This window comes from Pseudophryne corroboree, chromosome 3, assembly GCF_028390025.1.
Source record: "Pseudophryne corroboree isolate aPseCor3 chromosome 3, aPseCor3.hap2, whole genome shotgun sequence".
Taxonomy (NCBI): Eukaryota; Metazoa; Chordata; class Amphibia; order Anura; family Myobatrachidae; genus Pseudophryne; species Pseudophryne corroboree.
In genome coordinates, this window is record NC_086446.1 from 410,243,857 (window position 1) to 410,388,035 (window position 144,179).

A 144,179-nucleotide genomic window follows, 5' to 3' on the forward strand; every position below is an offset into this window, starting at 1 on the left:
AGATCAGATCTGAATTGCCCCCTATGTTTGGTCGCGATGTAAAATTGTACACATCTGCAATATTTACAGAGGCCAAATATTGCTCATTTTACTGCATAAACTCATGGAATATAATTTTGAATCAGTGTTGTATATTGGAGTAATGCATTCCTAAGTGCATTCTCCGCAATAAAAAAGAAGCATAACAAAATTGCTGAATGTATTAAACTTAAAAGCAGTGTTAATGGCCCCTGACTCTCACGCTCATTATTAATTTAAGCTATAGATGAAGCAACTTCTGAAGTATTTTAGGAGAAAAATGAAAAAGTTTATTTTCATGAATGCTGTGGATGTGGGATTATTATGGTATGTGATCTTTACACCTTTGCATAGTGCCAGGGGTGGAACTCCTGAGGCAAAGGAGCTCTGGGTTCCAGCCCTAAAGGGGGCACATGGCTCTTTCATGTACCCATGCACCAAATGTAAAGAGCCGCGGACAGTGGTGCAAGTACCGCCCGCCACACACTGCACCCTGTGATCCGCCGCTTCCCTGAATCCCACCAAGCCAGGGTTGTCAGTATGCGGGAGCTTGGCACTGCCATTACATCCTGGCCACACACGCTCCCTGCCTTTCTGATCATGGAGTGAAGAAGTGGTGCCTGCCCTCAATGTCTGTCCCCCATCTAACTGCCAGGTAAGGATGGCTACCAAGGAATTGGGTGGGGAAGGCAAGGGGGAGAGAGGTGAGATGCAGGCTGAAAGACTGGGGGAGAGGCTGGGGGGGCAGGAGGAGGTGGCAGGATAAGAGATACTGTGAAGGTGAAAGCTGAGAGGCACAGAGTGAAGGGGGGTCTAGCTGAGGGACACAGACAGAGTGAACAAGTGCAGGCTGAGAGGCATAGAGTGAACGGGTGCAGGCTGTCAGGTACAGATTGAAAGGGTGCAGGCTGAGAGGCATAGATTGAAGGGGTGCAGGCTGAAAGGCACAGAGTGAAAGGGTGGATCTAAGAGGCACATAGTGAAGGGGAAGCAGGCTAAGAGACACAGAGTAAAGGGTGGTAAACTGAGAGGCACAGAGTGAAGGTGGGCAGGCTGAAAGACACAGGGGGAAGTGGAGCTTCTGAGAGGCACATAGTGAAGGTGGGAGACTAAGAAGTACAGAGTGAAGGTTGAGGGGCACAGAGTGAAGGGTGAGGCTAAGAAGCACAGAGTGAAGGGGGGCGTCTGAGAGGCACAGGGTGAAGGGGAGCAGGCTAAGAGACACAGAGTGAAGGGTGGTAAACTGAGAGGCACAGAGTGAAGAGGTGCAGGCAGAGAGGCACAGAGTGAATGGGGACAGGCTGAGAGGCACAGAGAGAAGGGGGGATGCTGAGAGACACAGAGTGAAGAGAGGCAGGCTGAGAAACATAGAGTGAACGGTGGAAGGCTGAGACAGAGTGAAGGGTGGGAGGCTGAGAGGCACAGAGTGAAGGGGAAAAGTTGAGAGACACAAAGTGAGGGGGATGGTGGGAGATGATGGCGTGGCAGAGGGACATAGACAGGAGATGATTGTGTGCTGAGAGGCAACTCAGGGAGGAGAAGATGGTGTTGCTGAGAGACGCGGGGGAGATGATGGTGTGGCTGAGAGATGCAGGCAGGAGATGATAGTGTGGCTGAGAGATGCAGGGTGGAGATGATGGTGTGCTTGAGAGACATGGGGAGATTATGCTGTACCTGTGAGAGACAAGGGCAGGAGATGATGGTGTAACTGAGAGATGTAGGGAGCAGATGGTGTGGCTGAGAGACGCAAGCGGAAGATGATGCTGTGGCTGAGAGACGTGGGAAGGAGATGATGGTGTGGCTGAGAGATGAGAGTGGGAGATGATGGTGTAACTGAGAGATGCAGGGACGAGATGGTTTGGCTGAGAGATGCAGGCAGGAGATGATAGTGTGGCTGAGAGACATAGCTCACACAGGGGAAAGGGGGTATATCACTCCTATAGGTTAAGGGGAGGGCATGGCTCAGATAGGGGGAAAGGGTGATATGACTCACACAGGGGAATGGGGCATGGCTCACACAGGGGCCAAGAGACTAGGGGGACACAGGGGTTCCTAGTTATAATAATAAGGAGAGACACGCCAAGCAGCTACCTAGAGGGTGCCACAGCCTGAGGCTTAGGTACTAATTGAGATTGTAAGATTTGATTTTCCTATCGGTACCAATGTGTGTGTGTGTTTTTTTCCTGTCAGCGCCAATGTGTTGGTTACTTTTCATGTGAAGCCAATGTGTTTTATTATTTCCATTGTGGTGGCCTTTGTGCTTTATTAATTTTCTGTGGCAGCCAATGTGCTGTATCATTTTCCTGCAGTGGCCTATGTGCTGTATCATTTTCCTGCGGTAGCCTTTGTGCTGTTTTATTTCCCTGCGGTGGCCTATGTGCTGTTTTACTTCCCTGCGGTGGCCTATGTGCTGTATTATTTTCCTGTGGTGGCTTATGTGCTATATTATTTTCCTGTACAGCCTTTGTGCTATATTACTTTTGTATCAGTGCCAATGTGTTTTATTATTTTCCTGTTGGGGCATTTGTTTTTTTGGGGGGTGGCCTATGTGCCTTATTATTTTTTAATCAGTGCCAATAAGTGTGTTTGGTTTTTTTTTCTATGTGTGCCAATGTGTGTGTTTTTACCTACAATGGGGTCAGTAATGCAGTGTAGGGTATAGAGGTGTCTGTAATGTAGTGTAGGGTACAATGGGAACAGTAATGCAGTGTAGAGTATAGAGGGGTCAGTAATTTAGTGTGCGGTATAGAGGTGTCAGTGATTTTTTTGTAGGGTATAGAGGGATCAGCAATGTAGTGGCAGGTATAGAGGAGTCAGTTAAAATATTAATAATTTCTTGTACGGGAGGTGTGGTGGGGGGGGGACAGAAAATGTATCTTGACTCTGGGCAACTGGGATGAAGTTACGCCACTGTACAGCGCATCTTGAGATTTTCCACCTTCACACATACTTATGTGCACCTCTACTTTGTCTAGTGTATGGGAATGTTTCCTGAGAATGTAGAGTTGTGCAGAATGGGCCAATTACACCATATCTGGATCATCCATAATGCAATCAAGACTCCCACCTAGAACCATGGTGGTCCCTGAGCAGCCCAGATTGCTGTATAAAACAAGGGGCCCAAAGTCATTCTGCAGTGTGCACTCATTGTGCTTTATAACTGTGGTCCAGAGACTGCAAAATTAATATGAATGATAATTATGAAGACCATTGAAGGCATCATGATAATAACGTTTAATTGTCCAGTTTTAACCCTGCACATGGATGCCATCATACTATTTCCTTCACTAGCAAGAAATGCAATTAAATGCACCTCTGACCCAGAGCAATGCACTGACAAACCAGCCAAATTAATGTTACACATAGGGATTAAAGATTCTTTTTCATGGTCACATCTTTGTAACTTCTCTATAAGTGTTGTGGGACAGTTCTATTTACCCTGGCAGATGGAAGAGGTCTGGCGCAGAGTTTCCCTCACATAAAAATCCTATTGTTTCCAGTATTACTCTGTAACAGACTAGTTCTGATAATAACATGCTTGGTTTCACTGAAGCAAAAGGCGCTATGTATGAGGCATTGAATAGTCTACTTGCTGTTTTGGATCTTATTCACTGTTTACTGCATCAAAAACTACTGACATGTAGCTCATTTCATCCATCAAAAGTGTCTTTGCAAAATGTAATGAAATCATAAATGTTCTCAGCGGAATCCTGTGTGAACAGACCTCTCAACTTTCCCCAATGGTGTAAAATCAATTCTCAACTGAGTAAACCATAGGAAAAGCAGCTGAACAGTAAAAACGAGGAGAGACCTTTTTTAAAGAAAATCAGGACAGACAGACAGACAGACAGACAGATAGACAGATAGATAGATAGATAGATAGATAGATAGATAGATAGATAGATAGATAGATAGATAGATAGATAGATAGATAGAGAGATAGATAGATAGATAGATAGATAGATAGATAGATAGATAGATAGATAGATAGATAGATAGATAGATACAGGAATTACCTGGAATTATGTTTATTGTAATGTCTGGTCAAACTCTCACCATATAAACACCAGTGTCTCACTTATAGCAGACCCATTGCCCTTAAAGCAAATTGAAACTAATGGTACTAAGTTGTCCACAGGGGTGTCTATCGAGAAGATATATGAGGCCACAGAGAGATAAAACCAGGTCCAAATACATAGACATAGAGGCTATTCTGAGTTGTACTCCAAGTGGCATTAGTTGCGCATAGCAATAGAAGCAAAAATCTATAGGACTCATGCTGGGGTTCTTGCATCTACTAGTGGGAACTCCTGCTTCCCATTGATTTTACACCAGCTGCAGCAATCGTCATCATTAGTATCAGCACTTGCACCAGCCCCATGCTAGGTGTAAGAGATCACTCAGAAACAGGCTTTCATTGGTTCTCCTTTGTCAACCACCAGTTTAGAACAATTTGAACATCAGGTATTTGTTTGGCGTATGCTTTGTAACCACTTTTTCTCTGCAACCATCCACATATATATGATTGCGTATAAGACTGGAAACCAGTAGTACACGTTGTATGATTTTTAACACACATGACAATCTAGCTCTAAGGGCGTTAGAAATTGCATCTGATTGTCACACCTCTGGCCACAAGAGGTGACTATTTATTCATGATTTGCCATAGTTTTGCCCCTGTCCTAGATGGCCAATGTTATCTCAGTGTAATCCATCTTGGATCCTGTTTCCTGTTTGGGCCTATAAATAGGCACTTCCTGAGTTAAACCATGCTTGAGTTTTCTGCTTGCTCATATCTTGTTACTTGTTCCTGCATACTTTGTTTACCTGTGATTACCTGTTGGCATACTAAGCTTTTATTAATCAATGTCAGATGCACTTTGATCTATATAATTCCCACTACAAAACTGAAAATCTGAAGGTACAGTGGAGTGAATTATTTTATTATTTACAGATGCGACACTGGCATGGGCCTTCCCTTACATCAAGACTAAGAGCCCCACATTAGGGAGTTGACAAATTTCTCTGATCAATGAGATTGATGACCCAAACTGGAAGGAGATGGCTGAAAAGGTGATACTGAAACTTCGTCAGGGGAGATGCAGTTGAAGAATACACTGCTGATTTTCGGAGATGGGTTCTTGTTGATACCACACAGAATGCAGAGGCACAACTGTCTGTTTACCGTAAAGGACTGTCTGATACTATTAAAGATTAATTAACCTGTGGGGCTGGTCTCTTCCAAGTGCTGCTGGGATTTCTAAGTGAGAGTTGGAAACAGTAAAAAGGTGAGTTAGAATACAGAAAAAGGTGAGTTTTATAATACACAATCAGGAACACACATTTGCAGTGCCAGTAAACTTCTGGTGAGGCTGCAAGGGGCTGACCTTGTGAGTGAGTGAGAGGGTCTCTTACTTGGAGTAGCAGAGGGGCTGTGATTGTGCGGGTGTGAGGGGCATTTTTTTTTTTCTTAGCAGGAGCTGGAAGCTGAGTGAAAAGGAGGAGCAGTGAGCTGGAACAACTGCAACTGCTAAGTGGAGTATAGGTGCCACAGGAGAGAGTACTACGGCTGCATAAAAGTGAAGGACCAAGAACCGCACAAAGATAGATAAGTATAAGCCAGCTTAATTATTGTATAAGTGATATTGCTTGTCTTCTATTTTTTATTTTTGCTGCTTTTTCTTTGAGTGTAACAGGGAGTTAGACCTTGCAAACAATATGGGAGGGGCTGTGATTGAGGACCTCACTCAGTGCATGTCGTGCAAGATGTATGCACACCTGGAGCTACCGGCCCAGTGTGAATACATCTGCACGAGGTGTGTGCGAACGGTTGCCCTGGAAGCCCAGGTAACTGATCTAGAGCAAACCGTTACGCGACTGAGGGAGATTCACAATCTCGAGCGTAGTTTAGACAGAACGGTGGAGGAGTTGCGGGAGGGGTCACTGGTAGAAGAGGATGATGATCAGGTAGCCAGTTGGGTCACAGTTAGAAGGAAGAAAAAGAGGGGGAGGCACGACATCTCCGAACTATCAAACCCGAACAAATTTGCCCGATTGGACGAGGAATCGGAGGATGATAGTGAAGAAATGACGGTGCCGGAGGAGACTGCTCCCTCTAGCATCCAGAGGTGCGGTCCCTCTGGCGCGGTTGGGATAAAAGATAGAGAGGTACCTAGTCAAATGGTGGTGGTAGGGGATTCTATCATCAGGAAGGCAGATAGGGCAATCTGCTACCGGGACCGTGATCGCCGTACAGTCTGTTGTCTCCCGGGTGCTCGGGTACGGCACATCGCGGACCGGGTAGATAGATTGTTGGGAGGGGCTGGCAAAGACCCGGCGGTCTTGGTGCACGTTGGCACCAATGACAAAGTTAGCGGAAGGTGGGATGTCCTTAAGAAAGGCTATAGGGACTTAGGAAAGAAACTGAAGGCAAGGACATCTAAGGTAATATTCTCGGAATTATTACCAGTGCCACGCGCTAGTCCAGGGAGGCAGAGGGAGATTAGGGAGGTAAATGTGTGGTTTAGGGATTGGTGCAGGAAAGAGTGGTTTGTGTTCCTGGAACACTGGGCGGACTTCTCAGTCAGGCGCCATCTCTTTTGTCGTGACGGATTGCACCTGACTGAGGAGGGGGCAGCGGTGCTGGGGGGAAGGATGGTTAGAAGGTTGGAGGAGATTTTAAACTAGGAGCCTGGGGGGAGGGTTTAGCTAGAAACTACGGGTCATGCAGTGAGAATAGTGGGGACGGCAGTAGTAAACGAAATGGGGGAGAAGTTGGGGGGAGGGTAAGAGCAGGCGGTAAGGTTACTAACATGGGTACTAAAAGGGATTTTACCAAAGCACTAACCAATGACGATTACAGGTCATCCTTGCCACATAAGGTGAAAGATGTCCCTAACGCAAGGGAAAATACTTATCTTAGTTGTATGTATGTAAACGCCAGAAGCATTACTGGTAAAAAGGGTGAACTAGAAATACTTGCAGCAAGCAAACAGTATGATATTATAGGCATTACTGAAACTTGGTGGGATGAATCTCATGATTGGACAGTCAATCTAGAGGGCTATACACTGTTTAGGAGAGACAGACTAAATAAAAAGGGTGGAGGGGTGTGTCTGTACGTAAAGCCGTTTTTAAAACCTAATATATGGGAAGATCGTCAGGAGGGGACTGTAGACACTGTTGAGACATTATGGGTAGAAATTGCATGCGGGGAAAAAGGAACAAAAAAGTTAGTATTGGGTGTATGCTATAGGCCGCCTGGTATCAACGCATCTGATGATGAATTGTTACTAAAGCAAATTGAAAAATCAGCAGGAGTAGGAGACATAGTAGTGATGGGAGATTTTAACTATCCAGAGATAAACTGGAAAAACGATTCATGTGATACTGCTAGGGGCAGTATGTTTTTAAACACACTAAATGATAACTACCTAGTCCAACTAATTGAGGAACCAACTAGGTACAATGCAATCTTAGACCTGGTATTAACAAACAATCAGGATTTGGTATCGGGTATTATAGTAGGGGAACCCATAGGAAACAGCGACCACAATATGGTCACATTCAATATCAGTTTCTACAAACAGCCCTATACTGGCTCAACTAGGACTTTAAACTTTAGCAAAGCCAACTTTGAAATGATGAGGGTATTTTTCAGGGATATTGAATGGGAAGGTTTGTTTTTAGGAAAAAATACTACGGAGAAATGGGAGGTACTAAAATTCCTGCTAGCTAAAAATACACTCAAATATATTCCTATGAGTAGCAAAAAAGGTAATAAAAATCATAAACCGATGTGGCTTAACAAAAAGATTAAGGAACTTATGGGCAAGAAAAGGAGAGCATTTAAAAAATACAAATCTGACGGGGATGCAGAGTCATTTCAGCAATATAAGGAATGTAACAAAAATTACAAAAAGGAAATAAGAGCGGCTAAAGTAGAAACTGAAAAACTAGTAGCAAAGGAAAGCAAAGCGAATCCCAAAAAATTCTTTAAATACATTAATAGCAAGAGATTAAAAAAGGAGAGTATAGGCCCTTTGAAAGACAAGTTGGGAGTCTTAAGCAAAAATGATAATGACATAGCGGACACACTAAATGAGTTTTTTTCAACAGTATTCACTAGAGAGGACCCAATTCAGGGACTGACACACAATCTCAATAATGACAATATCACACTGATAGGTACTTATTTAAGCGAGGAAGTAGTCTGTGACCGATTAAAACATTTAAAGATTAATAAATCACCAGGGCCTGATGGTATTCATCCAAGGGTTCTAATGGAGCTTCACTCTGAACTGGCAAAACCACTATCTTTGATCTTTGAGGATTCAGTTATATCAGGTATGGTTCCCAAAGACTGGCGTATAGCGGAAGTAGTGCCTATATTCAAAAAGGGAAGTAAAGCTGAACCAGGTAATTATAGACCAGTTAGTCTTACATCTATAGTGGGGAAAGTATTGGAAGGTATTCTAAGAGATAGTATTCAGAAGTTCCTTGAAACCAATAAGGTCATTAAAAGGAATCAACATGGGTTTATGAAGGACAGATCCTGTCAAACCAACTTACTTGGCTTTTATGAAACAGTAAGCGCAAACCTAGATCAGGGTAAAGACGTGGATGTAATCTTTTTAGACTTTGCCAAAGCGTTCGATACTGTACCACACATGAGACTTATATACAAGCTACAAGATTCAGGGCTAGGAAGCACAATATGCACTTGGGTCAAAAACTGGTTAGATAATAGGAAGCAGCGCGTTGTGGTTAATGGATCTTTTTCAACTTGGACTGAAGTGCTAAGTGGTGTGCCGCAAGGCTCAGTATTAGGACCGCTATTGTTCAATATTTTCATTAACGACCTAACAGAAGGTCTAGAGAGCATGGTGACAATTTTTGCAGATGATACCAAATTGTGTAAGGCTATAAATACAGAGGAGGATGCCGAGTCTCTTCAGAACGACTTAGTTAAATTAGAAGCATGGGCAGCCAAATGGAGAATGCGCTTCAACACAGACAAGTGTAAGGTAATGCACTGTGGTAACAAGAACAAAAATTACACCTACCTACTAAATGGGGTAAAATTAGGGGATTCTGTACTGGAAAAGGACTTAGGTGTCCTCATAGATAGCAAGCTAAGAAGTAGTATCCAAAGTAGGACTGCAGCAAAGAAGGCTAATAAGATATTAGCATGCATAAAACGGGGTATTGATGCTAGGGACGAGAGTATTATACTCCCGTTATATAAATCACTAGTGAGGCCACACCTTGAATACTGTGTACAGTTCTGGGCACCGTACTACAAAAAGGATATCCTGGAGCTTGAAAAGGTACAGAGGAGGGCGACCAAACTAATTAAGGGCATGGAGACGATGGAATACAAGGAAAGGCTTGAAAGACTAGGCATGTTTACATTGGAAAAGCAGAGACTAAGAGGGGATATGATCAACATCTACAAATATATAAGGGGACAATACACAGAGCTTGCGCGGGACCTGTTTTTGGTTAGATCAACACAGAGGACTCGTGGACACTCGCTCAGGTTAGAGGAGAGGAGATTCCGCACAATACGGCGTAAAGGCTTTTTCACGGTAAGGACAATACGTGTTTGGAATTCCCTGCCCGAGGGAGTTGTAATGGCGGAATCTGTCAACACCTTTAAGAATGGGTTAGATAAATTCCTATTGGAAAAGGATATCCAGGGGTATGGTGCATAGTCATGCATTATAGTTACTATAAATAGGGATAAAATGCAATGGCTGACAGCAGCATCAGTCAGAAATTTTAGTCAAATCATCATGCATAGGACACCACAAATAGGTTGAACTCGATGGACAATTGTCTTTTTTCAACCTCAGATACTATGTTACTATGTTACTATGTAACCTGGGCAGATGCACCCACTAAACTTGAACCTTTTATCCACCATTGCATTCATTTTGACACCCGTTCAGCTGAGAGATGGCAAGAGAGAAGGGCCTCAGCTTGGGCTCATCTAAATTATCGTGAAACTTCTGCTTCAAATTTTGGGACTGCCAAGGTGAAAACAAGTACTGAGTTTGAACTTTAACCCAGTGGTTTCCAAACTTTTTTGAATCACGGCACCCTAGAATATCAGAATTTTTTTCACGGCACCCCTAGGTCAAAAATTTCTTATTGAGAAATTTAGAAAGAAATATTACATTAAGTAGATCGCGTTTATATGTCATCCTTAGGGTCAGTTGTGTGGTGAGGGACAAGATTTGCTTCTGTTTGGCCACATATTTTATGACTGGCAGCCACCAGCACTGGTTTTGCCTATTATATTGACCATGAATAATTTGAATTGGTCCTGGACCACCAACCCAGGGCACCCCTGCAAGTGTCCCGAGGCACCCCAGGGAGCCACGGCACACAGTTTGGGAACCTCTGCTTTAACCCATACAAGTTTACACAGTTCACAAACAAAGTTTAAATGAAAGACTTTAGCAGCACTGTCAGGAGAACTTATGTCTCTGTTGTAGTAAACCACAGCATTATGTATCAGTTGTCCCAGAACACGTAATAAAGCAGTGGCCGTCTTGGCAGAGGTTGGTCTTTCTGAACAAGAATCTGTGATTTCTAATACTCCTCAGCAATTGAATGCTATTAATCTAAGTTTGTTTTCCCTAGAAACAATTGAGAAGAATAAATAAATCATAATTAATCCCACTCCGAACTCCAAGATTTTTCATGTTTTACTCCCTTTCTCTGGAATTCTCTCCCTATCAGACTCTCCACCTCTCTACAAAACTTTAAATGGGCTCTCTAGACCCACTTCTTTACCAAACCCAGCCCAGCTAATTTTCCTCACCAAACACACTACGTCCACCTCTCCTCTCTTACAAGACCTTCACTGGCTCCCCTTCCCTTTCAGAATCCATTTCAAGCTTCTCACACTCGCTTACAAAACCCTCACCCTCTCCTCTCCTATCTACATCTCTGACCTTATCTCCTCTTCGCTCTGCTAATGCACACCAACTCTCCTGCCTACGGATTACTTCCTCCCACTCCTACCTCCAAGATTTTTCACGCGCTGCACCACTTCTCTGGAATTCCCTACCTCTCCCCCTCAGACTCTCCACCTCTCTACAAAACTTCAAACGGGCTCTCAAGACCCATTTCTTCACCAAACCCAGCCAAATCTCATCCTAACCCTCTGTTCCATGCTCTCTATGTACCCTGTCTGTGTCACCCCTGTTTGTCTACCTCTCCCCTTTAGAATGTAAGCTCTCATGAGTAGGGCCCTCTTCCCTCATGTGCTTATCCTTTTTCTTACTTTAATAATCTTCAGCTGCACCAAATCCAGCAGTCTTCTGCCACCTGATACTTATTCCAGTGTCATCTGCAGATGTAGCTATGTTTATTTACCCTGTACTTGTCCTATATTGTCATCAACTGTAAGTTGCTGTTTTCCTGTTTGAGTATTTGTTTATGTACTCTGTAATTGGGCGCTGTGGAACCCTTCTGGCGCCATATAAATAAAGGATAATAATAATAATAATAATAATAATAATAATAATAATAACAACCCTCTGTACCATGCTTGTGTCTACCCCATCTATGTCACCCCTGTCTGCCCCTACCCTTTAGAATGTAAGCTCTCAAGAGCAGAGTCCTTTTCCCTCATGTGCCTTTCCTTCTCTTACTTAAACCATCTTCTACTCCATACTCCCTTTGACGGACCAAATCCCTCGATTTTCTGCCATCCTAATACTTATTTCAGAGTTATTTGCTAATGCAGCTATGTTTATATACCCTGTACTTGTCCTATATTGTGTTGAACTGTAAGTCACTTTTTTCTTTTTTGCTTATTTGTTTATGTACGTACTCTGTAACTGGGCACTGCTTAACCCTTGTAGCAACATATAAATAAAGGATAATAATAATAATAATAATAATAATAATTCTCACTACTTAATTCCACCTCATTTACAGGTCAAGTCCCATTGGATTTCCACTTTAGCCATAGTAGGATCTGGTGCAATTGACAACTGTGTGGCTAGTGCTAAGAAAAATAAAGTAAACTTCCTAGAAAAAGAGACATCCATATTGATGGAAACTGTAGATGGTTCACACCTGAACTCTGGTCATATTACTCATAAAACTGAACCCTTGGAACTTGCAACTGAACCAAATCACTTTAACTCTAATACCTTTCTTCCTGGTCTCATCTCCCCAATTTCCCATTACTTGGAGAATTCCTTGGTTAGCTGCAAATAATCCAATCAACTAGGAAGCAAAGACATCCATTTTCTCAGGAGATTAGTGAACCCACTTGTATAGAGGAGGATATAAGTTGCAACTCCCCTCCTCTGACATTGGAACAACTATCTCCACAATATCAAGAGTTTGATAATGTTTGTGATAAAAGGAATGCTGACAAACTACCACCTCATAAACCATATGACTGCACAGTTGATTTGTTACATGGAGCCACCATACCTTTTGGATGCATTTACCCATTAGCAGAACCTAAAATGAAGGGCCTTAAAGAATATCTCAATTAAATTATTACAAAAGGCTTTATTCATCCCTCAGAATTACCAGCTGGAATGCTTGTTTTCTTTGTGAAAAAAGGATGGTTCATTAAGACCATGCATTGACTATAGGGAACTGAATAAGATTACAATTAAAAATCGTTACCCTCTCCCCCTCATTTCACATTGTTGGAGAGGAACTGAACAGCTCTTTACCAAACCCAGCAAAATCTCATCCTAACCCCCTGTCCCATGCTCGGTCTACCCCATCTGTGTCACCCCTGTGTGTCTGCCCCTCCCCCTTTAGAATGTAAGCGCTCACGAGCAGGGCCCTCTTCCCTCATGTGCTTATCCTTTTCTTACTTTAATAATCCTCAACTGCCCAAATCCCGCAGTTTTTTTGGCCACCTTGAAATTTATCTCTACGTCATCTACTGGTGTAGTTATGCTTAGTTACCCTGTACTTGTCCTATACTGTCTTCAACTGTAAGTCACTGTTTTCCTGTTTTGATAATGTGCATATGTACTCTGTAACTGGGCGCTGCGGAACCCTTGTGGCGCCATATAAATAAAGGATAATAAATAATAATAATAATAATAAATGTTCAATTAGATCTACGAGGAGCTTATAACCTAATCCGCATAAGACAAATGGAAAACTGCGTTTCATAGCAAATATGGACATTATTAAAATTTGGTAATGCTTTTTGAGCTATGCAATGCTCTTGCAACCTTCCAACATTTTATAAATTATGTTTTTAGGGATTTAATTTATTAGTTCGTTCTCATATATCTTCATGACATACAGTACTAATCTTCTCAAATTCCCAGGCAGAACATCAGCAACACGTGCTAGCTATGCTCTTCGTGGGCATCAAACTAAGGTTCAATTTTTGGGTTATGTTATTTCACTTTATGGCTTAAAAATTGATCCTGACAAAATCTAGGCTATAGTAGATTGACAAACTCCAAGAAATATTAAAGAGGTACAATTTTTTAATTTCTTCTAATTAAAGCATATGCATCAAGGCAAGTTATAAAATTGGCAAATAAATTGCATACTGTACGTAGCTGGGCAGAAATATGATAGACATAACACTACAACTAGTTTACTCAAATAATTTGCCACGCCATGGGAAATACAGCAGGCAATATATGATGACTCAAAGAGAAGACATGAGGTAGAACTAGTGTTGGAACAAGCCAGCAGCACAAACAAATGCAATGCCTCTAACAACCTTAGTTTACAAATTTCCAAACCATAGAGATAGGAAGGGAGCTATGTCCACAGTCCACATCCACAAAATGAACTATATATATTCTTATATAACATATAATGCAAATATAGGGGTATAAGAGTCAGGAATGGTTACTGAAAGTGTAAAAGAGTTAATATAAACCAGATCCATTATTGTAAGCATACTATACCTATCAAAATATACTGTTAATGTGCACCAATAGGGGCTGAAAATAGGACTTAAAGTCCACTATATCAGATAAGTTAACATGTCTGTAAAATAACAATGCTTAGAAGCCTTGAAACAATAATAATATTCTAGTAAAGAATGGGCTAGAGGGCATAACTAACTGACATGTAATTTAAGTGTCAGTACCTATGCGGCCTAAATACCATAATTATATAATAATACATGCCCTGATAAACAATATATAAATCAGATATTTATTTAAAGCCTAGTAGGCCATGAAGTAGAAATGGAACCGACACAGGAGATGAGTAGTAATTTACTACACTACAAAATAAAATGCAATGACAAATATAGAGTATAATGGTGTAAATGACACAGGCAGCCCCCTAGTATTGGACAAGCATTACAATCAACTAACAATGCCCAGGGACACATTATGCAAGGTGATGAAAACAGGTGAGGGGTACAAATGAACATAAACTAAAAGCTATTATCATCAATAAAAGGGTAATAGTCAAATACCATAGTCTATCTAGGTAGAAAGTGTGAAAGAATGATAAAGCATATAGTATGTAACATCACATTATTGGAGTGGCAGGGCAAAATGGTGTATACTGTACATACAGAAAAATACATATTATTCAAGTGACAGCTCCTGGGAGACGGTGAAACAGAAATGGAACAAACACAATTAGGGGTAAGCAAAATCTCCAGGTCAATAGTGGTAACTCTGGAATATCTGGACGAACAAACCATAAATTGAATTGAGTGGAGCCAGGTTTGTAGACATTGAGCAGAGGCAACCAGTAGGAAGCTGCCATTAGGATAGGTCCCAAGCCGCAAATCAGCATCTGGCATGGAAGAAAAGCAAGTCCCAGGCTACCTGGATGCTCAGAAGCTCAGAAGAACAGACGTAGTCCATTTAAAGCTGTAGCACAGATTATCTTGTTGGGAGAAAGGATCGGGGGAGTGTGATCATTCTTTTGCAAATACCGGGATCTCATAGCAGCAGATCTAAATGCCATACTAGATGGGGGGATGCCAAACATATATTCATCCAGAACCGCCAGGGGAGCAGCATCACAGCGAGAGGGTCCATGAGATTCTGATATGGGTCCAAACAAGGCAGCAGTCTGCTGATTCGATCATCCATATAAGACAATATGATGTCACTCAATTCTTTAGCCAAGCAGCATCCATGTATCTCAAGGTAGAGACGTCCATCATCAGTAGAGTAGCAGGGTGTAACAAAAGAAGACTCCATGACTCCAGCTCCCACAATGCTGCACCAGCAGAGATTCCAAGGCAGTAAGTACTGTGTCCATAGAAGGTTTAGCAAAGACTGTCCCTTTTAGGAAGACAGAAGTTTGAGAATGGCAGCAGCACTAGAATGTCTAGTAGTCAGCGGCAGCAGGTCAAATCTTCTAGTGGTAACCCTGCTGCACACTGCCAACAAGGATGTGATTTGGACTTTGCAGCGCTGCCCAGGTGGATCTGCCACGCTGACCTCACAGCACAATAGGGAAAGAGAGCCACAACCACCAGGGACTGGGAAACGCAATCCACAGATCTGCCTCACAGATCACAGCAGCCAGAAAGTCCAGCAGGAGTACAGTAGGAGGTCAGGAAGGTGGCGGTGAGTGAATTACTGCTGGGATGCAACAAAGGCACAGTAGCATTAGGGGATGCCACTGCCCCCTGCAATGTGCAGGGTCCAGGATTACTCCAAGGATTGTACAAGGCTCAGGTGTCAAAAGATAATAGAGTCAGAACTGTCCATCCTTATCTCAATAGGATCACACCTTATGAATTTAGATGTTCCTACAGGACATCAGTCCGGATGGGCAGACTCCAATGGAAAAGTCATGCTGCAGGTCAAAAATGCTCTCAATCCTTTCCTCTTAGCGAGATGTATCAGTCTGTTAGCTGGACATCATTAAAAAGTGTAGGTAGAAAGAGTATTACAGTAGGTTAGATTTTCATGCCACATTAGGGAGCCCCATTAAAAAGAGGCCATGCTAGATGCCCCGCCCACCAGAAGTCTAGAGGTACACATTTTTATAGGTTTTGCCATCTCCTACAGACTTTTCATTAAATATTTTTCCAAGATCCTGACAATAATTACTCTCTTAACCAAGAATTGTTTCTCCTTCAATTGGTCTCCTGAAGCTGAAAATGTATTTTCCTTGATGGAGACAACGTTTACAACAGACCCAATACTAATATATGCCAGGCCAGATTCATCCAGATTTTCACGGTTCCCTACTGAAAACAGTCATGCCAAATCCATATCATGGGCACACATTACCTCCCCCAGATCCTGTCCAAGTTAATGAACATGAGGAGTGTCTGGTAGAGGGAATTCTGGATTCACTAATTTATTGAAACAAGTTTCAATATTTGATAAAATGGTAGGGGTATTGCCCAGTAGACAATTTATTTGAACCAAGGGAGAATGTTCATGCACACAGACAGTTTGATTAATAAACACAGTACACAAAGTTTACTTTCAACCTCTTTTTTATACTTAACATGTTCATGTTTACCTGAAGGAGTCCACCTGTGGAAAAAAAACCCTGAAAACTTACCTGCCCTGCATTTCCCAGTCACTGCTGCTTCTACTGTACCTTGTACTCTTCTGAATTCCAGGACAGAGGCAGTCTCATTTTGAATTCAAGATGGCTCACATGAAGCAGCTCATCCATATAGAGCAGTATCACACCAGCCATCTTGGATTCAAAGAGAAGCAGCCTTTGCCCTGGAGCCAGCTGGGATGATGGTATGAGCCACAATTCAAAAAAATGATCGCTAGGATATTAAAATCCCACAGTCAAAAATTTGCTGCAGTGCTTGATTATAAAATTATCCATAGTCCTTACTCGCAGTCATACAAGCAGTGGTCTGGTAAAACCCCTATTAAAAAGGAACAACTGGTCATTAAATGCCAGACAGTCTGGGATTAGTTTTGCTGTCTGTTATTCACTTGTGTTCTAATAAAACTAGCTGTGACTAATCTTGCCATATTGGACTTTCATGTCATTTACTGGCTTCTGCACACTATAGGTGTTTACCTGGGATCAGTAGGATTTACCGATGATCGGGATGCCGGGAGTCAGTATACCGACGTCGGCTTCTCAATTGTCAGTATGCCGGCAGCAAGGTGAGTATCCTTACCACTGGGATCCCTATTGCCGGCAACTGAACTGCATACCGTATACACAAACAGGCAAGTTGCAGGTTATGAAATTTCTGCGATTTAGCAGGACTGAGAAGAAGAATTTTGTTTGGTACATTTGACAAAAATCTATTTGACAAAAATCTAGTTAAAGGCACATTAATGCTTTACAAGTAGTGTGGAGTGGGTGAAGTATATCTTCAGAATGAATATAGATGGTTTATTCCAGCAAAAATGAAACAATCACAATAAACCTGGTCGATAGTTGCTAAGTGCACAGCAACATGCTTTTGTAAGTAGATGTATAAAGGCTGAGTGCTTTATCACAGAAAAAACTGTGGTCAGGCATCACTTTAAAACTAGTGCTCTTTCCAACACATAAAATTCATATTCAATATGGTGAAGCTACTAAAGGTCCATGTTAAGGATTTTTAGCGGCCAAGGTTAAAACACAAATCTATAACTGTGTGAATGAGAGTAAGTGAAGGAGGTAGATTAAATGGAGAAATCTTTTTTTCAGCTGCTGATGCATTTCTTTTTTAAAGCTAGGTAGATGATTCAACTCCCTTATGTTGACCACAATCACCAAATACTGGATCTGTGGCCAGATTGACCACTCACACAGGAGTTTTCTCAAGATCCCAATCATTTGGGCTTGTTTGATGACCTCACACACATTAGTGTGGTCATCATTCTACTAGTTTATGTGATAAAGGTCAGATTTAATCATGTTTTGATCTAGAACATATCAGGACAAACTTGTCATGTCTCAAGGTGGAATTAGCTTGGTAGAGGGGTGTACTGGTACAGTATCTAGTCAGATTCCACACACAGCTTTCGAGGTAATAAATGAAATATTTATTTACTTTTAGCATAAGTGAAACAAAACAAAAACAACCTAGCCCCAAATTAGGGCACTAACTCACTTCTTCACCTCTGACTATCTTTGGGCAGCAATTCTGTAAATGAAAAGTATTTCACATAGAATCACAAAGTCTCACAGTCTGCTTCCTGCAGAATAACAGGCTCCGGTCTAGCTTGGATGGCTGCAACAGCTTTCACAATTCAGTGTCAGATTTTTCTGGCTGTCCTTGCCATCTGCAGATGAGAACCTGGCTTCCCAAGCACACACTGTTTTCTGACTAAAATCCCACATGAACTGTCCAAACCCAGCCCCACTGAGGCTCTGTGCAACGGGCAGCCTCTAGGTGTGGTCACACACCCCTTTTGATCACTATGTGGGTGGATCCCTCAAGCCCCACACTGAAACAGATGTTCATCAGCGCCATCTTTGGTGATACTGCCACACATCCCCCTCCCCAGATTAAAACCGCTGAGTTGAGCAACATGGTGAAAACCCCTGGATTGAGAAACATGGGACAAGGCATGTCTATGCTGAAGTCCCTCTTTACTTTTCTTATGAGAGCTACATCCAAGATCATCATCCAGACTTGTCTGTCATCTGGTGGTCTCATCATCCAAGTTCCTGTTTCTCTTCTTTTTCCTTACTTTATAGCACATGATATGCCAAGTAGTTGCTTCATGTGGTTTTCCACCGGTGCAACCATTTTTCCCAATTTAACATATTCCAGATTAAGTCTTTTGTGCTTCTTCCTCCATTTCCAAACTTTTCTTTGTTCCTCTTGCTCAACATTCTGTACTACTGCATCCATATCTTTTTTACTGTATTTAGGATTGTCACAAACTTTCCTCACACTAGATAGTAAGAGGTGATACTCTTCATCTTTAATACTTTCTGATAGGACTGTGATTACAGAAGCAGGATGCAATCAATTTGTCGGCTGTCGAGAACCTGGCGGTCAGGATACTGATGCCAGAATCTCGACAGCCAACAATACCAACAACCGTAATCCCGATGCGCAGGGACAATTCTCACTCGTGGGTGTCCATGACACCCATAGAGTGAGAAGAGAACCTGTGGTGTGCATAGAGAGCCACTGAGCCCGCAAGAGGACTCGTACTGCTCACACAACTGACGGCATTCTGGTGGGTGGGATGCCATTGTCGGGATCTTGACAGCTGGCAGCCCGCACGCCAAGAAATAGTACGTATTCCCCTCAAGCTTTGAATGGCTTTTCCTTGGTTTCTTCTTAAAAAAACAACGGTTGGCCAACTTCTGTTTGGAACATCTCTCATTTTCAGCCTTGAAGTGCTATATTGGCTACTGACATGCATCATTGGCAACTCACTTCTATCAAAGAGCCACTATCAGCATCACAATACTCAGACCTAGGCTTTATGGCAAAGGATGTACTGGTACTGCCACTCTTTGATTCTGGACTCTTCTGTCCACATAACATATTTGTATGTTTATTCCACTGATCCACAAATTTTATCTCACAATCTTGATGGCTATCTGCTACATAAATAAGCCTCATATCTCTTGGATCTTCTTGCGCATCTGCTTTTTGGGCCTTCAAATAACGATGAACTTTAACATGTTCTATCAGCACAGATTAAAATTCATGCTCTACATAGGTATTTATTTTTAAATTCTATTTAGATGGTTTACTTGCTTCAAAATTGTAGTGTGAGAAAACTTCTCTTCTTCGCAGACAAATTCAGCTGCATTGCAGTTTCCATTCTGGTTGCACAAAGACACTATTTCACATACAGGAGTATTACTGTTCATAGGACTGTCAACATTAACTTTCTATAAGGTTCTGCTTTCCAATCTAAAATTGTGTAACCTGGTCACATTCACATCACTCTGATCACATGGTGACAACAGAGTATCTTCCTGTTGTCAATCTCATCAATATCTTTGTAGTCTTCATTATTGACACATTGATTCACTGAGCAAGACACTCCATTTAGCATTCCACAAGCTTTGAATGGCTTTTCCTTGGTTTCTTCTTAAAAGAATAATGGTTTATCTTTCTTAAACTTTTTACAGACAGATCCATTGGCCAACTTCTGCTTGCCTCACATGTCATATGGTCACCATCTGAATTTGTAAGTTCTCTATCACCGATTTTAGACACAGCTTGTTATCTGGAACTGTAACCCTTTGGGAAGACTTTACTCCTTCTAACATAATAGAAAGCTGAATGCAACTGCAAGGTACTTCACCCAGTTTTGATACTGCAGTCCCTTTTTACACATTTTGACATTTAATGCAGACATCTTCATTGTCAAACTTGCTGCTGACTGATATCTTCTGGAACTTCTTACTTTGTTCAAGCAATTCACTGTTTATCTGCTGATCATTATACAAGTATTTTTGCATCACCAACATATTACTCTTCATGCCAGCTTTTTTCAGGATCAACCTGTAATAGCTGCTGCTTGTGTTTATGTATTTCTGTCACACAAGATTAACTGAAGAAATAGTCCACCATTTTGGGTCTAGAGTTAAATTATAGAGTGTTATCCAACTTTTTTTTCTCCCTGCTTTTCCCACTACCACTTGGGACTTTTTCTGAGCTGCAAAGAGCTGCTCTTCCAGCTGGGTAATTTTCCTCGTGACGCTTTCCAACTTGTTCTCAGGCTGCAGAAGATTGCTCACCATATCTTCAATTCAGCAAGTCTCAACGTTTATCTACTGTAGCTATCTCAGACTCTGCCACTTTTGGTCTACAGTGACGCTCAAGTTCTCTGGTATTTATTTTCATTTGGAGATATTGCAACTGGTTCTATGTACTACAGACATTTGTTAAGGTTCTCACTCTGTCCTTGCAATTTACAGCCCTGCCATGTAGATGGCTTGGTTCTCTCTCCAAAGCTTCACTTTGTTCTGCTGCTTTATACAGACTTTGCTTTGGCTGTAGCCAAGTAGGATTCGAGTGTTTGTATTTGCTCCTAGAAATTTTTTGAAGACAAACTGCTTCCTTGGTTTTTATGTCATGGTCTTCAGTTAGATGATTTCTCTCCAACTAATACTTTGCAAGTTTTGCTTGTATGAACATCCCATTAAAGAGACTTTCCCTTTTAACACCAAAGCTAGATCTGCCACTTTTACTTGTGCACATGCTGCTTCCCTTTGATATCCCTTTATACATTTTTATGACCCTTCAACTTTCTGTTGAAGTATTATACACTTCTGATATAATTCAACAATATCTTGCTCTAATACTTCATTCTTTGCAAGCAGCCCATCATTTTCATATTTGGTAATACACTTTAATGCTTCAGCCTTATCTAGGCATTCAGACACAAAGATGTAGCCACACTCATAGCCTGGCTCGCCTGTCTCTTTAATAGCCTTATTTTTTAACTCTGTTTTCTATACCATTTGTTTAATGGATATATTTAAAGAAGACAATTCAGTATGCAACTTTTCCCCAACTTACTGATGTACAAATCTTTCTTCAGCTAACTTTCTCTATAAGTCACCTATTTTCTCATAATAGTATGACAATCATCCATCACATGGTCAATGGATGCTTCTTTGCTAACATAACATTCAGACCCAGTAACTTACACTGACCACACTCACTGTTAGTTTTATTTTGCTTTGTAAACGTAAATGTCTCTTTATCATCTGTTTGCAAATAGTTATCCCAAAGTAATTCATACAACTTAATATCAGATTCAGTCACCACATGTGTTTCACTTCTAGACTTTATATTCCACTCCAAACTTTCCATTTCTCCAGCTTCAGAGACATTTGTACAATAGCAGGCAACATACCTTTTTCTATTAGCATATTTTTTTTAATGTTCCATAATTATTTGCTCACAATACAGACTTGGCTTTCAAATGTATTCACAGCACAATAAACACAGCAACTGCTTTCACTTGTACCACACTTTGTTTTCAAAAGTATTTTCATTGCAGCAAAACATCTTTCTCCATGTGGCACTACAATGACCAGCATATAACAAATCACTTTCTCTTTAACTTCAAAAGAAATGTCCAGAGCACACTTAATGAGTAATTTCTCTGAACCATACGCTGCAGGAGAGCCAAAGAGATTTCATCAAGATAAAGCACACTTTTTCCTTCAATCCTTTCTCTGCTGCAACAAACTCACAAACACTTTTACTTTTGCTAGCAGATATTCTTCAACATTTGTGATTTCACACATTTCTCTTCAAGGACACAGAATATATCTTATAACTGCCAATTTCCATAGGTTTGCACTTTGTATCACGTTTTGGAGATAAGCAGACAATACTTCAGACTTTTGTGTTTTTCTTCTCTTACCAGCTCCTTTGGCTTTATAGACAAGTCCAGTTTTATTGTATCCAGTATGCTGTGCAGTAAGCATCCATATATTCCTTTAAGCGGCTTTTACAAGTCAGTTCTGTACCATATTGTGATGATACAGTAGAGGGGTATATTGGTGCAGTCTAACAGACAAAAAACACTAAATACTTCAGGCGCTATACACTTTTTGGGGTCACAAAAGAATATTTCCTAGTATAAAGACAGAAAACACATAAAAAGTATCATAGTGTAGTAGTTCTTGAAATTTCTTATGAAAAACAATCCTCTCTTCCTGGACTCTTACCAATATGAGCATCTACCAAACGTAGACTCTTCACACATAAAGGAGCGGTCACCACCGATTCTGAATATAATTGATGAGATCCTCCAATGTTGCTCAAACATAGAGAAAAAGGAAATAATCCAAATAGTGTAACCCTGTATTCTTTGTAAATATTCCAACAAACCTAATATAAGGACTCTTACCCTCACGAGTGGTCTACCGTATATGTAGATTCATGCACAGAATATTGGAGCGGTCAATGCCAGTATTGATATCCATTCAAAGTCATTCAGACATGCAAAAAAGAAGGGCCTCCAATAGTATATTACCAGATTTATTAAACAATTAAAACAGATTAAAAACAGTGGATGGATTGGACTCTTTTGTCTACATACAAGCAGACCCAAAACATTTGAGAGGTGTTTATCACAGGCGTCTCTGGATAGATGGTTCAAAAACACTGCAGGAGTCCAATGAAGCCCCTCCTCACCAACGTGTTTTGAAACAAATTAAGTTTCTTTGTCAAGGTACATGGAGGATGTGGTTTCGTACAGATATATATACCCCCAACAATTTCCAATATTACAAACCTAATTCCAGACATAGACTTCCTTTCCATCTAAAGCCTATAAGGCCATCCCATATGGATTTAAAACCTGCATCCATATATTACTTATATCCGTTGAAAGTCATTTAGAAAACAGCTGGTTTCTCCTGCTAAGTTCCGTGGGCCGGAAATGCACGTTTCCATATGCATTTCACTGGCGTTCCACCAGCCGGAAGTGACGTCATATCCAATTACGTACATCCCACTGGACCACCTCAGAGTCAAAGACAGCCACGGTTCCCTCTAATGCAGAAGCGTCCTGCCCCACATGCATTCCAACTCCTAGAAGTCGTCCTATATTCGATGACGCACTTCCACTCAGCTGGGCTAAACGTCACCCCCTTTGTAATTCAGTTTACATTCTCCCGGCGGCCATTTTTGATAGGACTTCTTAATTTGTATACAGATTCCCATTTATGTAGTCAAAAGTCGATGTCACACAGAGGTAAAAATTAAAATAACATTAAAAATACGATAGTTAATAACAAAATATCCTTCATTTCACACCTGATACATGAATGTGACATAATTATAAAAACGATGAAGAATAAAAAGTGAAACAATTAAAAGAACAAAAATGAACAAGAAATTCACCATCTTATAAAAACCATTTTGTTCAAACCACATGGTAATAGAGTGTTATAATTATAAATCATTTGCATCTCCATTATAGCAAGTTTGGAAGTGATGTCATTACTTCTTATGTCCCTCTCTACTTTTTTTAATTCAAAAAAATCCTTTATATATTTGATATGACTCTGATGGATGGTTTTAAAATGCATCGATAGCGCATGGGTTTCCAATCCCTTGTGAATGTTACGGAGATGCTCGTTTATTCTGACCGTGAGTGGGCATGTGGTTCGTCCAATATTAATCTTGTTGCAAGTACACTCTATTCCATAAACAATATTGGATGAATGACATGTAATAAAATCTTTGATGGTGAATTTCTTATCATTGATTTCTACCTCCACCTTTTTCTTTCCAAACTGGTTTTGTATACTCTTACACCCCATGCAAGATCCACACCTGTGAAAACCTTCAGACTCTATTATTTTTGGGGGATCCTGGGTGGAGACTTTTTACCAGTTTGCTTCGTAAGTTAGGTGCCCTTCTAAAAATACACATGGGTGCTAGTGGCAGGTCTTTCCCTATTACAGAATCATTTAATAACAGGGGTCAATGCTTTCTTATAATTTTCTTGATTTCCTGGTGTTGTGTGGAGTACCTTGTAGTAAAAGCCCATTTGAAATTATCAGAGTTAGTTTCTCTTGCTGGACGGGTATTATTAATGAGGTCCTCTCTTTTTGAAGCCTTTACTTTTTCCAAAGATATGGTTAATTCTCCTAGACCATATCCACTATTAAGAAAACTTCTACTCGTGTCTTCTACTTGGCTATTGAACACTGACTCTTCTGAATAGTTCTTTAATCTTTGAAACTGTCCAAAAGGGATGGTTTTCAGCCAATTTTCATTATGGCAGCTTGTTCTCTCTATATATGACCTTGAGTCAGTAGGTTTTACATAATTTTTCATTTTTATGTGGCCCTCTTCCACATAAATAGTTAAGTCTAGAAACTTTACTTCTACATTACTAATTTCAAATGTGAGGCCAATATTGACTGTATTATCATTCAAATATTTACAGAATGAGTCTAAATCCTGTGTGTCCCCACTCCAAACAAATAAAATATCGTCTATATATCTATGCCAGGACACTAGGTTCGCCCCGAATGGGTTGTTTGCCCAAGTATTCTGATTTTCCCATGCCCCCATGAATAAGTTGGCATAGTTCAGGGTGAACCTAGTGCCCATGGCAGTCCCTCTCCTCTGCATATAGAACTGATCTTTAAAAATGAAATAATTGTTGGTTAGAATTAAAAAGATATCTTTTACCAAAAATTCTTGTAAATCTTTAGATAAACTAGAACTCTTTAAAACTCCCTGAACTGTCTGTATACCACAATTATGATCAATATTTGTATATAGAAAATTTACATCAGCAGTGACCAATATATAATGGTCCCGCCATTCCATTTTACTGAGCGCTATTAAAGCGTCTCCGTATCTTTCAAATGTGAGTTGTTTAATAGCACTAATGGTTGTAGGTGATAATCAATTAATTGTGACAGATTGACTGTCAAAGACCCTACTCCTGAAATTACCGTGCGGCTGGGGGGCTGTACTGGGTTCTTATAAACCTTTGGAAGGACATACAGTATAGGGATTGTAGGCTCTTCAATGTATACAAATTTTGCCTCAACTTCCGTGATGGTTCCTTTTCTTCAGTATTTATCAATAAATTTCTTTAGACACAGACTTATTTTCTTCGTTGGATCTCCTCTTACTTTTCTCTAGGTTTCCTTATCCTCTAATTGACAATAAATCTCTGCCTCATACTTGGTCCTGTCTAATAAGATAATTCCTCTCCCCTTATCTGTGGGTTTGATTACCAACTCCTTATTTGAAATCAGGCTTTTTAATGCCTTCTTTTCATTGTGGTTGAGATTATATTTAATTCTTTTATCACCTAATTTTTTCATATCTTCCTTTACCATTGCGCCAAAAGATTCAATAAAACAACCCTTGAGATGAGAGGGGAAAAAAGTAGACTTGGGTCTTAATGGGTCTTACTTGGGTCTTCTGTTCATGTTCTGTTGTTATTTCTTCCACTGATATCATCTTAAAAAAATTCTTTAAGGTCAACTTCCTAGTGAACTTCTGAATATCATTATAGACATCAATTCTATTGATTTTCGTGGAAGGGGCAAATTTTAAGCCCTTTACCAGGAGTACTCTATTCCCCTCTAATAGTAGGTGTGAACTGAGATTACATATTTTTATTCTAGATTCAGATGTATCGTTAATAGGTTTTAATCTCTTTGTCCTCTTTTTATGTTTCTTCTGTACAGTTTTTTCCCCTGCTCTTTTTCCCCTCTGATTTCTCTTTACCTCTGGTTGGCCCCTTTCTAAAAAAGGAGACTGTCTCTCATCCTGTAATATTCCATACCGATTACCATCTCTTTTTATCCAGCCATAATCTTGTTCTAACTCCTCTCTATCTCCATGCCAGTCTGAATATTTTCTTCTCCTTGAGTATCTGTATTGGTTGTCACGTTTTCTTAGTATTCTTCCAGTCTGTCTCCATTCTGGGGCATGATCATTAAAGTAGGGTCTCCTTCTACTACTTTCATTTTTATATCTATTCTCTGTTCTTAATACTCATTTATTTGGATGGGGTGATTCATCTGGTACATTCCAATCCAACCCTTCTATTAGTTTTATATATCAGGGGACTATTCTGTAATTTATTACGTGGTTCTACCCTCTCCCTTCTAGGTGTCTCCAGTGAGGTGGTTCCTTTATCAGCCTTCCTCTAATCCCTAAATACAGTAGTTTGTTTGTTTTTCTCTGAATCAAACTATTTTCTAATCTTTTAAGTTTTTCCTCTATAATTTTTTCTTTTTCTAAATAGTTGGGTAATTTTGAAAATGGAACAGTAAGTCTTTTATATTCACTAATCTCATCATCCAGGTTTTTTAAATCTTTCTTCCTTTCATTTATACAGATGGGTCCACATTTATCTTGACTTCTTTGCTGCGCCTAGGCACACCATGGTTTATTAACATAAGCCTTTCATCTATTGTTCTCAGCTGCAATACAATACAGAAAACAATACATCAGGGGATTAAGTCTGACTGACCTGGCTCCGTTAATCCTATTAAAACCCAAGATAAACATGGATTCATCTGTAATTGCATCCATTAATTTAAATGAACAGTCCTGGATGATTGTATTCCAACCCTCCAGGAACTCTTCACTAGCATTTCAGAAGCTTGCCACCTTAGAAATCTTCAGACCTCTGGGAATGAGGCGATACATTAAATATTTTTCCAGAGTGGCAACTTCCCACCATATATTATTTTCTTTAAAAAATGCTTTTTCTAATTTTCTGAGCAGATCATCTAGATCTTCATCAGCCAAATTAGCTCCACTTTGTGTGTTTGAAAAGGCAAAGTCAAGACGCCTAGTTCTTTCTTCCCTTAATTTGAACTTTTATCAGCAGCAGGTGGTTAAAACTGGACAAGGTGAATAATAGACTAGCATGCAAGAAAATTAGTTGAAACCACTAGTGCTTGTGTATGTGAGCAGCCCAAGTCCAGTATTATTGTATCTAGTATGCTGCGCAGTAAGCATCCATATATTCCTTTAAGGTGCTTTTACAAGTCAATTCTGCACCATATTGTAATGATACAGTAGAGGGGTATATTGTTACAGTGTCTAGGTGCTAAGTCAGTTCACACACAGCTTTCCAAGGAATAAATGAAATAAATGAAAAGTCTTTCACATAGAATCCCTAGTCTCCAGTGGCTTACCAAGCACACACTGTTTTCTGACTGCAATCCTAAGTGAACTGTCTGAACCAGCCCCACTGAGGCTCTTTGCGAAGGGCAGCCTCTAGGTGTGGTCGCACACCCCTTTTGTTCCCCGCGTGGGCAGATCTCACCAGCCCCACACTGAAACAGATGTTCATCAGCGTCATCTTTGGTGACACTGCCACAAAACATATATATATATATATATATATATATATCTAACCTGGAGTGCCGAATACTGGGTTTGATATATATATATCTCAAACCCAGTATTCGGCACTCTAGGTTAGAAACAGTAATCGCCCGGTGCCTTCTCCCACAGAATGCTCTGTGATGTATACGAACAGAAATGAGCGGCACTCCCAGGACTTTAGATTGAAATAAAGGCTCCTTAGCCCATCATAAAGTATGCAACGTTTCGGTATTTTATTCCAACCGTCGTCAGGCTTAATCAATATATATATATAAAAAGAACAATTACAACACTTATAAAACAGGAATGAGATAAAAATGGGAGAAAACTTTTGAACCACACTTGAAGACATTCGTTCACATTGCCGACAGTTAACATATTGACATTCATAATGTTGACACCAGACTGTTGACAATAGAATCTGTTGTCACCATGGGAAAGGCTGACATTCTCAGAATGCTGATGGTTATGCTTAGGAGCCGTGTGGTATGACTTGGGTGACTGCTGAGCTACCAGAGACTTTAAGTTCACATTCTATTATATCAACATGTCATCTGTGCAGACATGATTAATGTTGACATGGTCACTGTTGACATATTAAACTTGTCAACATTTCAACCATGTTGACATTCTCATGCACATCAGCAATGATAACTATCGCCCTAACATGCCATACCCAACCTGAAAAGGTTAAACACAGAAGGCAGCATGTAAAATACCAGAGGCTAGCACATTGCAATAAAACCAACTCCCGAAGCAAATGAGAAGAATGTACTTATATGAGGTCCAGACTGGAGATATATGGCCTAATTCATGTTTGTAAATAAAGCAAAAAGCAAGCATCCGGGCAAAACCATGTTGCAGTTCAGGTGTGGCAGATGTAACATGTGCTAAGAGAGTTAGATTTGGGTGGGGTGTGTTCAAAGTGGAATCTAAATTGCAGTGTAAAAATTAAACTGCCCAGTATTGTGGGCTATATGCAAAAGAAGCTGGCAATTACCCTGCACAAAAAAAATATAACCCACCCAAATCTAAATCTCTCTGCACATGTTACATCTGCCCCATCTGCAGTGCAACATGGTATTGCCCAGTTGCTTGCTTTTTTCTTTACTTACAAACATGAATCAGGTCCTTAATGAAGAGAAAGAGAGAAAGAAAATATAACCTCCATTTGTAAATTCATCTACACATTTGGTAATAACATGATTTGCGAATCATTCTAGGCAGGGGGTAGCCAGAACTTTGTAGGCCTTATAGCAAAATTTTGAAGGGGTCCCTTTCCCCTTCTTGAAAGACACCTCTCTCCACATCAGCAGTTCATGTTATGCACCATAGTACTGCTCTAGTTAATTTTATGCCTCATAGTAGTGCCCTTGTTAATTTTATAAACTATAGTGGTCCTCTAGTTAATATTTTTCTCCACACTACTGCTCTAGCTTGCATTATACCACACAGTGCCCCCAGTTCATATTATGTCACGTTGTAGTGTTCCAAATCACCAATATGCTGCATTGTACTGCCTCCAGTATAAATGCCACACAGTTTGCCCAGTTCGCATTATGCAACACCAGTGGCAGCTCAAGTTCAGAAACAACTGGTGTGGCAAAGTACCCCCTCAAAAGAGGGTGTGTCTTGAGGAAAGGGTGTGGCATTGCTGGAATCTCCATTTACATAACTCCAGTCAGGAGCCAGTATTTTGGTGTCACCCACTGGAAGGCTAACACCCGGGTGCAGTCTGCACCCCCATGTGATGCCTCTGTGGCACACAGTGCTTAGCGGGAAATTCTGGAGGCAAATTTATGAAAGTGCAAAGAGAGAGGGATGAACTTGCACTAGAGTAAAAGTAGTACATTATGTGTGTATCTGTGTGTGTGCATTTTGACCAACCATTAATTGTAATTATCCACTAATTGTAATTATCACAAACACAGGAGTTCCTTTAAGAGTTCAGGATTAAGGGGGTCATTCTGAGTTGATCGCTCGCTAGCAGTTTTTAGCAGCCGTGCAAACGCATTGTCGCCGACCACTGGGGAGTGTATTTTCGCTTTGCAGAAGTGCGGTTGTGCAGCAGAGCGCCTGCAAAATCTTTTTGTGCAAAACAAGACGAGCCCTGGACTGACTTTACGTGTGCGTTGAATCTAACGATGGAGGGAAGGCTTTTGACGTCACACACCCACCCAACGATCGCCCAGCCACACCTGCGTTTTCCCAGACATGCCTGCGTTTTTCTAAGCACTCCCTGAAAACGGTCGGTTGACACCCAGAAACGCCCACTTCATGACAATCTTCCTGCGTTCGACCGTGCGACTGAAAGCTTCGCTAGAACCTGTGCAAAACCACAATGCTCTTTGTACCCGTACATCGCGCGTGCTCATTGCGGTGCATACACATGCGCAGATTAGCCATTTTTTCACTGATTGCTATGCAGCGAACAACGGCAGCTAGCGATCAATTCGGAATGACCCCCTAAATCAAGAAAACTGCTTTTTGGGAGCAGTCTTTTTGTAAAGAAATTTTTTGTTATTATTTAAAAATTAACTTTATTTAAATATGTTTACAAAGGTCAACTACAGTAGACCTAATTAGTTTCCTCCTGCGATAAATAGAAAATAATAATTACATTTATGGACAGCTATGTTCAATGGTACACTCGCATTATGTATGTAATGTACTCAGGATTCAGTTGCTAACATTGCTATAAGGATGCCACACCAAGAGAGAATTTTTTGCTGCTTTATATCAAAAAAGCAAACGATTTATTGCTCTCACACAAAATATATCAGACTTTAGAATGATATATGTCACATATACTAGAAGGATTCCTGTTTACAAATAATTTAAACCTTTTAGATTGTAATCTTAAATAATCTCCCTGTATAGAGTCATAAATAATTGTATATGGTAATGGAAGATATAGGGGATTGTAATATAGAATCAGAATCAGAATCAGAATCAGCTTTATTGGTCAGGTATACTTGCGTATACTGGGAATTTATCTTCGGTTTGCTATACAACAGCCTAGTAGGTAACAGATAAGTAGGTTGAGGCAAGTAAAGCCACACAGATAGGTATGCCGTAGGGACACAAGTTAGTTACATGTACGTCTAGTCAGTCAATGTTTAGGAGTTCAGCAGGCGGACTGCTTGGGGAAAGAAACTTTTGAGGCTTCTGGTGGACCTGGCGGGGACGGCCCTGTAACACCTGCCTGAAGGAAGCAAGTTAAACGTGCTGTGGCTGGGGTGTAGCTGGTCTTTTACTATCTTCATTGCATGCTTTTTAGCTCTGGACAGGTACAGGTCCTGGACTGAGGGAAGGTCGGCCCCCGATGATCTTCTCTGCGGTTCTGACCACCTTTTGGAGCCTGCATCTGTCCCTCGCGCTGGCGGAGCTGTACCATATGAGTATCGAGGAGCACAGTACCGACTTCACAATCACGGAGTAGAAGAGGAGCAGAAGCTTCTGTGGGATGTTGAACTTCCTTAGTTGCCTGAGGAAGAACAACCTCTGCTGCGCTTTCCCAACAGTGGCGTCAGCGTTGGACCCCCATTTAAGGACCCGGGAGATTGTGGTCCCTAGAAACTTGAAGGAGTCCACTAGCGATACCACACTGTCAGCAATCGTTAGCGGAGGTGCACTAGATGAAGTCCACTATCATCTCGACAGTTTTGAGGGGGTTGAGCTCAAGGTTGTTGTGGATGCACCACTGGGCCAGCCGGTCTACTTCCCGTCTATAGGCCGATTCGTCCCCATCCTTGATGAGGCAGATGACGGTGGTGTCATCGGCGAATTTGATGATCTTTACTGATTGCGCCTCTGAGGTACAGTCATTTGTGTACAGGGAGATATATATATATATATATATATATGGGATATAGGGGATGGCAATGGAAGATATAGGGGATTCAGTAAGGATTGTAAAATTTATAAATTTGCAAAAATTGTGAGCAATCGTAAAATTGCAAAAGCACACCCAAACGGAAAAACTGCAACACTAATTTAATGTTACAAAAAGAAGGTGGGCTTGTGAAATGTGCAAATATTGCGAAGGCCTTAAAAAAATATGCATTATTTGCGTATAAATTTACAATTTTATGCATTTTTTGCTTACATGTTTCTGATTTTTGCAATTTTTGCAAAAAACTGTGTTTTAACCTCAAATATAGCACTACCTACTTTCCGGACCAAAAAAAATAAATAAATAAAAATGGTGTTGCTGTTCTTGAACATATGTTTGTGTGTGTGTAGCGATATAAAAAATATTTTTAAAACAAATTAACCAAATGTATGTGGGTATGTTTTGTTAACAAAAAACGTGTTGGTTGCTTAAAAAGCATTAACAAACTGTTATAAAGCTAAAAGACATTAAGCAGATCCTACAAAACAAAATGCTTGGAAATGTTAATTAACGTTTGCTTTTAAAAAATAGTGTGGTTGTCAAACCTCGATTGTTAGTAAGTGTAAAAACAATTAGGTTACTAACCTATATTTTACAAATAAACGTGTTACAGAGTTTAAAACTCCCTTACATGTTTAGAAGTTTCAATACAGCTGAGTGAAGTGTGTTGTGGTCTGAGATGTGATCTTCTTCAGCTGGATGTAATGAAGCAATGATTGCAGTATACATTGAACATTCTACAACTGAGGTCAGCTTGTGCAGTTTTTAAGGTAGACCTGTAGTCACTCAGCAACTGCACACCATAAATGTGCGATCAGTTGTAAAAATTGCGAATGCACCACCCACCGATCATCAGCATACGCCCACAACACACCCCTGATCGTAGTTTTTGCGAGTCCAGCCCTTTAGTGCGCCCCCTACATGCCTACTTTTCATAGTGCATACGCAGTTTTTGCTTCATCTCAGAAGTTGCTTTTCTTGTCAGTTTTCGTGGTATATGGTGCAGATTTTGCGATTTTCCGCATTTTCTGTGATTTTTGCTGCTTTGCGATCCTTGCTGAATTAGGCACATATTCCAATTTATCACATAGGGTATTATCATTGAGCAAACCTTAAATTGACAAACTACAAAATATAATCTCAACAAATCGTAAATTATCCCAAAGACTACTTGATAACATCAGAATAATGCAGTCTGCATCAATGTGTGAAATTATGATTTAGCAAGACAAATGGTTTACTCTGGGTTAGCGCAATTTTGCATATACCAAAAGCCAGATCAAGGGACAAGAATGACTCTTGTCTGATCATTTACCCCAATAGTGCAAATCCATATCAATCTACTCAAGTTTCAGTATTTGTAATGTTGATAGTACTTATAAGAGAAATGAGTAAAGATTTTGATTCTGTATTCCTGATGCTTCTACTGCCTTTCTGTTGTGTTAGCGAGTCAGTGAACAGAAGGTGAGAGAGCATCAGTTAGATCAGAATGAATATATAGAATAGGAGCACTTCTACTGTCAGGGAATGGTACTATGCTATATCCTGGAATCAGAAGAAATTACAGGATAAAGTGCATGCCATTGCCCGATGAGAGAGCGCATCAGGGTAGAGAGAGGGTAACTACACAGTGATTCTGTGTGGCTTCTGTTGTGAGGAATATATCATGAGGTCTCATTTATGCACCATAAGCACCCGGGGCCAGGTGTGCATTTCACCTGGTAAATGGGGCATGTTCTTGAACAGCCTAAACAGCAGTGCCCAATTTACCCAGATGTAGGCTTGTTTATTATTGTTTCTAAATCATGTGTCCAATCATGATAAATGTACATGGGTGGCAGCTATATGGGCTGATCATTTGTGCTTAATTAGTCTGTTAACACTGCTAGAATATGTGGCATCTCGCAGTGTTAGGAACTTAGACTTGCAGCTAGGAACCTTGGACTTGCTTGGCATCGAGACTCTTGGACTTGCTTAGAATTGTGGTACTTGGATATTAAGTTACTTAGACTTAATAGATGTTTGTGGGGAACTTCCAGTACTATTGGGGTGAGACTCCTACAGCCCTCAAGAGGTTTTTCACCAATAGCAACCCATCACTGTTCCCTTAGTGCTTGTCACACACACCAGTACTAAGGGGGCTCCATGGACTTTATACCTCCAGCAGTAGGAGCTCACCCAATAGACCCAATAGAGTGAGGCACCCATCTGCCCAAGGTATGAGGCACAAGCTGGAGTAACCTCCGTCAGGGCAGGTGTCTTTAATGCAGGTGGTATTCAAGCTCCAAGCCGGGGAGCTAGAGTTTGCAAATGGAGAACACCACGCTAAACCTGGGTAATAGCTGGCAGGACAAGGTACTGGAAATTTACAGGCAGGGATTCTGGCAGAACATTCACAGGACAGCGACCAAGACAGGTAACAGGGACCAGTGGTTTACACAGTAAGAGTAAACTATAACCAGTGCAGAGGAGTGGTCAGCAAGGTATATAAAGGGTAGCTGACCAATCAGCAAGCAGGCAGTGAGGGGGAAGTAGTAATTGTCTGATGACATGCAGCTGCACTGCTGCACATCCACTAAAACTAGGCTGGAAGCCGGAAACTGTTTATACAGGGTTGCCTAGCAACTGGGAATGCTGCCTATGTCCAGTGTCTCGGTTGCTAAGCACCCGGTTGGCACTGCAGCTTCCGTGCAGTGGTTGCTAGGCGTCAGGCAGGGACTGTCAGGCTGGAAGGCCAGAAGAGACACAGCGTCCCAGTCACCTGGCAATAACTGGAACCTGCATCCAGCACTGGCCGCATGGTGGCCCATGACACACAGGATGTTGTTTGCGATAGGAAGGCTCTTGAGCCAATCATATAGTTCTAATCCTGTGACCACATCACAGGGCAGACCATTTTCATATATCATGGAGTTTATTCACTCCTACACTAGCCCATGATTGGCAGCTATTACTAACCTATTTGCTTGTAGACAAGAGTGTTTGAGAGAGGTTAATGCTAAACAATCATACATTCATAAAAAAGGTGGAAACTAATATATTATGCAAACCAAACGTAACTCATGTCAATTATTCCCTCACTTAGTTAATTTATACTTCTGATGTATTTCAATGGGTTGGTATCGTTATAGCAGCGCCTGTCATCCCGGTGGTGAGAATGCCGGCAGCTGGGGTGAGCTCAAAAGAGCCCCATGCGTGCTACATGAACCACGCTATTTATACTCCCTATATCTATATACTTTTAATAACTTTGTGTATTAAACAAAGTTTGTGTACATTGAGCCATCAGAAAACAAAGGTTTCACTATCTCACTCAAAAAATTCTGTATTTCAGAATATTCCATATTTCGGAATATTTGGATATGGGATACTCAACTTGTATATACTTTCTGCCTGGCTCCCCCACTTCTTATCCTCTGACATCTCCACCATTATCATGTGAGATTTCAGTATTGCTATTGATAGTCCAAAATCTGCTGCTCTATCCTCCAATCTACTCTCTAACCTCCTCTCTCGGCCTCTCACAATGGACTGACTCCTCTAGTCATCAGGAGGGCCACTGCCTTGATCTAGTATTCACCAGATTATGCTCAGTTTCTGATTTCACTAACACGCCTTTCCCTCTCTCAGATCACAACCTCTCTCAGATCACACCTGCATGCTCTCCTCTAATACTTCAAACTCAGTATTGCTGACATCCTCCAATCCTCCTCAAACCCGCAGAAATATTAATGCAATTAATCTTCAAGAACTTTCTACCTCGCTGCAACAACTGCTTTCACCTATTTCTGCATTCTCTTCTCCTGAGATGGCTGTATCACACCTGAACCAGACTCTAGAGATAGCCCTTGACGAAGTGGCTTCAGCTACCCATCACACTCCACGTAGGCCTAGCTGTCAACCATGGCACTCTAAAGTAACAAGACTCTTACAAAAACTGTCACGTAAAGTTGAACACCAGCGGCATAAATGTCATATTCCAAGAGACTTCCTCACATATAAGACTGTCTACCACTCTTATCGTAATGCCCTGGACACTGCCAAACAAACATATTTCCAAACTCTCATCTCTGCTCAAGCCTCTAATCCCAAACAACTTTTTAATACACTCAACCCTCCTTCACCCAACCCACCAGCCACTATCAAGGCGCAAGATCTTGCTTCCTACTTCAAGGACAAGATTGATAAGATCCAAGATGAAATGGTATTCTCTTCCTCAACCAGTGACCTACTCAATTCCCTACCTGAACCCTCTGGCACTTTCTCTTCATTTGATCCCACAAGTGAAGATGAAGTATCAACACTCTTCTCATCCTGCTACTCTACTACCTCTCCTCTTGATCCTATACCCTCACAAATAAGTAAAGCTCTGTCTCCTATGCTCATCTCAACCTTAACTAACATCTGTAATCTCTCTCTCAACTGGTATCTTTCCTACACTGTTCAAGCATGCAGTGATTACTTCCATTCTGAAAAAACAAAATTCTGACCCTAACTCTCTCTCAAACTACCGTCCCATCTCTCAGCTCCCATGTCTCTCCAAGCTACTTGAGAAACTTGCCTACACTCGCCTCACACACTTTCTTAACTCATACAACTTATTGGACCCACATCAATCAGGCTTTCGCTCCCAACACACCACAGAGACAGCACTGACTAAAGTAGTGAATGATCTGGTCACTACAAAGTCTAAAGTTCATTACTCACTACTTATTCTTCTAGATCTCGTTGCTGCTTTTGACACTGTTGACCGCTCTCTTCTCATACAAACACTGAAATCCCTAGGTCTTCTGGACACAGCCATCTCTTGGTTCCTATCCTACCTATCTAATCGCTCTTTCAGTATCCGTTTCTCTGAATCCACCTCCTCTTCGCTAGCCCTTTCAGTTGGAGTACTGCAGGGCTCAGTCTTAGGTCCTCTGCTTTTCTCAATCTATACCTCATCTCTTGGGAAACTAATCAGCTCTTTTGGATTTCAGTATCATCTGTACGCAGATGATACTCAAATCAACCTATCCTCCCCTGATTTGTCTCTGTCTGTATTGGGCCGGGTCACTGCATGCCTCTCTGCCATTTCATCTTGGATGTCATCTCGCCACCTCAAACTTAATATTTCTAAAACAGAGTTAATTATATTTCCACCGGCCAATAGCAGTTACCAACCTGATATTTCTATCACTGTTGAGAACTCTACAATCAACCCTACACCACAAGCTCGCTACCTAGGTGTCATACTTGACTCAGAACTGTGCTTTGCTCCCCACATTCAATCTGTCTCAAAATCATGTTACTTGCGTCTAAGAAACATATCCAAAATACGATCATACCTTACACAGGATACTGCTAAAACTCTAATCCATGCTCTCATTATCTCCCGCATTGATTATTGCAATAGTCTTCTTACTGGTCTTACTAAGAAGAACCTCTCACCATTACAATCCATTCTGAATGCAGCTGCAAGGCTAATATTCCTCGCTAGACGTTCAATGTCTGCAGACCCACTGTGTCAGTTCCTCCTTTGGCTACCTGTATTCTACCGTATTCAATATAAAATACTGTTACAGTATACAGTACAAAAGGCTATTAACCATACTACACCAATATACATCTCTTCACTTATCTCAAAACATCTCCCAACCCGGCCCCATCGCTCGTCACAAGCTCTACGTCTCTCATCCACACTCATTACTCGCTCCCATGCATGATTACAGGACTTTCTGCGGGCTGCACCTACTCTGTGGAATGCCCTACCACGTACATTAAGACTCTCCTCTAGTTTTCAAACCTTCAAGCGTTCCCTGAAAACTCATCTATTCAGACAAGCTTATCAAATTCCAGAACCGCTCACATAACCTTTATAGCTTTCCTATCCAATTATATCTCCACAGTACAGTCCACACATATCCCCCACATATTTAATTCTTCACTCCCCCTTCCTCCTGACCCTGGTTCATCACTGCTGTGATGTGATATCACGCTGCCCACCAAGAACCTTTGCAATCTGGTGGACAACTATGCAGTAGATAGCACCTATCCTTGTGTATCAATGCCTATTTCCCCATAGATTGTAAGCTTGCGAGCAGGGCCTTCCTACTTCTATGACTGTTTGTTTTTACCCAGTTATGTCTTCTAATTGTGTCCAGTTGTAAAGCACAACGGAATTTGCTGCGCTATATAAGAAACTGTTAATAAATAAATAAAATATATACATACCTGTACTATCTCATTCTGAACCTCCTGATCCTGTAGAAAACATCTGAAGACAGCACACACTGAGCTCAAAATTGCTGAGTGTGTATGGGTGCACACTAGAGATGAGCGCCGGAAATTTTTCGGGTTTTGTGTTTTGGTTTTGGGTTCGGTTCCGCGGCCGTGTTTTGGGTTCGACCGCGTTTTGGCAAAACCTCACCGAATTTTTTTTGTCGGATTCGGGTGTGTTTTGGATTCGGGTGTTTTTTTCCAAAAAACCTAAAAAACAGCTTAAATCATAGAATTTGGCGGTCATTTTGATCCCAAAGTATTATTAACCTCAAAAACCATAATTTCCACTCATTTTCAGTCTATTCTGAATACCTCACACCTCACAATATTATTTTTAGTCCTAAAATTTGCACCGAGGTCGCTGTGTGAGTAAGATAAGCGACCCTAGTGGCCGACACAAACACCGGGCCCATCTAGGAGTGGCACTGTAGTGTCACGCAGGATGGCCCTTCCAAAAAACCCTCCCCAAACAGCACATGACGCAAAGAAAAAAAGAGGCGCAATGAGGTAGCTGTGTGAGTAAGATTAGCGACCCTAGTGGCCGACACAAACACCGGGCCCATCTAGGAGTGGCACTGCAGTGTCACGCAGGATGTCCCTTCCAAAAAACCCTCCCCAAACAGCACATGACGCAAAGAAAAAAAGAGGCGCAATGAGGTAGCTGTGTGAGTAAGATAAGCGACCCTAGTGGCCGACACAAACACCGGGCCCATCTAGGAGTGGCACTGCAGTGTCACGCAGGATGTCCCTTCCAAAAAACCCTCCCCAAACAGCACATGACGCAAAGAAAAAAAGAGGCGCAATGAGGTAGCTGACTGTGTGAGTAAGATAAGCGACCCCAGTGGCCGACACAAACACCGGGCCCATCTAGGAGTGGCACTGCAGTGTCACGCAGGATGTCCCTTCCAAAAAACCCTCCCCAAACAGCACATGACGCAAAGAAAAAAAGAGGCGCAATGAGGTAGCTGACTGTGTGAGTAAGATAAGCGACCCTAGTGGCCGACACAAACACCGGGCCCATCTAGGAGTGGCACTGCAGTGTCACGCAGGATGTCCCTTCCAAAAAACCCTCCCCAAACAGCACATGACGCAAAGAAAAAAAGAGGCGCAATGAGGTAGCTGACTGTGTGAGTAAGATAAGCGACCCTAGTGGCCGACACAAACACCGGGCCCATCTAGGAGTGGCACTGCAGTGTCACGCAGGATGTCCCTTCCAAAAAACCCTCCCCAAACAGCACATGACGCAAAGAAAAAAAAAAGAAAAAAGAGGTGCAAGATGGAATTGTCCTTGGGCCCTCCCACCCACCCTTATGTTGTATAAACAGGACATGCACACTTTAACCAACCCATCATTTCAGTGACAGGGTCTGCCACACGACTGTGACTGATATGACGGGTTGGTTTGGACCCCCACCAAAAAAGAAGCAATTAATCTCTCCTTGCACAAACTGGCTCTACAGAGGCAAGATGTCCACCTCATCATCATCCTCCGATATATCACCGTGTACATCCCCCTCCTCACAGATTATCAATTCGTCCCCACTGGAATCCACCATCTCAGCTCCCTGTGTACTTTGTGGAGGCAATTGCTGCTGGTCAATGTCTCCACGGAGGAATTGATTATAATTCATTTTAATGAACATCATCTTCTCCACATTTTCTGGATGTAACCTCGTACGCCGATTGCTGACAAGGTGAGCGGCGGCACTAAACACTCTTTCGGAGTACACACTTGTGGGAGGGCAACTTAGGTAGAATAAAGCCAGTTTGTGCAAGGGCCTCCAAATTGCCTCTTTTTCCTGCCAGTATAAGTACGGACTGTGTGACGTGCCTACTTGGATGCGGTCACTCATATAATCCTCCACCATTCTTTCAATGGTGAGAGAATCATATGCAGTGACAGTAGACGACATGTCCGTAATCGTTGTCAGGTCCTTCAGTCCGGACCAGATGTCAGCATCAGCAGTCGCTCCAGACTGCCCTGCATCACCGCCAGCGGGTGGGCTCGGAATTCTGAGCCTTTTCCTCGCACCCCCAGTTGCGGGAGAATGTGAAGGAGGAGATGTTGTTGACAGGTCGCGTTCCGCTTGACTTGACAATTTACTCACCAGCAGGTGTTTGAACCCCAGCAGACTTGTGTCTGCCGGAAAGAGAGATCCAAGGTAGGCTTTAAATCTAGGATCGAGCACGGTGGCCAAAATGTAGTGCTCTGATTTCAACAGATTGACCACCCGTGAATCCTTGTTAAGCGAATTAAGGGCTCCATCCACAAGTCCCACATGCCTAGCGGAATCGCTCCGTGTTAGCTCCTCCTTCAATGTCTCCAGCTTCTTCTGCAAAAGCCTGATGAGGGGAATGACCTGACTCAGGCTGGCAGTGTCTGAACTGACTTCACGTGTGGCAAGTTCAAAGGGCATCAGAACCTTGCAGACCGTTGAAATCATTCTCCACTGTGCTTGAGACAGGTGCATCCCACCTCCTATATCGTGCTCAATTGTATAGGCTTGAATGGCCTTTTGCTGCTCCTCCAACCTCTGAAGCATATACAGGGTTGAATTCCACCTCGTTACCACTTCTTGCTTCAGATGATGGCAGGGCAGGTTCAGTAGTTTTTGGTGGTGCTCCAGTTTTCTGTACGTGGTGCCTGTACGCCGAAAGTGTCCCGCAATTCTTCTGGCCACCGACAGCATCTCTTGCACGCCCCTGTCGTTTTTTAAAAAATTCTGCACCACCAAATTCAAGGTATGTGCAAAACATGGGACGTGCTGGAATTGGCCCAGATTTAATGCACACACAATATTGCTGGCGTTGTCCGATGCCACAAATCCACAGGAGAGTCCAATTGGGGTAAGCCATTCCGTGATGATCTTCCTCAGTTGCCGTAAGAGGTTTTCAGCTGTGTGCGTATTCTGGAAACCGGTGATACAAAGCGTAGCCTGCCTAGGAAAGAGTTGGCGTTTGCGAGATGCTGCTACTGGTGCCGCCGCTGCTGTTCTTGCGGCGGGAGTCCATACATCTACCCAGTGGGCTGTCACAGTCATATAGTCCTGACCCTGCCCTGCTCCACTTGTCCACATGTCCGTGGTTAAGTGGACATTGGGTACAGCTGCATTTTTTAGGACACTGGTGACTCTTTTTCTGAGGTCTGTGTACATTTTCGGTATCGCCTGCCTAGAGAAATGGAACCTAGATGGTATTTGGTACCGGGGACACAGTACCTCCAACAAGTCTCTAGTTGGCTCTGCAGTAATGATGGATACCGGAACCACGTTTCTCACCACCCAGGATGTCAAGGCCTCAGTTATCCGCTTTGCAGTAGGATGACTGCTGTGATATTTCATCTTCCTCGCAAAGGACTGTTGGACAGTCAATTGCTTGGTGGAAGTAGTAAAAGTGGTCTTACGACTTCCCCTCTGGGATGACCATCGACTCCCAGCAGCAACAACAGCAGCGCCAGCAGCAGTAGGCGTTACACGCAAGGATGCATCGGAGGAATCCCAGGCAGGAGAGGACTCGTCAGAATTGCCAGTGACATGGCCTGCAGGACTATTGGCATTCCTGGGGAAGGAGGAAATTGACACTGAGGGAGTTGGTGGGGTGGTTTGCGTGAGCTTGGTTACAAGAGGAAGGGATTTACTGGTCAGTGGACTGCTTCCGCTGTCGGCCCAAGTTTTTGAACTTGTCACTGACTTATTATGAATGCGCTGCAGGTGACGTATAAGGGAGGATGTTCCGAGGTGGTTAACGTCCTTACCCCTACTTATTACAGCTTGACAAAGGGAACACACGGCTTGACACCTGTTGTCCGCATTTCTGGTGAAATACTTCCACACCGAAGAGCTGATTTTTTTGGTATTTTCACCAGGCATGTCAACGGCCATATTCCTACCACGGACAACAGGTGTCTCCCCGGGTGCCTGACTTAAACAAACCACCTCACCATCAGAATCCTCCTGGTCAATTTCCTCCCCAGCGCCAGCAACACCCATATCCTCCTCATCCTGGTGTACTTCAACACTGACATCTTCAATCTGACTATCAGGAACTGGACTGCAGGTGCTCCTTCCATCACTTGCAGGGGGCGTGCAAATGGTGGAAGGCGCATGCTCTTCACGTCCAGTGTTGGGAAGGTCAGGCATCGCAACCGACACAATTGGAGTCGGACTCTCCTTGTGGATTTGGGATTTCGAAGAACGCACAGTTCTTTGCGGTGCTACTGCTTTTGCCAGCTTTAGTCTTTTCATTTTTCTAGCGAGAGGCTGAGTGCTTCCATCCTCATGTGAAGCTGAACCACTAGCCATGAACATAGGCCAGGGCCTCAGCCGTTCCTTGCCACTCCGTGTGGTAAATGGCATATTGGCAAGTTTACGCTTCTTCTCCGACAATTTTATTTTAGGTTTTGGAGTCCTTTTTTTACTGATATTTGGTGTTTTGGATTTGACATGCTCTGTACTATGACATTGGGCATCGGCCTTGGCAGACGACGTTGCTGGCATTTCATCGTCTCGGCCATGACTAGTGGCAGCAGCTTCAGCACGAGGTGGAAGTGGATCTTGATCTTTCCCTAATTTTGGAACCTCAACATTTTTGTTCTCCATATTTTAATAGGCACAACTAAAAGGCACCTCAGGTAAACAATGGAGATGGATGGATTGGATACTAGTATACAATTATGGACGGACTGCCGAGTGCCGACACAGAGGTAGCCACAGCCGTGAACTACCGCACTGTACTGTGTCTGCTGCTAATATAGACTGGTTGATAAAGAGATAGTATACTCGTAACTAGTATGTATGTATAAAGAAAGAAAAAAAAACCACGGTTAGGTGGTATATACAATTATGGACGGGCTGCCGAGTGCCGACACAGAGGTAGCCACAGCCGTGAACTACCGCACTGTACTGTGTCTGCTGCTAATATATAGACTGGTTGATAAAGAGATAGTATACTCGTACCTAGTATGTATGTATAAAGAAAGAAAAAAAAACCACGGTTAGGTGGTATATACAATTATGGACGGGCTGCCGAGTGCCGACACAGAGGTAGCCACAGCCGTGAACTACCGCACTGTACTGTGTCTGCTGCTAATATATAGACTGGTTGATAAAGAGATAGTATACTCGTAACTAGTATGTATGTATAAAGAAAGAAAAAAAAACCACGGTTAGGTGGTATATACAATTATGGACGGGCTGCCGAGTGCCGACACAGAGGTAGCCACAGCCGTGAACTACCGCACTGTACTGTGTCTGCTGCTAATATAGACTGGTTGATAAAGAGATAGTATACTCGTAACTAGTATGACTATAAAGAAAGAAAAAAAAAACCACGGTTAGGTGGTATATACAATTATGGACGGGCTGCCGAGTGCCGACACAGAGGTAGCCACAGCCGTGAACTACCGTACTGTACTGTGTCTGCAGCTAATATAGACTGGTTGATAAAGAGAAGATGTCTATGTAACTATGTATGTATAAAGAAGAATGAAAAAAAACCACGGTTAGGTGGTATACAATTATGGACGGACTGCCTGCCGAGTGCAGACACAGAGGTAGCCACAGCCGTGAACTACCGTACTGTACTGTGTCTGCAGCTAATATAGACTGGTTGATAAAGAGAAGATGTCTATGTAACTATGTATGTATAAAGAAGAATGAAAAAAATCCACGGTTAGGTGGTATTACAATTATGGACGGACTGCCTGCCGAGTGCAGAGACACAGAGGTAGCCACAGCCGTGAACTACCGTACTGTGTCTGCTGCGACTGGATGATAAATGATATAAAAAATATATATATATCACTACTGCAGCCGGACAGGTATATATTATATATTATATAATGACGGACCTGCTGGACACTGTCTGTCAGCAGAATGAGTTTTATTTTTATAGAATAAAAAAAAAAAAACACACAAGTGAAGTCACACGACGAGTGTTTAACTTTTTCAGGCAATCACAATATAAGTATACTACTAACTATACTGGTGGTCAGTGTGGTCAGGTCACTGGTCAGTCACACTGGCAGTGGCACTCCTGCAGCAAAAGTGTGCACTGTTTAATTTTAATATAATATGTACTCCTGGCTCCTGCTATAACCTATAACTGGCACTGCAGTAGTGCTCCCCAGTCTCCCCCACAATTATAAGCTGTGTGAGCTGAGCAGTCAGACAGATATATAATATATATAGATGATGCAGCACACTGGCCTGAGCCTGAGCAGTGCACTGCACAGTGCACACAGATATGGTATGTGACTGACTGAGTCACTGTGTGTATCGCTTTTTTCAGGCAGAGAACGGATATATTAAATAAACTGCACTGTGTGTCTGGTGGTCACTCACTATATAATATATTATGTACTCCTGGCTCCTGCTATAACCTATAACTGGCACTGCAGTAGTGCTCCCCAGTCTCCCCCACAATTATAAGCTGTGTGAGCTGAGCAGTCAGACAGATATATATAATATTATATATAGATAATAGATGATGCAGCACACTGGCCTGAGCCTGAGCAGTGCACACAGATATGGTATGTGACTGACTGAGTCACTGTGTGTATCGCTTTTTTCAGGCAGAGAACGGATATATTAAATAAACTGCACTGTGTGTCTGGTGGTCACTCACTATATAATATATTATGTACTCCTGGCTCCTGCTATAACCTATAACTGGCACTGCAGTAGTGCACCCCAGTCTCCCCCACAATTATAAGCTGTGTGAGCTGAGCAGTCAGACAGATATATATAATATTATATATAGATAATAGATGATGCAGCACACTGGCCTGAGCCTGAGCAGTGCACACAGATATGGTATGTGACTGAGTCACTGTGTGCTGTGTATCGCTTTTTTCAGGCAGAGAACGGATTATAAAGTAAACTGCACTGTCCTCACTAGTAAACTCTCTCCACTCAGTCTCTACACTTCTACAGTAACAGTACTCCTCCTAGTCAGCTCCAGTAAATCTCTCTCAGTCTCTTATAATCTAAATGGAGAGGACGCCAGCCACGTCCTCTCCCTATCAATCTCAATGCACGTGTGAAAATGGCGGCGACGCGCGGCTCCTTATATAGAATCCGAGTCTCGCGAGAATCCGACAGCGTCATGATGACGTTCGGGCGCGCTCGGGTTAACCGAGCAAGGCGGGAAGATCCGAGTTTGCTCGGACCCGTGAAAAAAACCATGAAGTTCTGGCGGGTTCGGATTCAGAGAAACCGAACCCGCTCATCTCTAGTGCACACTGATTCCATAATCGCTCTATTGGGTAAGAGCATTTATTGCAGCTGCAGAATTTATCTGCTACAGTAGTGTGTACTCGGCTTAAGTGAAGGTACTATACCCTTCAGCAGTGGTGCAGAGAAGGGGGGGGACACAAATGACCAGAGCCCAGGTCTGCTGGAGTGGCCTAGTGAGGGCCCAGTGGGGGCCCTAGGCCCCCTCCCCCTTACCTGGCAGTAGCAGCTCTTTTCATCAGCCCAGTGCATGTTGTTGTGTGCTAGGCTGCAGTGTGACCTGGGAGGCACTTAAAATACAATGGCCCTCATTCCGAGTTGATCGCTTGCTGTTTTCATTCGCAGTGCAGCGATTAGGTAAAAAAGCATCACTTCTACGCATGCATATGGGGCGCAGTGCGCACACGCGACGTACTTTCACAAAAGCCAATGCAGTTTCACACAAGGTCTAGCGACGCTTTTCAGTCACACTGCTGACCGCTGAGTGATTGACAGGAAAGGGGCGTTTCTGGGAGGTAACTGCCCGTTTTCAGGTAGTGTGCTGAAAAACGCAGGCGTGTCAGATACAAACGCAGGCGTGCCTGAGGAAACGGAGGAGTGGCTGGCCGAACGCAGGGCGTGTTTGTGACATCAAAACAGGAACTAAATAGTCTGAAGTGATCGCAAGCTAGGAGTATGTCTGGAGCTACTCAGAAACTGCTCGAAAATATTTTGTAGCAGCACTGTGATCCTTTCGTTCGCTATTCTGCTAAGCTAAGATACACTCCCAGAGGGCGGCAGCTTAGCGTTTGCACTGCTGCTAAAAGCAGCTAGCGAGCGATCAACTCGGAATGAAAACCAATGTTTTCAGTATTTTTTTGTAAGGGTGCATGGCCACGCCCCCTGTGATTAGACCACACCCCCTGAAAAGTATCTGTGCCCAGCCAGGCTCTCTACTGCCCTGCCCTGCTTTTCATTTGGGGAAGAAATGCCCTAACAGTGTTTCATAATTGTCAGATCTATGGCCCTCATTCCGAGTTGATCGGTCGCAAGGCGAATTTAGCAGAGTTACACACGCTAAGCCGCCGCCTACTGGGAGTGAATCTTAGCTTCTTAAAATTGCGAACGATGTATTCGCAATATTGCGATTACTAACTACTTAGCAGTTTCAGAGTAGCTCCAGACTTACTCTGCCTGTGCGATCATTTCAGTGCTTGTCGTTCCTGGTTGACGTCACAAACACACCCAGCGTTCGCCCAGGCACTCCCACCGTTTCTCCGGCCACTCCTGCGTTTTTTCCGGAAACGGTAGCGTTTTCAGCCACACGCCCCTGAAACGCCGTGTTTCCGCCCAGTAACACCCATTTCCTGTCAATCACATTACGATCGCCGGAGCGAAGAAAAAGCCGTGAGTAAAAATACTTTCATCATAGTAAAGTTACTTGGCGCAGTCGCAGTGCGAACATTGCGCATGCGTACTAAGCGGATTTTCACTGCGATGCGATGAAAAATACCGAGCGAACAACTCGGAATGAGGGCCAATGTCTCTGAAAGAATTCACAACCCATTCTTAAATAAGTGATGCAGCTCAACAGTAATATAAAAATAAAATCTTGGTTGCTATCACTGTCACATAATCACCCATTTGGGTAAGTGATGTGTCATGTGCACGATTGTACACATGACCTTGCAGGATATTTACAAGGCTTTAGTTTCAGCCAAAGGTTTTATTCATTGTTTCTATTTAGTCCTTCCAAGCAAGGTTGCCTTAAGCCACTGAGAGCAGTCACCCCTGCCAATACTCACTGTTTTAATGTTTTTAAATACAGGTAACTCCTCAATTATTCTCAGAAGCCGAGAGTTTAAATAATTATCGTAAGAAAGTGTTTCCCAGGGGCACCAGGGCAGTGTAGCCAGTTGGTGCTTGAAAGTGGAGAAAATCCAAAACAGAAAAGGCATAATTAAAAGCAAATTACTTGTACAGTACACACAGGGCAGAGTGCTTAGCCCTGGGAATGCTGGTAAAAGCTTCACTAAGGCACAATATTTACAGAAGATATCTTGCAGCTTGGAAATCTGTGGCAGTGTTTTACTGCGTGGTAAGAGGCAGTGCTTCTTTCTGATGGCACTTAACAGTATGCAGTACAAGCACCTTATAATAAGTGTCTGAAGACTTGTCCATAGTATGGAAGCTACTATAATCATGTATCAGTTTGTTAAAAAAAAAACACCACAGGTATGAGGCATGTAAAATGCTGGTTTGACCAAAGAAATTATTTAAGATATTGGGTGAATATGAAAGCAAATACTTTTTATTACATTTAAAATAACAAATTAACAAAATTTTATTTAAACATTAGGGACTTATAATGTGGGCAGCATATTCTACATTTTTCTATAAACTGCAAATATGTACAAACAAAATATTTACTATATAACTGAAGAAACTGTCTATATCCTATTTAATATAAGACAAATGTTGCTCCCCACCTCTATGGATGGAATTCAAGTGTTTTGCACACTGGTGGCCACTAGATAGCGCCTGACGAAACAAATCAAGTATTGCTCTGTTTGGGCGAGCACAGCTGCCGTGCTGACATTACTGTTATGTTGTTCCATCATTTTGACGAGATGATAACTAGTTCATAGAATAAAACTGTAACACATTGGATTTACAGATTTGTACTAATTACAAACACAGGGGTATTACAGACCCTCCAACATGACCCGCCCCGCTAGGTACAAAATGCTCTGTTCCTGGACTTCCCTCTTAATTTATGATTTCCATCACCTGTGTTGAACTAGTTAAATGATAAGAAAGCTTGTTCTTTACAGGTGATGGCAATCATAAATTAAGAGGGAAGTCCAGAAACAGAGCATTTTGTACCTAGTGGGGCGGGTCATGTTGGAGGGTATGGTATTATAGTTAGCAATTGTGAAGTAATCCAATTATGTTTGAAGTTTTCATGTGAGCATAAGTTTATGGAACTTATATAATCATTTATCTTGGTTATCTCCATGTTTGATATACAAACTAAATATATATTGATGTCAATAACATTGACTTTTCTCTCTGGTGTGATCTATCAAGAAGATGCCAACTGGTTGAGACGAGACAGATAACTTTTCTCACTTATTGGTTTACACATACAGTTATCCATAACAGACATAGGTGTCTATTCAATTAGTGCCGGTATTTCGGACAGTCGGAAATACTGTCACTTTTCGACAGGAATAGGTCGAATTTGCATTCGAGCCAATTCAATTAGTGCCAGTATTTCCGACTGTCGGAAAAAATGGCACTTGTCGAAACCCACGTGGATCGGTTGATTAGCCGCGGATCCGCGGGTTTTGTGGAATTCACGGCCAATTCCGACAGGATTTTGACCCGTTTTCGACAATTCTGATCCGACATTAAAAAAAAGTTGGATCAGCATTGTCGAGAAATGGGCAAAACCTGTTGGAATTGCCCGAGAATTGAATACTGCACTGTTGGATCCTCTCTGTCGGAGAGGATTCGACATGCATTGAATACCCCCCATAGGAGGAATTCAATTAGGTATGGTAATTTACCTTGGGCTAAGTGACACCCTAGGGTTATCCAATTATCCCCAAATGCAGCCTACCGGCAGTTCTTTTTGGGGATTTATTTTTTGGGACTTCAGCAGGATCCAAAAAAAATCCCTGTTAAGTAGCCTGTTTTTGTGAATCCAGCAGTGTTAATACATAGGTCCATGAACTTCTCACGGATTCTATGTGTTAACGCACAAAAATAGAAAATGTATCACAAAACGGGCTGTAATGGAATATCCAATAGCTAAAAAGTGTGAAAGAGCTTGAGACCACTCTGCTATTTTGCAACAGTTAGAGTTTTAGGGCTAACTGAATTCCCCCCACAATGTTTTTGGCTAAAGAGCAATGCCTTTACTACAGTAGCTAACATCACCCTGTCAAGAAATTCTGCACAAGACAAGAACTGTTCTTGACTAGTACTTCACTTATAGCAATGAACTAGAAAGACTGGGCATTCTAGGCTGTGGGCAATCTGCAGGTGCCATCCCCCTCTCCGCACCCCTACTGGAGTCTCTGCTGACACAAGCACCCAATGGAGAATGCTTCCGTTGCCTCTGGGAGTTACGCCACTGATTCCAAAGTATTATTAATGTAACAAGAGTCCAGCTTACAAGTAATAAGCTGGTCCAGACTGCAAACAAAGTAAGGTTGGGATCACAGACAAGAGTTTAGCACCAGGCAGCAGACAATTGTGAATATCAAATCAGTGAGTACTATAACAGACAAAGGGGGTCATTCCGAGTTTTTCGCTCGCAAGCGGATTTTAGCAGATTTGCTCATGCCGCCGCCTACTGGGAGTGAATCTTAGCATCTTAAAATTGCGAACGATGTATTCGCAATATTGCGATTACACACCTCGTAGCAGTTTCTGAGTAGCTTCAGACTTACTCGGCATCTGCGATCATTTCACTGCTTGTCGTTCCTGGTTTGACGTCACAAACACACCCAGCGTTCGCCCAGACACTCCCCCGTTTCTCCAGCCACTCCTGCGTTTTTTCCGGAAACGGTAGCGTTTTTTCCACATGCCTATAAAACGGCCTGTTTCCGCCCAGTAACACCCATTTCCTGTCAATCACATTACGATCGCCAGAACGATGAAAAAGCCGTGAGTAAAATTCCTAACTGCATAGCAAATTTACTTGGCGCAGTCGCAGTGCGGACATTGCGCATGCGCATTAAGCGGAAAATCGCTGCGATGCGAAGAAATTTACCGAGCGAACAACTCGGAATGACCCCCCAAGTGCAGTATATCTGCAACAGGTGGCTATTTAAGCCAATTTGTATCAATAAAAATCATTCCCAGGACCAGCCAATTGACATAAGCAGCATGTGACCGCAATACAGATCTCAGGAATAAAAGGCAGAGATGCTTACAGAATCAGCACCTGCCGGGGCCGGACTGGCCCACAGGGAAACCCCCCGGTGGGCCCCACTGCATGGAGTGTGAGTGTGTGTGTGTGTGTGTGTGTGTGTGTGTGTCCTCCTCTAGGGATCAGGTTCCAGACTATGCACTTGAATTATACATTATGCATATGTTATATTATACTGCACATGACTGTGGTGCATTTCCTACAATGCATTGCTGTTATTAATTTTGTACATTATCATGCATGCACTAGCTGTATTTACTATATATATTTATCAATGGGCCCAGACCATGCACTACTGGTTAGCCAACCCTCTATGCATGGGCCCCTACCACTGCATTCCCCCAGTGGGCCCTTCATGCCCCAGTCCGACACTGGCACCTGCTATAGGCTCCAAACAAACTCCAAAAATATGCAATCACCTTCTGTTCCTAACACCTCCCACATGTTATGATACAAGCCATGGAGTGAGCGCCTGAAATTTTTCGGGTTTTGTGTTTTGGTTTTGGGTTCGGTTCCGCGGCCGTGTTTTGGGTTCGACCGCGTTTTGGCAAAACCTCACCGAATTTTTTTTGTCGGATTCGGGTGTGTTTTGGATTCGGGTGTTTTTTTCAAAAAACACTAAAAAACAGCTTAAATCATAGAATTTGGGGGTCATTTTGATCCCAAAGTATTATTAACCTCAAAAACCATAATTTACACTCATTTTCAGTCTATTCTGAATACCTCACACCTCACAATATTATTTTTAGTCCTAAAATTTGCACCGAGGTCGCTGTGTGAGTAAGATAAGCGACCCTAGTGGCCGACACAAACACCGGGCCCATCTAGGAGTGGCACTGCAGTGTCACGCAGGATGTCCCTTCCAAAAAACCCTCCCCAAACAGCACATGACGCAAAGAAAAAAAGAGGCGCAATGAGGTAGCTGTGTGAGTAAGATTAGCGACCCTAGTGGCCGACACAAACACCGGGCCCATCTAGGAGTGGCACTGCAGTGTCACGCAGGATGGCCCTTCCAAAAAACCCTCCCCAAACAGCACATGACGCAAAGAAAAAAAGAGGCGCAATGAGGTAGCTGTGTGAGTAAGATTAGCGACCCTAGTGGCCGACACAAACACCGGGCCCATCTAGGAGTGGCACTGCAGTGTCACGCAGGATGTCCCTTCCAAAAAACCCTCCCCAAACAGCACATGACGCAAAGAAAAAAAGAGGCGCAATGAGGTAGCTGTGTGAGTAAGATTAGCGACCCTAGTGGCCGACACAAACACCGGGCCCATCTAGGAGTGGCACTGCAGTGTCACGCAGGATGTCCCTTCCAAAAAACCCTCCCCAAACAGCACATGACGCAAAGAAAAAAAGAGGCGCAATGAGGTAGCTGACTGTGTGAGTAAGATTAGCGACCCTAGTGGCCGACACAAACACCGGGCCCATCTAGGAGTGGCACTGCAGTGTCACGCAGGATGTCCCTTCCAAAAAAAACCTCCCCAATCAGCACATGATGCAAAGAAAAAGAAAAGAAAAAAGAGGTGCAAGATGGAATTGTCCTTGGGCCCTCCCACCCACCCTTATGTTGTATAAACAAAACAGGACATGCACACTTTAACCAACCCATCATTTCAGTGACAGGGTCTGCCACACGACTGTGACTGATATGACGGGTTGGTTTGGACCCCCCCCAAAAAAGAAGCAATTAATCTCTCCTTGCACAAACTGGCTCTACAGAGGCAAGATGTCCACCTCATCTTCACCCTCCGATATATCACCGTGTACATCCCCCTCCTCACAGATTATCAATTCGTCCCCACTGGAATCCACCATCTCAGCTCCCTGTGTACTTTGTGGAGGCAATTGCTGCTGGTCAATGTCTCCGCGGAGGAATTGATTATAATTCATTTTAATGAACATCATCTTCTCCACATTTTCTGGATGTAACCTCGTACGCCGATTGCTGACAAGGTGAGCGGCGGCACTAAACACTCTTTCGGAGTACACACTTGTGGGAGGGCAACTTAGGTAGAATAAAGCCAGTTTGTGCAAGGGCCTCCAAATTGCCTCTTTTTCCTGCCAGTATAAGTACGGACTGTGTGACGTGCCTACTTGGATGCGGTCACTCATATAATCCTCCACCATTCTATCAATGTTGAGAGAATCATATGCAGTGACAGTAGACGACATGTCCGTAATCGTTGTCAGGTCCTTCAGTCCGGACCAGATGTCAGCATCAGCAGTCACTCCAGACTGCCCTGCATCACCGCCAGCGGGTGGGCTCGGAATTCTGAGCCTTTTCCTCGCACCCCCAGTTGCGGGAGAATGTGAAGGAGGAGATGTTGACAGGTCGCGTTCCGCTTGACTTGACAATTTTGTCACCAGCAGGTCTTTCAACCCCAGCAGACCTGTGTCTGCCGGAAAGAGAGATCCAAGGTAGGCTTTAAATCTAGGATCGAGCACGGTGGCCAAAATGTAGTGCTCTGATTTCAACAGATTGACCACCCGTGAATCCTTGTTAAGCGAATTAAGGGCTGCATCCACAAGTCCCACATGCCTAGCGGAATCGCTCCCTTTTAGCTCCTTCTTCAATGCCTCCAGCTTCTTCTGCAAAAGCCTGATGAGGGGAATGACCTGACTCAGGCTGGCAGTGTCTGAACTGACTTCACGTGTGGCAAGTTCAAAGGGCATCAGAACCTTGCACAACGTTGAAATCATTCTCCACTGCACTTGAGACAGGTGCATTCCATCTCCTATATCGTGCTCAATTGTATAGGCTTGAATGGCCTTTTGCTGCTCCTCCAACCTCTGAAGCATATAGAGGGTTGAATTCCACCTCGTTACCACTTCTTGCTTCAGATGATGGCAGGGCAGGTTCAGTAGTTTTTGGTGGTGCTCCTGTCTTCTGTACGTGGTGCCTGTACGCCGAAAGTGTCCCGCAATTTTTCTGGCCACCGACAGCATCTCTTGCACGCCCCTGTCGTTTTTTAAAAAATTCTGCACCACCAAATTCAAGGTATGTGCAAAACATGGGACGTGCTGGAATTTGCCCATATTTAATGCACACACAATATTGCTGGCGTTGTCCGATGCCACAAATCCACAGGAGAGTCCAATTGGGGTAAGCCATTCCGCGATGATCTTCCTCAGTTGCCGTAAGAGGTTTTCAGCTGTGTGCGTATTCTGGAAAGCGGTGATACAAAGCGTAGCCTGCCTAGGAAAGAGTTGGCGTTTGCAAGATGCTGCTACTGGTGCCGCCGCTGCTGTTCTTGCGGCGGGAGTCCATACATCTACCCAGTGGGCTGTCACAGTCATATAGTCCTGACCCTGCCCTGCTCCACTTGTCCACATGTCCGTGGTTAAGTGGACATTGGGTACAACTGCATTTTTTAGGACACTGGTGAGTCTTTTTCTGACGTCCGTGTACATTCTCGGTATCACCTGCCTAGAGAAGTGGAACCTAGATGGTATTTGGTAACGGGGGCACACTGCCTCAATAAATTGTCTAGTTCCCTGTGAACTAACGGCGGATACCGGACGCACGTCTAACACCAACATAGTTGTCAAGGACTCAGTTATCCGCTTTGCAGTAGGATGACTGCTGTGATATTTCATCTTCCTCGCAAAGGACTGTTGAACAGTCAATTGCTTACTGGAAGTAGTACAAGTGGGCTTACGACTTCCCCTCTGGGATGACCATCGACTCCCAGCGGCAACAACAGCAGCGCCAGCAGCAGTAGGCGTTACACGCAAGGATGCATCGGAGGAATCCCAGGCAGGAGAGGACTCGTCAGAATTGCCAGTGACATGGCCTGCAGGACTATTGGCATTCCTGGGGAAGGAGGAAATTGACACTGAGGGAGTTGGTGGGGTGGTTTGCGTGAGCTTGGTTACAAGAGGAAGGGATTTACTGGTCAGTGGACTGCTTCCGCTGTCACCCAAAGTTTTTGAACTTGTCACTGACTTATTATGAATGCGCTGCAGGTGACGTATAAGGGAGGATGTTCCGAGGTGGTTAACGTCCTTACCCCTACTTATTACAGCTTGACAAAGGGAACACACGGCTTGACACCTGTTGTCCGCATTTCTGGTGAAATACCTCCACACCGAAGAGCTGATTTTTTTGGTATTTTCACCTGGCATGTCAACGGCCATATTCCTCCCACGGACAACAGGTGTCTCCCCGGGTGCCTGACTTAAACAAACCACCTCACCATCAGAATCCTCCTGGTCAATTTCCTCCCCAGCGCCAGCAACACCCATATCCTCCTCATCCTGGTGTACTTCAACACTGACATCTTCAATCTGACTATCAGGAACTGGACTGCGGGTGCTCCTTCCAGCACTTGCAGGGGGCGTGCAAATGGTGGAAGGCGCATGCTCTTCACGTCCAGTGTTGGGAAGGTCAGGCATCGCAACCGACACAATTGGACTCTCCTTGTGGATTTGGGATTTCAAAGAACGCACAGTTCTTTGCGGTGCTTTTGCCAGCTTGAGCCTTTTCAGTTTTCTAGCGAGAGGCTGAGTGCTTCCATCCTCATGTGAAGCTGAACCACTAGCCATGAACATAGGCCAGGGCCTCAGCCGTTCCTTGCCACTCCGTGTGGTAAATGGCATATTGGCAAGTTTACGCTTCTTCTCCGACAATTTTATTTTAGGTTTTGGAGTCCTTTTTTTACTGATATTTGGTGTTTTGGATTTGACATGCTCTGTACTATGACATTGGGCATCGGCCTTGGCAGACGACGTTGCTGGCATTTCATCGTCTCGGCCATGACTAGTGGCAGCAGCTTCAGCACGAGGTGGAAGTGGATCTTGATCTTTCCCTAATTTTGGAACCTCAACATTTTTGTTCTCCATATTTTAATAGGCACAACTAAAAGGCACCTCAGGTAAACAATGGAGATGGATGGATTGGATACTAGTATACAATTATGGACGGGCTGCCGAGTGCCGACACAGAGGTAGCCACAGCCGTGAACTACCGCACTGTACTGTGTCTGCTGCTAATATATAGACTGGTTGATAAAGAGATAGTATACTCGTAACTAGTATGTATGTATAAAGAAAGAAAAAAAAACCACGGTTAGGTGGTATATACAATTATGGACGGGCTGCCGAGTGCCGACACAGAGGTAGCCACAGCCGTGAACTACCGCACTGTACTGTGTCTGCTGCTAATATATAGACTGGTTGATAAAGAGATAGTATACTCGTAACTAGTATGTATGTATAAAGAAAGAAAAAAAAACACGGTTAGGTGGTATATACAATTATGGACGGGCTGCCGAGTGCCGACACAGAGGTAGCCACAGCCGTGAACTACCGCACTGTACTGTGTCTGCTGCTAATATATAGACTGGTTGATAAAGAGATAGTATACTCGTAACTAGTATGTATGTATAAAGAAAGAAAAAAAAACCACGGTTAGGTGGTATATACAATTATGGACGGGCTGCCGAGTGCCGACACAGAGGTAGCCACAGCCGTGAACTACCGCACTGTACTGTGTCTGCTGCTAATATATAGACTGGTTGATAAAGAGATAGTATACTCGTAACTAGTATGTATGTATAAAGAAAGAAAAAAAAACCACGGTTAGGTGGTATATACAATTATGGACGGGCTGCCGAGTGCCGACACAGAGGTAGCCACAGCCGTGAACTACCGCACTGTACTGTGTCTGCTGCTAATATATAGACTGGTTGATAAAGAGATAGTATACTCGTAACTAGTATGTATGTATAAAGAAAGAAAAAAAAAAAACGGTTAGGTGGTATATACAATTATGGACGGGCTGCCGAGTGCCGACACAGAGGTTGCCACAGCCGTGAACTACCGCACTGTACTGTGTCTGCTGCTAATATATAGACTGGTTGATAAAGAGATAGTATACTCGTAACTAGTATGTATGTATAAAGAAAGAAAAAAAAACCACGGTTAGGTGGTATATACAATTATGGACGGGCTGCCGAGTGCCGACACAGAGGTAGCCACAGCCGTGAACTACCGCACTGTACTGTGTCTGCTGCTAATATATAGACTGGTTGATAAAGAGATAGTATACTCGTAACTAGTATGTATGTATAAAGAAAGAAAAAAAAACCACGGTTAGGTGGTATATACAATTATGGACGGGCAGCCGAGTGCCGACACAGAGGTAGCCACAGCCGTGAACTACCGCACTGTACTGTGTCTGCTGCTAATATATAGACTGGTTGATAAAGAGATAGTATACTCGTAACTAGTATGTATGTATAAAGAAAGAAAAAAAAACCACGGTTAGGTGGTATATACAATTATGGACGGGCTGCCGAGTGCCGACACAGAGGTAGCCACAGCCGTGAACTACCGCACTGTACTGTGTCTGCTGCTAATATAGACTGGTTGATAAAGAGATAGTATACTCGTAACTAGTATGTATGTATAAAGAAAGAAAAAAAAACCACGGTTAGGTGGTATATACAATTATGGACGGGCTGCCGAGTGCCGACACAGAGGTAGCCACAGCCGTGAACTACCGCACTGTACTGTGTCTGCTGCTAATATAGACTGGTTGATAAAGAGATAGTATACTACTAATATTATATACTGGTGGTCAGGTCACTGGTCACTAGTCACACTGGCAGTGGCACTCCTGCAGCAAAAGTGTGCACTGTTTAATTTTAATATAATATTATGTACTCCTGGCTCCTGCTATAACCTATAACTGGCACTGCAGTAGTGCTCCCCAGTCTCCCCCACAATTATAAGCTGTGTGAGCTGAGCAGTCAGACAGATATATAATATATATATAGATGATGCAGCACACTGGCCTGAGCCTGAGCAGTGCACACAGATATGGTATGTGACTGACTGAGTCACTGTGTGTATCGCTTTTTTCAGGCAGAGAACGGATATATTAAATAAACTGCACTGTGTGTCTGGTGGTCACTCACTATATAATATATTATGTACTCCTGGCTCCTGCTATAACCTATAACTGGCACTGCAGTAGTGCTCCCCAGTCTCCCCCACAATTATAAGCTGTGTGAGCTGAGCAGTCAGACAGATATATATAATATTATATATAGATAATAGATGATGCAGCACACTGGCCTGAGCCTGAGCAGTGCACACAGATATGGTATGTGACTGAGTCACTGTGTGCTGTGTATCGCTTTTTTCAGGCAGAGAACGGATTATAAATAAAAGTGGTGGTCACTGGTCACTATCAGCAAAACTCTGCACTGTACACTACTGAGTACTCCTAATGCTCCCCAAAATTAGTAAATCAAGTGTCTCTCTAATCTATTCTAATTCTAAACGGAGAGGACGCCAGCCACGTCCTCTCCCTATCAATCTCAATGCACGTGTGAAAATGGCGGCGACGCGCGGCTCCTTATATAGAATCCGAGTCTCGCGATAGAATCCGAGCCTCGCGAGAATCCGACAGCGTCATGATGACGTTCGGGCGCGCTCGGGTTAACCGAGCAAGGCGGGAAGATCCGAGTCGCTCGGATCCGTGAAAAAAAACATGAAGTTCTGGCGGGTTCGGATTCAGAGAAACCGAACCCGCTCATCTCTAGAGACTATACAAAACCTACTATCATATTCTAATTTACACTAATTACCAGTGGAGCAAGTGGGCGGGTACGGGTGGGTACGGCGTACCCGTAAGAATTTAGCCGTGGGTACGCCGTACCCACACCGACGGGCCACCGCTCCTCTTCCCTCCCTCCCTCCCTCTGCTGCTCCACGCCGCACCCGCCGTCCCCGCCGCATCGCCGCACCGCCGCACCGCCGCTGATGTGAGGGAAGCAGAGCGCAGCCTGCGCCTCTCCTTCCCCTCAGTCTCCGGCGGGTGTCATAGTTTAATTCAGCGCCGATCCGTGAGCCAATCAGAGCTCTCACCGCGAACTCTGATTGGCTCACGGATTGGCGCTGAATTAAACTGTGAGACACCCGCCGGAGACTGAGGGGAAGGAGAGGCGCAGGCTGCGCTCTGCTTCCCTCACATGACAGACAGGACGGCAGCGGCCAGCGGCAGCGGTGAGCAGGGAAGGGGGGGGCATGTTATACCTCGCACTGGGGGATATCTGGCACTGGGGGGGGGCATTTCTATCTGGCACTGGGGGATATCTGGCACTGGGGGCATATCTGGCACAGGGGGGCATATATACCTGGCACTGGGGGATATCTGGCAAACGGGGGGCATGTATACCTGGCACTGGGGGATATCTGGCACTGGGGGGGCATGTATACCTGGCGCTGGGGGATATCTGGCACTGGGGGCATATCTGGCACAGGGGGGCATATATACCTGGCACTGGGGGATATCTGGCACAGGGGGGGCATGTATACCTGGCACTGGGGGATATCTGGCACTGGGGGGGCATGTATACCTGGCACTGGGGGATATCTGGCACTGGGGGGGCATGTATACCTGGCACTGGGGGATATCTGGCACTGGGGGCATATCTGGCACAGGGGGGCAATTATACCTGGCACTGGGGGATATCTGGCACAGGGGGGCATGTATACCTTGCACTGGGGGATATCTGGCACTGGGGGGGCATGTATACCTGGCACTGGGGGATATCTGGCACAGGGGGGCATATATACCTGGCACTGGGGGATATCTGGCACAGGGGGGCATGTATACCTGGCACTGGGGGATATCTGGCACTGGGGGGGCATGTATACCTGGCACTGGGGGATATCTGGCACTGGGGGCATATCTGGCACTGTAGGGACATTTCTGTATCTGGCACGGGGGGCAATGTATATCTGACACAGTGGGGGCATTTGTGTATTTGGCACTGTGGGGCAATGTGTATCTGGCTCTGTGGGGCAATGTATATCTGGCACTGTGGGGCAACGTGTATCTGGCACTATTGGGGTCATACGTGTATCTGCCCCTCCCCCCATATGTGTATCACGCCCCCATTTTCATTGGCCACGCCCCACGTGGCATTTGGCCACACCCATTTTTTGCACGCGCGTGCACAGTACCCGTAAGACATTTTTTCTACTTGCACCACTGCTAATTACAGACATGATCACTGAGGGCAAAATCTTGCAGTCACTGATTTCAGGTGCTCTAAAGGAGGGTAATTTCATGGAGTGAGACATTATAGATTATTCAATGTGTTTTAGACGACTTTAGGTGTTGTTCATAATTACTGTATGGAAACATTCTGGATGACAGATCCCATAGCTGTACTTCTTGAAATACATCCAAGAGGCCTTGATCTGAGGAATTCTATGCGCATCCAGAGGTAAATTCACCAACCTTACTGGCTCAGCTATTCTACTACATGTTTCACAGAAGGTAACTCTCAATACAGAACATATAAGGGACAATTATTTACTGGAATTGGAAAATCTGTTCTTTATATATTTTGTTAAGGAACTTATTTGCTGGTTATTAAGATGTCTGACATGTAAATTTAACAATTTGTTTAAATAATTTAATAATCTCTGTGTTTAAGTATTGTGCGACAAATGATTTATTTGCTATTTAGTCATACTAGAAAAGTTCCATGTATTCCGCTATTTCCACAACAAACTTGGCGGTGATTGAAATGATGTGTAAAATGCCTGATGGAAAGATTATTATGTAAGACTTGACTCTGCTTATGTGTGGTGTGATAGGAAAACTCAGATTTCAATTAGCCACATATTCATTAACCTGATTAGTAACATTTTTAAAATCACAGTTGTCTTAACACTGCTGTAAATCTTGCCAACAGGATTGTAACTAGGGGGCCAGCCTATTTATTAATAAGTCCCTGGTTGCAGTATAATATTTTAAATGAGATTCAGAGAGTGAAAAGAGTTCATTTACAGGGACAAACCATATTTATCAAGGGGCTGAGGTATTTAAAAATTATAATTTTGTTTATATCCCTTGTGGCGCCATATAAAAAAAGGATAATAATAATAATAATAATAATAACAATAACAATAATAATAATAATAATAATAATAATAATAATAATAATATATAGCACTGTCATCCAAAATGAATCAAAGTACTTTATATTTGCAGGAAAAAAAACATATTAGAAGCATTGCAGCCCTCTTGTGCACACTACCAAGGCCATCTTCCCTGCAATGCACTGGGCAAAGCAATGCACTGGGGTCACTACCCAACCATCCACACAAATAACTTTAACCCTCCTGCAGTCCCGCGTTGTTTCTCCACATGCTTCCATACAGCGAATGGCTGTAAGCACTCTGATTAGTGGATACTGTATCTCTCGCTATCCACCAATCAGCATGGTGACAACCATTCACTGTCTGGCTGCAGGCTCGTAGGCAGGTAGAGAATGCCAAGTTCGTCTCTGCTCCAAGGCTCCTAGAATCGTGGGGCCCTGGGCAGCTGCTCAGTGAGCCCATGCATTAAGATTGCTCTACACACTAGAATGTTTTCAGTCTGTGTATGCAAAATATGAAATACAAAGTACTGTACCCACAAAATCATCAGTTCCAAGATTGTTCATTTTATACCCGCAAAACTACCAGTCAAGGCAGCCCTACATACTATAGGTTACAAATGATGGGATAAGTAATATACAGAGATAGGACTACACTTTGGGAAGATACAAAGTACAGACTATAATACACAAGCAACAAGATAGCTACAAAATAATCAGTTACACAGTTTGCTCATCCTACCCATGAAACTACAAGGCAACCATCTTGGGCCCAATACATAGGTTACAATGGGCACAATAAGCAATATTTGAAGATGTTATACTCAATGAGTATAACAAAATACCAAAATGAAATACTACAAATTACACCATATCTATGCACTCAACAGAATATTCATTCTAACCGTGAGAATACCAGGCGATGCAGTCAAATTGGGTGCACTAAACAGGTTATGATGAAATGTGACATGATATGGAATACAAAAAGCAGATACAAAATACAGAATAAAAACTGACATATAAGAAACCAACAGAATAATCAATTCCACTTTTTTTTTTAATCTTACCCTTGAACAATATGGTGGGGGAAGCAAGATACATAGATTCAAGTGTAATAAGTTGTGTGTGTGTGGGGGGGGGGGGGGAGGAACAAAGCAAAGCAGATACATGGAAGCATTGAAGGATGCAGTGGAGAGGGAGGCTGGGTGGTCCAAGTTGCAGTAGGGCAGGCTGAAGTTTGTCATACTAGGCAACACTTAGTGAAGTTCCCATCCTATAAAGTAGGGACAGAGTATCTCTTGGGGATACAGTTCCCAAAAGTGGAACGTGAATGTGCTCCTATGTAAAATTAGGCAACCAGCCACAAAATGTAATGCACTCTTGGGCCTACACTTTGTGCTTTTTAGGACACACCACACCCTCACTCTGGCCACTACCTCCCATAAATAGAAACTTCTGCTCCTTTTGTAAACATCTCTGTCTGGCTCCTCAGAACCATGGGGGTAATTCAAACCTAATCGCTGGGCAGCGTTTTTTGCTGCCCTGCGATCAGATAGTCACCGCCTACAGGAGAAGGGTGAATTCGCTGTGCAAGTGTGCATTCGGATGTGTAGCAGAGCTGAATTTGTGCAGTCTCTGCTCAGCCCAGGACTTACTCAGCCGCTGCAATTCCTTCTTGCTGATCGGGGCCAGAGCTGACATTATGCACCCTCCCTCCAAACGCTGTGACACGCCTGCGTTTGTCCGGACACTCTCTGGAAATGGTCAGTTGCCTCCCAGAAATGGCCTCTTTCTGTCAATCACCTTGTGAACACCCGTGCAATCAGATTTATCGCACCATTCCACCGCTGACTGGCGATCCCCGTTGCTGCGGTCCATCGTGCCTGCACAATGCGGAAAAACGCACAGCAACAATCGGGTCTGAATTACCCCCTATGTGCTGTGGCAGAAATCTTTGCATGCCTGTGCAAATCAAGGAGCACTGTGTCCTGCCCATGTTGTGCTTCATGAATTTCCACAAGTGTTTTTCTGAGTGGACAATTTTTATTTGGCAAAACCATTTTTCATTGGAATAAAACGACTAAGATCTTCGGGTTATTTAGTCCCAAAACTCTCCTACTTTGTGAATTCACTTTTGTGCAGTTTTATCAACCTGCTACCATCACTGAATAAGCTTCTTTAACTGACACAGGAAAATGCTTATGTTTATTCACATGAAATCGGACAAAATTCTTGGGTTGCTTCATCATCATTGTTTACTATTATAAAATATCCATCTAAAGCACAATTGGGGCAGATGTATTAAGCCTGGTGAAGTGATAAAGCAGTGATAAGTGGAAGGTGATAATGCACCAGCCAATCAGCTCCTAACTGTCAATATACATATTGAAGCTGATTGGCTGGTGAATTATCACCTTGCACTTATCACTGCTTTATCAATTCTTTATCCCTTCTCCAGGTTTAATACATCTACCCCAATATGCTGTGAATGCCATATAAATTATGTTTACTGAAACATTACTTCCTCCTGGAAATGGTTAACATGCTTCTTGCCTGATGGTTTTTTTTCTTCTGAAACTCATTATGATTTAACTTCACAGCATGTCATCTGAGATATATGACCATTCAAACAACCTCATGATTGAAATTCTAGGCAAGTATGTAAGGACATGATTTATTGCTCTTGCTCTCACCCAGTCATGATTTCTATACTGGATTCACATTGATGGGTGTTTCTCGTGATCCATGGCTCTCCTTTGCAACTACATTTATAAAAACAATAAATTACATTGTGGACATATTCTAAATGGACCCATTCTATTGACCATAAGCCTCTTTGTGGACTGTTTGAGAATTTTTATTTTTTTTCAAACAGTCCTATTTTACATGGGACACTAATGATGTTTCATGGACACTAGGAGCATGGCCTGTCTGCGTGTTGAAGAAGCAACTAAAAACTGTAAATGGGGTCTGGATGTATTGAGGCAAGGACATCACAAATTGGTGTTGTAGAAGACTATTGATAAAGACCTTTCAAGATTCCCTGATAGCGTCATGAGCCTGACTTACTGGAGACATGATTGACAACCAATGGGGTACATTTACTAAGGCACAGACCCATACAGTAGTTTAAACATGATAATTATATACATTTTATACCAGGCTTGTTTACCATATATTGCTATTGCCATTTTAATACCTTGGTCAAAATCACTGATGATTGGTGGCTTTCACAAACTGCTTATTAGTGAATCTACCCTTTGGTTTGCAGATTTGCTAGGTAAGGGTAGCTGTCAGAAACACACTTTCTAGCAAAGTGGCTTGTCCCAGGAGGATGAGTAGTGATAGACAATTCTGTTCTGAAAGTGTTCTAGAGAATAGAAGGGTGTAAAAGTAAGCAGCAGTTAATGGATTGGAGACTATAATAGTTGAAGTTTAAGCAAAGTTCAGAAACAACTCCAGTACAATACTAGTTTCTAAATGAAGCAACAACGTAATCCTCCTGTACTGTTGCTTGGTATATAAGGGCTGTAATCTGAAGTTGCTCTGCAGCTGATTGCTGTTACTAGACGATGTGTTTTGAAGTAAATTTTGTGATATGTTTTGTCAACCCATTAGGCCAGAAGACAGTGACGTTTGTGTTTATGGTGATGAAAAGCTGTCAAGAATCATAAGTAAGAATCATAAGTCAAGAACAAGCCAACAACTATCTAATGTTGGACAGGTCCTACAAGACAAACAAATAATTTTGTGTTACTGCATTCCTATGTTAACATTTGGGGGTTTACCAAATAATATTTAACTTTTTAGTGAGCTAGTTCCTGGGGTCAAAGTAAATAATATGTGCTTCATTATTACAAACTAAGGCATCTTTTTTTTCATGCAATAAATCAATTTAAAAGAGAACTGTTGACAGGACCTCAAATAATTCATATTTACACTGAGGAGTAATTGTCATCACAATTGTGTGTATAACAAAATTATACAAAAAAAACCTTGGCTAGAACGCGTGACCAATTTCATTACTGAGAGAGTATATTATATTGCATTGTGCCAAGGCAAATGTATCCATTAAGTATCTTGTCGCAATACAATTATTTATTTTTTCATTTTTGACTCATGTCTTTCAGTGTGTTTTATCTTTGTTGTGATGTGACAACAAGTGACATAACACAACAAGGGGAATTCCATGTCAATAAAATGAAGAGAAAAAAAAACCCCAGCACCAAACATTTTTATGATGGTGTTCCTTTAAGGTAAATAAAGGAAAAAATATTTCTTGCAGAGAGGATTAAGATCTGTAAATAAGACAGGATCCCCACAATGTAATTGATAATGTCTACAATTACAACAGCAGCCTTAATGAGAAAGTTGAATATGCAGTGTTCTCAGAGGCAATTAGTTATTCTAGCCATCAATTCTGTATTTGTCATGTGATATGTTAGTTGAGGAGAGTGTATGTTGTAACATATAAAATAATTGCTAGTAAGCATTATAGAAACAAAGAACATTAATTATTTACACACTTGCAGACCATATTTGTTCAACTAATGGAAGTGGGCAATCAAAAGAAATTCCAGCCACCAGACATATATTGTGGTAAGAGATGCATATGTTGTCTGCACAGTGAAGGCAGACATGTTTGCTATTGGAAAAATTGGGGAGAAATTAGGCCATGCCTCATATCACAAAACAACATCCAATCAAAAAGAAACTTGTCCAATTGTATATACATGCATTGTAAGCAGTTGATGCAGTAAATGTACTGTAGACTGAAGGGAAGTGTTAATGAAATAAAACTGCCAGCTTATTTTATTCCAAGGACCAAAACATTTAATTCTTGAATATCTTATTTCTTGTTTCCCTTGAATTTCAACATACAATGCTCAGAAATTTCTGTTTGCATTCATTATTAAGAGGGCAACAGATGGTGAATGTTTAGTTCAAAATAATTTGTCCATTAAAATATGCTGCTGATTCTTCACAGTAATGAATTTACTGCTTTTGAAAGGCCTATGAATAGATTAAGAAATCTTGGATGGGTTGAGGCAGACATATTATTGAAGTCTACTGTACAGTACTCTGCCTAAGTACATAGCTTCCTGTAGAAAAGATTAGATACTCTGCTATAGTGTATAAAAAACTGAATTCCTCATTGTTTTAAGACACAAGGGCAGATATACTAACTAGAGATGTGCAGCGGGCACTTTCCGTGTTTTGTGTTTTGGTTCTGGTTCCATGCTCGTGTTTTGAATCTGGATTGGTTTTGCCAAAACCATCCTTTCGTGTTTTGGTTTTGGATCTGGATGATTTTTGAAAAAACATAAACACAGCTAAAATCACATAATTTGGGGGTAATTTTGATCCTAAGGTATTATTAACCTCAATAACATTCATTTTCACTCATTTCCAGTCTATTCTGAACACCTTGCAATATTGCTTTTAGGCCAAAAAGTTGCACCGAGGTGGCTGTATGACTAAGCTAAGCGACACAAGTGTACGGCACAAACACCTGGCCCATCTAGGAGTGGCACTGCAGTGGCAGACAGGATGGCAGATTTAAAAAATAGGCCCCAAACAGCACATGATGCAAAGAAGAAAAAGAGGTGCAGTGAGGTAGCTGGATGGCTAAGCTAAGCGACACAAGTGTGCGGCACAAACACCTGGCCTATGTAGGAGTGGCATATATAGTGTGGCAGATGCTTAATTAGCTTAGTGATATCATTCAGGTGCTTAAAAGGGAGGGGTATTTATAAGCAGGAAAAAAAGGCATTTTGTTTCCCCCAGAATGATAACAGTAACCAGATGTAAATACCACACAATATTAGAATTCAGAGATCTCGGTTACATATATTTGCGCAAATGTATGAATAAGCCCCAAAGCCGCATCAAGGCGTCTCTGTTTATTTGGGGTCTCTAGCGCTATATATAGGTGCAGGGTGAGGCACCCCAAAACACCAGCATAAGCCAGAAAGCCTAGGGCAGCATACCAGTGAAAAAACTATAGTGTTAATAAATTAGTGTTAGGAAGTCGAAGCTATTAAGAAGGTGATACAAAAATTAGATGTAATTAAAATGGAGAAATAGTGTTAAAGAAATTAGTGTGTGAAAAGTGTTAATAGAATATAAAGGTATGTCACACTTAAGCCATCCAGCTCAGCCAGTCCAGAGGCACCACACTTCACACATCCATTATCCCAATCTGGGTCTATGATTAACCAGCAAGGAGCCACATGATAATGGCTCCTTACTTAAATCATACTTTCCTACCTGACCCTCTCCATGAGGGAGAAAATGCTCTGTTCCTGGACTTTCCTGGTAATGTATGATTGCCATCACCTGTGGTGAAACACCTTTCTTATCAATTAACTAGCTCACCACAGGTGATGACAATCATACATTACCAGGAAAGTCCAGGAACAGAGCATTTTCTCCCTCATGGAGAGGGTCAGGTAGGCAAGTATGACTTAAATATATCTAAGCTAAGAGCTACCTACCTTGGAGCAACCCCATAATGCTTCATATGGCATGTCAGGGCCTGCACCTCCTCCTAATGCAGGAACCTCTCTGCCTTTCACAGCAGACATATATAGTGTGGCAGATGCTTAATTGGCTTAGTGATATCATTCAGGTGCTTGAAAGGGAGGAGTATTTCTAAGCAAGAAAAAAAAGGCATTTTGTTTCCCCCCAGCAGCCTGAATGCTAACAGTAACCAGATGTAAATACCACACAATATTAGAATTCAGAGATCTCGGTTACATATATTTGCGCAAATGTATGACTAAGCCCCAAAGCTGAGGCAGAGAGGTTCCTGCATTAGGAGGAGGTGCAGGCCCTGACATGCCATATGGAGCGTTATGGGGTTGCTCCAAGGTAGGTAGCTCTTAGCTTAGATATATTTAAGTAAGGAGCCATTATCATGTGGCTCCTTGGTGGTTAATCATAGACCCAGATTGGGGTAATGGAGGTGTGAGGTGTGGTGCCTCTGGACTGGCTGAGCTGGATGGCTTAAGTGTGGCATACCTTTACATTCTATTAACACTTTTCATACACTAATTTCTTTAACACTATTTCTCCATTTTAATTACATCTCATTTTTGTATCACCTTCTTAATAGCTTCGGCTTCCTAACACTAATTTATTAACACTATAGTTTTTTCACTGGTATGCTGCCCTGGGCTTTCTGGCTTATGCTGGTGTTTTGGGGTGCCACACCCTGCACCTATATATAGCGCTAGGGACCCCAACTATGTAGGAGTGGCACTGCAGTTGCAGAAAGGATAGCACTTAAAAAAACTAGGCACCAAACAGCACATCATGCAAAGAAGAAAAAGAGGTGCAATGAGGTAGCTGTGTGACTAAGCTAAGCGACACAAGTGTGCGGCACAAACAACATGGGACGTGCTGGAATTTGCCCAGATGTAATACACGCACAATATTGGTGGCACAGGAGAGCGTACCCCTAAACCACACACACACACAGTAAAGCCTGTAAAAGTAATTTGGATAATAATAACCCTTTTATTTGGAGCTATTATAATAATATGCAGCACAGGCGAGCGAACCCCTACACCACACAGGGCAAACCCTGTAAAAATTATTTGGATAATAATATAAGTAATGTATATAACCCTTTTATTTGGAGTAAATAATATGCAGCACAAGACACCACCACTGGACTGATGTAGCACAAGACAGCACCACTGGACTGGACTTATACGGCAGTACCCCATGACATATACGGCAGTACTCCTGGAGTTGTACAGCAGTGTCAGACAGGATGGCACTTTAAAAAACTAGTCCCCAAACAGCACATGATGCAAAGAAGAAAAAGAGGTGCAAGAAGGAATTGTCCTTGGGCCCTCCCATCCACCCTTATGTTGTATAAACAAGGCATGCACACTTTAACAAACAAATCATTTCAGCGACAGGGTCTGCCACCCGACTGTGGCTGAAATGACTGGTTTGTTTGGGCCCCCACCAAAAAAAAAAGCAATCAATCTCTCTTTGCACAAACTGGCTCTACAGAGGCAAGATGTCAACCTCATCCTCATCCTCCGATTCCTCACCCCTTTCAGTGTGTACATCCTCATCCTCACAGAGTATTAATTCGTCCCCACTGGAATCCACCATCCCAGGTCTCTGTGTACTTTCTGGAGGCAATTGCTGGTAACGGTCTTCCCGGAGGAATATCTAATTCATTCTGATGAACATCATCTTCTCCACATTTTGTGGAAGTAACCTCCTACGCCGATCGCTGACAAGGTTACCGGCTGCACTAAACACTCTTTCAGAGTACACACTGGAAGGGGGGCAACTTAGGTAAAATAAAGCCAGTTTGTGCAAGGGCATCCAAATTACCTCTTTTTCCTGTCAGTATACATACAGACTGTCTGACATGCCTACTTGGATGCTGTCACTCATATAATTCTCCACTATTCTTTCAATGGTGACAGAATCATATTCAGTGACAGTAGACATGTCAGTAATCGTTGGCAGGTCCTTCAGTCTGGATCAGATGTCAGCACTCACTCTTGACTGCACTGCATCACCGCCAGCGGGTGGGCTAGGAAATCTTATCTTTTTCCTTGCAGCCCCAGTTGTGGGAGAAAATGAAGGAGGAGCTGTTGACGGGTCACGTTCCACTTGAGTTGACAATTTTCTCACCAGTAGGTCTTTGCACATCTGCAGACTTGTGTCTGGCGGAGAGAGAGATACAACGTAGGCTTTAAACCTAGGCTCGAGCACGGTGGCCAAAATGTAGTGCTCTGATTTCAACAGATTGACCACCCTTGAATCCTGGCAAAGCGAATGAAGGGCTCCATCCACAAGTCCCACATTCTTTGTGGAATCGCTTCATCTTAGCTCCTCCTTCAGTTTTTCCAGCTGCTTCTCTAAAAGCCTGATGAGGGGAATGACCTGACTCAAGCTGGCAGCGTCTGAACTGACTTCACGTGTGGCAAGTTCAAAGGGTTGGAAAACCTTGCACAAGACAGAAATCATTCTCCACTGTGCTTGAGTCAGGTGCATTCCCCCTCCTTTGCCTATATCGTAGGTAGATGTATAGGCTTGAATGGCCTTTTGCTGCTCCTCCATACTCTGAAGCATATAGAGTGTTGAATTCCACCTCGTTACCATCTCTTGCTTCAGGTAATGGCAGGGCAGATTCAGGAGTGTTTGCTGGCGCTCCAGTCTTCGGCATGCAGTGGCTGAATGTCGAAAGTGGCCCGCAATTTTTCGGGCCACCGACAGCATCTCCTGCACGCCCTTGTCATTTTTCAAAAAATTCTGCACTACCAAATTAATTGTATGTGCAAAACATGGGATGTGCTGGAATTTGCCCAGATGTAATGCACACACAATATTGGTGGCGTTATCCGATATCACAAATCCCCGGGAGAGTCTAATTGGGGTAAGCCATTGTGCGATGATGTCCCTCAGTTTCTGTAAGAGGGTGTCAGCTGTGTGCCTCTTACGGAAAGCGGTGATACATAGCGTAGCCTGCCTAGGAACGAGTTGGCATTTGCGAGATGCTGTTACTGGTGCCGCTGCTGTTGTTGCTGTGGGAGGCAATACATCTACCTAGTGGGCTGTCACAGTCATATAGTCCTTAGTCTGCCCTGTTCCACTTGTCCACATGTCCGTGGTTAAGTGGACAGTGGATACAACTGCATTTTTTAGGACACTGAGGACACTTTATCTGATGTCTCTGTACATTCTCAGTATTGCCTGCCTAATGAAGTGGAACCTTACATGTGTGTGTACATCTGTGCCGGTGGCTAGACTGTGTGGAAGCCATGTACGCCCTCCACCCAGCACAAATCCTGCTGTGACTGCTCATCCCGGTAAATACCTGCCTTGGTGGTGTGAGGATACGGATTCTCTGATCACTCAGGTAAACAGTTTAGTAAAGTGGCAAATGCCCTTTATTGTAAATATACACACACAGTACACAATAACATTAACAATTGTAAGCCAGGATGGTATCTTACTTACTAAGTCCCCACTTTAGTTTAGAATTACAGTCTCCTGATGTCACATGCCAGCAGTAGTTCTGTGTCCATAATGCATCCAGACACAATCCTTACTCAGCATACTGGAAGCGCTATCCTACCAGTAGCTTTTAGAGGCAATCCTAGGTTTCCTCCCTCCCCATAAAAATTTAGAGAACATGGAATTTACAGACTTAAGGTGTGTACACACGGTGAGATCCTTGCTATGTTCGATTTTTACTTGCGATTTCCCTTGAACTCCCCGGAGCCCAGATAGGACAGATTTTGACTAACTTTTCTTGAGATATGGACTATGTGTGCTTACGATTTTGGCTTATGTGAGATTTTGGCTTATGTGAGATGTCATTGACATGTGAGATGAACTAGATAGTACACCGATCTAGCAAGGATTGACTTGCCTGCACAGTCTATCTTTTCTTGTGATGCCGACCTGGCGGGGCCGCGCATCGGGATCGCAAGGTGACTTTCACCTTGCGATTTGCACTAACTTTTCTTGCGATTTTGACTATATAGTCAAAATCTCAAGAAAAAATCTCACCGTATGTACACACCTTAAGTCAAAATCTGTCCTATCTGGGCTCCGGGGAGTTCAAGGGAAATCGCAAGTAAAAATCGAACATAGCAAGGATCTCACCGTGTGTACACACCTTTACAGTCTTTTTTTGTAAGGCGTAATGGCAGCATCTGCAAAATATATGAGAGCTTCGGGAACACCACGCTTTTAAGGACCGTGGCCCTACCCAGCAAGGACAAAGGCAAATTAACCCACCCGTTTAGGAGGACACGGACAGCCGTCAGGACCGGTGCAACATTAACTGCATATAACAGTTCCAGTGACGTGGGAATCATTATCCCCAAATACTTAAGAGCCATCTGGGTCCTAGGGAACTGGGATAAAACTGGATGCATATTGAAAGAAGACGCATCTCCCGATAGAGGCATTAGTTCCGATTTGGAAAGATTAACCTTGTAACCCGCAAAGGATCCAAAGCTGTCAATGATGGAAACTATAGGTCCTATTGATCTGCTGGGGTCAGCGATAAATAGCAACATATCATTAGCAAACAGTGCTATCTTAACCTCCAGCCTGCCCACAAAAATGCCTCTAAAGGAAGACGCGTCACGGAGGGCTATCGTCAGTGGCTCCAGGGCCAGAGTGAAAAGCAGCGGGGATAGGGGGCAGCCCTGGCGGGTGCCTCTCTGAAAGTAAAAGGGGGAAGAAATATAGCCATTTCCTAATACCTGCATGGCAGGATCTTTGTATAAGCGGGCCAACACATCTACAAAAGCAGACGGGGCCCCAAACCTATGTAGGATATCAAATAAATGGTCCCAAGTCACCATATAAAATGCCTTTTCAGCATCAAGTGATAGGATAACATTGGTGTCCGTATCTGAGGAAGACTGTAACCTCTGCATTACTGTTAAAACTTTTCTAATATTGACAACCGCCTGACGGCCCCAAATGAATCCCGACTGATCTGGGTGGACAATAGAGGGCAATATAAGTTTCATCCTGTCAGCTAATATCTTGGTAAACAACTTATAGTCCCTATTAAGCAGGGAAATAGGCCTATAAGATTCCGGGAGTTCCGGATCCCTACCCGGCTTCGGCAACACCCTATGGAACACTGAGTTAAGGAAACTAGGCAGGGCCTGACCTGAAAGTAATTCATTAAAAAATACCTGCAATGTGTCCCGGATATGGGGCAATAGGATTTTGTAGTAATCATTGGAGAGGCCATCCGTTCCCGGCACCTTTCCAGTTTTCAGTGCCTTAATCACCCTCTCCACCTCCTCCCTCGAGATGGGTGTCATAAGGGATGAGGCCTGACTGTCAGACATCTGAGGTAAACTCATATTAGCCCAAAAGGCCTCTTTATTGGGCAGATTACTAGGAGGCTGAGAATACAATTGGGAATAAGAAGAACTCAGCACCTCCGTAATCTTGGCATTAGTCCGGACCCTAGTACCGTCACTAGTGCGGAGGGATTTAATTATCGAAGAAGAGCGACGCCCTTTCAAAAAGAAGGACATTAATTTACCCGGTTTATTACCATATCTATGAAAGGAGGCATTCCTATAAAAGGTGTGCTTGGCTTCCAAGTGATTCAGAATATTATCAAAAACGGCCTTTTTATTATTATAATCAGCTCTATTAGTTGGGGTTGATGATTGCTTAAACCTTTGAAAGGAAGTCGTCAATTTCGCCTCGGCTTCCAAGTATGAGCCATCTAATTGCCTATCCCTGTTTGCACAGTAAGACATAATAACCCCTTTCATGACGGGCTTAGATGCCTGCCAGAACGTCAGAGGCTTCTCAGACTCACAACTAGCATTATTACTCTTGTAATCTAGCCATGCCGCTTCCAACATGTTACGAAATTTCAGTGAATTAGCCAGATGCGCCGGGAACCACCACTGCTTCACCGGGCCCTTATCTACGTGTACCGACAGTTTAATCCAACATAGGGCATGATCCGAAATGCTAATAGCTTCGATCCTAGCATCCATAACCTTAGGGAACATATGTTCTGACAACAGCAGGTAGTCAATGCGGGAGAGCGTTCTATATGCAGCTGATAAGCAGGTATAATCCCGTTCTAGCGGATAGCACGCCCTCCACACATCCACCACCCGCAGTCGGCGTGTTAAATACTGAACACCAACTTTCGGGGTGCTATTCCCCCGACTCGAAGCCACATTCCTATCCAAACATGAGACGAAACCACATTGAAATCCCCCCCTAACACAATGTTAGAATCTGTATGACCATACAATTTGTTCAGCATATCTAGGAAAAACACTTTTGGGCGGTTATTCGGAGCATTAATGTTACATAGCAATAAGCATGTGCAATCTACTGTGACATCTGCAATAACATACCGACCCTGCGGGTCAACCTTTACAGAATGAACATTATGAGATAGTGACCGTCTAATCAGTATGGCCACCCCCCGTGCCTTAGAGGAGTATGGGGCCGAGTCCAACACTGACCACCGAAGTCTGTTAAGTTTGGCTATCTCTAGAGGGAGAAGGTGCGTTTCCTGCAGGAATACTATATCCATGCGGAGCTTGTTCAGATGCATAAGGATTTTTTTCCTCTTAGCCGTGCTAATTGTTAGAGACGACATGCAGCTAATTTAAACAAACCCAATGAAGTAATGATGAGTACATAAAGGAAGTAGTGGTCCAGCCACCGCTGCTCCGTCCATCGCGACACTTGAGCAAACATACAGGGGGGACAAGACAAGACACAAAGAGGGTAACAACACATAGGAAAAAAAAAGACATAACAGGACAAGCGGCAGCAACTCGCCTCCACCGTCCAAGAAATAAGAACTTCCAGCCATACATAAACCCGTAAGGCTAACTTAAAACATGGCGTGCTTACCCCTAGCACTCCAGCCTGTAGACATTCAAAGAGATAAATGAGAATTCCAGCTTCCACCCAGCCCAACTGAACAGATTAAACTGAGGCTAAGGAAAAGAGGGTGTCTGGTACTTATAACCTAGATGAGAATCATTTAGGTAGGCATATGAGCAGTCCCGGCCGGAACCCCCAGGCCATCCATCAAGTAACGCGTGCAACTCCCAACTCAGGGTCTATGATGTGGAACGTGGAGAAGTAGGAGAAGACGAATGTCCCGATTTTCTTCCTTCAGACAGATATCCAGCTGCATCAGCTACATTACAAAAGTCACGAAAGGAGTCCCCCTCAAAGAGCCGTAAACGTGCAGGGTACAACAGTGCAAACTTCCTACCCTCCTGGACCAGGCGAGAGCTAATCTGGGAGAACTCCTTGCGAGCTCGGGATACTTCTGCAGAGTAATCCTGAAAGAGACGAATGTATCCACCATCCCATGCAAGAGCCCTGTGTCTCCTGGAAGCGGACCAAATAGCTACTTTATGAAGAAAGTTTAAATAGCGAAAAATCACCACACGTGGCTTCGCATTCTGACCCATCCTGGGCGGTCCTAAACGGTGGGCCCTCTCCAATATTATATCTGCACATGTGTCTTGGATTTTCAACAACTCCGGGAGGGACACCTGTAAAAAATGATATAGGTCTGGCCCTTTAAGAGATTCTGCTAGGCCCATGATCCTGAGGTTATTCCTCCTCGACCAGTTTTCCAGGTTGTCTAATTTATTCATAACTTGGTAATAAGATTTCTGCATAGTATCAGCATTCGTTTTTAATTCTGCCACATCTTTGAATACTTTCCCCAATCTTTGCTCAGTGGATAATACTCTCTGGGACAGCTGTTTCATCTGAGACTTAATGTACTGTGCCACCTGCGTCAGCTTAGCAGCGTGCGCGTCCATGAGGGGCCCCATCGTTACCTGGATTGCTTTCACTACATCCTCATATGAAACTGGAGCTGCAGGGTCAGGAGAGGCAGGCCGAGATCTGTCATCCAGCAGCTGTGTGCCCTCCAGTGTGTCCGGTGTGGCAGCCATATTGGATTCTGCCCGGCGCCGCTCAGAGCGGGATCTCTGCTGCTTTGCCGGCATGGGAGAGGTGAGAAACTTCTCCATAATATGGAGGAGACCTTCCCCTCACCGAGGCTGCGGGAACCGCCGGGATTGAAGCCGCTAACGCGGCGCTGCGTGCTGTGCTGGCCGGGGTAGCAACGGAGCTCTCACACTAGGCACCTGATCACATAGGAGCCGAAACCGAAAGTCCTGGTAAATTTGATCCTTTTGCTTGCAGCCCCAGTTGTGGGAGAAAATGAAGGAGGGGCTGTTGACGGGTCACGTTCCGCTTGAGTTGACAATTTTCTCACCAGTAGGTCTTTGCACATCTGCAGACTTGTGTCTGCCGTAAAGAGAGATACAACATAGGCTTTTAATCTAGGATTGAGCACGGTGCCCAAAATGTGTGCCCTGATTTCAACAGATTGACCACCCTTGAATCCTGGCAAAGTGAATGAAGGGCTCCATCCACAAGTCCCACATACTTAGCAAAATTGCTCTGTCTTAGCTCCTCCTTCAATTTCTCCAGATACTTCTGCAAAAGCCTGATGAGGACCTGCCTCAAGCTGGCAGTGTCTGAACTGACTTCACGTGTGGCAAGTTCAAAGGGTTGGAGAACCTTGCACAAGACGGAAATCAATCTCCACTGCGCTTGAGTCAGGTGCATTCCCCCTCCTTTGCCTATATCGTAGGTGGATGTATCGGCTTGAATGGCCTTTTGCTTCTTCTCCATCGTCTGAAGCATATAGAGTGTTGAATTCCACCTCGTTACCACCTCCTGTTTCAGGTGATGGCACGACAGGTTCAGGAGTGCTTGCTGGTGCTCCAGTCTTTGACAGGTATTTGCTAAATGTCGAAAGTGGCTTGCAATTTTTCAGGCCACCGACAGCATCTCCTGCACGCCCCTGTCATTTTAAAAAAAAAAATTTCACCACCAAATTAATTGTATGTGCAAAACATGGGACATGCTGGAATTTTCCCAGATGTAAGGCACGCACAATATTGGTGGTGTTGTCAGATATCACAAATCCCCAGGAGAGTCTAAGTGGGGTAAGCCATTGTGCAATGATGTCCCTCAGTTTCCGTTAGAGGTTGTCAGCGGTGTGCCTCTTACGGAAACCGTTGATACACAGCGTAGCCTGCCTAGGAACGAGTTGGCGTTTGTGAGATGCAGCTACTAGTGCCGCTGCTGTTGTTGCTGCTGGAGGCAATACATCTACCCAGTGGGCTATCACAGTCATGTTGTCCTTAGTTTTCCCTACTCCACTTGTCCAAATGTCTGTGGTTAAGTGGACACTGGGTACAAACACATTTTTCAGGACACTGAGGACACTTTTCTTAATGTCCCTGTACAGTCCGGGAATCGCTTGCCTAGTGAAGTGGAATCTAGACAGGATTTGGTATCGGAGACACAGTATGTCCATTAACTGTCTAAATCCCACTGCACTAATGGTGGATACCGGACGCACGTCTAATACCAGAACAGTTTTTATGGCCTCAGTAATCCGCTTTGCCACTGGATGACTGCTGTCATATTTCATCTTCCTTGCAAAGGACTGTTGGACAGTCAATTGCTTAGTTGAAGTAGTACAAGTGGTCTTCCGACTTCCCCTCTGAGATGATGATCGACTACTTGCAGCAACAACAGCAGCAGTGGCAACAGCAGTAGGCGTACCACTCAAGGATCCTCCAGGGGAATCCCGGTTAGGAGAGGACTCATCAGTCATGCCAGTGACATGGCCTGCAGGACTCCTTACATTCCCAACTGAGGAGGAAATTGACATTGTGGGAGTTGGTGGTGTGGCTTGCAGGAGCTTGGGTACAACAGGAAGAAGGAATTTAGGTGTTAGTGGAGTGCTTACGCTCTTACCCAAAGTTTCTGAACTTGACAATGACTTCTGATTAATGCACTGGAGGTGACGTATAAGGGAGGATGTTCCTAGGTGGTTAACATCCTTACCCCTACTTATTACGGATTGACAAAGGCAACACAAGGCTAGACACCTGTTGTCCGGATTTGTGGAGAAAAAATTCCACACCGAAGAAGTGGCTATTTTGATATTTTGCCCAGGCATGAGAATGGGTTTTCTCATCCTATGGACAACAACTGTCTCCACTGGTGCCTTATTCAAACAAACCACATCACCATCAGAATCCTCATCGTCAACTTCCTCCTCAGCGCCAGCTACACCTATATCCTCCTCATCCTGGTGTACGTCTACAGTGACATCCTCAATCTCAATATCAGCAACTGGACTGGCGGTGCTCCTCCCAGCACTTGCAGGGGGCGTGCAAATGTTGGTAGGAGCCTCCTTTTTCCATACAGTCTTGGTAAGGTCAAGCCTAGACATCGCAACTGTGGACACACTTGGAGTTTCCCTGGTGATTTGTGATATCTCTGAATGCACAGTTGTTTTTTCCTGTGCTCAAGCTTAATTTTTTGAAATTTTTCGAGAGCAAAAAGGGCTTTAATCCTCATGAGAAGCTGAGCCACTAGTCATAAACATAGACCAAGGCCTTAGCCTTTCGTTGCCACTTTGTGTGGTGAATGGCATATTGCCAGTTTTATGTTTCTCATCAGATAATTTATTTTATTATTATTTATTATTACAGCACACAGTGCCCCTTTATTTTCACAGCATACCTGTATTTTTGCAGCATAAAGGACCAGTTTACTTTTATTTTAACAACAGTACCCCTGTATTTTTACAACATACAGGACCAGTGTGCTTTTATTTTAACAACTGCACCCCTGAATTTTTACAGCATACAGTACCAATGTGCTTTTATTTTAACAACAGCAGCACCCCTGAAATTTTAGCACACCTTAATTTTCACAGCATACAGGACCAGTGTGATTTTATTTTAACTGCACCCCTGAAATTTTACAGCATACAGGTCCAGTGTGCTTTTATTTTAACAACAGCAACACCCCTGATTTTTTACAGCATACAAGACTAGGCCAGCACCCCTGTATTTTTACAGCATACAAGAACAGTGTGCTTTTATTTTAACTGTATCCCTGAATTTTTACAGCATACAGGACTAGTGTAATATTATTTTAACAGCATCACTCCTGTATTTATACAGCATACAGGACCAGTTTGCTTTTATTTTAACAACTGCACCCATTAATTTTTACAGCATACAGGGCCAGTGTACGTTCATTTTAACAACAGCAACCCTGAATTTTACAGCTTACAATACAGGGCCAGCACCCCATGTTTTTTCACAGCTTCCAGGACTTTATTTTAACAACAGCACCCCTGAATTTTTACAGCATTCAGGACCAGTGTGCTTTTATTTTAACAACAGCAATACCCTTGAATTTTTACACCATACAAGACTGGGCCAGTACCCCTGTATTTTCACAGCATACAGAACCAGTGTGCTTTTATTTTAACAAAAGCATCGCTGAATTTTTACAGCATACATGAGGACAGAGCCCCTGTCCCCTGTACAACACAGTGACAGCCAGGACAGCAACACCCATGTACAGCTGCAGCACCCCTAACAGCACATGAAACCCCAGTGACAGCCAGGACCACACCCCTAACAGCACAGGTACATCACAGTGACAGGAGCAGCACCTGTACAGAGCACACACTGACCCCACCCGACGCCACCACCCAGAGAGACAGAGGTCTGTCTCCCTCACTCTCTAAATCTGGAGTGAAACTGGTGGTGACGCGTGGCTGCTTATATGGAATCCAAAAGCCACAAAAATCTGACAATGGGATGAGGAAGTTTTGTCTCGTTCTGGTTTCCGAGTCTGACAAGAAGTCCCGAGCCAGGCTCGGATTCCAGCTCGGAGTGTAAAGTTCGGGGGGGTTCGGTTTTCTGGGAACCAAACCCGCTCATTTTTAATAAAGTCCCACTATTTCTGCATGTTAGATGTAATATGTGTTTATAATCTGCTATTACATTGTTGAGTCACATTATTATGACCACCAGCTAATAGCCAGAGTAACTGCCATGTGCAGCATAGATAGCTGCTAGACGGGCTAAATTGTCATTTTAGACACACATCTGTTAGCCCCAGGTTAATTTTGATGGTGAGCTGCTCCACTGTAATATGGTGGTAGGCCCTCACACACCTTCTTAGCCGACGTTCACATCTCACATAACTGGCACATGGTGCTTTGCATTTTGTATGTTGGTTATTCGCAATGGTGCCATTTGTCCAGTCACAATTCCTCTTCACCACAGCAGTTTCAGAAATACTGCCACCATTGGCCAAAAAAACAATAGTCATCCTTTTTTTGCAAATCGGATAAATTGCCCCTTTTACCCATGACAGCAATGAGTTATATGTGTGTAGAGGGCTAGCGCATGACACGTGACATACTTCATGCGCTGCCAACATCACATGAAGGAGGTAGTCATATTAATGTGCATCGGCTTTGTATTTTCTAGGCTTTACAAGTTCACATTTATTGAAGAAAAACATTAAAGATGCAAAAAATACATTCAAATTAAATGTAGTAAACATATCAAATTTAACCTGCTTATACATATTTTTAATATAGCTTCTGTAGTGCATTCCACATGCCCTAATATATTTATAGTTGTATGTGCCTGTCTGTTCTTATTCTATTCTTGGTTATTAACTTCTGTGCTGAAATGATAACCTCCCACCAGGGCCGTTTCTTGGGGCACTAACTGTGGCTCCCTGCTTCCCCCTCCTATTTCTCCCCGAGTAACCCTGTCGGGAGGCGGAGTTTCACAGAATGACGCGGTTGTGTCGTTACGTCACGACGCAACCCCGTCACTCCGCGAAACTCCCCCCCCCGAGCGGAGTACAGAGGGGGATCCAAGTTAGGAAGAGGGAAAGGCCGGTGCGAGGAGCGACTGGTGAGGCGGGCCGAAGAGCGGTAATCGCCTCTGTAAGTATTCTCTCTCTCTCTCTCAATGTGTAAAATGGGGACACCTGTCGTAATGTGTGAAATGGGGACTTTTGCCTGCCGTAGTGTGGGGATTTAATGTATCAAGGGCATTGTGGTGTGTGGCATAATATGGTGCAGGGGGCATTACTGTGTGGGGCTTAATATGGTAGAATTTTTTTTTCCTGTGGTGGTCGTGATTTGTTGGAGCAGGGTCAAAAACTGGATTGTGAGGTAGTCTTTTCAGACGAGGCCATGCCCATTTAAATGAGGCCACACCCATTTAGATGAGGCCACGCCCCCTTGCTGGGTGCGCGCACAAGTTTTTTTTTAATCTAGGTGTTGGGGGGGGGGGGGGGGCACATTTTTTTATGTCATGGGGGGCGCATTTTTAAATCTCGCACTGGGAGCCAAATTGGCTAGAAACAGCCCTGCCTCCCACAAATCCTTTCTGGAAACCAGCATTTCCACAATTGGTAGTTATCCTTAGTCAGCTCACCTCTAGCTAAAGGTCTTTGATGCCTGGCATGTTCATTCCTTTTGTCTTTACTCCCTCTGATGCACAGTACTGCGTTACTTACACTGGGCCTTATTTAAAGTGGAACATAAAAGCAAGTTGCATCTTTTTTCTACCGCAACTTGCACTTTATTGCGTATGCACATGTTTTCACATTGTGCATCTTTTCTAACACACATTTTGGCCTAGCAAACATTAATTATTAGGCGACTGAGATGGGTTAAGGGTAGGAATGGACATGTAGGCACAGCAATGGATTGTGTAGATGTGACAAAAGTAAATTAAGGGCACGGGGTGAAGGTGTGTTGATGCAAATTGCATCCAAATTGACCATTGAAAAGATGAGTCTATTTGGAGGGACCTATCTTGCTGGTACTGAAAGCCTAGTGTTGGTTGCAAACTGATGATGATAACAGATGCGGGGTTGTTTGGATGAAAATATCTGTTTGGATGAAAATGACTAAAATGCAATCATTGATGTAAATGCAATGAAACAACAGCAATTATGCTGTGAAAGTCAAATTACACTGCAATGAATACTTTTTTTTCTACAACTAAACTATGCTTCAAATTCTGCTGAGGAAGGCTGCACATATGCACATCACACAGCAAGTGCTGTTATTAGAATGTTGACATTGTCAGACTGTTAGGCTGTGGGCAGAGGTTAGGATTAGGCACCAGAGGGAGAATTAGGGTTAGAAGTAGGGATTAGGATTATGAATAGAGTTAGGGATAGGGGAGGAATACCTACCAAGCAGCAGAGCTCTAATCTGAAAGTGATAGTCACATGACCAACAGGACGCGGAAGCTGTGCTGGGTCAGCAGGGGCAATCTGTTGACATTCTAACATGTTGATATTTCATCATTGTCTACATACCCTGTGCTGGGCGACCCCCTGCATATGAGTAGTATGATCGCAGATTATGCTGCAATAGCAAACTCTGTGACCATCTCTGAATAACCCCCACAATCTGTTAGTCTGTGTTCATAGTCTGTTGTATCTGTGACTGGGTTTACAACTTCTTGTAATGTGCCTATGTTCATTAGCATACAGAATATGTCAATACATTATAAGTAAAGGATAATGATAATAACGGTAGTACAATACAGCATTAGGGCATTTACAGAACAAAAGTTTAACTAATCAGTCTATTAGAACCATCAAGTGGCTTTTCTCACTCTTGGCTTTTCTCACACTTTAAAATAAACATTTCCATCTAATGGTATAAACACATGGCTGAAAACACACTTGAAACAAGTTTCACGTTGTCTCTCCATGGAGATCAATGATTTTTATGTGAGCATCCATCTCTCCTTCATTCAATCATCAGAAATTGAGCGATGAGGGGACCAAAGTAACCGTTGTGCACAAGTTAGAGAGTTTTGCAGGTATTACAGCAGTGCCGTAACTAGACATTTTAGCGCTGTGTGCAAGATACAGCATCGGCGGCCCCCCTACCCCTCCGGCTAATGAACCACAGTATATCATGCTCTAACAAGTAGCCAGGCGCTGCAGTACTACTTCGGCGCAGCGCTGTGCAGGCCAGCCCTGTGGGCGTTGATGGTGGGTTTGCGCTAACACTGCACTTGTGCTTTGTGTCAGGTACTGCTGGCCCACACATAGTTACGGCACTGCACGCTGGTACTATATATAGAGCATAAAGAGCTGTGAAAACATATATGAGACAAATAACTGAATGTACAGTATGTTATATATAAAAATTTTAACTTACACTATAACTGCCTGGTGCTTGCACCTTTCGCAGTGTCTCTGCATGGGATGTAGTTATGATCCCGGCGGTCAGCATACCGACACCGAGATCCCGGCCGCTAGAATGCCAGCATTGAGCCGAGGGCTACTCCCACTTGTGGGTTTCCACGACACCCTTAGAGTGGGAATAGAACCTGTTGCGAGTGGGAATAGAACCTTCGTTGCCTCGCCCCCCTGCCGGCATTCGGGCGGCCGAGATCCTGGCGTCTGTATGCTGACCCCCAGAATCCCGACCGCTGGAATCGTGTCACCACTCCCCCCCCCCCCCACACACACACACACACAGGTAAGTACCAGTGTGTAAGTCATGGGAGGACATGACCCCATCACCTGGAGAGAACAGGCTGGAGAGGTTCTGGCTCTTGCATGCTTCAGTGTGTTGTTCCCTCTATTGTGTTACGTGAGCGCCGGGAGTGATGTTGTCCTGTGCCCCTGGTCTGAAAGAGGAGTGTCAGTGGAGAGGACTGGAAGAGGAGGGGGCAGTGAGAGTGACTTCTAGAGAATAGAGATAAATCTCTCCTGCTTCCTCCTGTGTCAAATCTATTTATTGGTGAGGAGCTGCGGAATCTCCTTAGTTGAGGGGGGTGGGGAGGGGGAGAGGGTCCGTCCGACCGTCACCGCACACACTTAACTTGCTTCCGTCTCCTCCTCTCAGCAAAGGTAGCCAGCTCCAATATGGGAGCAACTTTACCCACTTCTACACACAGGGGGGGCCGCGTGCACGTGGGATGTCGAGCGATCGATCACTGCCAGAAGATATGCGGTACCGGAACAACATGAGGGGAAGAAGGGGGGGGCACACAGGGGAACCTGCCCAGCACTGCCTCATGTCATGTCTGCATGTATCCCAGGCACAGCAAGTGGGACGGCTGAGATCACACACAGAAGACCACTCTGCCTCCCCAGCGCTGCCTGTTGTCTTATCTACACAGCACGGCAGACAGCGCTGCAGCTCTCCTCACATAGAAAGCTGGCTAATAGAGCGAGGTGGATGCAGATGGTGCACCCACAGGACAAATGCGCTGTGGGCAAAGCACCATCTGCACACACCTAGTTATGGCCCTGTATTACAGTGCTATTAAAGAGTCTATACTGCTCCTCTCTCTCAAAGAGTCTCCCTCACCATTCATTCTATTCCGGCACTGTCCATTCTCTCACTAATGGAAAACTGTGTTATCTGACAGCTGGGCACAACGGTCCGTTGTATTCTTACTACTTCTTATTTCTTTCAGTGTACATCCTGTCAAACAAAGAACACCATAGGCTTATGATTATTTTTTACATAGAGGCAGAGACAATGAGCTTTACTCTAAGGGTGATTGTGTAACTTTGTCACAAACTTGTTAGTAATACTATAGGAGTTTCAATTGCAGGAATGCTAATCTTACTTTGATAAATCAGTGGAAGAAAGTAGGCATTTTAATATGCATAGTACAATTTAAACTTCTAGGCTAGAGTCAGCACACTGTTAAACTGGGTACACACTAGCTGGAATATCGGCCATTCAATTGAACGGTCTTTATATCAAGGGTGCGCTGGCAGGTGTGTACCAGTGACATGTCTGTGAATTACATTGTTCACAGACATATTACATTGGCTGTGCAGCACAGCCGTAGGCCGATATATATCTGAAGATATATCGGCACATCTTGCTGTGTGTACAGGCGGTCAGCTAACCCCCCCCCGTACACTTGCTGCAGTGGCTGTCGGTGACTGACATCACGACTGGGCGGGCCCATGTAAATGCCCGTCCAGTTGTGACATCAGACACGACGCATCAGGCCTACGATTAGCAAGTGTGTATGCACTTACCAATCATTAGATTGGTTGGTGGATCAGCCGGATTTGTCTGCCTAGTGTGTACCCAGCTTTAGTAGCAAGGGGTTAATGTTTGTCAGGAGGTTTGTCTTTCTGTGTATTATGTTTTTTGTTCTGGTCTATCAGCGCTTTGTGGGTATGTGGTGGATGTGTTTTAGGGGCTTCTGAGATCATTTTCACCCGTATATTTTTATGTTGCTATCAGAGAAAATATAAAAGTAACAATGGCTGTCTTGATGTGACTCTTGAGGTGTTCTCCCCACCAATTCATGGGTTAGATTGAGTCTACCCTACTGTAGTCAGCGGCAACACCAGTCCTGGCGGGTTGTGTGTTATTGGGAGGGGAGTTTGGATACCTTAACTTTGTTGGTAATGGGCTGGCATTTGGCCCCCATCTATCTTACCTTTCACCACCACCTCTATTCATATGGTTTCATACAGTAGCTGTCATTATTATCAGTGCACACTGTCACCAGCCTTATCCATGCAAGACATCAATCTGAAAATCGGTGTAGCTTCACGTATGCACACCCCTGCATGGCCCACAGTTGTATCAATACACCCTCACTGAACTAAGGGAATCATTCTGAGTTGATCGCTCGCTAGCTACTTTTTGCATCCGTGCAAACGCATAGTCGCCGCCCACTGGGGAGTGTATATTTGCTGTGCAAGGGTGCGATCGCATGTGCAGCCGAGCGGTACAAAAATAGCTTGTGCAGTTTCTGAGTAGGTCTGAACTTACTCAGCCCTTGCGATCTCTTCAGCCTGTCTGGTACCGGAATTGACGTCAGACACCCGCCCTGCAAACGCTTGGACACGCCTGCGTTTTTCCAAACACTCCCTGAAAACAGTCAGTTGACACCCATAAACACCCTCTTCCTGTCAATCTCCTTGCGATCAGCTGTGCAAAAGGATTATTCATTAAATCCATCACACAGCAACGATCCGCTTTGTACCCGTACGATGCGCCTGCGCATTGCAGTGCATACGCATGCGCAGTAGTGACCTGATCGCTGCGCTGCGAAAAATGGCAGCGTGCGATCAGGTCTGAATGACCCCCTAAGCCTCATTATCACCCAGAACGCCCTATCAGCTGCAAGTGGAGATGCAACAGAGCTCTGTGTGATTTGCCCATAGATGTGAGTGCTTTACAAAAGAGAATGTGCAGTGCAAAAACATGCAATCAGTCCCAAAATGTTTTATTGTGGATGCATCATATCCTATCTTGATATGAAGGGTTGATTGCTATTTCCTTTCAACTTTGTATTCAGTCTCTTTTAGAAATGATCTTTTGGGGTCTAAGGGCTAGATGCATCATCGCTTGGAAAGTGATAAAATGGAGAGTGAAGAAGTACCAGCCAACTGCCAGTTTTCAAGCACAGCCTGTGACATGGCAGCTAGGAGCTGATTGGTTGGTACTTATTCACTCTCCATTTTATCGCTTTCCAAGCGATGATACATCTAGCCCTAAGTATTTTGTTTTAAGTAGAAACAGAATTTATGTGTGGAAACCAGAGCTGATATAGTTGGCTCTTTGCCACGTTTCTTCCTTAAACTCTCAAGATTTTACATGTGATTACCTTATATTTGAACTGGTAAGTGCATAACACTCAGGATCTTTCCCGGTGCGTTGTATTATATGTAATCCGTAGGTGACTATGCTCAGTACAAGGCAATAGGGGATTGGGCTCAGTTAGTTACAACATTCATCTAATGCAGGTTTAATGCTGAGGGACACTGAGATGGAGAATCAGTGAGAGCATTGAGGCTCACTAGTACCTATCCACCTGGGATAAGTCAACATAAGTTCTTTTAAGGCCACACACACATACTGTACACATGAGACTATGAAAAAAATAAGAATTTACTTACCGATAATTCTATTTCTCGTAGTCCGTAGTGGATGCTGGGGACTCCGTAAGGACCATGGGGGATAGCGGCTCCGCAGGAGACTGGGCACAAAAGTAAAGCTTTAGAACTATCTGGTGTGCACTGGCTCCTCCCCCTATGACCCTCCTCCAAGCCTCAGTTAGGATACTGTGCCCGGACGAGCGTACACAATAAGGAAGGATTTTGAATCCCGGGTAAGACTCATACCAGCCACACCAATCACACCATATAACTTGTGATCTAAACCCAGTTAACAGCATGATAACAGAGGAGCCTCTAGAAAAGATGGCTCACTACATCAATAACCCGATTTTTTTGTAACAATAACTATGTACCAGTATTGCAGACAATCCGCACTTGGGATGGGCGCCCAGCATCCACTACGGACTACGAGAAATAGAATTATCGGTAAGTACATTCTTATTTTCTCTGACGTCCTAGTGGATGCTGGGGACTCCGTAAGGACCATGGGGATTATACCAAAGCTCCCAAATGGGCGGGAGAGTGCGGATGACTCTGCAGCACCAAATGAGAGAACTCCAGGTCCTCCTCAGCCAGGGTATCAAATTTGTAGAATTTTACAAACGTATTTGCTCCTGACCAAGTAGCTGCTCGGCAAAGTTGTAAAGCCGAGACCCCTCGGGCAGCCGCCCAAGATGAGCCCACCTTCCTTGTGGAATGGGCTTTTACAGATTTTGGCTGTGGCAGGCCTGCCACAGAATGTGCAAGCTGAATTGTACTACAAATCCAACGAGCAATAGTCTGCTTAGAAGCAGGAGCACCCAGCTTGTTGGGTGCATACAGAATAAACAACGAGTCAGATTTTCTGACTCCAGCCGTCCTGGAAACCTATATTTCCAGGGCCCTGACAACGTCTAGCAACTTGGAGTCCTCCAAGTCCCTAGTAGCCGCAGGCACCACAATAGGTTGATTCAGGTGAAACCGCTGAAAACCACCTTAGGGAGAAACTGAGGCCAAGTCCTCAATTCCGCCCTGTCCGAATGGAAAATCAGATGAGGGCTTTTACAGGATAAAGCCGCCAATTCTGACACGCACCTTGCCCAGGCCAGGGCCAATAGCATGACCACTTTCCATGTGAGATATTTTAACTCCACATATTTAAGTGGTTCAAAAAAATGTGACTTTTGGAACCCAAAAACTACATTTAGATCCCAAGGTGCCACTGGAGGCACAAATGGAGGCTGTATATACAGTACCCCTTTCACAACGTCTGAACTTCAGGGACTGAAGCTAGTTCTTTTTGGAAGAAAATTGACAGGGCCGAAATTTGAACCTTAATGGACCCCCATTTCAGGCCCATAGACACTCCTGTTTGCAGGAAATGTAGGAATCGACCTAGTTGAAAATTCTTTCGTCGGGGCCTTACTGGCCTCGCACCACGCAACATATTTTCGCCAAATGCGGTGATAATGTTTTGCGGTTATATCTTTCCTGGCTTTGATCAGGATAGGAATGACTTCATCCGGAATGCCTTTCTCCTTCAGGATCCGGCGTTCAACCGCCATGCCGTCAAACGCAGCCGCGGTAAGTCTTGGAACAGACAGGGTCCTTGCTGGAGCAGGTCCCTTCTTAGAGGAAGAGGCCACGGATCCTCCGTGAGCATCTCTTGAAGTTCCGGTTACCAAGTCCTTCTTGGCCAATCCGGAGCCACGAATATATAGTGCTTACTCCTCTCCATCTTATAATTCTCAGTACCTTGGGTATGAGAGGCAGAGGAGGGAACACATACACTTACTGGTACACCCACTGTGTTACCAGAGCGTCTACAGCTATTGCCTGAGGGTCCCTTGACCTGGCGCAATACTTGTCGAGTTTTATAAACATGTGGAAGACTTCTGAGTGAAGTCCCCACTCTCCCGGGTGGGGGTCGTGTCTGCTGAGGAAGTCTGCTTCCCAGTTGTCCACTCCCGGAATGAAAACTGCTGACAGTGCTATCACATGATTTTCCGCCCAGCGAAGAATCCTTGCAGCTTCTGCCTTGCCCTCCTGCTTCTTGTGTCACCCTGTCTGTTTACGTGGGTGACTGCCGTGATGTTGTCCGAATGGATCAACACCGGGTGACCTTGAAGCAGAGGTCTTGCTGAGCTTAGAGCATTGTAAATGGCCCTTAGCTTCAGGATATAAATGTGAAGTGATGTCTCCAGGCTTGACCATAAGCTCTGGAAATTCCTTCCCTGTGTGACTGCTCCCCAGCCTCGCAGGCTGGCATCCGTGGTCACCAGGACCCAGTCCTGAATGTCGAATCTGCGGCCCTCTAGAAGATGAGCACTCAGCAACCACCACAGGAGAGACACCCTTGTGCTTGGTGACAGGGTTATCCGCTGATGCATCTGAAGATGCGACCCGGACCATTTGTCCAGCAGGTCCCACTGGAAAGTTCTTGCGTGGAATCTGCCGAATGGGATTGCTTCGTAGGAAGCCACCATTTTTCCCAGAACCCTTTCATTGATGTACTGAGACTTGGCTCGGTTATAGGAGGTTCCCGACTAGCTCGGATAACTCCCTGACTTTCTCCTCCGGGAGAAACACCTTTTTCTGGACTGTGTCCAGGATCATCCCTAGGAACAGAAGACGAGTCGTCGGAATCAGCTGCGATTTTGGAATATTGAGAATCCAATCGTGCTGCCGCAACACTACCTGAGATAGTGCTACACCGACCTCCAACTGTTCCCTGGATCTTACCCTTATCAGGGAATCGTCCAAGTAAGGGATAACTAAAATTCCCTTCCTTCGAAAGAGTATCATCATTTCGGCCATTACCTTGGTAAAGACCCGGGGTGCCGTGGACCATCCATACGGCAGCGTCTGAAACTGATAGTGACAGTTCTGTACCACAAACCTGAGGTACCCTTGGTGAGAAGGGTAAATTGGGACATGAAGGTAAGCATCCTTGATGTCCCGAGACATCATGTAGTCCCCTTCTTCCAGGTTCGCAATCACTGCTCTGAGTGACTCAATCTTGAATTTGAACCTCCGTATGTAAGTGTTCAAATTTTAGATTTAGAATCGGTCTCACCGAGCTGTCCGGCTTCGGAACCACAACAGTGTGGAATAATACCCCGTTCCCTGTTGCAGGAGGGGTACCTTGATTATCACCTGCTGGGAATACAGCTTGTGAATGGCTTCCAAAACTGCCTCCCTGTCAGAGGGAGACATCGGTAAAGCCGACTTTAGGAAACGGCGAGGGGGAGACGTCTCGAATTCCAATTTGTACCCCTGAGATATCACCGGAAGGATCCAGGGGTCTAATTGCGAGTGAGCCCACTGCGCGCTGAAATTCATTGAGACGGGCCCCCACCGTGCCTGATTCTGCTTGTAAAGCCCCAGCGTCATACTGAGGGCTTGGCAGAGGCGGGAGAGGGCTTCTGTTCCTGGGAACTGGCTGATTTCTGCAGCCTTTTTCCTCTCCCTCTGTCACGGGGCAGAAATGAGGAACCTTTTGCCCGCTTGCCCACGAAAGGACTGCGCCTGATAATACGGCGTCTTCTTATGTTGAGAGGCGACCTGGGGTACAAATGTGGATTTCCCAGCTGTTGCCGTGGCCACCAGGTCTGAAAGACCGACCCCAAATAACTCCTCCCCTTCTTCCAAATGCCGTTTGGAATCCGCATCACCTGACCACTGTCGTGTCCATAACCCTCTACTGGCAGAAATGGACAACGCACTTAGACTTGATGCCAGTCGGCAAATATTCCGCTGTGCATCACGCATATATAGAAATGCATCTTTTAAATGCTCTATAGGCAATAATATACTGTCCCTATCTAGGGTATCAATATTTTCAGTCAGGGAATCCGACCACGCCAAACCAGCACTGCACATCCAGGCTGAGGCGATTGCTGGTCGCAGTATAACACCAGTATGTGTGTAAATACATTTTAGGATACCCTCCTGCTTTCTATCAGCAGGATCCTTAAGGGCGGCCATCTCAGGAGAGGGTAGAGCCCTTGTTCTTACAAGCGTGTGAGCGCTTTATCCACCCTAGGGGGTGTTTCCCAACGCACCCTAACCTCTGGCGGGAAAGGATATAATGCCAATAACATTTTAGAAATTATCAGTTGTTATCGGGGGAAACCCACGCATCATCACACACCTCATTTAATTTCTCAGATTCAGGAAAACTACAGGTAGTTTTTCCTCACCGAACATAATACCCCTTTTTGGTGGTACTCGTATTATCAGAAATGTGTAAAACATTTTTCATTGCCTCAATCATGTAACGTGTGGCCCTACTGGAAGTCACATTTGTCTCTTCACCGTCGACACTGGAGTCAGTATCCGTGTCGGCGTCTATATCTGCCATCTGAGGTAACGGGCGCTTTAGAGCCCCTGGCGGCCTATGAGACGTCTGGACAGGCACAAGCTGAGTAGCCAGCTGTCTCATGTCAACCACTGTCTTTTATACAGAGCTGACACTGTCACGTAATTCCTTCCAACAGTTCATCCACTCAGGTGTCGACCCCCTAGGGGGTGACATCACTATTACAGGCAATCTGCTCCGTCTCCACATCATTTTTCTCCTCATACATGTCGACACAAACGTACCGACACACAGCACACACACAGGGAATGCTCTGATAGAGGACAGGACCCCACTAGCCCTTTGGGGAGACAGAGGGAGAGTTTGCCAGCACACACCAGAGCGCTATATATATATACAGGGATAACCTTATATAAGTGTTTTTCCCATTATAGCTGCTGTATTTTTAATACCTGCGCGTAATTAGTGCTCCCCTCTCTTTTTTAACCCTTTCTGTAGTGTAGTGACTGCAGGGGAGAGCCAGGGAGCTTCCCTCCAACGGAGCTGTGAGGGAAAATGGCGCCAGTGTGCTGAGGAGATAGGCTCCGCCCCCTTCTCGGCGGCCTTATCTCCCGTTTTTCTGTGTATTCTGGCAGGGGTTAAATTCATCCATATAGCCCAGGAGCTATATGTGATGCATTTTTTGCCATCCAAGGTGTTTTTATTGCTGCTCAGGGCGCCCCCCCCAGCGCCCTGCACCCTCAGTGACCGGAGTGTGAAGTGTGCTGAGAGCAATGGCGCACAGCTGCAGTGCTGTGCGCTACCTTGTTGAAGACAGGACGTCTTCTGCCGCCGATTTTCCGGACCTCTTCTGTCTTCTGGCTCTGTAAGGGGGCCGGCGGCGCGGCTCTGGGACCTATCCATGGCTGGGCCTGTGATCGGTCCCTCTGGAGCTAATGTCCAGTAGCCTAAGAAGCCCAATCCACTCTGCACGCAGGTGAGTTCGCTTCTTCTCCCCTTAGTCCCTCGATGCAGTGAGCCTGTTGCCAGCAGGTCTCACTGAAGATAAAAAACCTAAAACTAAACTTTTCACTAAGCAGCTCAGGAGAGCCACCTAGTGTGCACCCTTCTCGTTCGGGCACAAAAATCTAACTGAGGCTTGGAGGAGGGTCATAGGGGGAGGAGCCAGTGCACACCAGGTAGTTCTAAAGCTTTACTTTTGTGCCCAGTCTCCTGCGGAGCCGCTATCCCCCATGGTCCTTACGGAGTCCCCAGCATCCACTAGGACGTCAGAGAAAAATACATGTTAGCATTATAGTGGTTGGAAGAATACCATATTAAAAGAAACTCCCTGATAGTCATATGTAATGTACTGTGTATGTTTGATAGCCATTCAGAGTTATGCATTACATTTAAGCCATTTGATATTTTGTGCTGTCTCCTAAGTAGCTGCTGTAAAGCGCTGTGCTGTAATTCACTCATTTGATGATAGTGGGCCTGATTCAGATGTGGCTGGAAGTACTATCGCCAATTCTTACACGGAAGCGGCACCGGTAACAGTAATATGTTATTTCAGCTGGCGGCGTATTTTATAAGTAGACTTCTCCTGCTTGTATTAGTGATCCCTGCAACACCATCGGCCAACTGCGTGACCCAAAGGTCGACAGGTTCTAAAAGTCGAAATGATGGTTGACACACAAATGGTCGGCTTTTTTGGGGGTTCCACACATTTTTTTACTCTCCACGTGGACATCTGCTGGGAATAGTAAACTTGCTCAAAGCCCAGCAAGCTAGGCGAGCCTGCGAGGATACACGTTTGTACTGATGGTTTGTGTTGACCATTGCAAGGGTGTAGCTACCATAGGTGCAGGCAGTGCAGCTGCTATGGGGTCCAGAGCTGAGAGGGGCCCATCTTCCTTGTCAAAGTTACATGTGTTATATACATTTTTTGCCATTGGGTGGTACGTAGGGGTCCTTTCAAACTTTTTCCTTGGGGCCTGCAATATATCTAGGTATGCCCCTGGTCCTGCTCATTATAGTGTGGTATAAAATGAACTGAGGGCAATTTAATGTTATATAATATGAACCGGGGCACTGTAATGAGGCATAATATGAACGGGGAGCACTATATATCATAATGTGAATTGGGGATACTGTGCGGCATAATGTGTACTGGCAGCTCTGAAATGTGACATAGGGTGAACGTAAGCACTACTGCGATTCATAAAAGAAACTAGGGCACTACTATGGTGCATAACATTAAATAAGGCTCTACAATGGTTCAGAAAGTGAACTAGGGCACAATTATAGGGCATACAATTAACAACTGCTGCAGAGAAGTGTCTATAGAAGCATTGGAACGGGGGCCTTTCAAAATGTTGCTATGGCGCCCACAAAGTTCTGGCTACACCCCTGGACCTTTAGCATGTCAGACTTTTTATCCTGTCGATCCTTTGTACTTCTCAATCTTAACCATTGTCGACCTTTTATTTGTCGACCTACTGCATGTCGACCATATGTTGTCAACCTATTGACTGTCTACCTAGACATTGTAGATCTACTATACCACAACTGGCGCATTGTGGGCTATTTTCCTTATATGGAACCCTCAAAATTCTTTTTAAATTATAAATTAACAAATATCCATATGTAGACACCGTTACAATATTGTTATTTGTTACAATATTATATTATATGATATCATTTTGCTATTTTAAATTTTAGATACTTGATCTGCTGGGATAGTATTCATATGTGTTTGTATGGGATGTTTTTATATGAATAAATATTTATATACACAGAGTGGTAAAACACTGAGGTGGGCAATTACCTCTTTATCTACCGCTGCAATTTGTGCTCCTACTCCCCTATATTGTCAGCAGCTGGATATAACCGCTTGTGTGCTTTAATTTAAATTGAACCATACTTGCTGATTTTGTATTAGCCCCCTCTGGGAGAATTCAGTAGGGAGCAACCCTATCCATTGGGCGGGGAGTGTGGCGCCACATTCTCCTCATCAAGGCCCCACCCCCTGCAGTTTAAAGCTGTACTTTGCAACATTTTATAGCAGGTGATTGGACTTCACAGCACCATGGCCCCATGCTCCACTATTCACCACTAATCACTGTATATTACAGTAGATGTAGGACTAAGATGATATGATTCAGTGTGAATTGTGTCATCCAGCCTCCCTTCTGACCACTTTAGTTGGTAAGTGGATGCATCGGGAGACTAGCTAACTCTGCTGGGAGTTATGTACTTCCTCTGACCTTCCAGGAGAGTTGGCAAGTTCAGTATGAATTGAACTGGGATGGATATTTATCAAATGGAGAAAATTGTCATTTTTGCTGGTGAAAGTTCTAGGTTTCATTTCATCCAAGCAGATATTATGGGGTAAATTTAGTAAGAATTGTATCTCACCCACGTTTGCCTGAGATTAAACATGGGTGAGATCAATCAGACATGGGTGCTTTTTTTTTACTAAGTAAAATACGGAATTATGATATGTTCCCATGTTTTACAGGATCGTATTTTCTAGAGATGAGCGCCTGAAATTTTTCGGGTTTTGTGTTTTGGTTTTGGGTTCGGATCCGCGGCCGTGTTTTGGGTTCGACCGCGTTTTGGCAAAACCTCACCGAATTTTTTTTGTCGGATTCGGGTGTGTTTTGGATTCGGGTGTTTTTTTTTCAAAAAACCCTAAAAAACAGCTTAAATCATAGAATTTGGGGGTCATTTTGATCCCAAAGTATTATTAACCTCAAAAACCATAATTTCCACTCATTTTCAGTCTATTCTGAATACCTCACACCTCACAATATTATTTTTAGTCCTAAAATTTGCACCTAGGTCGCTGGATGACTAAGCTAAGCGACCCTAGTGGCCGACACAAACACCGTGCCCATCTAGGAGTGGCACTGCAGTGTCACGCAGGATGGCCCTTCCAAAAAACCCTCCCCAAACAGCACATGACGCAAAGAAAAAAAGAGGCGCAATGAGGTAGCTGTGTGAGTAAGATAAGCGACCCTAGTGGCCGACACAAACACCGTGCCCATCTAGGAGTGGCACTGCAGTGTCACGCAGGATGGCCCTTCCAAAAAACCCTCCCCAAACAGCACATGACGCAAAGAAAAAAAGAGGCGCAATGAGGTAGTTGTGTGAGTAAGATAAGCAACCCTAGTGGCCGACACAAACACCGGGCCCATCTAGGAGTGGCACTGCAGTGTCACGCAGGATGTCCCTTCCAAAAAACCCTCCCCAAACAGCACATGACGCAAAGAAAAAAAGAGGCGCAATGAGGTAGCTGACTGTGTGAGTAAGATAAGCGACCCTAGTGGCCGACACAAACACCGGGCCCATCTAGGAGTGGCACTGCAGTGTCACGCAGGATGTCCCTTCCAAAAAACCCTCCCCAAACAGCACATGACGCAAAGAAAAAAAGAGGCGCAATGAGGTAGCTGACTGTGTGAGTAAGATAAGCGACCCTAGTGGCCGACACAAACACCGGGCCCATCTAGGAGTGGCACTGCAGTGTCACGCAGGATGTCCCTTCCAAAAAACCCTCCCCAAACAGCACATGACGCAAAGAAAAAAAGAGGCGCAATGAGGTAGCTGACTGTGTGAGTAAGATAAGCGACCCTAGTGGCCGACACAAACACCGGGCCCATCTAGGAGTGGCACTGCAGTGTAACGCAGGATGTCCCTTCCAAAAAACCCTCCCCAAACAGCACATGACGCAAAGAAAAAAAGAGGCGCAATGAGGTAGCTGACTGTGTGAGTAAGATAAGCGACCCTAGTGGCCGACACAAACACCGGGCCCATCTAGGAGTGGCACTGCAGTGTCACGCAGGATGGCCCTTCCAAAAAACCCTCCCCAAACAGCACATGACGCAAAGAAAAAAAGAGGCGCAATGAGGTAGCTGACTGTGTGAGTAAGATAAGCGACCCTAGTGGCCGACACAAACACCGGGCCCATCTAGGAGTGGCACTGCAGTGTCACGCAGGATGGCCCTTCCAAAAAACCCTCCCCAAACAGCACATGACGCAAAGAAAAAGAAAAGAAAAAAGAGGTGCAAGATGGAATTGTCCTTGGGCCCTCCCACCCACCCTTATGTTGTATAAACAGGACATGCACACTTTAACCAACCCATCATTTCAGTGACAGGGTCTGCCACACGACTGTGACTGATATGACGGGTTGGTTTGGACCCCCCCCAAAAAAGAAGCAATTAATCTCTCCTTGCACAAACTGGCTCTACAGAGGCAAGATGTCCACCTCATCATCATCCTCCGATATATCACCGTGTACATCCCCCTCCTCACAGATTATCAATTCGTCCCCACTGGAATCCACCATCTCAGCACCCTGTGTACTTTGTGGAGGCAATTGCTGCTGGTGAATGTCTCCACGGAGGAATTGATTATAATTCATTTTAATGAACATCATCTTCTCCACATTTTCTGGATGTAACCTCGTACGCCGATTGCTGACAAGGTGAGCGGCGGCACTAAACACTCTTTCGGAGTACACACTTGTGGGAGGGCAACTTAGGTAGAATAAAGCCAGTTTGTGCAAGGGCCTCCAAATTTCCTCTTTTTCCTGCCAGTATAAGTACGGACTGTGTGACGTGCCTACTTGGATGCGGTCACTCATATAATCCTCCACCATTCTTTCAATGGTGAGAGAATCATATGCAGTGACAGTAGACGACATGTCCGTAATCGTTGTCAGGTCCTTCAGTCCGGACCAGATGTCAGCATCAGCAGTCGCTCCAGACTGCCCTGCATCACCGCCAGCGGGTGGGCTCGGAATTCTGAGCCTTTTCCTCGCACCCCCAGTTGCGGGAGAATGTGAAGGAGGAGATGTTGTTGACAGGTCGCGTTCCGCTTGACTTGACAATTTTCTCACCAGCAGGTCTTTCAACCCCAGCAGACTTGTGTCTGCCGGAAAGAGAGATCCAAGGTAGGCTTTAAATCTAGGATCGAGCACGGTGGCCAAAATGTAGTGCTCTGATTTCAACAGATTGACCACCCGTGAATCCTTGTTAAGCGAATTAAGGGCTCCATCCACAAGTCCCACATGCCTAGCGGAATCGCTCCGTGTTAGCTCCTCCTTCAATGTCTCCAGCTTCTTCTGCAAAAGCCTGATGAGGGGAATGACCTGACTCAGGCTGGCAGTGTCTGAACTGACTTCACGTGTGGCAAGTTCAAAGGGCATCAGAACCTTGCACAACGTTGAAATCATTCTCCACTGCGCTTGAGACAGGTGCATTCCACCTCCTATATCGTGCTCAATTGTATAGGCTTGAATGGCCTTTTGCTGCTCCTCCAACCTCTGAAGCATATAGAGGGTTGAATTCCACCTCGTTACCACTTCTTGCTTCAGATGATGGCAGGGCAGGTTCAGTAGTTTTTGGTGGTGCTCCAGTTTTCTGTACGTGGTGCCTGTACGCCGAAAGTGTCCCGCAATTCTTCTGGCCACCGACAGCATCTCTTGCACGCCCCTGTCGTTTTTAAAAAAATTCTGCACCACCAAATTCAAGGTATGTGCAAAACATGGGACGTGCTGGAATTTGCCCAGATTTAATGCACACACAATATTGCTGGCGTTGTCCGATGCCACAAATCCACAGGAGAGTCCAATTGGGGTAAGCCATTCCGCGATGATCTTCCTCAGTTGCCGTAAGAGGTTTTCAGCTGTGTGCGTATTCTGGAAACCGGTGATACAAAGCGTAGCCTGCCTAGGAAAGAGTTGGCGTTTGCGAGATGCTGCTACTGGTGCCGCCGCTGCTGTTCTTGCGGCGGGAGTCCATACATCTACCCAGTGGGCTGTCACAGTCATATAGTCCTGACCCTGCCCTGCTCCACTTGTCCACATGTCCGTGGTTAAGTGGACATTGGGTACAGCTGCATTTTTTAGGACACTGGTGACTCTTTTTCTGAGGTCTGTGTACATTTTCGGTATCGCCTGCCTAGAGAAATGGAACCTAGATGGTATTTGGTACCGGGGACACAGTACCTCCAACAAGTCTCTAGTTGGCTCTGCAGTAATGATGGACACCGGAACCACGTTTCTCACCACCCAGGATGTCAAGGCCTCAGTTATCCGCTTTGCAGTAGGATGACTGCTGTGATATTTCATCTTCCTCGCAAAGGACTGTTGGACAGTCAATTGCTTGGTGGAAGTAGTACAAGTGGTCTTACGACTTCCCCTCTGGGATGACCATCGACTCCCAGCAGCAACAACAGCAGCGCCAGCAGCAGTAGGCGTTACACGCAAGGATGCATCGGAGGAATCCCAGGCAGGAGAGGACTCGTCAGAATTGCCAGTGACATGGCCTGCAGGACTATTGGCATTCCTGGGGAAGGAGGAAATTGACACTGAGGGAGTTGGTGGGGTGGTTTGCGTGAGCTTGGTTACAAGAGGAAGGGATTTACTGGTCAGTGGACTGCTTCCGCTGTCGGCCCAAGTTTTTGAACTTGTCACTGACTTATTATGAATGCGCTGCAGGTGACGTATAAGGGAGGATGTTCCGAGGTGGTTAACGTCCTTACCCCTACTTATTACAGCTTGACAAAGGGAACACATGGCTTGACACCTGTTGTCCGCATTTCTGGTGAAATACTTCCACACCGAAGAGCTGATTTTTTTGGTATTTTCACCAGGCATGTCAACGGCCATATTCCTCCCACGGACAACAGGTGTCTCCCCGGGTGCCTGACTTAAACAAACCACCTCACCATCAGAATCCTCCTGGTCAATTTCCTCCCCAGCGCCAGCAACACCCATATCCTCCTCATCCTGGTGTACTTCAACACTGACATCTTCAATCTGACTATCAGGAACTGGACTGCGGGTGCTCCTTCCATCACTTGCAGGGGCGTGCAAATGGTGGAAGGCGCATGCTCTTCACGTCCAGTGTTGGGAAGGTCAGGCATCGCAACCGACACAATTGGAGTCGGACTCTCCTTGTGGATTTGGGATTTCGAAGAACGCACAGTTCTTTGCGGTGCTACTGCTTTTGCCAGCTTGAGTCTTTTCATTTTTCTAGCGAGAGGCTGAGTGCTTCCATCCTCATGTGAAGCTGAACCACTAGCCATGAACATAGGCCAGGGCCTCAGCCGTTCCTTGCCACTCCGTGTGGTAAATGGCATATTGGCAAGTTTACGCTTCTCCTCCGACAATTTTATTTTAGGTTTTGGAGTCCTTTTTTTACTGATATTTGGTGTTTTGGATTTTACATGCTCTGTACTATGACATTGGGCATCGGCCTTGGCAGACGACGTTGCTGGCATTTCATCGTCTCGGCCATGACTAGTGGCAGCAGCTTCAGCACGAGGTGGAAGTGGATCTTGATCTTTCCCTAATTTTGGAACCTCAACATTTTTGTTCTCCATATTTTAATAGGCACAACTAAAAGGCACCTCAGGTAAACAATGGAGATGGATGGATACTAGTATACAATTATGGATGGACTGCCGAGTGCCGACACAGAGGTAGCTACAGCCGTGGACTACTGTACTGTGTCTGCTGCTAATATAGACTGGTTAATAAAGAGATGTAGTATGTATGTATAAAGAAGAAAGAAAAAAAAACCACGGGTAGGTGGTATACAATTATGGACGGACTGCCGAGTGCCGACACAGAGGTAGCTACAGCCGTGGACTACTGTACTGTGTCTGCTGCTAATATAGACTGGTTGATAAAGAGATGTAGTATGTATGTATAAAGAAGAAAGAAAAAAAAACCACGGGTAGGTGGTATACAATTATGGATGGACTGCCGAGTGCCGACACAGAGGTAGCTACAGCCGTGGACTACTGTACTGTGTCTGCTGCTAATATAGACTGGTTGATAAAGAGATGTAGTATGTATGTATAAAGAAGAAAGAAAAAAAAACCACGGGTAGGTGGTATACAATTATGGATGGACTGCCGAGTGCCGACACAGAGGTAGCTACAGCCGTGGACTACTGTACTGTGTCTGCTGCTAATATAGACTGGTTGATAAAGAGATGTAGTATGTATGTATAAAGAAGAAAGAAAGAAAAACCACGGGTAGGTGGTATACAATTATGGACGGACTGCCGAGTGCCGACACAGAGGTAGCTACAGCCGTGGACTACTGTACTGTGTCTGCTGCTAATATAGACTGGTTGATAAAGAGATGTAGTATGTATGTATAAAGAAGAAAGAAAAAAAAACCACGGGTAGGTGGTATACAATTATGGATGGACTGCCGAGTGCCGACACAGAGGTAGCTACAGCCGTGGACTACTGTACTGTGTCTGCTGCTAATATAGACTGGTTGATAAAGAGATGTAGTATGTATGTATAAAGAAGAAAGAAAAAAAAACCACGGGTAGGTGGTATACAATTATGGACGGACTGCCGAGTGCCGACACAGAGGTAGCTACAGCCGTGGACTACCGTACTGTACTGTGTCTGCTGCTAATATAGACTGGTTGATAATGAGATGTAGTATGTATGTATAAAGAAGAAAGAAAAAAAAACCACGGGTAGGTGGTATACAATTATGGATGGACTGCCGAGTGCCGACACAGAGGTAGCTACAGCCGTGGACTACTGTACTGTGTCTGCTGCTAATATAGACTGGTTGATAAAGAGATGTAGTATGTATGTATAAAGAAGAAAGAAAAAAAAACCACGGGTAGGTGGTATACAATTATGGACGGACTGCCGAGTGCCGACACAGAGGTAGCTACAGCCGTGGACTACTGTACTGTGTCTGCTGCTAATATAGACTGGTTGATAATGAGATGTAGTATGTATGTATAAAGAAGAAAGAAAAAAAAAACACGGGTAGGTGGTATACAATTATGGATGGACTGCCGAGTGCCGACACAGAGGTAGCTACAGCCGTGAACTACCGTACTGTGGCCCTCATTCCGAGTTGTTCGCTCGGTATTTTTTATCGCATCGCAGTGAAAATCCGCTTAGTACGCATGCGCAATGTTCGCACTGCGACTGCGCCAAGTAACTTTACTATGAAGAAAGTATTTTTACTCACGGCTTTTTCATCGCTCCGGCGATCGTAATGTGATTGACAGGAAATGGGTGTTACTGGGCGGAAACACGGCGTTTCAGGGGCGTGTGGCTGAAAACGCTACCGTTTTCGGAAAAAACGCAGGAGTGGCCGGGGAAACGGTGGGAGTGCCTGGCCGAACGCTGGGTGTGTTTGTGACGTCAACCAGGAACGACAAGCACTAAACTGATCGCACAGGCAGAGTAAGTCTGGAGCTACTCTGAAACTGCTAAGTAGTTAGTAATCGCAATATTGCGAATACATCGGTCGCAATTTTAAGAAGCTAAGATTCACTCCCAGTAGGCGGCGGCTTAGCGTGTGTAACTCTGCTAAATTCGCCTTGCGACCGATCAACTCGGAATGAGGGCCAGTGTCTGCTGCGACTGGATGATAAATAATGATATAAAAAATATATATATATCACTACTGCAGCCGGAGAGGTATATATTATATAATGACGGACCTGCTGGACACTGTCTGTCAGCAGAATGAGTTTTTTATAGAATAAAAAAAAAAACACCACACAAGTCACACGACGAGTGTTTAACTTTTTCAGGCAATCACAATATAGTATACTACTAACTATACTGGTGGTCAGTGTGGTCAGGTCACTGGTCAGTCACACTGGCAGTGGCACTCCTGCAGCAAAAGTGTGCACTGTTTAATTTTAATAATATGTACTCCTGGCTCCTGCTATAACCTATAACTGGCACTGCTCCCCAGTCTCCCCCACAATTATAAGCTGTGTGAGCACAGTCAGATATATACATAGATGATGCAGCACACTGGGCTGAGCAGTGCACACAGATATGGTATGTGACTGAGTCACTGTGTATCGTTTTTTTCAGGCAGAGAACGGATTATATTAAATAAAACTGCACTGTCTGGTGGTCACTGTGGTCAGTCACTACTAAACTCTGCACTCTCTACAGTACTCCTAAGCTCCAGTAAATCAAGTGTCTCTGTTTAAAATCAATCTCACTCTCTCTCTTCTAATCTAAATGGAGAGGACGCCAGCCACGTCCTCTCCCTATGAATCTCAATGCACGTGTGAAAATGGCGGCGACGCGCGGCTCCTTATATAAAATCCGAGTCTCGCGATAGAATCCGAGCCTCGCGAGAATCCGACAGCGTCATGATGACGTTCGGGCGCGCTCGGGTTAACCGAGCAAGGCGGGAAGATCCGAGTCGCTCGGACCCGTGAAAAAAAACATGAAGTTCGGGCGGGTTCGGATTCCGAGGAACCGAACCCGCTCATCTCTAGTATTTTCTGATGTTGTATGAATTTGTGCTTGGCTGCTGTATTTGCCGGCAGCCAAACACTACCGAACATGAAGCCTGCAAAGATCACTGAGATTAGTGCAGGCTTCTCGGTGTAAATTAGTGATGTGCGGGTTTGATTTACTTTTTCTTAACACCAAATTAGTGCAAGTTTGGATTTATCCGGATTTTTCTTATTGCTATCCAAAACACATGACAGCCGGATAGGCAATAAGATGCTGTTTTGAGGTCTGCATAAATCCTGATAAATCCGCACCAGTAGAGTTCCAATGTAAATGTCTGTAAATGTTTAAAAACAAAACACAAAAACTATGTGGCGTATCCCCCAATCACAGGCATAACCGGCTCCGGGCTCTTGGATCAGTCCTAGTTCCAAAAATAAATGGGTAAAATATGGGTTCCCCATATTTTTTTAAAACCAACACTGGAGTATATTTACTAAGGTCCCGATTTTGTCCGAGATGACGTTTTTTCTTCAAAGTGTCATCTCGGGAATTTACTAAGCAAAAATCTCGGCAGTGATGAGGGCATTCGTAATATTTTGGAAGTCCTAGGAAAAAATTACGAATCAATACACCATCGGTCAAATACGCCTGCAATTTGGTAGAAATCGGTCATTTACTAAAAAGTGCAAATCACAAACACTGCCGACAATAGCCAAACACTGCCGTGCTGAAATACAATTCGTGAAAAAGTGCTAAAAAAAAACAGACCTGCTTTTTTTCCCCGTGTTTGGATAGGCATGCACGGATCCATGAGATCCGTGCATGTTTTTCAGTGGGAAGGGGTGGGAATTTTTTTTTTTTTTTTAAATGCGTGGGGTCCCCCCTCCTAAGCCAAACCAGCCTCGGGCTCTTTGAGCCGGCCCTGGTTGAAAAAATATGGGGGACAAAAAGCGTAGGGGTCCCCCGTATTTCTGAAACCAGCACCGGGCTCCACTAGCCAGATACATAATGCCACAGCCGGGGGACACTTTTATCTAGGTCCCTGCGGCCCTGGCATTACATAACCAACTAGTCACCCCTGGCGGGGGTACCCTGGAGGAGTGGGGGCCCCTTCAATCAAGGGGTCCCCCCCCTCCAGCCACCCAAGGGCCAGGGGTGAAGCCCGAGGCTGTCCCCCCCATCCAAGGGCTGCGGATGGGAGGCTGATAGCCTTTTTGTCAAAAAAAGAATATTGTTTTTAGTAGCAGTACTACAAGTCCCAGCAAGCCTCCCCCGCATGCTGGTACTTGGAGAACCACAAGTACCAGCATGCGGTGGAAAACCGGGCCCGCTGGTACCTGTAGTACTACTACTAAAAAAATACCCCAATAAAAACAGAAGACACACACCTTGAAAGTAAAACTTTAATACATACATCCACACCTCCATATACACATACTTACCTATGTTCACACGTGAGACTATATTGCTCTTCATTGCAGGCACTAATCTATACGCCGCGGGTATTAGCGGCTGTTCCAAGCGTCACAGAGCGTTTATATTGAGAGCTATTTATTTTTATAAATTGAATATTATTGATTAAATCATCTGCCAATATTGCTGGTATTATATGGAGTTTTTTATGGCATATTTATGTTAATATATGTTCTTGATCTTTGTGTGTTAATTGTGGCTGCTACATTTGTTTCAGTATTTTATCAAATTGTGACTATGTATGTGCTTTAGTAAATATTTGTATTTTAAACTAGTCTCTTGGATTTTATGGGTGAAAGCAAACACTTGCTAACCATTTCCTTTGGTCTGATTCACATAGCGCACTCACTCTCTGTGCTGTATAGTTTTTCATTTTAAGGCTTTCGCAAAGCCTCTGTTTGTGCAGCTGGTGAAATTTGAACAAAGTGAAAATAAATTATTGATTATTTCGCCGAGAGTATTGGTGGTATATCCACCTTATGACTTAACCCCCGGTGTCCAACAGCCACACCAAGCTGTAACTGTAACATGACTTGAAAAACTATAAATAATAGAAATCCAGAGGTCTTAGTTATATTTACATTTTTTTTAAATATATGGTAAGCCACCAAGCCCCGACAAGGCACCTCTGATTACTGGTGGTCCCTAACACTAGGTCTAAGCCTGGGGTGCAGAAGCCCACAAGTCGGCAAAGGCCAACCACCCTAGGGAAGCGCACATGCGAGAAGGTAAAATCTATGTACAAAAAGTGATTAAAAGTGTAATTAAAAGACCTAAAGGATTAATGAAAGTGTTAAGGGGGTGCTAAATAAAATCTCAAAGCAGCCCGGCCAGACTAATCCAGGGGGAACTGCACCCAGACTCACCCCAGGTACTAATAATAACAACAGCCCTTCCGGGTAACATAATATAATACCATATGATAATGGCATCTAAACAAATGTATCCAAATTTGGAGCTAACTTACCTGAGGATACCTCTGGGATCTCCAAATGGCAATACAGTAACCAGCATACCCTCCAAACACTGGTCCCATCCATGCCCCTCATACCAGCAGAACAAAATGTAACTCTCTTATATCAATTAGACAATACACTTCAGGTGCATGAAAGGGAGGGGTTAGTTATAAGCAAGAAATAGAATGGGAATTTAACCCCCGGTGTCCCCCAGCACACCAAGCTGTACCTGTAACATGACTTGAAAAATTATATACAGCATATAATAGAAATCCAGAGGTCATAGGTACATACATTTGCAAATATAAGGTAAGCCACCAGGCCCCAACAAGGCTCCTCTGATTACTGGTGGTTCCTAATACTAGGTCAAACCCAGCCTGTAAGATGGCAGATAGGAGCTGATTGGTTGGTACGTTATCTCCATCCATGTTATCACTCTACAAGGCTTAGTACATCTCTCCTTAAGTCTGGGGTGCAGAACCCCACAAGTCGGCAAAGTCCAGCAACCCCAGGGTAGCACACAAGTGAGAAGGTATCAGTGTTAGTAGGTGTTAATAAGAAGAAGTGATATAGGAAGGCTGATCTCTAGTGACATAGGTAAGCTGGGCTATTGAGACATAGGTAAACTTGGGTAAAGGGAAATAGGCAGATCGGGCTATTTAGACTTGGTTAAGCTGGGCTATTTGGGCCATTGAGTCAAACGTAAGATGGGCTATTGGGACATACAGTAGGTAGGCTGGGCAATTGGGACAAACATAAGATGGGCTATAGGGATATGCTGTGTCTGTAAGTAGGCTGATCTATTTGTACATACTGTAGGTAGGCTGGGCTGTTGAGACAGAGGCAGGCTGGTCTATTTGTACATAGTTAGGCTGTTCTATTTACATAGTTAGGCAGAGCCCATGGAACATAGGTAGGTGGGACTATTGAAACATATGTAGTTGGAACTATTGGTACGTAGCTAGACTGCTCTACATAGTCATAGGTAATTGTGCTATTAAACATAGGTAAGCATTACATTATCAGAGCTGAGCTGTTATGAACCATTCCAGGCCAGCAAGTTTCATTGGGCAAATTTCTGTACATTTAAGGCAGGCAGAGAAGTGTGAAAATTACTTCCCATGCTGCACTAACATTCAGAAGACATACATTTTCTTCTTGCAATGTACTTTGTGAATGACCCTACAAGTTGCTTGGCTTTGAGATCTAGTGCACACACCATGTGATTGCTTTCTGCTTTTGGCATTCCAATCAGATCACATATGGAGCATGAAGAGAGAGAATGTGTTTATGCGAGTGCAAGTTAACGGAGCACACACACAGAGCACACACACAGAATATAGCATGTTCTTATCTATTGATGCAACAGAACAATACATATGCCAAGTGCAGGTTTGCAGCTTGCACCCATGGATGCAGAAACAATAACCTGACAAAACTAGATGGTTTTAACATAACACAATATAGTTATATCTGTTTTGCCCTTAAATCTTTGGTTTGCTGTCAAAGGTTTATGTACACAATGGCTAGCTTATCTGTCTGATTCTTGTTGCACTACTAATGCAAGACTGCTAAAAAGTCTCCCCCATCCACAACATCTCCCCTTCTCCCACAGCATTTACAGACACCCTTCTCCATCTCCAGTCCCCCCCACCCGTCCCTCCACCACCCAAAGCACCCCTGCAACCGCCCCTCTCCACCATCCATGTCTCCCCCACACCCACCACTCCCCCAACCACAGAACCTACTAAGTGATTCATTGGGCCCTGCGTACGCTTTTCACACAGTCGCAAGCCCTTTGTCTCTACAATATGTAACCAATGATAAAATTAGGTTTGGAGGTAATACTCCATATATTCAACATATTGCACACCCAAAGCCCGTGCTATGCTTAAGGGGGCATAGCCCCTAGCGACGGTGTGAAGAGCACCCGTAGAGTGCGATGAATCACCTAGTATGACTCAATAAGACTAGTACATGGCCACATGCCAATAATCTGACTCCGTTTGAAATGGCCATAACCCAATCATTACACTACTCCTCCTCCCAGCATTCTTCTTGCAGGTAACATAGAAACATAGTATTTGGCGACAAATAAGAACTACTTGGCCTGTCTAGTGTGCCCATTTACTTACACACTAGGGTTAATTTTATTGTCAGGAGCCAAATAACCGATCAGTATACAGATGTGTCCTCTTACTTTGTTGCCGCCACTGCGGAACGCCACTACATTTATGCTGTGAAAAAGTGCCCACCGGCCAATAGCGTATTTACCACAAAGCAAAACTTAGGGCCCAACGAGTTCCAGCGGGCCCACTGACAGGGGTATGGAGTGTACAGTATCAGTTTATTAGTATGACTTGAGCTGACGCTGCTTTGTCTATTCTCCTGCATAAAAGTGGTGTAGTGTACTGCGCTCAATTTGTGTTCAGCGGCTCAATGTTAAAAAGCAATAACAAGGAAAAAAGAGAAAATGAGCGCTTTGTATATGTGGTAACTCTGGGACTTGTAGTGTGGGAAGAGGGTGCAGGAAAGGAGGGTTTAGGCAAAGGTTAAATCTAATAATAATTAGAGATGAGCGGGTTCGGTTCCTCGAGATCCGAACCCCCTCGAACTTCACCTATTTTACATGGTTCCGAGGCAGCCTCGGATCTTCCCGCCTTGCTCGGTTAACCCGAATGCGCCCGAACGTCATCATCCCGCTGTCGGATTCTCGCGAGATTCGTATTCTATATAAAGAACCGCGCGTCACCGCCATTTTCACTCGTGCATTGGAGATTGAACGGAGAGGACGTGGCTGCGTTCTCTCCCTGAAAAGCTCCGTAATCTGTGCTCTGTGTGCTGCAAATATCTGTGCTCAGTGTGCAGCAAATATCTGTGCTCAGTGTGCTGAAAATATCTACGTTCTCTGCCTGAAAAGCTCCATATCTGTGCTCAGTGTGCTGTAAATATCTGTGCTCAGTGTGCTTCATTTTGGTGACCAACAGTATATAGTTGTACAGTACATGATTAGGCCATTGCTGTAGTATCTTGCAGCTCAGTGTCACTGCAATTATCTGTGCTGCATTTTGTGAGCAGTATATATAGTATTATAATTATTACAGTGCAGCATTTTGGTGACCAACAGTATATAGTTGTACAGTACATTAGGCCATTGCTGTAGTATCTTGCAGCTCTGTGATTTTGTCATTTTCATTCCAGTAATTTGGACCAAAAATACCATTGATTAGAACGAATAATTCCAGTGATTTTGTCATTTTCTTCCAGTGATTTGGACCAATAATACCATTGATTAGAACGAATAATTCCAGTGATTTTGTCATTTGCTTCCAGTGATTTGGACCAATAATACCATTGATTAGAACGAATATGTCCTGTGATATTGAGGTGTTTGTGTCGCTTAGCTTAGCCATCCAGCGACCTTGGTGCACCTCTTTTTCTCTTTTCTTTGCATCATGTGCTGTTTGGGGCCAATTTTTTTAAGTGCCATCCTGTCTGACACTGCAGTGCCACTCCTAGATGGGCCAGGTGTTTGTTTCGCCCTATTGGGTCGCTTTGCTTAGTCATCCAGCGACCTCGGTGCAAATTTTAGGACTAAAAATAATATTGTGAGGTGTGAGGTGTTCAGAATAGACTGGAAATGAGTGGAAATTGTGGTTATTGAGGTTAATAATACTATAGGATCAAAATTACCCCCAAATTCTATGATTTAAGCTGTTTTTGAGGGTTTTTGAAAAAAAAACACCTGAATCCGACCAAAAAATTTCAGGGAGGTTTTGCCAAAACGCGTTTGAATCCAAAACACGGCCGCGGAACCGAATCCAAAACCAAAACACAAAACCCGAAAAAATTCCGGTGCACATCTCTAATAATAATACCAGTGTGTTAAAAAAAAAAAGGAACAAAAAGTAACAAAATAATAAAATAATCAATATGAGCAAACAAATGTTTAACAGCTTCTTTTTTGCAAAGTTATAGCGGTGGGAGGTAAAAAGGAGGGAGCTTCACTGCATGCCCATCTGGGCTAAAGTCATTTGTATGCACTGACCCTGTCTTACCCTATCTTCCCATTGGCGGTGTTTGCAATACCGCTGTCTTCTACGGGAGAGCTCCAGGACCTCTGCGGCGGCTGCCGGGTGACGTCAGATGTTCAGACGCTGAGTAATGATCTCTGCGGCCCGCTGCTGCTGTCACCACTGGTATTTTTATTAGATTTAACCTTTGCCTAAACCCTCCTTTCCTGCTCCCTCTTTCCACACTACAAGTCTCAGAATTACCACATATACAAAGCGCTCATTTTTTCCTTATTCTCCTACATAGTTTACTGACACTGTGTTGTGCACAGAGAGAGGAGCCGACAAGATCGAAGAAAGCGAGGACATTCCAGAGAGTACTGGAGTAAATACAAGAAACAAGAATAAAAGGTGAGGTTAGGGGGGAGGGGGTGTTAGAGACAGCAGCAGCTACAGGAGGAAAAGGCGTCAGCGCCAGCGGCCATCCTGTGTTGGGTGGATGTTTGAGGAGGAAGGGCCTGGTGAGTGGTGTTGGTGGCAGTAGACATTCGGGAATGGGGGCGTTAGTGGCTGCAGCAGGTCCTGGGGGGGAAGGTGTTAGCGGCAGCAGGTCCTAGGGAGGGGGGGGAGGTGTTGGCGTCAGCAGCAGTTAGGGGTGATTGTGGTGGTGGTGGGGTGTTAGTGGCAGTGGCAGGTCTGGGGAGGGGGTGGGGGTGTTAGCGGCAGAGAATTATCACTGATGAATATTGTGATTGTGTTCTAACAATTTTTTTTTAAAATAAATAGAATATGTGTTTGAAATTTAGACCATAGGGCAGTGGTTCTCAAACTGTGTGCCGTGGGCACTTGCAGTGGTGCCCTGGGTTGGTGGTCCAGGACCAATTCAAATTACTCACGGCAATGTAATAGACAAAACCAGTGCTTGTGGCTTCCAATCATATAATATGTGGACAAACAGAAGTGAATCGATGTCCCTCACCACAAAATTAAACCAAAGGATATTTTATTCCTACAGTTTTTTGCGATACTTTGAGATGAGGATACAGAAGTTTGAACTCCTATGTTTAAGCACCCCTCAGATAAGCCTTGATCTACTGAATACAGTATAAGTACATATAAATTTCCTCAGTGTACATATACTACATACTTTTGTTCAGAGGAATATGCTATTTGGATCAGAAGATTTTGGATGTACTGGGCACACAGATTTTATTTTACATTTTACAGTACACACATATGCATTTATAGTAATAATTTTTAATAAAGTGTAATGCATATGTCTTGCATTCTCTGTCTCCTTTTGTGGTGTCAGCCGCAGGTGGTACCAGGGAAAGGGCGGTTGATAACAGCGGCAGGTCCAGGGAGGGAGTGTTTGCAGTCCGAGGGTGTATGGGTACTGTATATGGCCAGGAGGAAAGGGTAGGAGTGACTGCCTCTCTTCAGGTACTTGCAGAGAGAGATTCTTTTATAGACTCTTTTACTAATGCCACATGCATGAATATTTTAGCAAAGGACAGCTCTCCCAATTAGATGGAATATTTGTATTTCATAGAGTTAACGGTGTATTGAGTGTTCAAGTGTTGCCTATTGAAATTAGGGGTATCCCTTGTGGATCAGTACCATATCATGGTAACCTGCCAATAGCATGGGGTTCAGTGGACCCCTTGTTTCTATACAGCTGTGTTGCAATATTTTAGGGGACTATGACGAGCCATGCACTTTTTACTGCTGGTAATGGTTGTAATAATTATAAGGAGCCGTTCTCTCCTGCTTTTTTCTTCCATATACTACAAAATGTCAACCTAGCACTGAGCCCAAGGATTGAAAACTGTGATTTGAGGGTAGTGGCCTGGGGGTGGGGAGGTGTATGCGGTGTAGGACAATCCAGGGAAGGGGCCCCAAATTGAAGGGTGGCTCAAATACACCTCCATCGTTGGCGTGTGTATGCATGGCGTTTCTGCCACAATTTAGCGTACTATGCTGCACATATCTATTTTTGGATTCTGGTAGGAAACTGGAACACCCAGTGGAAACCGATGCAAGTATGGGCAGATACAAACTCCACACAGTTAGGGCCATTGTGGGCATTGAACACATGACCTCAGCGCTGTGAGGCTGTAATGCTAACCATTACACCATCCATACTGCCCTGTATGTTAGTAAGTTGGCAAATGGACAAGTTATATCACTGCAGGATTAAATTACCAACTTTTGACACTTTTTCTAAATGAGTGTGCCCCAAAGAAAATAACTTGCAACAATATGTCATTGTCTTAGCCTTAATACTCATTATTTTTTCAAGGTACATCTTTTGTTGACATCTGTGCATCTGACACTACTATTATAAACTCCAATTCAGCCTTCCATATACTGTTGTTACTGTGCAGATATATGTCCTGGCCTGCTAATCTGTATCTGTTAAGTACTCGGAGAGTTAAAAGGAACTTCTCACCAAACGTTTACCGTACAGCGATTTCTATTAAAATGAAAAGCTCCACTTTGGAAGTGAGCGGGAAAAAAGAGGAAGAAAAACATTGTCACTTTAATTGCAATAGCATAAATATTTGATATTCAGTAAATTAGATCTCTAGCTAGGAAAACATTCTTGAAAATGGATTTTTACCTGTAGCACACTGCCATTAGCAGGAGAAAGTCAGCACAGCCCTGGGCCCTGTAATTAACTCCAACCATGCAGAACTAAACATTTTTGACAGTTTCCCTGGTCTGGAATTAACTGTCATAGGAAAAAAAGAAAGAAACTGCATTGTCACATCGTGTTTACATAAAGTCAGTAAAATGCTGTGTATCTGTATTTTCCTTTCGTTAGAGTTAGGTTTCATGCCCCATTATTTTTCCCTTGTTAGAGAACAGAATCAAACACATTTAATGATGTACTTTATGTGGTCTGTGAATATTTTAGGTATTTTAAAATACCCTACCCCTGTCTGTACCTTTTCATGATGAGATTATGAAGAGAAATGGTACAATACCCCCCAGATGAGGTCCTCATCTGATTGAGATGCATGAAATTCTGCCCCTCCTCCTGAAATCTAATAAGCAGTAACTATGTCACTGACTCGGTCCTGCGTCATTAGGAAAATTACCTAGCGATCAATCTCTGGAAATGCTTAGATATCAAGGCAAATTTTACTGAGAGCTTTACTGGATAGAACAACATGTTCATTTCCTCTCAGAAACCAGGTCAGAGCTGAAAGCAAAAGTACTTTGATGGCTTTTATAACAAGATGATACTGTAAGACCCAAATGGAAATACCAAGTATTCTGAAGATTAAATAAGACTGTATTATGATAAAGATACAATTTTGTTTATAAACGCATTGGACTCATGATGTGTCTACATACACTTTCACAACAACCTACCTTACAAGAAATGGAATGACCTTAAAAAATGCATCTGTTCTTGATTTTTTCTGTCTCCTAGTTTTTGAGCCTGTGATCAGGTTCATTAAAGATAAATAATTGCCACTTGTGCTAAATAAGTGGAGACTAAATGTTTTGGGGGAATAAAAGTACATTTATTTTTTTATACCTTTAATTTTTTAGACATATATTTACAGTCAGAACCAAATTTATTTTTAAACAAACTATAACTGCACAGTTGCTTGCAAGGTATCATTAACACCAGCAAATAAGCCAAATCCATATACTTTCTACAAGCAATTCTAATGTTCACCAATTGCCTCTTCATTGGTCAGGAACACAATACCTGACTGAGAATATAATAATTAGTGTTATTAGTTGCCCATGACAACCAATCAGCATTGATGTTACATTTATAATTTGCATATTATAAAAGCATACAGAGCAGCTGATTGGTTGCCATGGGCCACTTCTCCACTGGCTCACGTCTCCACTTTTATCACTGCTTAGTACATGTCCCCTTAAGGGGGAAATGTACTAAGCCTTGGATAGTGATAAAGTCAAGAGAGATAAAATACCAACTAATCAGCAACTAACGCTCATTTTTTAAATATAGCCTGTAACATGGCAGTAAGTAGCTGATTGGCTGACACTTTATCTCTCTCCACTTCATGACTCTCCAAGGCTTAAAACATCTCCCCTTAAGTGTGCAGTCATGTGCCTCTTGTTATGACCACATAAAAAATCATGTTGCTGGTAGATATACTGTATGTATATATATATATATATATATATATATATATATATATATATAAAAATTAACATGCATTTTACCAGTTTAAAAGGCGGCAGCAAAGCCTATTTCAATCAGCAATTGACCTAAAGTTTATATATCCAGTCTTTGATAAGGTTGATGATGATGGCCTATGTGTTCTAAAGACACAATGGCCAATAAATAATAAGCAAGAAAAAAGGTATTTCATGAATTTCATCCAGTAAGGACCTCCATTTTTAACTTGTGCAGTATAATTTTTTTCCCTAATTTAAAGTAGAAGTAACATGTTTCAGGCTTAATCTGATCAGTGAAAGCAGTTTCTCAAGTAAGTAACAAAATGTATATGAAGAATCCAAACTAAGGAACTCAAATTAGGAATTGCAAACACATGTTGGTGAGGTTCCTATGAAGTCCATAGCTTTGTTTATACATTAGAACTAAGACTAAGATGAAACGCATGAAATGCCATTTCACACAGACAGTGATAGTTTTTTCTGGTCATGCAGCTACACAAATTCACTGCTGTTCCATCTTATGGGCAGCTCTGTTTTCAATTTGTACAATGGCAAAATCTTCCTACACAAAGTGCATATGTTATAGACTGTGTAGGGTAGGATCAAGCAAACATTTCAACAACAAAATTGTTACTTAAAGGGTGAAATAAGCAATTATTTAACAATGTAAGATAAAAATGCTTTGAAAATAGGCAATTATTGTTATTATAAAAAAATGGAAACATTCCTCAGTAATGTACATATAGGGTAAAAGTTACATCAGGGTGTATAAGTACAGTAAGGATAAAACTTTACGTTTATACATAATAAATAAAACATAAGGATATAACTTACGTTATTCCATTGCTCAGATTCCATAATTACACAAAGAACAGAGAGGGGAGAGGGATCTCACAATCTAAGATTTATCAGGTTATCAGTAACCTTAGCCAATTCAATGGAATGAAAAGACCAAAATCCAGAGTGGAGTGGGTCTAGGAGAGATTAGGTGGAGGGGAAAGAGGTGAAGTAGGTGTATACTATCCACTCAATGAGTTTGGATGAGTAGGAGAGGAGAGAATGAGGTGGTACTTAGAGGGTGAGGAGGTCATGCTAGAGATTCTTAAGAATGGTGGAGACCATGGCATGTTTGTAGCATGAGAGGAAGGTGCCATAGGAGAGGGATAGGTTTACTAGGCGGACAATGTGGGAGGAAGCATTGGAAGGTAAGGATAAGTGGAGGGATGGGGTCAAAGGAGAAGAGTGATTGTGGAAAGGGGTGCTTGAAGTTCAACATCAGAGATAGTGGAGAAAGGTAAAGGTTTGTTAGTCCTTGAAGGTATGGGTGGGAAGATTGAGGTGAAGCCTGATGGGAAAACAAGCTTATCATGTTCTAGAACCACCCAAATAACCTACACACAGTCCACATATAACTTTTCATTTGTTCTCTTTCTTTACTCACACTACCCGCTGACCCCAGGCCATCATTGCTGTGTTTCGGGAACTGACAGCCAATCAAGAACTTTTTTTTTTAAATAAAGTATTTTTATTTCGAAGGAGAGTAGTTTGCATACAGACATTGCATAACAGGAACACATTAAACACGTAATGACATGTCCTCATCGGGGAACAGCATTCACTTTCGACTTATTTTCAAACTATGTCATTTGCTCATAGGCGCATAGGAATGTACAGTTATATATACCATTATTTTGCATTATCCGTACACTCTAGTATTCATGAAATCACATTATACTTTGTTTTGTTTCCCCCCCCCCCCCTCAAATATAACTCTTACGGACAATCCGTCCGAGTAAAACCCTTTAAAAGAGAAGAAAACAATCAGAAACCAAACACAGAGAACCCCAGAAATATAAAAATTAAAAAAACAAAGAGACAAAAAACATTATGGGGAAGAGGACGCATTGGGGGATACTAGCACTCTAAATCCTACCCTGTCCAGATGGGCACAGAGCCACTCTCTCATTCACAACCCATTGGGTGAGAGGGAAGCCTATGGCCCTAGAAGATCATAACTTGGCAAATCCAGGACCTGTTAGTAACCCTATCACCATTAAGTTGTAGGGTCTGGGACGGAGTATATGGATTCCAGCCATGGAGACCAAATTCTTTCAAATTTAGCGGAGGCATTGTGTTTCATATAAATGTATCGTTCCTTAAAAACAGTGTCGTTTATTAGTGCCTTAAGAGCGGGGAGTGTAGGGCCCTTAGGGGCCATCCATAGCCTCGCAATGCTCACCTTCGCCATTGCACATATGTTGCGAGCATATAGGCCCTCTGGACCAGACACAAAGTCAGAGCTACCCATTCCCAGGATGCAAAATTGCGGAGTAAGCATGGCCTCGTCCACCCCTGTGTTCCCCAGAATCGATCCGACCCCCCGCCCAGAAAGCCCGCAGCACCGGACAATCCCAAATGAGGTGCCAAAAAGTACCTGCAGTCATCCCACACTTAGGGCAGTCACCCACACGACCCGTCCCGAATTTGGCCAGTCTGGCCGGGGTCATATATATTCTATGCAAAAGGAAGTATTGTATCTGTTGATACCTGATGGATTTGGTAACCGTGCATGGAGTTTCCAAAGCAAGGGCCCAGTTCTCTTCATCTATGGGGCCCAGATCCTGCTCCCATTTGACACGGAGACGTGTCAAAGGATCTATATGGAGTTTGGCGAGTAGATAACCATAAGCATGGGAAATCATCTTAACTCGACCCAGCATACTTACAAAGGTCTTAATGGGAAATGGTATAATTTTAGGGGGGGAATTGGCGAATTGGGACTGCAAGGCATGTCTGAGCTGGAGGTATCTAAAAAAATAGGAGTTAGGCAAATTAAACTCATCTTTTAGTTGTTGGAAGGATTTGAGCGTATTATCCGTATAAAGGTGATTTATGGAAATCACTGATTTAGGGGCCCAAACTTCCCTCCCCTCGAGCGCATACAGTTCAGGGAGCCATTTAGAATACCAGAGGGGGGTGTCCGGGTCCAATCCATCAAATTTCAAAAGAATTTTTAGTGCCTGCCACACCTTCATGGCTTGGTATATAAGAGGAGGGAGGAACCGGGCCAAGCTCCCACTCAGCAACACCTGCAGGGGGGATAAGTCGGGGAAGTAGCATTGGACAAATACCCAGTGTAGAGAAGTGACGCCAGTATCCTGTACCCATGCACTAATATGAGACAGCTGAGTGGCATAGTAGTACATCTGAAAGTTTGGCAAGGCCAGACCTCCGTCGCTGCGCAGCCTGGTGAGAGTGTTCAGTTGTATTCTAGGACGTTTGCTAGCCCATATTAAAGAAGACAGGACACTATTCAATTTTCTAAAGAAGGATGGATGAATATATACAGGGGATTGCAGAACCACATATAGAATCTTAGGTAGTATTATCATTTTTACGAGGCTGACCCTGCCAGATACAGTCAATGGAAGCTTACACCAAGTCATGGATTTACGAGTAATTTGTTGCATGATCGGATCAAGGTTCAAAGGTGTAAAGTCAGAGGGGTCATTGGTTACCTGAATCCCAAGATATTTAAATTTCGCCGTCCAACATAGCGGTAGGGAGATTTTAGGAGCAGCAGGGGGGGGGGGGGGGGCAATCACAGGCATAATAGAGGACTTAGACCAGTTAATATGAAGGCCTGAATATACACCGAACTCCTCAATCAATTGCAACACTGTAGGCATAGACCTGGTGTAATCCTGCAGAAACAACAGCATGTCGTCAGCGTAAAGGGCAATCCTATCCTCACGAGGGCCGGTATGAATGCCCACCACGCCTGGGTGGGACCTTATTAGACAGGCCAAGGGTTCGATGGCCAGGGCAAACAAGGTTGGGGACAGAGGACATCCCTGCCTGGTCCCGCGAAACAGGCGGAACGAGGGAGAGATATAGCCATTCACTGAGATCCTGGCAGTCGGGTGCTGATAAAGCAATTTAATCCATTTTATAAAATTAGGCCCGAAACCCATAGCTGTCATGACCTCCCATAGATAGGACCACTCGATACTGTCAAATGCCTTGGCGGCATCCAGTGAGACCACTACCGAGTCAGAGGGGAAGTCATATGGGGTTTGTAAAATGGTATATAATCTACGTAGGTTAATAGAAGTGGACATCCCTGGCATAAAGCCGGTCTGGTCGGAGTGGATAATGGAAGTAATTACGGTGTTGAGTCGAACTGCTAAAATCTTTGCCAGGATCTTAGCGTCAGTGGGAATCAATGATATCGGTCTATAGGATTCTGGGGATCTAGGGTCTTTTCCGGGCTTCGGGATCACTATAATAATCGCCTCCGCCATAGAGGGGGGAAGTTGATCATTAACAAAAATATCAGAATACAGGGCGTGAAGCCTAGGACCGAAGAAATCAATGTGGGTCTTGTATACCTCTGAGGGGATGCCGTCATAGCCCGGTGCCTTGCCGCTGGGAGACAAGCCAATAGCCGCCGTTACCTCTTCCAGAGTTAAGGGTGCCTCCAGCATCTCAGAGGCCTCCGGGGGGAGTGTGGGTAGGGGAATATTACTTAAATAAGCGGAGAGGTCTGATGTCGAGTCTACCAGTTGTGAACTGTAGACCTCAGCATAGTAGGAGCGGAATAGCTGCGCAATTTCCGGCGTGGTGTTCACAAGGGCGCCATCGCTACCGGTCATCTGAGCAATTGTAGAACCTGGGCGGTCACTGTGCACCAATCGAGCCAACAGGCCACCTGGCCTATCGCCCTGCATGTAAATATTAGTAGCCTGAAATAGAAGCGAGCGTGAGTTTTTATCAGACAGATGAGCCACCCATGCCGACTGGGCCGCCAGCCAGCGTACCTTCAGCGCAGGGGTGCCATCCACCAAGTATCTAGATTCCAAATCCCTGGCGTCACTCTCAAGGGCTCTCTCTCTCTCCCTGCAGGACATTTTGAGGGCAGAAATACGTCTAATATACGTTCCCCTTAGGAATGCCTTAAATGAATCCCAAACCACTGTTCCGGGGGCCGAGCCTACATTGTCAGTAAAGTATCCCTCCCACTGAGTCACCTGGTCAGAGCAGTCACCTATTTGCAGCAGCCAGGAAGGATGCAGTTTCCAATAAGATTGACCCCTCTGGCTCACCATAGCGAGAGTCAACACCATAGGGGAGTGATCAGATATACCCCGGGCCTCGTATTGGACGTCAACCACCCTAGGGAGAAGAACGGGGGAGAGTAGGGTCAGATCGATCCTGGAGAACGAACCATGCGTGCCAGAGAAGCATGAAAACTGTCTAGTCGTAGGGTGCCGAGCTCTCCACACATCCACCCACTGCAAATTATTCAGAAAATCAGCAAATTTAGTAGGACTAGAGCGGACCCCAGCAGCCTGCGGAGAGCGCCATCTGTCTAAAGCTAAATTCATGACATTGTTAAAGTCACCCAAGCAGATTACCGGGGTGTCCGGAGAGGAGGCTATGAATGAAGCGGCTTGCTGTAGTACATCGTACGAGAATGGGGGGGGGATATAAACCGCCAGTATGTAGTAGGGTTGGGAACTTAGTCTACATTCAAGGAACACAAATCGACCGTATTTGTCAGTCTTGACCGATACCAGCTCAAATTGGACCGATTTCTTTATCAGGATTGACACACCCCTGGAGGAAGAGGAGTGAGAAGCGTGATAGGCCCAGCCCACCCAGGGTCTTCTAAGTGACAGTAACCTATTCCCCTCCAAGTGAGTCTCGCAGTGACATGCAACATCCGGGCCATATTTCCGAAGTGTAGTTAATACTAAGGAACGCTTTATCTTATTATTTAAACCTCGAACATTCCATGTCAGAAATTTCAAATTAGCCATAGATCTGGTAATATTCTATGTAGTAACCTAAAGATACAGTACAGTCCAGCGAATATTCCTGGAAATTGTTAGTGAGGGTAATAACAGTGCTATACTACTCAATCCCTGATTCTTAATCGACAGTATCCAATGCATCAGACATACTTCCCACATCAAAATGAATGTACTCCAAAACAAATTTAAGCATGAGAAAAATAACAAACTATAGAAAGAAAAAAACTTGTGTAAGGCACAGCAACAAGCTGTTCGCTGAACTCTCCTCCCCTCCCCGTATACCACCCCTAACTTCGGCATACTTAAATCCCAAACTATCGTTTCTATCTCTCAAGGGCTAAATACTAAACAAAACCCTTAACCAAAGTCAAGCGATCAAGAGAAAGAAAAGAAAAGTCCTGAGCCACCAACGCCAAGGGGGGGCTCCCTGGACAATAGGTAGATGCCTCTGGTGGTCCCAACCGATCATTAGACAGTGCAGGGCCTCAATCCGGGGCCATCTGGCGCGCTCCCGGAGCATATCTGTCCAGCCATTGGGCCGCCTCTCTAGGGGAATTGAAGAATTTGGTTTCCCCGTCCGCTACCACCCGGAGTCGGGAGGGGAATAGCATAGAGTAGGAGACGTTCAGGTCTCTGAGGCGCCTCTTGATAGGCATAAACTGGGCTCGATCCTTCTGGACTTCCGCGGCAAAATCAGGAAAAACAGACACGGTAACCCCGTTTCTGGTAAGGGGGCCTTTTGTGCGTCCCAACCGGAGGACCGAGTCACGGTCCTTATAATGCAGAAATTTGGCGATGAAGGTGCGCGGAGGGGCGCCAGGAGGTAGAGGACGAGATGGTATCCGGTGTGCACGCTCCACCGTAAACTGTGCCGTGAAGGATTCAGCGCCGTACAGTTCCTTAAGCCATGACTCCAGGAAGACCTCAGGCTGGGAGCCCTCCTCCTTCTCCGGCAGGCCCACAAATCGCACATTATTTCTACGCAGCCGACCCTCCATGTCTAGTAATTTGGATTGAAGGGATGTTACTTGCTGGGTTACCGTAGGAAATAGATTGTTTCATAGGACCGCACATATCCTCCAGATTCGAGACACGGGTTTCTGCCTCTCCCACTCTCTCTCGTATGCGCTGGACGTCCTGCCGAAGCAGTGAGAGATCACACTGCACTTTCTCCATCTTATCTGAAAGACGCTGTTCCGATCCAGCTATTGCCTCCAGCACTTGTTGAAGAGATGGAGCTGCGGGTGTGTTAGGGGATTCAGCAGCTGTTGCAGATGGGGAGTAGGAGTGGGACGGAGAGGCCCCCTGCGAAGCGGCCTGCGAGGCCCGTTGGTTTAGTGGGTTAGGTTGTCTGGCAAATTTCTCCAGCTTCGCCGCAGCCGTGCGCTGGCCGTCCCGAACCATGACGGACAATAGGTAGTAACAGACACTCCGGTATAATCTCAGGTCAAAAGCGTAGAAGGAGACTTCAGCAATGAGTGAATTTTAGGGTTGTAATAAGCAGAAACACATCCGCAGCTGGTCTCCAAAGTAGTAGGCAAATGTAAAAGAAAGTACTGGCAGCGTCCCAGAATATAGGTGAGAGCAGGAGCGATGCAGTTATTTAGTATGTAAAATAAGACAGCAACTGAAGTCAAAGTGTAATTTGATCCCAGGAGGTAGAAGTCACTCATCAGTTACATATCAGTCAGCCTTTAAGTGAGAGTGTTCCCTCTATGACTGGAAGCAGCAGTCCAGAGCAGTGGGGCCGGGAATCTCCAAAATTGAGGCCGGGGATCCGGAGGAGGTATAGGCCGCAAATCCGGAAGTATGTCTCCTCGGCCGTACAGACCCCGGGGAGAGCGGGGAAATCGCCTGCCGGTGCCCTGCAGCGTAGGGAAGAAAAGCAGGGTATTCAGGCACACCAAAGGGGCCAGGATATTACAGGAGGATGTTTAATGCAGGGAGCTCCCAGGATCTGCTTCCTACTCCTGTGCTGCCGTGGCCACGCCCCCAATCAAGAACTTTTTAATCTGGCTGGACCAATTTGCAATGGGATTCGGTGAGGAGGTTGACACTTACTATGTCCACAGTGAGTGTGTCGACGTGGAAATGCCTGTGCTTGGATCACAACACAGATGTAATGCCACTTAGAACATTTTAATTGTACAGATGCTATAACTAACTTTAAAAATATATATAAAATCTCTGGGTTTAGTTGACCTATGTAGATTGCGGCAACCTAGGAATTCCAGTTTTAGGTCATACGTTTGCCTTCATAGTTACAGCTGCACAGCACATTCTTTATTCATTCCACACAAGACTCAGATAATAACATAACATCCCTAAAGGGCACAAGCAACAAAATACTTTGTACATCATAGACTGATATTGGGTGGGAACTATGCCAATTTGCATAGCATAATATGTTTTGCATAAAATATGCAACTTGCCTGTGGGCATGCCCAGAAAACAGGCTGCACATATTTCCGTGTATGCAGACTTGCTGGGATCTGATACTTTGCCTCCTTAGGCCAGGAGAAGTGAGACATGGAAGGCAAGTTGCATTTAAATGCAGACCCAGTACAGTATGGGAATACAGCATTTGCGTAACTAAGAACTTAGGCAGAACTGCACAGAGGCACAGGGCTGTTTCTAGACAATTTGGGCTTCCAGTGCAAACAGTAAAAAAATGCCCCCACCCAATAGACATTCTATAATGTGAGCCCCCCCCCCCCCCGTAGACATTAAAAAAACATTTTTTTTGCACATGCTAAAATAAGCATGGCCTTGCATGAAAAGACTACCTTAAACCCCAGTTTTTTTTTTACCTTGCACCAACAGACCTCATGAAAGAAAAAAATTCCACCATATTAAGACCCACACAGTAATGCCCCTTGCACCATAACATGCCCCACAGAGTAATGCCATTTGCACAATATTATGCCCCCTGCACCATATTATGCCCCACACAGCAATGCCCCTTCCACCATAATAAGCCATACATAGTAATGCCACTTGCACCAAATTATGCCCCATACAGTAATGCTGCTGACACCATATTATGCCTCACCCACTAACGTAGCTGACTCCATATTATGCCCCAAACAGTAATGCCTCCTACACCATACACATTAGGACCCACACAGTAATGCCCAATGGACTATACATATTAGGCCCCAAACAGTAATGTCCCCGGGCCCATATTATGCCCCACACAGACTGTAATGCCCAGTCTGTGAGTAGACGGAATGCAGTCACTCACTGTGCTGCTGCAGCAGCAGCCACCTGCCTTTTTCTTGTTCCCTAGGGGCTGGTTAGTCCTGTTCTGGGTCTATAATAGCGTCCGCTCCTCAGTGGCATCCCCCTCTTCAACAGCGCACTCCCCACATGACATTTTGACATTACGACATCACAACGCCACAGTGTCATTTTGCAAAGCTCCACCCAGTGAGCGGAGTACTATGGGTGGGAGGAGAGGGAGAAGGTAACAGCAGCCAGCAGGGGATGTAGCTGGCCCCTCATGCGATTGTGCAGCTCACCCACTGGTAGAAATGGCCCTGCAGAGGTACACGAGAGCATGGCCGAAGTCAACCCACCAGTGCCATCTAATTTGACTGTGCCCACTCGCTGCCTGCTGCTCACTTCCAGCCAGCTGCATGCTGGACAGATGTGAGGTATAGGGAACTGCTGAGGCTGGAAGTACCCATTCTGTCCATGTGAGAGACGGACAAGAACCGGGGTCCGAACACACACACTCACTCTGTATAAAAGGGCTCTACTTGGCATATAATGTGTGTACAGGGATCTACCTGGTGTAACGTGTATAAGGGGCTCTACCTGCTGTAACGTGGGGCACTACCTGGCATAACGTGTATAAAAGGCGCTGTACCTGGCATGACTTGTATAAGGGGCTCTACCTGGCATAACAAGCAAAAAAGTGGCTCTACTTGGCATAACTTGTATAAAAGGAGCACTACCTGCTGCAAAGTGTCTAAAAGGGGCTCTACCTGGCGTAACATTTATAAAAGGGGCTATATCTGCCATAATGTGTATAAGGGGTTTTACCTGGAATAACATGTATAAAAGGGGCTCTACCTGGTGTAACATGAATAAGGGGCTCTTCCTGGTATAACATGTATAAGAGGCTCTACCTGGTATAATGTAAATAAGGGGCACTGCTCTATTGTGGTGTAATGTGTGTAAGGGGCTCTAACATGGCATGATATGTACAAGGGGTACTACTGTGTGGTGTAATGTGACTGACAAGCACTACAGTGCAGTGTAATGTTACATATTATAATATTATGTGGCCACGCCCCTTCCCCATGAAACCATGCTCCATATTTTTGTGCACTCTCCCTATTTTGAATTTGGGAAGGGGGAGGGCCCCAAAGGAAACTTTCGTCCTTGCACCACAAAGTCTAGAACTGGCCCTACATATGCTACAGGGGCTGACCTGCATGAATCTTGCTGTTTTAACAAATTTGCACATGTACACTATTGCAAATTTTAGTCAATGCATTTAATGTCTGTGAATTTGAAAGCATATGAGTTTAAATTAAGTATCAGCCCCACCCATCTAAAAAAGTTTTTTTTTATGTTTTGAAATGTAACTAAACTACAGTATATATCCCTTTTTATGCTAATTCTCCATCCACATCATAGTTATCTTAAAAATCTGAAAATTGCATCAGCTCTTCAAAATAAGTTATTTAGACACTTTCAGCTGCTAGTGCTGGTAGTTTTGTATAATCATTGACAACTGTAGTATGTCTACACCAGTAAATAGATTTCTTTAATGACCAAATGCTGCTGTTCTCGGTACTCCTTAATTTTTGTCAATTGCACATGGATACAGGAGGACTGATGTAGAGGTGGATTTACTTTTATATTTTAAACATAGTGAGGCATAACTGGGGAGAGAGACAAGTGTATTCCAAGTACAGTAAGGCAGCCATTAAGTTAATAATAAAATACTTTTTGAAAGTAATACCTGTATATTGTTTTCGACTTGTGAACTTTAGAATTTATTACTAACATTGTCACATCTCCTGGTGTAAACCAAACACACATGCTATTGTTTCCTCTTAGTTTAAACCTGGAGCATATGCGACTCATGCAGAATTACTGTATCTTGCGACATGTCTAATTCAGCATAATGTGTAAAATACAATATATAGTTTCAGATAAATTTTATTTCTTGTTGTTTTCTATAGGTAAAATGCATCTAACTTACATGAGCACCTGAGGATTGCTCTGTTCTGCTATAAAAGCCACTTTGCTATTCTCTAATCTTTGGTATTGTAAAGTAATTGTGTAGCTACCATAGGAACAGGGGTTCAGCTGCTATGGGGCCCAGAGCTAAGGGGGGGGGGGGGGGGGGGGCATTTTCTTTGTCAAAGTTACAAGTGTTGAATACATTTATCACCATTGGTTGGTAAATGGAGGCCTTAACTATAGGGCCTACAAATATCTAGTTACACCACTGGATGCAGTCACTGAATTTATTTTCCAAAAATTAAAGTTTATTTATTGCTTTTATTTATCATGTTCATAGGTTTATGTTAATAGGTGCATCAGCCAAAATGTGATTGCTTGGTCTGTGCACCTTAAGACCCTACAAATGGCACTATATATGTCAGAATATTGCAAACAGGGAAAGACAAGTTGTAATGTGACATGTCAACATAAAAATGGAATCGTTCTACCATTTTTCATGTTCCAGACTAATGGTAGGGAATGACGAAAGGCAAAAGAGAATCCCATGATATGCGTCCCACTGAGTGCAAGGTACTAGCTAAAGCATAAGAACTTTGTCAATGTTAAAAGTCAACTCTCCTCTCTTTTCACCGATGCGGAATAATGGAACTTGAATGGGAAGAAGTGCTGCCCTAAGAAGAGAGCTTTATGTCTGTATAACCATCAGTTAGATCTGTGTGCCAAGCTAGTGACCCACATGGAGAATGCTTTTTATCCACTGAATCATTCCTGAATATAAAAGCTTGCAAGATACACGCAGCCTTCCATTACTCCCTGTTATAAGTCTGGATTGATGGTTGCCAAGGATCTTTAACATGTGGCTCTGTGTTATCTGTTTCAGCATCTTATTTTTCCTAATTTGCAAATAATGATGCCTGCCAAAAATTCATTAAAAATATTTGAAAGGCAGTTATGCACAAAATCCCCAGTGATAGAAGTGTGTGCAAGCTGCTAAATATATATACAAAGATATCAATTATTTTAAGCACCCTCTGAACTATTGTTAGGATATGCGGTGATATAATTATATGCAGGAACGTGATGTATGTTAGTAAATATAGTTGTGACTCGCAACATAATTATACTCAACTGTCATACAATACAAAGTCCCAAAACATTTTGATGCCCATATATTGACTTTTCAACTGGCTTCACTTCTATTAAATTTCTCTAATGTTGTTGATAAACAGTAATTGTTCCCAGATTATATTATTTCCCTTGACGACAATTAATACATTAGTTTGGTTCCCTTTTGAAAGAATAAATATTAATTTCTCAAGGAAGCATAACTGTACAGTAATTACTAGTAAAACAATTTGTCTTTAATTATATATACAGTTAAGACAGTAAATGTTACTGTATAACCTGATGTAATTCCACTTCTCTGGAACAGTGTTGGTAAATTGGACTTCTGTTATCTTACAATAAGAATATCATTTGTATATCTTGCATTCATAATCATTGGGGTTTTTTTCTCCAAAAAAAGCTGTTGTTAATAAAATACTTATATACGCTAAGAAGAATTCCCCCGCTTTTAACGACATACTGTATAAATGATATTTACAGTAATACTCTTCTGCTAAACAAAACGTTGATGCATCATAAACATGAATTACTATTAATCAAGTTTGATTCCTCCTCAAAAGCAACCTCTAGAAACTGTAATATAAATAAACAGTACAGAGAATTTTACAGCACTTTTTATCTGCTGGTTAATTGTCTGAATAATGAACCTACCCTTTACTAAAAAGATAAGGGTCTTGCTAATAATACATTGGCTTAAAAGAAAATTCCTCTTGTTACACTGGACAATCTGTTTCCATGACAGCAGTTATTAGCAACTGAAAATGGTTTTTCTGTTTAATTGGGGAAATATTTTTTCTTCCTTTTAAGTAAATGCTAATGTTGTGGTTCTGTATTTGCAGCAATTAAATCTATCTATCTATCTATCTATCTATCTATCTATCTATCTATCTATCTATCTATCTATCTACTATATAGTGCCAGCATGATCCCTTGCACTTTACAAGAGACTGTGTAATAATAGACAAAGATGTAAAGTAAGAGGGACGTGCTCACAAAGATCGATCTATCTATCTATCTATCTATCTATCTATCTATCTATCTATCTATCTATCTATCTATCTATCTATCTATCCACCTACTATATTAGTGGTAAATGAAAGTAAAATAAAATGAGAGTAAAGTTAACAAGAATAAGTGACTCTGGTGTGAAATTAAGACAGAACAGATTTTCACAAAGGAATTGGCTGTTTCACACAGGTGCTAAGTTCTGGTAATATGTACTCTTTGGGGGAGATTTATCAAATATTGTAGATAGATGAAGTACCCTACCAACCAATCAACTTCTAAATGTAATTTTATTGTCTGTGTTTGATAAAGGACAGAAGCTGATTGGTTGGTACTTTATTTCTTGTTCACTTTATCTCTCTTCAAGATTTGCTAAATCTCCCCTTTCATTTTTGCTTCACTTCATTATTTAATAGAATGCCATTTACATAGTATTTGTAATCTGTGATTTGCAGAATGTATAATGTGTACCCAGCCGATCCAGTGGGTAACTGGACCCTGCATCGACAAGTGCATACACACTTGCTGATGCAGGGGGCAATGGAGCAATGGAAGACGCCATTCTGCATTTTGCAGCAGTGCATCACTAGCAATGTCTTCTTTGGTCATGCAGCAGGGCTGACCAGAAGACATCGCTTACAACGGCGGGGGCTTGCATATTGAGTATACGCAATGCCGATATGTACTGATGTGAAAGATATGTCGGTCCGATCTGCCGGTTCAAATGACATATCGCCTAGTGTGTACCCAGCTTATGAATGGAGCTGCCATAATGACTGTCAATTCGATCTGCTGTGTGCTTTGGTTAGAGTCAGACTGGGAACACTGAAGACCAATGCCACCAGCCAAATTTCAGTAAAATATTTAACGAAATAGTTTTGAAAATGTCACTCATCTCTGCCAGTTTAGTGATTCCATGTCTCATAAAGGATTAGAGATGCTAATCTATATAATAAAATGACTGCTGTCATCACTTTGCGGGTCTATTCATGAAGCAGTGAAAAGAGTGGAGAAGTGAACCTGTCGAGAAGTTGCCAATGACAACCAATCAGACGCTCCGTACAATTGTATAGTATGCAAATTATAAATGTTACTTCAATGTTGATTGGTTGCCATTGGCAACTTCTCCACTGGCTCACTTCTGCACACTTTTCACTGATTCATGAATAGACCCACTTGGGGGATATCCTATTACTCCCAGTAAAACATCGGGTGCGAAATATTATTTTTCCCGATGTTTCACCAATTTTTTTTTACAAGCTATCCAGATTGATCGCCTGTAAAAAAAAAATTCCCTTTTTCTTGAAAACACACAGGTTCAGTGAAACCTGTGTGTTTTCGGTAGAAACAGACCCATTTTTGCACAAAACCGGGGCTGTTTCTGGGGATTTGGTTTTGTTTGCCTGAGGCAGGCGAAACAAAATCCCCAAAGACTGGGACAACCTGCAGTGTCCCATGACCGCTGCTACAGCAGCAGGCTGGAACTGTAGGCATGGCACCGCAGACCGGAAGCTGCCATTCAGCACGGTGACCCCTGGCGGAGAAGCATCCTCCCCTCTCCCCCGCCCCCAGCAGTGGTCACATGATGGGGGAGCACCCATGTGACCGGGGGGAGCCGGAGGAGCAGTGCTGCACCTAGAGCTGTCAGCAGCCGGCACCCGGTGCAGCATCAGGTAATCCCTGATAAGCCACCGCTTTTGCTGGCTTATCAGGGTTAATAGGATAGCCGCCGATGGGACAATTAGCCCCGGTAAAGAGAGTTCCAACATAACACATATCTACAGTCTTCCAACACTTCTGTTATTTCCCATTCTTACTCATCACATACCCCTCATAATGAAAACAAGACACAAATGAAAAAATACATAAATAACAATATTACAACATTATCCACAACCAAACATGTATAACAGTATAGAAGAAGAAAAAATAAGGGACGCACAGGCCACATACAGAGAAGAGAAAGCAAGGACATCCCAAAAAGTACAATAGTAAAAAGAAAAAGGTAATGCTAAGTATAATCTATATAATAAAATTTATGTCATAACGTTGGTGCACTTTTTTACATGACATACCTAACATGTATAGTGCACGCCTATCACTTCCCTCTTAGTTACTAAATCAGGGTGTATCCACAAACCTAGGGTAGCATGAAATCTTAACAAGGCCCTTGTTGCATATGGTTTATTCTTAGGAAGACATGAAACACTCCAGACTTTTGCTAAATTTGCATCCAAGAGCAGCAGCGATGCAAATAGTGTACAATTCTGAGTCAGACCCTCAGTAAACCACATACTGTAGCACAGCCTGTTTATCGTTCAGTGGTTATGCCATATTTTATTTTCCAAAACAATACTATCTAAAATTATGTTTGATATTTTTTCATATGCTGAGTGTACCCTATATTGCTGTAATTGTATAGTAATCGGTAGATTTACTAAAGCTTCTTTAAAATAGACTAATGGAGGTCTATAGCAACCAATCAATCAGATTCTATAATTTTCTAGGATGCAATAGAGAATTGATAGCTAAAATCTGATTGGTTGATACGGGCAACACCACCACTTTTCATGTTTAGAAGCTTTAGTAGATATACCCCTAAAATTCCCAGCTCATACAGTAAGTGTCTAAGCTTAGATCACTCTTCCGTACTAGCCGTCTTTGCTGGATTTTAGCATCATACAGCATATTTTCAATTATACCTGTTAGGGTGTTTTAACTCTTTTATTCCCAGAGTGCACAGCTTAGTGGAACTTCTACATTTATCTGTGTCATTCTATGTTGTGTTCAGCTTTATTCCCATGTGAGAGAAAGGTATAACATTATGACAATTGTCTACTCTCATTATTCTTCTATTATCCAGTAGAAAAGGAATGAATTAATTCACATGTTGCCTTCTGACAAGGTCCCCTCAGTGTCGGACTGGGGCATGAAGGGCCCACCGGGTGAGACCAACCACCATAGAAGCTTAGGTTACCATTAGAGAGTGCATTGTCTAGGCCCCTTAATTAATATATACAGCAAATACTGCAAGTGCATGCATGATAATGTACCAGATTAATAACAGCAATGCACTGTAGAAAATACACCATAGTCCTGTGTGGTATAATGTAACATATGTATAATGTAGAATTCAAGTGCACAGTCTGGAACCTGATCCCTAGAGGAGGGGGTGGGCCTTCAAGTAATGGGACCCACCAGGGGTTTCCCCTGTGGGCCAGTCTGACCCTTGATCTCACTCCAAAATTTTGAATAAAAGTAGTTTAAATGAAGCAGGGCTTCAATATGGAACCTTGTGGTTAAGTGATTCAATTGTTATCCCCAGTGGCTGCTACGAGGGAGTAACCTAATTTTTGCTCTGTTCTGGAGTGAACGCCGCATTTCTGCTTGCAGCCTACTTTGGTGGTGCGCAGAAATGTGCTTAAACTCTGTGGTTTGGGTGCCCAAACAGCAGTTTAGATGGACTTTAGTTTTTTTTCACTGCACATGTGCAGAAAAGTCCTGTACATCCTTAGCCATTCTGTCTGAGACACTGGTTGGGTACAAAATGTCTCCAGGCATAATGTCAACATTAGAATATAGACATGGTCCTAATATCGACATTGCCATTAATGTGCAGTTTTATTGCCATGCTCATTTCCGTGTGGACTCATAATAGAACAATTACTAGCATCATATTCCTGGAACCAGTTTTCAAATTGACCCAATTGGTGTCTCAGGGAACCTGCATAAGTTCAGTGTGCTTAAAGTGGCTGTGTAACAGGGTACACTATGGGGCCCGTTTATCAATGAGTTTTTGCTATTTAAAACTTGTTGCGCATGATAAATGGTGATCCAGCCAATCAGCTCCTGTTATTTTTCAAACACATGAGAGTTGGGAGCTGATTGGCTAGAGCACCATTTATCATATGGAATGAGTTTTAAATAGCTAATACTCATTGATAAATGGGCCCCTATTATTGATGCAAATTAAATTTGGGGAATATGAGAGTCATCCCATCTGCCCTTCATACAGTAGTCATTTAGCTATAGTGTTAACACATTTTGCCTGGAGAAAACAGCATTTTAATTAAAAATGGCAAGGAAAGATTATTTTTTGTTCTAAGCATATCTATTCCATTTTCAGCTCTGAGAAATGTATCCAATGGACATGTGCTTTACATATACACATCTGAAACCTCAATTATATGAACACATCAATATCTAATTAGTTTGCTATTAAGTGCCAGTTCAGTGCCCAAAAATCTCTCACAAGCCTCCTGCATTATTGCAATCCTAATTAAGCGCTCAACAACTATTTTTAGTTAATTACATGATAAACAGATTTTTGTTATGCACATTAAACCTTTAAATAAATACCCCTTAAATAATAATGTCATATATAATTCATATTAACCTCTAAGGTGTACTTTTTGACATTTGAAAGTCAGTTACTAGTACTAAGAGATAGAAAGGAATCATTCTTGAACAGTTGTAAAAAGAATTATTAATAAAGATACACTTTCTGAGCACCACTTGCACCAGCCTGTTTTTTGATGGGAAAAAATCTAAGCTGTCAAAATGATTGCTTTGTGAGCAGAGTATGAAAACAGGCGTAGAACATGATTCTGTTGACATGCCCACTCTGAACTTTGCTGGCACAAAAATGCACCAATGCAGCCCAATTATGCCCTTTTAGTTGTAAGTGGAGATGTGACTGAAATACCTATAACTCTGCACCGCCAATGCCCTAAGTTATATGTGCAGTGCAAAAAGGATGCAAAATACAATATGCTCTGTACATGTAAAAATAAAAAAAGCAAAGAAGAGAGCATGCAGTTAAAAAAATGCTACTTTGTTCCCTACCTCATCCCCCACTCCGACTATACAGTAGTTCACTTAACTCCTCGCAGGGGATGCATTTGGAATCCTGACAGTCTGGATGCCAGTGGTCATGTGACTGATGCCAGAATCCAGACACCACTCAGGATACCGGCGCTGGTAGACCAACATCCGACATTCTGCCAGGTAAATATAGGGGTGGGTATTAATGTTATGGAGGGGTAGGGTTAGGGTTAGACACTAGGGGGAGGTTAGCTGTAGGTGCCACCCCCAAAAATGTAACCCTAGCCGCCACCCCCCTAGTTTTAGCCCTAGCCACCACCAAGGAGGATAAGGGTAGGGTAGGAGTAGAGTTAGGATACTTAACCCCCAAACCTGTTGGCATTCTCAGATTCGGGTTGCCACGATCAGTCATGTGACCGCCGTCATCCCGAACACTGGGATTCTATATCACACCCCCTAGCAGTGGGATGTTTAGCCCAGTACAAGCAAATGGCTTAATATATGGAGCCTGTCAGCCAATCACCAATCATAGCATATGGACTCTGAGTCAGTGCCAAAAGCCATACCTGCCCTAACAGCATGGCGAAGGAAGGAGGGAACCCTGGTGAAAACAAGGTGAAAACAAGGTACATAGAGATGCAAATGTCAGACAGAGAGATTAGAAAATATGGTTATATTGGCACATAGGGCCGGATGTAATAGTGTCCGAGTTTGCTGGACGTGCATGTTGCCAGCCAAACTCTGACATTTTTTTTAAAGGGCATTCATTTACATGGCAAAACTATGCCTTGTAATGATTGCCCCTTTAAAAAAAAAATATCCAAGTTCAACCTGAATGTTCTGTGAACTTCCGAACTTGTTTGAGAGAGAGAGAGAGAGAGAGGTAGAGGGTGGAGTCCCAGGGGAGAAAGAAAGAGAAAGGCAGCCCGACATGGGGGAGCGAGTAGGTGGAGTTTGAGAGTGAGAAAGAGAGGTGGAACAGAGGTAGAGTGAGAATGAAAAAGAAAGGGCAGACCAGGGGAAGTAGAGTGATACTGAGAAAGTTAGACATCCCAGGAAAGGGAGGCATAGATGAAAGAGAGGTGGCCCTGGGTAGATTGAGAGAGAGAGAGAGAGAGACTGAGAGAGAGAGAGAGAGAGAGAGAGAGAGAGAGGGATGGCCCAGGGGAGCGGGAGTGAGAGAGAGAAATTGAGGCAATCCAGGGGAGAAAGTGAGAAACAGAGAGAGAATCAGAAAGAGAGATGACCCAGGTGAGAGAAAGAGTGAAATAAAAGTGATCAAAGGAGGAGAGAGAGAGAGAGAGAGAGAGAGAGAGAGAGAGAGAGAGAGAGAAACTATCCGGGGGAGAGAGAGATAGAGGTGGCCCAGAGAAGAAAGAGGGTGGAGGGAGAGAGAGAGAGAGAGAGAGAGAGAGAGAGAGAGAGAGAGAAGAGAGAGAGAGAGAGAGAGAGAATGAGAGAGAACGAGAGAGGAAGAGAAAGAAAGACGTGTTCCACTGGAGAGACTAAATAAGAAAGGTGGCCCATAGGGTAGATTAAATTAACAAATCATACACAAGTACAAACACAACCAGGCAAAGGCAGGCATAATAGCTTGTACCCCATATACTGTATGTATAAGCAAATCATTTTGCTGTTGTGTTGTATTATTTTCAAACAGTTCCTTAAAGATCATAGGGGTGTATTGCAAAGGAAAACTACTCTGAATAAGAGGAGGATGCAAAAGAGGTTGGTGGCTTAGAAACTACCACTTAACAAACTTTGCCATTTTTTCCGACCTCCAGCAACAGGATTTTGCACTCTACCCTCAAATTGTTTAAGTTCTGCCTCTTTTTCTGCCAACTTCTCACCCTCCCTTCCCTTTTGTATCTTATTTGTCATCTTTTTTCTTGACAAGAAAGAGTGGCAGTCCAGCACCCAACTTGCTGTAGTCTGTGGTTTACGCTACCCTTCAATACGCTGGGTAAGCTGGTTTCACCTTCCTGGGCTCAGCAGCACCTCTCAACCAAGTGGGCTTTGATAGTGTATTGTTTGGGTGTTGAAAGCCTTCCACTTGCTTAAAGGTATAGTTGTGCCTTGTAGATTTTTGTTATCTCACACTTGCAGTTAATAAAGGGGTAGTTGGCTGTGAAAACTGTGGTGTTAATTGCTTAAGTCAAGTGGATGCTAAGTAGCTGGTCGTTCTTTCTTCCACCACCATACATTTATTAAATATAGCTGACCATTTTTGAATGCCCCATTGTTACTAAGGTTGAGACAAAGTCAGTTATGTGTTATCTGACTTCTGACAACATGAATCAGCTTTTATTACCTGTAGTATATAATTTGCTAGTAGTGATAATGTATACACTGTGTAGGGAACTTACTCAGACCAAAGACCAAGAAGTTTTGACAGAATTCCTTTGTGTTAGTGTTATGTTTTCAGAGTATGGCCGTTGTATACAGCACAAGAGGTGTCCTGAGTCATCCATTGGTGGAAGAACCCACATCTCCACAAGTCAGAGAACCACACAGTATGCTGTATACACTAGACTAGATCAAAAGAGGTGGAAGACACAACACACACACACACACACACACACACACACACACACACACACACACACACACACACACACACTAACAACAGCCTTTCCTGAGCACAGCAAAGTTGTATTATCAATAACAGTTGTTATTAATATGAAGTGCATTTCTCAATGTGTATTTTTGGGGCATTACAGTGTTAGTTATCTCTGATTTGGTCACTTTCACATGGGAAAGTTGGTGTTTTTTAAAGTTAATGAATAAATACAGTATACCATAAACAGATGAAAATGCAGCAGGAAAGTGTTGGGGCACAAGAAAGAGGGATATTACGCTCACCCCGCACTGCTAACCTACTATACATACTGTACACACATATATTTACCACCATCTGTAATATAATTGAGAAAGGGGTACTTTTGTATGAGTAAAGCTTTGTCAGCATTATCACCCCTCAACACAGGACCCTCAACCGCAAAGAGAAATTTAGGCTTTTTCAGTTTAAACCAAAAGTACCAGGAAAGCCCCTAGTAGGAGTTTTCAGGATATTTTTGTTTAATAAAAATAGAATCCGAATAATTATGTAGAAACAACGTTAGCTTTTAAGGGTTAAAAAATATATAATTAAAGATTATTACTCCTCAGCTTATCAAGACAGTACTGCATGACCATGCACATAGTGACTTCTGTACAAAGAAATACGTCATTTACTGATTGATGTTCATTGATTGTTGAGTTACTTTATTTTTCTTGTTTATTTTTTTAAAATTGATTGATACAGTATATAGATGATTTCAGAAATTGGAAATTAATAGTAGCTTGGATATATCATACAAAACCAAGGGCTGTTTTTTGTGCATAGTACACTGTGTCACTGTGTACTTGTATACTTGTGGCACTGTCTACATTTTGCATACTTTTATCTAGTTTCTTTTTTATTAGCTCCATGCAATAAGAATACTGTATGTCTGTTTACCATTTACCAATATGCTAGGTGTAAATTCAGTTCACACACTGGCAATTTTGTCTATTTGGACAATCAGTTCTTCACTAAGTAAATAAATAAGACCTTTGTTCAGACCGTTTTACTGCTCTAATGTTCATCCAATTCATAACCACAGCAATTATAAATAAGTAGAGAGGGGCTAATGAAGTGGTCTTTAATTAATATGTAGAGTTTGACAGTTTGACAGTTACTCATGTTACTTTAAGTAAAGTCAGGGCATTCTAGAAAGTCTGTTCAACATGTTCTCTAGTCTACGCAGGGCTGTCAAGACAGTGGCGGGAAACCCAGGTTAGTTGCTGAAGGTGACATTGCCTCCATTGGCATAAGTATAATGGGTGCAAGGTGTGCCCACACCGCACAACCTGCACCCATAAAATTATAGCTATCTTGTGGAGGCCAGCGTTGCAGACAGAAACCTTTTGCCCATTTTCCCGGTGAGTCTACTGTGCTGACAGAGAGAAGGGGACCTGTACATGGGTCCTTTTCTCTGAGGGCAGCAAAATATTTTTTGGGGGGAGAGAGGAGGCTGGGTGCAGCCAGACCTCTCGGATTTGGCCACGTCCCTCTCCAGTACCCAGGACCTTGCCGACTCTCACTGGCATAAGTTCTATCCTTAAGACAAAGCAGACATCTACTGTTGAGAACTGACATTCTCTATCTTGCATTACTCTAGGATGGAGACCTTGCTTAATTATCTTGCAGTTGCCTAGGTAACAGACACTTTCTGTGCATACTGCAGAATGGTGTATTCAGTGTCACACGTTATGCTTTAATGAGCTTTTTTCTATACCAGTTCACCTTTGTTCACTGTTCATAAATTCATAAGAGGAAATAATTTCACTTTAATTTTTAACAAGTCTGCAATGGAAAGATGGAGCAAAGCTAAATAGATTTTACCTTCATGATTTTATATACATACAGTATTTAACATTTTGGATTCAGTTCTCCTTTAATAAATCTACAACGCACAGTATTAGTGTATAGTTCATAGAAAGACTGTACTAAAGTTACTCTTCTACATCCTACTTAATACAGATTTTAACCCGAGGAATAACAATAGATTCCATGTGTCTGTAAATATTTATTTTGTGCAATAATAGACCTATATATAATTCAGCCTACTGATATTATGTTGCTCAAGCTTCCTATTGGCTGCTAAAATGTCATGCAATATTAATACACACAGCACACAAAATAAATGTGCCTCTTTAATTGCATCCGCACATTCAGTAATTATACTGGTGTAATCAAGTGGAAATATTTCCATTGTCCGTGAGAGATATTTTTGTCCAAGTAATGAATTGGAATATCATGAAACTCCTTCAAAGCAAATATAATACAAGTACACAAGATGAAAGAGCTCCTTTGGATAGATAGAAACAATACTGTGTATCCTTGGATTAATGCAATCTAAAAAGAGCTAGTAGTGAAATTAGACTTTATTCTGATTTTTGTCAACTAGCCAAAATGATTGTATTTTGCCATAAAAATAAAACCTCTTTATTTATAATGCAATAGTTTTACAGACAATAAGAAATAAAAAAAACTAAACTGTCTATTTTTGTTATACGGATCCATATTATTCAGAAGGTATTCTGTCATAATGTACAAGAACACTGCCGACAATATTTATGTCGGCATCCTACTCCCAGGATCTGTTTCTGACCCAATTAAAATGCTAATCAAAGCATTTAAACTGTGTCGGCAGTATAAAGGTGGGTACACACTAGTAGATATATCTGCAGATCAATTGATCTGCAGATATATCTATCGACGGATCGAGCAGTGTGTTGAGCATACACACTGCCCGATCCGTCGGGGACTGACGTCATGAACTGGGCTGGGGATCTGGAGGTCGTCTAGACTCCTGAAGCTTTAGGTATTTTTGTAGTGTAAAATTAATGACAGTATATGCCTTTATCAGTATGTTGGGGTGCTACCTCATGTTTTCTGGGTCACATTATAATTAACGTCTCCATATGTTCATTATTTGCCATCAGACCCCTCCATGTGCCCCTTATATGCCATCAGTCTCCTCCAGATGGTTCTTATAAGTAGAGATGTGTGCCAACCCCCATGTTTTGGTTTTGGATTTGATTTTGTATCTGTATCTTTCTTGTGTTTTGGATCTGTATTTGGTTTTGCCAAAATGGCCTTTGTATGCTTTGGTTTTGCATCTGTTTTTTTTTTTTAAACAAATCATAAAAACAGCTAAAGTTACATAATTTGTTTTTGTTCCTACAGTATTATTAACATCAATAGCATTAATTTCCAGTCAATTTTAACCACCTCACAGTTCATAATATTGTTTCATCCATTTTAGGCCAAAGGCCGCAGCAAGCCGGCTGGTTACTAACTGACACAGCAATGGCGTAAACACGTGGCAGTTTATAGCACATCAAGGAAACATTGCCACACAGCAGTGCAGAAATGAAAAGTGGTGCAAGATGCAATTGCCCGTAGGGTCCCCCCTCATGATAGATATTAAAAAGGACATGCACAGTTTAACAAACCAAGCACTTCAGTGACAGCGACTGACACTTTTGAGGCTGAAGTGCTTGCTTTTTTTTGAGCCCCTATAAAACAATTTTTTGTAATGATTACCTCTGATGACTAATAAGGAGGTTGATGATGAGGGTGTTAATCACATTCTAATCTTGTAAAATACATTTTATGAATTCACTGCAAATTACATAACATGGAGGAGTTGCCTAGATGGCTAACATCAATATCTCTACTAACTTTGGCCTCACAAATGGAGCAGATGCCTTCATAAACACTGTCAGGATTTGGGGAAAAATAATCCCACACCCAAGAGGTGTTTTTTTTTGTCTTATGCCGAGCCATCACAATGGCTTTCTTTTGATCGATGCAAGAACTTCAGCCACTGGTGGCTGATTTACACAAACATCACCATCAACATCCTCAGTGTGAGATAGTAAAACACACATATCCCCCTCATCCTGTTCCACTTCCACCCACAAATCCTCAATTTTTATTGTCCCCTAATCACCACCATCTTTACATGTACTGCTCCCCACATGTGCAGATGGTGCAGAAATGTGACGGCTCTGAATGCACAGCCATAGCGGTTTTTATTTTTTTTTACACCTCTCCTAGACTCTTGGTGAAAAGTTTCTGCATTGTCATGAGATGCAGATTAAGCTGCTTCACTGACAGTTGCAGAACCACCACTTAAAGTCCAATACCAGGGTCTTTCCTTACCACTTTTATGTTTCTCTGCAGCTAACTTTCCTTTTGTTGTTTTCTTCTTTATCACTGTAAAATTCAATTGCTTCTTTGATTTTACATGCCCTGACTTAAGCCCTTTATGCCCTTGGGCATTGTCCTTAGTAGATGACGTTGACGGACTTGTATTGCAGCACCTGCAACACTGGTATGTGCTTTCTGCTCTCCTTTCAATTGTTCATCCTCCATATCTATTAACAAACATGAACCAAGTGGGGTACAGCAAACATCACAATTTGTACATAAAAAAGTACTACCTACAGTGCCACACAATACATGTAAGAGTCAGACTATATATTACACTGCGGTTTAATTTCACCTACAGTGTTACACAATACATGTATGAGTCAGGAATAATGTAGTATTCTAACACTGCAGTTTAATTTCACCTACAGTGTCACACAATACATGTATGAGTTGAAAATAGTAATCTTTTTACCTACAGTGGCACACAATACGTGGATGAGTCAGAAATAATAACTATGTGGTTCACTTTTACCTACAGTGTCACAAATTCAATACATGTATGTTTATACACTGCGGTCTGACTGGCAGTGTCACAGAAAAATAATAGTATAGTACACTTGGGTTTAGCACCAAAATAAATAAATAAAAATATATATGTTTACATCATATAATTAGCTATTATAACTCGTGCAGGGCACCCCTAGATTAGCAGAGGACCCCTAGATTGAAACAGTACCCCTTTATGTACAACAAAGCACGTACCACCTACAGTGTCACAATATGTGTATGAAAAAATATATAATTAATTATATGATTATACAGCAGCCCCTTTATGGATGGAGAGAGTACCCCTTGATGGACAAAACTGGAGCACCCCTGGTTGGACACATCTGTTCAAAACAAGCTCCACAGCCAGAGTAAAATGGCCTTATATAGAATCCAAAACCCATGAGAAAGCAAGAGGATGATATTTTTGCCTTGAATTGGGATCCAAGTCAGGCAGAAAAACCTGAGCTGGACTCAGATCCTGGCTCGGATCGCAAAATGTGGGTGGGTCTAGTTCTCTGAGAACCGGACCCATTCATCTTTACAGTACTTATAAGCCATCATTCTAGTTCACATTCCACTTATATGCCATGGGATTGCACCATGTGCTCTTTATATGCCATCATACCCATCCAAGTGGCCCTTATATGCCATCCGAATCCTCCACGTGTCCTTGGACAAATAACCATGTGCCCATTATATGCTAACAGCTGAATAGAACATCCAGGCAATGCACAGTGTGACAAGCATCAGGATATAGAAGGGATTTCTAAAATACCCATTCTCGGAGGGACATTGATCTAAACTTCAGGCTTTATTGGTGGCATAAAAAGACATTAAAGCAACTAGAGAGAACAAAAGAAATGAGAAAACAGCTAAATCCCCAGCCTGATGTCTGAGCACAGTACAGTGCATAAAGTCCTGGCAAGGATGCCGAGTATGGTAATGGGGACAACGGGCCCCATACTTTAGCACTGTCTAGTCTAGAACTAGGCATAACAGGATTAGGACTGGTATAAAGTGGCAAAGGTCTGAGCAGGGGCGTAGGGAGGGTGGTTCCGGCGGAGCGTGAGCTCCAGGCGCCAAAACTGTCAAAGGGTGCCGGTGGGTCCCGGAGCTGCAGGAAGCATGAGGAGAGCAGTGGGTCATGGAGCTGCAGGAGTGTAAGGAGAGTGGCGGGTCCCGGAGCTGCAGGAGCATGAGGAGAGTGGTGGGTCCCGGAGCTGCAGGAGCGCGAGGAGAGCAGCAGGTTCCAGAGCTGCAGGGAGGGTGAGTAGTGGAGCGGCAGGTGATGTGTCCCGGATCTGCAGGGAGTGTGAGACACACACTCACACTCTCACTCTCTCCAGTCCTGGCTACCTGGCGCAGTGTGTTTATGGGGCTACCTGGTGCAGTGTGTTTATGGGGATACCTGGTGCAGTGTGTATAATGGGCTACCTGTTGCAGTGTGTATATGGGGCTACCTAGCACAATGTGTATATGGGGCTACCTGGCACAGTGTGTACAGATGTGTCCACATACATCTTTGCTATATCCCGCCATGTATGGCCCAGTTTGCATGCCATGGACTCAGAGATTTAGCCATGACTTGTGATTTGTCTTAATTTGCTTCTTTATAATGTTACTTTATACATATTCTATTATGGCAAACCAACATTTTAAAATTCATCCACTCACTACTCGTGAAAAACAGCTTAGCCGTGTTTTGCATGTTGTGCCAAATTGGTAAAAAAGCAAAGATGTAAGTGGACACATCTGTATATGGGGCTACCTGGCGCAGTGGGTATATGGGGCTACCTGCCGCAATGTGTATATGGGGCTACCTTCTGCAATGTGTATATGGGGCTACCTGCCGCAATGTGTATAAGGGGCTCTACTGAGGTTTTATGTGTGTAAGAGGCTCTAATGTGGCATAATTCAGGTTGTCGCTGCAGGGAAGGTGATGGGGGCTGAAGATGGAGCAGTGGCTGAGGAAGATGAGGGACTAGGGGCTGAGGAAGATGATGTGGGCTGTGTCTGAGGAAGGTGATGGGTATGTGTTTGAATATATATGGGGAGGCTGTGACATGAGCTTGCTCTGGGTGCCATGGCTACATGCTACGCCTCTGAGTCTGAGGCATTCCTCACCACTTATAATTTATATACTGTATAGAATGCTGACTGATTTCGTTTGTTTTCTGATTTCACAACAATTTTTTTTTGTTAACATTTAAAATAGATGTTTTGGTTTTTATTCTTATTTCATCATTGTGTTTTGGTTTTGCAAGACCACAATCAAGTGTTTTGGGAAGATCAGAACCAGGACTATTTCCAGATCTCCTCAGAGGATCAAAACTTTGTTCGGTTCGGATTCACAAAATTTGGGTGTGTTTAGATTTCTAAAGAACCAAACAGCACATCTCTGATTTAAAGAGAATTGTTGTTTCAGGAGATGTCATGAAGTATAATTTGGAAAATCCTGTCTAAGACTGTGTTTTCTTTATGATATTTTTACTGGTAGAATGAGATACTACTGTTAGTACTAGTAATGGGATGCTATTGTTCAATGGACTGACTCGTGACAGCAGCACTAAAGAAATAAATTGCTGTGTCCCTGCTCGTTACAATATGCTTTTTGCTGCCCCTAAACCATACTTGCCTACTCTCCCGGAATGGCCGGGAGGCTCCCAAAAACTGGGTGACCCTCCCGGCCCCCCGGAAAAGCATGAATGTCTTCCGATTTTTTCAGGTCCTCCCTGCCTGGCCGCCCACTTAGTGAGTAAAGTGGGCAGTACGGGCAATTGATGGTGCGATTCGTGCTGAATCGCATCATCATAGCCACGCCCCCTGCTGTATAATGCTTGTAATCATGGTATTACAGAGCAGAGGGTGTGGCTTAAATTACGTGACACAATAACCCCGCCCCATTCTGCCCCCACGCTGCTCCTGTCCCGCCTCCGCACCACCCCCTATGCACGTCATAGGCTTGCCCAGCCCCCCTGCTGAGCCGACCTGGCTGCTCTCTCCCGGAGAGAGTAGCCAGGATGTCGGCATGTAGCCTAAACTCACTACACTCAATGAATGTACAATTATGCATGGAAAGGAGGGACAATCAATTGGTAATGGTACTGAATTGTACAAACTTGTGCCTAGCTGGCACACCAGAATTACTGTAGCTTTTTTTCATCTAAGAAAGACGAGAGGTTGGCTTATCTAGTAGAACTAGAGGAGTGAGGACAATACAAACACAAAAATTTGTAATTTAGAAAATACAGTGTTAATGGCACAATTGTTTTTTTTTTAATTAACCACTTAACTGGCGATATATTTAGCCAAAAACCGCTCCGAAATTGTCAGGGTTTTCTTATGAGTGAATTAGATGAAGAACATGAATTTAACCCTATCCCAAATGATTTTAGTTAAAAAAAAGAAAAATATATATATTTTTTTATTTAAAAAAAAATTTCTAATATTTTTTTCCAAACATTGAAACATCGTTCGGGAACATTGCGACCACTGGAAACATTGCGGCCATCGCGGCTTTCATTATGAAAGCCGGGACAGCCTCCAGGTATACAGGGGGGTCTTTGGGTGGCTTGCGAGGGTTAATTTACACTCCCCAGCGGCTGCCATTGTCTGTAGTCGCTGAAGGAAGGGGATCTTGCCGTGCTGACCGATCAGCAGTGATCGGCAGCATGGCAATCAGTAGGGAAGAGTGCAGGGAGGCAGAGGGACCTTCTGGTCCCTCTGACAGCAGCAGCGGAGAGAAGATTCCCTTCCCTGCCGTCGTTAACACTCTCTAGCTGACTGGTCGCATCCTGTGCGACCAGAATAGATAGAGCACTTGCAGGCATGGTCGTATATGATGCGACCATGCCAGGCAAGTGGTTAAACCCTTACAGTTTTCAAGGATTTGAAACAAACTGCTTTCAGATGTACCTCAGTAGCACTAAGATACCAGGCAACATTCCCACACCCAAATCATTGATTTCCATGTACAGCTCCTTATTTTCCTCAGCATATTTTAGAACTACATTTTTTCAGGGACTCCTGTCCTTGAATTGTATACTTAATAAATGTGGAGGTTTTCAGCCTATTAGATAGAGCCAGGGTTAATTTTGAAAAGGGGTTTCAATTTAGTTTTAGTATTAGATGCTTACTTAAAATTGTAGTTGGTTATACATTTTAGTCTTTTTCTTTTGATTCATTTTAGTCAAGATTTAGTCAGTGGATCTCAATTTTCATTTTAATCTAATTTTAGTTAATGTTTTAGTCATCATTTTTGCAAACAACTTAATGATACTGCAATGGATTTGGTGAAGACCATTTTTCTAAAATTCCTTGGTGAATAAAATGTCTCTAAAATTCCCTAGAGTAGTTTGCATACCTTTTACTATGTCTTTAGTAGTCTAAGCTCAGTATTCTGAGAATATGTTACATACTGAGTCTGAGTTACTGTAGTACACCCATATTTCATGTACAAATTATTGCCATAAGTTTTATTTCCTTCACAACAGGTCATATTAATTTTCTGCAAATACAGTGCATCCGGAAAGTATTTACAGCACTTCACTTTTTCCACATTTTATTATGTTATACTGTAGCCTTATTCCAAAAAGGAATGAATGAATTTTTTCCCTCAACATTCTACACACAATACCCCATAAGGACAACGTGAAGAAAGTTTTTTGGGGATTTTTGCAAATTTATTATAAATAAAAAACGAAGAAATCACATGTAAATAAGTATTCACAGCCTTTGCTATGAAGCTCAAAAATTTAGCTCAGGTGCATCCTGTTTTCACTGATAATCCTTGAGATGTTCCTACAGCTTAATTGAAGTTCACCTATGGTAAATTCAGTTGATTGGACATGATTTGGAAAGTCACACACCTGCCTATATAAGGTCCCACACTTGACAGTGCATGTCTGAGCACAAACCATACATGAAGTCAAAGGAATTGTCTGTAGACCCCCCAAAACAGGATTGTCTCGAGGCACAAATATGGGGAAGGGTACAGAAATATATCTGCTGTTTGAAGGTCCCAATGAGCACAGTGGCCTCCATCATCTGTAAATGGAAGAAGTTCAGAATCACCAGGACTCTTCCTAGAGCTGGCCATCCATCAAAACTGAGTGATCGGGGGAGAAGGGCTCTAGTCAGGGAGGTGACCAAGAATCCGATGGTCACTCTGTCAGAGCTACAGCATTCCTCTGTGGAGAGAGGAGAACCTTCCAAAAGGACAACCATCTCTGCAGCAATCCACCAATCAGGCCTGTATGGTAGAGTAGCCAAAAAGAAGCCACTCCTTAGTAAAAGCACATGGCAGCCCACATGGAGTTTCCCAAAATGCACCTGAAGGCCTCTTGGAACATGAGAAACAAAATTTTCTGGTTTGATGAGACACATATTAAACTCTTTGGTCTGAATGCCAGACATCATGTTTGGAGGAAACCAGGCACCACTCATCACCAGGCCAATACCATCCCTACAGTGAGCATTGTGGTGGCAGCATCAACCTGTGGGGATGTTTTTTAGCGGCAGGAACTCGGAAACTAGTCAGGATAGAGGAAAAGATGAATGCAGCAATGTACAGAGACATCCTGGATGAAAACCTGCTCCAGAGCGCTCTTGATCTTAGACTGGGGCGACAGTTCATCTGTCAGCAGGACAACGACCCTAAGCACACAGACAAGATATCAAAGGAGTGGCTTCAGGACAACTCTGTGATGTCCTTGAGTGGCCCATCCAGAGCCCAGACTTGAATCCAATTCAACATCTCTGGAGAGATCTGAAAATGGCTGTGTACCAATGCTTCCCATCCAACCTGATGGAACTTGAGAGGTGCTACAAAGAGGAATGGGCAAAACTGGCCAAAGATAGGTGTGCCAAGCTTGTAGCATCATATTCAAAATACTTGAGGCTGTAATTGCTGCCAAAGGTGCATCAACAAAAAGTATTGAGCAAAGGCTGTGAATACTTATGTACATGTGATTTTTTATTTTTTTATTTGTAATACATTTGCAAAAATCTCAAAAAAACTTTTTTCATGTTGTCATTATGGGGTATTGTGTGTAGAATTTTGAGGGGAAAAATAAATTTATTCCAGTTTGGAATAAGGCTGTAACTTAACAAAATGTGGAAAAAGTGAAGTGCTGTGAATACTTTCCGGATGCACTGTATGTAGAACATATAATTGTTCTTTACATTTTCAAATCCTACTTCCAGTTTTAATTTTGACAAGGATTTTAAATTTAGTTAGTCTTAATCGCTTTTTATTTTTTTCTTTGTTTTAGTCAGTGGGTCTCAGTTTTCATATTAGTCTAATTTTAGTTATGCAATGAACTAGTCAACAAATGCTTAAAGTCAAATTTTCGTCAACAAAATTAACACTGTTTAGAGCTGTCTGAATAAGGAAAATGTAAATATGGTCACATTGTAATTAATATATAAATTCCATTGTAAAATCTTAAATTGTGACTTTGGGCCTGAATCATATTTATAAGTAAAGCAAATAAGCAAGCAACTGGACAAAACCATGTTGCACTAGGTGGGGTGTGTTCAAACTGAAATCTAAATTGCAGTGTATAAATAAAACTGCCTAACATTTGCGCTCTACAAGCAAAAGGAGCTATTTACCTGGCTCAGAAATAGTATAACCCACCCAAATCTAAATCTCTCTGCACATGTTACATCTGCCACACCTGCAGTGCAACATGGTATTGTCCAATTTGTTAATTTTTTTATTTACTTACAAATATGAATCAGGCCCACTGCTTAAAGCTACAGCTATTTGCTAAAGTCCTGTTATTAATCAATGCATTCCTTATTGCTGTTTTTACATGGTTTGCAAAGCACACATTTTTCTTGCAAACCAATTGCTTCACACTTAGTAGTACTTTTTTATTGTCTCCTCAAATGACCTGTACAAAAAATACATTTTATATATATATATATATATATATATATTGCACATACTATATATGATAACATTCTGAAATATTTCGTTTTGTTTTGAGAATGCTTTATTACATTAATTTGTTGTATTTTCATTTGTCATTTTTCTCTTATACTTCCCTCAATTATCAAGTACCAGCCTATAATAATCACTCTCATCAATCACCAGTTAGTAGTAATTGGCCGCTATCCTTCTCATGATAATAAAAGTATTTTTTATGTCTTAGCCTTTCTCTCACATGCTCTCATATACTTATATAACAATCAAATAATTTGTCCAATATATATCCATGAAGATTAAGTATCTATATATTAATAGCAGAATGATGAGACAAATATCTATGATGCCATTGACTGAGAAAAGTTACGTGGCAATACGTGTCCCTGCCATTTACAATGCATCACCATTGTGCACTGGAAAATGTGACAGTTGGTGAACTCTCCCTGTGCACATACTAGGTGACCTGGAACATGTGACCTGCTGGGTGGTCTGGAAACAGACAGTTATCTGC